At 36.0% G+C, this 111,388-nt stretch overlaps 2 protein-coding genes, 1 long non-coding RNA gene and 1 pseudogene across 4 annotated transcripts; 3 read left to right on the top strand and 1 right to left on the bottom strand.

Moving 5' to 3' along the window:
* Positions 1-34,180: 34,180 nt before the first annotated feature.
* LOC482172 (transmembrane protease serine 11C-like) lies at positions 34,181-83,020 on the top strand. Its single transcript, XM_038556210.1, has 10 exons — positions 34,181-34,245; positions 34,765-34,883; positions 41,089-41,207; positions 50,769-50,836; positions 53,888-54,051; positions 71,950-71,988; positions 75,158-75,329; positions 76,578-76,837; positions 77,798-77,940; positions 81,480-83,020. Exons 1-10 carry the CDS (start codon positions 34,199-34,201, stop codon positions 81,639-81,641), a joined length of 1,293 nt encoding a protein of 430 aa, XP_038412138.1. The 5' UTR covers positions 34,181-34,198; the 3' UTR covers positions 81,642-83,020.
* Positions 66,602-67,615, top strand: LOC111098635 (annotated as a pseudogene).
* An 11,678-nt stretch (positions 83,021-94,698) lies between the features above and the next one.
* GNRHR (gonadotropin releasing hormone receptor) lies at positions 94,699-108,194 on the top strand. Its single transcript, NM_001003121.1, is given in 3 exon segments — positions 94,699-95,217; positions 105,398-105,617; positions 107,950-108,194. Coding segments are annotated over 3 exon segments (984 nt in total).
* On the bottom strand, positions 105,035-110,731 carry LOC111098634. Of its 2 annotated transcripts, XR_005369067.1 has the most exons (4): positions 109,527-110,731; positions 109,092-109,236; positions 107,017-107,229; positions 105,035-105,561 (listed from the first exon to the last, which is right to left on the bottom strand). It is a non-coding gene; the product is annotated as an uncharacterized LOC111098634 (long non-coding RNA). The 2 variants fall into 2 exon arrangements; XR_005369066.1 differs by having other exon boundaries at positions 105,037-105,561; positions 109,092-110,731.
* Between the last annotated feature and the right edge of the window lie 657 nt (positions 110,732-111,388).

The raw sequence follows: 111,388 nt of genomic DNA, 5'->3' as shown, positions 1-111,388 counted from the left end.
ATAAATTTCAGGCATTTAAGAGCAAAGCTAAAATAGTCATTCCTCAACTAAGACTCCATGAATTATGATTTCATGATGACTTTTATTAAAAATATCCCTCATCTCTATGAAAAAAGAGAACTTATTTCCTCCATAAACTGATGAAATACAACAACACAACCTTCTCAGCTGACTTATAACTATGCAGTGCTTTTGAACAACTAAATAGGAGTAATCTTAAGAACTAAAGATCACCCAGTGCAAGTTATTTTTGAGAATTTAAGGATCCTCAATAGCTAAATCCAAGTAATGAATTTTCAGTCATATATGAAGAATTGTTTTGCAAAGAGAAAGATTAGTGTAATTTCAATAAAATTATTGTAGAAAAGGAACATTTCTCTCTCTTCCTCTTTCTTTCTCCCTTTGTCTCCCTTACACACACTTTACAAAAGAACATAAATCCATTAAAATTTAATGGCACAGCAATTTATGTAGTCTGAATTGTGAATGTAACTGAATTTTTATGGGATTTTAGCATTAACTGAAGCTTGGTTACGCATGACCATCTATGTGTCAGGGCTTCCTCCTTCTAGAAGCTACCATAACATTTGGGTATCAGAACTACAACATGTGTTATGATGCAAACTTCTTGTATTTCCTCATGTAAATTGCTAAACAGATCTACAGAGAAATCATTTACTTTTAAGGAAAAGAAGTTGAAAATTTAACCAGTTTGATGAAATGTACAAATTATCGATACACCTTATTTCAGATAAACTCTTTTAAAACTATTTCCCCACCTAAGTATTCATGGAAGTCATAGTTATAATTTATGAAGGACAATTCAAAACAATTTATTTAATTGGTTCTCCTACAAGAGAACTAACTGCTAAGTAGAATTTAAAGGCTTGGCACTTCTGCTGCCTTATAATCAAGTCCTATAACTGAGACAAGCGTCCAGCTTGACACTCCTTGGCTTTACCCTGTGAGGACAACATTAAACTGGTAATTTTGAGTAAGCCTCAAAGAAAGTGTGTTTTGTGTATGGGTGTGTTGGGGTGTGTGTGTGTGTACATGCCCTCACATAATCATAAACATATTTTTATTTGTTCGTATATTTTGAAAGCTATATAAAGTACTTATTTAGCAAAATAAAACAAACTCAGTTTATTGAAAATAAAATATTATTTAAAAAATATGTTTATTTTTATGAAGAGATATTTGAATACCAGAATACCCATTTAAGAGCTCCTTTCTTATTTATTTATTTATTTTTAAAGTACTGATGGGTTCAACTTCTCTGAGACCTAAGTAACTCCATGAGAACAATTTTGGATATTTGTGGGAAGAGTGGTCATTCATAAATTCTTTCAGTTCCTAAAAAAATCATTCTGGAAACTCTGGCAAAAACTTTCTAGTATCCTAATTCACTGCCAGAAAAAGTTATTACTATCAGGGAAAACTCTGTTCAGCATATAGAAAACACAGACTAACCAGTAAAAAAAAAATAAAATAGGCAAACAATGTGAATATTTGATGTTCAAACTGAATCCTATTGGATTTAAAACAGTGAGTAGAACTAATGAAAAGAGAATTATCCAAGAAAGTTTAGAGCAAACAATTGGCTGTTTTTTGCACTACTTGGAGGGCTTAATTGCAGAGTGTAGATCATTCATTTAACAAATTTATTGAGCCCTAATATGTTCTAGGCTGTTTACCAGACACTAATAAAATTAAGATAAATAAGACATAGTACCTACACTTAAGACACCCAGAGAATGGTGGTTTTGATAAACATACAATAAAACTTGATGGATGCAATAATAAAGAGTAGGATATTCATTACAGAATAACAAAAAAAGGGGTGTGGTCCTAGAAGATTCAGGGGAAATATCTTAAATATCAAAAGTGGGGAGACGCCTGGGTGGCTCCAGCAATGGAGCATCTGCCTTTGGCTCAGGGCATGATCCCGGGGCCTGGGATCAAGTCTGACATCGGGCTTCCTGAGAAGAGTCTACTTCTCCGTCTGCCTATGTCTCTGCCTCTCTCTGTGTGTCTCCCATGAATAAATAAATAAAATCTTTAAAAAACAAGTGAGTCTCCCAGAACATTGATTTGCCAAAATTAAAAATTACTCTGTAGTTTATATGAGAATGGAGTAAAGAACTTCTTAGATTATCTATCTAAATCTGTTGCAGACTCTCATTTACACAATTTAATTCCTATTTTCCAGTTGGCTAAACATTAAACACTTCCAACAGATCCAAAATAGGTGGGGTATTTTTATACTTTTCATATGTCCACATAATCCAAATCCCAAAACACAGTCTTTCTCATTTCTAGTCAATCAGTTTGATTAATATCCTATGGGGAAAACAGGTTATTTCCCTGCATACTTCTAGTGATTCATTTCTATAAGAATCAGTTGTCCTGGAATGCCTGGGTGGCTCAGCGGTGAAGCATCTGCCTTCGGCTCAGGGTGTGACCCTGAAGCTCCAGGATCAAGCCCCCTATTGGGCTTCCTGCATGGAGCCTGCCTTTCCCTCTGCCTCTCACTGTGTCTTTCATGAATAAATAAATAAAATCTTTTTTTTTTTTTTAAAGAATCCATTGTCTTTTGAAGGAACAGTTCCCATGTCAAGAGAAATACTTAGGCAGAAGCTGGATGATCACCTACAGAAATGTTTTGGAGGATTTCTACAATGGGTCAGGCTTAAAAAAGGATGATTTCCATGGTCCCTTCCAGGCTGATATTCTACCTTCAATAAGGAAATAGTTTTGAGGGAGCATAAGATCTCTGAGAAAATAAGGAGTTGCAAAGCTTTGGGACATTGTTTGCTTAATCTGGTGCACAACCATGATACAAATCATCTACAGAGAGGAGGGGCAAGACGGCAGAAGAGTAGGGTCCCCAAATCACCTGTCTCCACCAAATTACCTAGATAACCTTCAAATTATCCTGAAAATCTACGAATTCGGCCTGAGATTTAAAGAGAGAACAGCTGGAATGCTCCAGTGAGAAGAGTTCGCGCTTCTACCAAGGTAGGAAGACGGGGAAAAAGAAATAAAGACACAAAAGGCCTCCAAGGGGGAGGGGCCCCGCGAGGAGCCGGGCTGAGGCCGGGGCGAGTGTCCCCAGGACAGGAGAGCCCCGTCCCGGAGACGCAGGAGCTGCACCGACCTTCCCGGGGGAAAGGGGCTCCAGGGAGGTGGAGCAGGACCCCAGGAGGGCGGGGATGCCCTCGGGCTCCGGGGACACTAACAGACACCTGCGCCCCGGGAGATGCGCCGAGCTCCCTAAGGGCTGCAGCGCGGGCGGCGGGACCCAGAGCAGCTCGAAGGGGCTCGGGCAGAGGAAGAGGCTCCATGCGGAGGGGGCTGCGGGGCGGGAGCAGCTCGGGGGGGCTCGGGGGACTCGGGGGCGGCTCGGTGGAAGGGGCTGCGCAGCCCCAGGAGCGCTAATGAAACAGCGCAGGCCCCAGAGCACTGGTCGCCCGGACACGCCCAGGATCCGGCCTCTCCCGGGACAGGCAGAGGCCGGGAGGGCCCAGGACAGCGAGGAGGCTCCTGCCTCAGCTGAGCAGATCAGCGCCCCCTGCCCCGGAGCCTCCAGGCCCTGCAGATGGAGAGCTCCGGAGCTACTGCGGGAGCTGACTCCAGGGCTGCAGAGCTGGCCCCGTCACTTCGGTTGTTACTCCTGGGGCCTCACGGGGTAAACAACCCCCACTGAGCCCTGCACCAGGCAGGGGCAGAGCAGCTCCCCCAAGTGCTAACACCTGAAAATCAGCACAACAGGCCCCTCCCCCAGAAGACCAGATAGACAGACAAGTTCCAGGGGAAGTCAAGGGACTTAAAGTACACAGAATCAGAAGATACTCCCCCGTGATTCTTTTTTTCTTTTCTTTTTTTTTTTTTTTTGATGTTGTTTTGTTTTGTTTTGTTTTGCTTTTTTATTTGTTTCCTTCCCCCACCCCCCTTTTTTCCTTTCTTTCTTTTTCTTTCTCTTTTTCTTCTTTTTTTTTTTTGTTTTTTTCTTCCTTTTTTTTTCCTCTTTCTCTTTTCTTTCCTTCTTTCTCTCCTCTCTTTTTCTCCTTTTCCCAATACAACTTGCTTTTGGCCACTCTGCACTGAGCAAAATGACTAGAAGGAAAACCTCACCTCAAAAGAAAGAATCAGAAACAGTCCTCTCTCCCACAGAGTTACAAAATCTGGATTACAATTCAATGTCAGAAAGCCAATTCAGAAGCACTATTATACAGCTACTGGTGGCTCTAGAAAAAAGCATAAAGGACTCAAGAGACTTCATGACTGCAGAATTTAGAGCTATTCAGACAGAAATTAAAAATCAATTGAATGAGATGCAATCCAAACTAGAAGTCCTAACGATGAGGGTTAACGAGGTGGAAGATCGTGTGAGTGACATAGAAGACAAGTTGATCGCAAAGAAGGAAACTGAGGAAAAAAAGAGACAAACAAGTAAAAGACCATGAAGATAGATTAAGGGAAATAAACGACAGCCTGAGGAAGAAAAACTTACGTTTAATTGGGGTTCCCGAGGGCACCAAAAGGGCCAGAGGGCCAGAATATGTATTTGAACAAATTCTAGCTGAAAACTTTCCTAATCTGGGAAGGGAAACAGGCATTCAGATCCAGGAAATAGAGAGATCCCCCCCTAAAATCAATAAAAACCGTTCAACACCTCGACATTTAATAGTGAAGCTTGCAAATTCCAAAGATAAAGAGAAGATCCTTAAAGCAGCAAGAGACAAGAAATCCCTGACTTTTATGGGGAGGAGTATTAGGGTAATAGCAGACCTCTCCACAGAGACCTGGCAGGCCAGAAAGGGCTGGCAGGATATATTCAGGGTCCTAAAAGAGAAGAACATGCAACCAAGAATACTTTATCCAGCAAGGCTCTCATTCAAAATGGAAGGAGAGATAAAGAGCTTCCAAGACAGGCAGAAACTAAAAGAATATGTGACCTCCAAACCAGCTCTGCAAGAAATTTTAAGGGGGACTCTTAAAATTCCCCTTTAAGAAGAAGTTCAGTGGAACAATCCACAAAAACAAGGACTGAATAGATATCATGATGACACTAAACTCATATCTCTCAATAGTAACTCTGAATGTGAACGGGCTTAATGACCCCATCAAAAGGCGCAGAGTTTCAGACTGGATAAAAAAAGCAGGACCCATCTATTTGCTGTCTACAAGAGACTCATTTTAGACAGAAGGACACCTACAGCCTGAAAATAAAAGGTTGGAGAACCATTTACCATTCGAATGGTCCTCAAAAGAAAGCAGGGGTAGCCATCCTTATATCAGATAAACTAAAATTTACCCCGAAGACTGTAGTGAGAGATGAAGAGGGACTCTATATCATACTTAAAGGATCTATTCAACAAGAGGACTTAACAATCCTCAATATATATGCCCTGAATGTGGGAAATGCCAAATATATAAATCAATTATTAACCAAAGTGAAGAAATACTTAGATAATAATACACATACTTGGTGACTTCAATCTAGCTCTTTCTACCCTCGATAGGTCTTCTAAGCACAACATCTCCAAAGAAACGAGAGCTTTAAATGATACACTGGACCAGTTGGATTTCACAGATATCTACAGAACTTTACATCCAAACTCAACTGAATACACATTCTTCTCAAGTACACATGGAACTTTCTCCAGAATAGACCACATACTGGGTCACAAATCGGGTCTGAACCGATACCAAAAGATTGGGATTGTCCCCTGCATATTCTCAGACCCTAATGCCTTGAAATTAGAACTAAATCACAACAAGAAGTTTGGAAGGACCTCAAACACATGGAGGTTAAGGACCATCCTGCTAAAAGATGAAAGGGTCAACCAGGAAATTAAGGAAGAATTAAAAAGATTCATGGAAACTAATGAGAATGAAGATACAACCGTTCAAAATCTTTGGGATGCAGCAAAAGCAGTCGTGAGGGGGAAATACATCGCAATACAAGCATCCATCCAAAAACTGGAAAGAACTCAAATACAAAAGCTAACCTTACATATAAAGGAGCTAGAGAAAAAACAGCAAATAGATCCTACACCCAGGAGAAGACGAGAGTTAATAAAGATTCGAGCAGAACTCAACGAAATCGAGACCAGAAGAACTGTGGAACAGATCAACAAAACCAGGAGTTGGTTCTTTGAAATAATTAATAAGATCGATAAACCATTAGCCAGCCTTATTAAAAAGAAGAGAGAGAAGACTCAAATTAATAAAATCATGAATGAGAAAGGAGAGATCACTACCAACACCAAGGAAATACAAACGATTTTAAAAACATATTATGAACAGCTATACGCCAATAAATTAGGCAATCTAGAAGAAACGGACGCATTCCTGGAAAGCCACAAACTACCAAAACTGGGACAGGAAGAAATAGAAAACCTGAACAAGCCAATAACCAGGGAGGAAATTGAAGCAGTCATCAAAAAACCTCCCAAGACACAAGAGTCCAGGGCCAGATGGCTTCCCTGGGGAATTGTATCAAACGTTTAAAGAAGAAACCATACCTATCCTACTAAAGCTGTTGGAAAGATAGAAAGAGATGGAGTACTTCCAAATTCGTTCTATGAGGCCAGCATCACCTTAATTCCAAAACCAGACAAAGACGCCACCAAAAAGGAGAATTATAGACCAATATCCCTGATGAACACAGATGCAAAAATTCTCAACAAGATACTGGCCAATAGGATCCAATAATACATTAAGAAAATTATTCACCATGACCAAGTAGGATTTATCCGCGGGACACAAGGCTGGTTCAACACCTGTAAAACAATCAATGTGATTCATCATATCAGCAAGAGAAAAACCAAGAACCATATGATCCTCTCATTAGATGCAGAGAAAGCATTTGACAAAATACAGCATCCATTCCTGATCAAAACTCTTCAGAGTACAGGGATAGAGGGAACATTCCTCAACATCTTAAAAGCCATCTACGAAAAGCCCACAGCAAATATCATTCTCAATGGGGAAGCACTGGGAGCCTTTCCCCTAAGATCAGGAACACGACAGGGATGTCCACTCTCACCACTGCTATTCACATAGTACTGGAAGTCCTAGCCTCAGCAATCAGACAACAAAAAGACATCAAAGGCATTCAAATTGGCAAAGAAGAAGTCAAACTCTCCCTTTTCGCCGATGACATGATACTCTACATAGAAAACCCAAAAGTCTCCACCCCAAGATTGCTAGAACTCATACAGCAATTTGGTAGTGTGGCAGGATACAAAATCAATGCCCAGAAGTCAGTGGCATTTCTATACACTAACAATGAGACTGAAGAAAGAGAAATTAAGGAGTCAATCTCATTTACAATTGCACCCAAAAGCATACGATACCTAAGAATAAACCTAACCAAAGATGTAAAGGATCTATACCCTCAAAACTATAGAACACTTCTGAAAGAAATTGAGGAAGACACAAAGAGATGGAAAAATATTCCATGCTCATGGATTGGCAGAATTAATATTGTGAAAATGTCAATGTTACCCAGGGCAATATACACGCTTAATGCAATCCCTATCAAAATACCATGGACTTTCTTCAGAGAGTTAGAACAAATTATTTTAAGATTTGTGTGGAATCAGAAAAGACCCCGAATAGCTAGGGGAATTTTAAAAAAGAAAACCATAGCTGGGGGTATCACAATGCCAGATTTCAGGTCGTACTACAAAGCTGTGGTCATCAAGACAGTGTGGTACTGGCACAGAAACAGACACATCGATCAATGGAACAGAATAGAGAACCCAGAAGTGGACCCTGAACTTTATGGTCAACTAATATTCGATAAAGGAGGAAAAACTATCCAGTGGAAGAAAGACAGTCTCTTCAATAAATGGTGCTGGGAAAATTGGACATCCACATGCAGAAGAATGAAACTAGACCACTCTCTTTCACCAGACACAAAGATAAACTCAAAATGGATGAAAGATCTAAATGTGAGACAAGATTCCATCAAAATCCTAGAGGAGAACACAGGCAATACCCTTTTTGAACTCGGCCATAGTAACTTCTTGCAAGATACATCCACGAAGGCAAAAGAAACAAAAGCAAAAATGAACTATTGGGACTTCATCCAGATAAGAAGCTTTTGCACAGCAAAGGATACAGTCAACAAAACTAAAGACAACCTACAGAATGGGAGAAGATATTTGCAAATGACCTATCAGATAAAGGGCTAGTTTCCAAGATCTATAAAGAACTTATTAAACTCAACACCAAAGAAACAAACAATCCCATCATGAAATGGGCAAAAGACATGAACAGAAACCTCACAGAGGAAGACATAGACATGGCCAACATGCACATGAGAAAATGCTCCGCATCACTTGCCATCAGGGAAATACAAATCAAAACCACAATGAGATACCACCTCACACCAGTGAGAATGGGGCAAATTAACAAGGCAGGAAACAACAAGTGTTGGAGAGGATGTGGAGAAAAGGGAACCCTCTTACACTGTTGGTGGGAATGTGAACTGGTGCAGCCACTCTGGAAAACCGTGTGGAGGTTCCTCAAACAGTTAAAAATAGACCTGCCCTATGACCCAGCAATTGCACTGCTGGGGATTTACCCCAAAGATACAGATGCAATGAAAGGCAGGGACACCTGCACCCCGATGTTTCTAGCAGCAATGTCCACAATAGCCAAGCTGTGGAAGGAGCCTCGGTGTCCAACGAAAGATGAATGGATAAAGAAGATGTGGTTTATGTATACAATGGAATATTACTCAGCCGTTAGAAATGACAAATACCCACCATTTGCTTCAACGTGGATGGAACTGGAGGGTATTATGCTGAGTGAAGTAAGTCAGTCGGAGAAGGACAAACATTATATGTTCTCATTCATTTGGGGAATATAAATAATAGTGAAAGGGAATATAAGGGAAGGGAGAAGAAATGTGTGGGAAATATCAGAAAGGGAGACAGAACGTAAAGACTGCTAACTCTGGAAACAAACTAGGGGTGGTGGAAGGGGAGGAGGGTGGGGAGTGGAAGTGATTGGGTGACAGGCACTGGGGGTTATTCTGTATGTTGGTAAATTGAACACCAATAAAAAAAATAAATAAATGAATTTAAAAAAAAACAAATCATCTACAGTAAAGAAATCAAACCGATCAAAAATCAAGTGAAGTAGAAATCCATTTTGGAGGAAAAAAGGCAACTGAATGAAAACAGGAATTCAAAACGCAAACAGGAATCTCAGGGCATTTTCCAGAGCAACGCCAACCTTTAACCTCCAACAATACAAATTAGACTGAAATTACTAATGCAATAAAAATCAGATGATACATTAATAAAAGGGGTTTCCCTACAAAATTCATCCATCTAACCAGTCATTCATTTTTTCACTCATCCATTTATCAATAGTTTTTTTTAGATTTTATTTACTTATTTGAGAGAGAGAGCAAGCATGAGGCGGGGAGAAAGCAGACTCTCCACTGAGCCGGGAGCCGATGTGTGGCTTGATCCTAGGACTGTGAGATTATTACCTGAGCCAAAGGCAGACACTTAACCAACTCAGCCATCCAGGTGCCTCTAAAAATATTTTGAGTGATTATAATGTGCCAGGCATTATTCTGAGCTAGTTAAGGCAACTTCTAAGAAAGACCAAGCCAGGCAGATAAACAAGCAAGTATGTAAGTCCTAAGGTGACAATTTTGTGAGTTTGAGGAACAGTAAGAAGTCAATGTGGTTGGACCAAAGCTATTGAAAGAGAAACTGGTGTTAAAGAAGTTGAAGAAATAGGCACACAGGCTGTACAAAGAAGTTTTTATTTTATTCTAATTTGAGGATAAGATTTTGGGGAGAATCACAACACCTGGGTATCAGAATAACTACATGCATTGTAGTGCAAACTTCTTGTTTTTCTTCATGTAAATTCTGAAGAGGCATACTTTATTTCATTGGTTCTACAAAAAGAGCACTGCCAAGTTAACTCTGAAGGCTTGGCTGTTCTGCTGCCCTATACAATCAAATTTCCATTTTCCAAAGATTAATATGACTACTCTAAGAGAAAGAACTACAACAGGACATAAGTATAAGAAGGGATACAAGTCAGAAGACTCTTGCAATAATCCAGCGAAAATGATGGCTTACTTCGATTGAGGAGCTAATGGTGAATGAAGATGGTGAAAAATGCTTGAAATTTGGGAAATATTTGTAGAAACAGCAGAAATTAGCTTTAGACTAGATTTAGGGGCTGAGGGAAAGGGAATGATCAAGATTTTGAGCCTGAACAATGAAAGGATAATTTGGGAGGAGAACCCAGTTTGAGGATGGGGAATTAAGAGTTTTTTTCTGGGGCACCTGGGTGGCGTCTGTTTGTTAAGCCTCTGATTGTTGATTTTGGCTCAGGTCATGATCTCAGGGCTGTGAAATTGAGCCCTGGGTCAAGCCCCCGAGTGAACCCCTTTAGGCTCCAAATTGATTGTGGAATCTGTTTATCCTTCTCCCTTGTCTCTGCCACTCCCACTCTGTCCCTCCTCCTTTCGCTTGCACAAACACACACACACTCCTTTCGCTTGCACAAACACATGTATGTATATAAATACATATCTGTAGCTCAGAGAAGAGTCTGAAATTGGAAATATCAATTTGATGGCATTACACTTTCAGGGAAGTAGGGGACAAAATCATTTCGGATGACTGGAAGAAAAAATAGGAAATGTAGCTTCTGAAACATAAGGAAATACTTTGATAACCTCAAGAAATATCCTGATGTCTTAAGATGAAAAATTATATTTAGTATCATAACAAAAAAGACTTAAAGAAAATGTTAAATCTGATTTTATTAAATTAAGAACATTTTGTTATTCAAAAGACACTGTTAAAGAATAAAGGGAAAATGACTGAGGGAAGATATTTGTAGTACATATAACTAAAATATAGCTCATATCTAAAATCTATAAGGATCACTACAAATCAATAAGTAAAACCAAATAATAAAAAAATGTACAGAAGATTAGGTACATCAGAAAAAAAATCTGAATGGCCAATAAATGCAATAAAAAGGGTTCCATCTTATTAGAAATAAGGAAAATAAAAAAAATAAAGCCCTTATAATACAGCACAACACACCAATGGATAAAAATTGAAAGTCTAGCAAATTCAAAAACTGGCAAAGATGGCATAGTGTAAACTGTCTTAATATCAGCAGTTTAACAACGGGAAATTGGCATTATCCAATAAAGTATATCATATGTATATCTTACGATTTAGCAATTCTACTCCAAAGTGAGTATGTTAGAAATGGGTGCACATAAGGAGGAATATTCAAAGTGATATGGGAGAGCTTGGTTCTTGTCTCACGGAGTTGCAGAATGAATCTCATGGACAACAGACAATGAGCAAAGATACGAGAAATCTCTCAAAAGTGAGAATGATCCCTACAGGGTTGCCACGGAGGGCTTTTATTGTCTGTTTTTTTATAGGAAACTGACCAGGGAACTTGGTAAATTTCTTGTCAATATCCGGGTGGATATTTAGAACAAACAGGGTAGACTTGTAACAAACAAGGTTTTTTTTTGTTTTGTTTTGTTTTGTTTTGTTTTTTGTAAATATCATGAGCACAAAATGTTCCCTTCTCTCTGGTTATTATCTGCTCCGTAACATTTCTCTACATCTGGGATTTCTGTGATTAGTTAGTTGCCATTAAAGGTGGATACGATCTAACATTTTGGAGCTAGGGAGCCAGGTTTATTTTTTGTTTTTACTGTCTTATCTCAGTTTTCTTTGGATGGGTAGGATCCTGACTCTGGGCGTTTCCCTTATCTTTCCCTGCCTGGCCCCTAATTCATTCCTACATCAAAAGCAGCATTATTCATAGTAGCCCAAATAGTGGCAACAACCAAATGGCCATCAGCAGGGAAATGAATAAGTAAATTCTGTTATATTCATACAATGGACTATCCTACAGCCATAAAAATGAATAAACTAGAGCCACACTTAACAAAGATGAACCTTAAAAACACAAAGTTAAAAGAAGCTAGTCATTAAAAACAAAATGCATACTATTCCATTTATATGTTTTTCAACTGTATTGTTTAAGAATTCATTTTTACTCATGAAAAACTGTTTTCAAAAAAATCAAGAAATCTATTACCAAAAACTATAAACAATGTTCACCTTTAGGGGAGCAGGGTAGAACTGAACACTGAACCTAAGAAGGGAAAGACAGAGCACTGCTGGCTTGTTAGCAAACTTCTATGGATATTTGCTTTGTAGTAAGTCATTAAGTTGTACACATGTGTTTTATGTACTTTCCTGTATGTGTATTATTTTTCACATCTCTGATACAAAACAATTCCCTTACGATCCTCAGGCATTGTAAGGGAGAGCAATGAATAATTCTTGGATCATTCAGAAAAGAGCCCTTGAAGGAAATATATAAAACTTTTTTAAAAAGTATATATCATGGTAGATAGCAGAAAAAGCAAATTTTTCCCTGTTCATAATCCATATTAATATTTTAACAATTGTTTTCATTTGAATTTTTATAGATCTAGCACAATTGCTTAGCAATGTTAATACTGTTAAGAAACATCTCTAGTAAAAGAAAAAAAAAGAAACATTTCTAATGTGCATGGTACTATTAGAATATCTGGTACTATTTCTTTTGCAATTAGTAATTTTCCTAAACTATAAGTTTGAGGATAATATACATATACACATATATTTTTTTGAAGTGCTTTCATAGAGAAAGTCTTGAAGTAAGCATCTTTTAATATTCTAAACATTTCCATTTTTATGACTACCACAACTTATTTTCCTGTGTTGGTTCTACTGGTCAAGGAAAATGGTCAAGGTTTCCTGTCAGCTGTTTCTTTACTTGATTGGCAACAGGGAAAGAAAACTATCAAATATATTAGCCAATACTATGACTTAAGACACTAATATATGCTAAGAAGAGATAAATTCAGTAAATCCCTTTGATATCAGTAGATATTTAAATGTTTGGACTCATGGCAGGGAAAATGTCAGAATTTTGCCTAAACCTATTTCACGTAGCTTTCTAAACTATCATAGACTTATAATTTTTAAAAGTAGGTTTTATTGCAGGCATCCACACTGAAAAGAAGCTTTAACATGATGTCAGAGCCTTATGGATACATTTTTGGATGACAACCGTATAAAGAAAAATTTGATGAACAGCAATGATACTATTAGCCTAATTGCTAAGGCCTTGCATTGGATAGTATTTTCAAATTATCAGACATTTTTATATATTGTTATTTTTAGGAAAGAAAAGGATAAGGAAGCAAATTTGACTCATGGTATGATCTAATGGTCATATTTAGTCAAAGAAGCAAGCATTTTCCCTTAAAAAGATGTTTGAACTCTAAGTAGAATGTCAGACATGAACTGAAGTGATCACGCCCACACAGTAGGAAATGGTAGTAGACGGCTCAATTGCTGGTTCTCTGACTCAGACCAAAGCTCTCTATCCCTGTACACCACCTCTCAGCAGCCACTTTAACTATTCCTTCAGTCATACTGGTCTATTGAAGGAACATGGTAGGCTATGGGCAGTGTTCCCATTTCCTTAGCTGTAAGGCTTCGACAATAATTTTCCCTTTTCACAGGGGTTTACTTCAAGTAAACTGAACATTATAATAAAATATGTGAAATGGACATATTAAAATTAAGAACAAAGATTTTAAAATAGAGTAACTCTGAGTAATTTATTTCACAACGGCTATACATTTTAAAGGCCTATTTTTATATTAATCTTGGATTTTAATTCTAAGCAAGAGGTCTTTTTCTAAAGATCTAATCAGAGTCAAAAAAAAAAAAAAAAAAAAAAAAAGATGTGCCCCTCCTTAGCGGAAAGTGCAAAATCCTCTTCCAGATGAAATTTCCAATCCTAGTAAGTGAAAGATTTCAGTTCCCTCCAGTCAGGCTGGGTAATTTCAGTTCCCTCCAGTCAGGCCATCTATTTTTAAAACGGACTGCACTGAGCTCCTCTTCAGAATTCATGCCAGACAAAACCTGATCAGGAAAAATTAAAGTGTGAAAGTTTCAAGGTTCACATGCTCTTGTTACCAATCATCTACATTTTCTCTTTAAATGAAACTAACATTAAACCTCTCTTTTTACACACAGAGATCAGGGAAAGTGTTTTTCTTAAGTTAGTAGGGGAAAGAATAAATTCATATAGAAATACCTCTGGATCACTTTCTTTTACAAAAATAAAGAATTCCTAAAATACTGTGAAGTGGGCTTTTCTTACATGATCATAAAACTCATTTGGGGGATCCCTGGGTGGCGCAGCGGTTTGGCGCCTGCCTTTGGCCCAGGGCGCGATCCTGGAGACCCGGGATCGAATCCCACGTCGGGCTCCCAGTGCATGGAGCCTGCTTCTCCCTCTGCCTGTGTCTCTGCCTCATTCTCTCTCTCTCTCTCTCTCTGTGACTATCACAAATAAATAAAAAAAAATTAAAAAAAAAAACTCATTTGGGTAGAACCCAGGAAGTAGAGACAATTTCTCTGAATTCTAACATAAATGTATTGAAACTGTGGTTGTTAACATTTTAGGCCTACCCTACTATCAAAGTCTATATATTATCCAAAACATATTCTGTTCTGTTAAAACTTGCTTCAGGTAACAGTTTTATAAGAATATTTGTTTTTACTGATAGTAGTCTTGTTAGGATACTCTCACATCAGCAGATTTGCTGGGTTACCCCAGTTAAACACATGTATTCACAGTTTCTTCACTTGACCAATTTTGAAGTTATCAGCTAAGAAAATTCATTGTAATCTAGAATTTACAAATATTTCCTCATGAACTTTACTACTTCATTGAGAGTATTTTTATGTAATAAGTGGAAACCATAGAAGCAAAAACGTATTTTATCACAAGAATTTTTTGGAAAATAATGTATGACAGGGGACCAAGCAAACGTGACTGATACTCCACTGACTGAAAGTATGAGCTGACAATAACAATAGTTATAAGTTATAGTTATAAGTTATAGTTATAACTATAGTTATAAGTTATAGATGATTCTGATGGGGTCCAGAATCTCAAGATAGTTCTTGAATATTTGGCTTTTATTAATTGTCCTTTCCTTAAAATTTCACCAAACCCCTCATTATAATAAAATGTTCTGTTTTGGTTCTTGACTCCTCTAACCCTGAGAGATGACAGTCTTAAGGACCTGATGCTTCCTCTGAACTCCCTCAGGACACTGCCTCCAACAAAGTCCCGCCTCTAAAAGAAAGAAAACTAACACTTTCCATATATATGTCACTGCGATGAAAACAGATGCTGAGAAGGAATTTAGGATGAAGGTATGAGTGGTGCTGGTAAAAACTTCTGGGCTTCCCGTAAGTCAGCTGGAGACCGTGTTCTACTATAGTTTCAACTTACTGTATCTTTCTCTGTACATGGGGTTGACTAAATCACACACTATCTGTAATTCCTAAACTTCTTTTCTAGTTTTAATATTGTCCTATCTCAATACCACTCACTTGTATTTATCATGGGTCACCTGAAAAATCCTGCTTTTGCTCCTCTCATTGTGATTTATGCCTTCATGGGGTGATTTCACTGACATTTTCTAGGTACCTAAATGGACTGGAATGCAATCCTATATCTTTTCAATCTTAAATATATCACTTTCTACTCTTGAGAGTAAGAGCAATCTAATAAAATATAAATTTTAGTGAACTGTTAAACTCATAAGCAATAAAGATTTTTTCAAAAATCAACACTAGCTCCAAAAATATGTTTATACCACCTACCTGAACCTACTAAAAAAAAGAGCTTTAAAATTATTCTCCAGATGTGAAAGTCTATCTAATTATATTATTCTGGTGAAGAAAGAAAGAAAGAAAGAAGAAAGAAAGAAAGAAAGAAAGAAAGAAAGAAAGAAAGAAAGAAAGAAAGAAAGAAAGAAAGAAAAAGAAAGAAAGAAAGAAAAGAGAAAAGAAAGAAAGAAAGAAAGAAAGAAGAAAGAAAGAAAGAAAGAAAGAAAGAAAGAAAGAAAGAAAGAAAGAAGAAAGAAAGAAAATAAAGAAAAGAAAGAAAAGAAAAAGAAGAGAAAAGAAAAGAAAAAAGAAAAGAAATCCTTCTATTTGGTTTGTAGCACTTCAGCACAAGGAAACTTTTATTTTCTAAAACCCTGAAGATTTTACAATCCCTTCTCTAAACATTTTTATATTAGACTTGTCACACTTGGTTTACATAAATTGAATGTAACTTCATTTTTTTTTTCCCAAACTTGGCTCAGGAAACATCAGTCACAGCATAAAATGCCCTTAATTTTATGGTAACATTTATCCTAAATGGCAGAGATTGAAATGAAGACTTCCTTTCTTCTCCACCAATTCTAGAGAACCAGAAGCATGGCTTTCATTTCTTCATAGTTTCATATTATCTGGGGGATAAATGCCAGCATAGAGACATATAGTTGTAGGACCTTGCCCAGTGGCAACATTAAGAAGGTTAGAAAATAAGAATAACTCTCTCATGAAAGAGAGCTCTCTAATTAGAGGATTCCTTTACCCTGCCTCCAAAAAAAGATTTTTATTATGTCCTTAAATATGTCCTTAAATTTCAAAAGTAAAATTGAAAATTCTTTTTTTTTTTTTTTTTTTAAATTGAAAATTCTTAAATGAGTTAAAAGTGAACCAAATAAAATCAGGCAAAGTAATGGAATCTACAAGAATATGCTTCAGGATAATGTTTCTGTTAAGCAAACATGAAATTATCCATCAACTAAATGAAAATATTTACCAATATTTACCAATATATGAGTATATATTTTCAATACTTATGTATATATGAAAAAGTTCAATAGGATCCTACTTTTTGACATACTGGATTTTAATTACTCAGGTAAGTTTTAAACATTTAAAAAAACAAAATTTGTGTATGTGTATTTGCACATTAGGTTTCTTATGGAATTCAATAATATTGAATGATATAATCATTGGGGCTGAGAAGACAAAAATATATAGCAATTGACCTCATGACCAGTTAGGTAATAGTTTCTCATGAAATTTACACATTCAACACACACACAGAAACTATCCACAAAATCCTTGTGGGATTTAAATTTTCAATATTGACTTTTATCTTAGAATTCCTATCATGATGCATAACAAGTAACAGACATTCAATGAAACCTTGCCAAAGGATTGAATGAATGAAAATTAAAATTCAATGTCACTAAAATAAAATTACATTTCTTCTCATAGTAGATGGATATTGTAGAGATAGGAAATTTTATCGTATATGCTCCTATTTTTTATTATGGCTTCTAAAATCAAAATACATTTGGGAGAAAAACCTAGAGTGCATTTGATCTAAACTTTAGTAAAATTCTTTCAAAAAGTTTTCCTAGTGTACAGGCTGAGTTAGAAAATGTTATAGTGCTAACACATCAGCTGGGTACATACAGAGACATAGACATAGATATAAACATTTTCAAATATATACAATTATGGAACTTAAAGGAAATATATGTATCCATAGAACCATAATCAGGTACATTAACAAAAAAAATCAAAGAAAGTATTCTCAGGTAAAAATAGAGAATTTGACTAATATTTGTTTTTATTAGATAATTTTTACAAAAATAGATTAAAATATATATACACATATATTAATAAACTCCATAAATACTATTTCTCAAACTATGAATTGCATATATTACAGGATTACCTGTTAAACTATCTTTCTTGGTATTGCAAATAAAAATTTTTACACAGAACACTGTCTTCTAAAATGGGTAATTATGTTTAAAAACCAATAATCTTTCCTCATTCCTAAGTGCCTTTTAAAAAAAAGATTTTATTTATTTACTCATGAGAGACACAAAGAGAGAGGCAGAGGGAGAAGCAGGCTCGGGGTGGGCGGGGGGGTGAGGAGCCCAACCAAGGTGGGACTCAATCCCAGGATCACACCTTGAGCTGAAGGCAAATGCTCAACAGCTGAGCCACCCCATACTTAGTCACCTAAGTATCTTTTAAACATTGAGATATTTTTATGTTTTGTCTTTTGTGGCTTTCCTAACCTTCCCTTCATTAAATGTTTTCTATATGACAACTGGGTGGGAAAGTGCGTAATATGTATTTTATGCTTACTTTTAAAGGATATTCATTTTTAAATTTTCACATGAAGTATTAATAGTGGCTATAAATGAATAGGCCAAAAAAAATTAAGCAATCCTTCCTTTCCTTTTAAGATTTTATTTATTTATTCATGAGAGACACAGAGAGAGAGGCAGAGACATAAGCAGAGAGAGAAACAGGCTCCATGCAGGGAGCCCGATGCGGGACTCGATCCTTGGGACTCTAGGATCACGCCCTGAGCCAAAGACAGATGCTCAAACCCCTGAGCCACCCAGGAGTCCCTCAAAATTACTTTTTAATCCTTTCTCATTTCAATCCTATAGTTGGTTATTTTTAACGATGGCTTTTAAAGTGAACACATGAGTTGTAACAAGAAAAAAATATTTTTTAAAGTGTTCTAGTATACATTATCACAGATGTTAGGTGTATAGATAGGGAAGACACTTTCAGACTATAAAATTATGGAATTTAAAAGGAAACTTAGAGCTGTAACTTCCTTATAACCTCTTTCTATGGCATCTTTGTTCTATATAATTTCATAAAGCTACTATCCTATGTCTTTCCTTAATACTTCTAAACATCTCATTGCTTAAAAACTAAAATTTTCTAGAAACTTTTCTTTATGATTTAAAAGCTGCCTCAATATTTAAGCTCATACTCAAACTTGCTACTCTAGCTGATATATTTTCTTGTGATAAACTGAAGTATGCCCCCCACCAAAAGTAATTTTCTTAATTATGTCTCTTTCGAGCCCCCATTCTGCCTAGTGGTGGTAACTATACACTCTCTTCTTGGTAGATTTAATCAATCCAGGGTTTTCCTACATAGCTTAGGGTTTTATCAGGCAAGCTACTATAGTCTTTCCCATCATCTTAGTTCTAGGTATTCTAGCTTTTACCTAGTGTCAAAGGATTGGGGCTAAGGGGCTGACCCTACAGTCATCATTGTCCAGACTGTCCTCTCCAAAGAGGCACATTGCCCCATCTGGTCTGCAGGCATTATCAGCCATCCACACCTGTCCTCTCAGAGGTCTGGGTTCCTATTTTATCTCTGATTTAGACTCAACTCATGCTACTAATGGCTGGCACAGTTTCCAACAGGTCAACCAGCTCTCTCGCACATTTTCTGCACATGGGAGACTTAATTGGTTCAGCATCTGACTCTTGGTTTTGGCTCAGGTTATGATCTCAGAGTCATGAGATTGAGCCCCACATCATTGGGCTCTGCACACAGCGGTGAGTCTGCTGGAGATTCTCTCCCTCATTCTGTCTCTCTCTCTCAAATAAATAAGTCTTTTTAAAAAATGAGTAGGATTTACAAAGATAAATGAGAGTGAGAACATACTGGATATTTTGAGAATATACAGAAGCATAGAGTCTGGAATGCTTTAATACAATTAAAATGGAAATTTTTAAAGAATGCAAATATATTTGATCAAGGTCCTATCAATAACTGATACAAGAACTACCATTATGGTTCTTTTTCATTCTAAGGCAAATATGATTTCTCTGATTATCTTTCCCTTTACATGTTTGGGAGAGAAGGAGGAGGTCGCATAGGTAGAACAATGATTTTACTTGATCATATGATAAGGTTACCCAAGGAAGCCTTCTGTCCCAGATTCCAGATAACTAGATTCTCCCTTGCTGCTGGTCCCTGGCCTCTGGTAAGTTCTTTCTCTTCCAGTTAGCTAAACATTAGGATGTGTCCTACGTAGTCTCCACACCAATATCTAAATTGGCTGCTGAGAATGAGAATTCTATCCAAAACTTGAAAGATTACTTGTTAAACCCATATATATTTTTAATAAAAAAGCAACACCCTTTGGATTTTAGGGCACAAAAAATTTTTAATGGGTGCTAGTATTAGGACAGCAGTCAAAATTTCATGGAGGAATTCATGAAAGGATAATATATGAGTAGAAGGAAGTTGAAGACAATTATAAATTGGAGAAAATTCAGGTCCTAATGGAGGGTTAGAACTTGGAGAGCCACTGGCCCTCCACCAAAAAGCAATAAATTGCGACAGTCTTTGGAAGTGGATTCTAGAGCGTGAGAAGAGCAGAGACTTGTCTCCATATTCACAAAATGCAAAGCTGAGAAAAGGTTCACTATCCTTCTCAATCCAGGTGACCCAACTGGTTCCTCAGTCACAACAAATGAGAGTTTTAAATTTGCCTCCACTTGGGTCATAGGATTATTTATTACTTAAGGAGCAGCATATACATAGCACATGTTTTACTAATATAAAATTAATTAGTAAATGTTCAGAAAGCACTTTGAAGAGGAGTTATATGAGTGCTAAGTATTATCATTATCCTAAAACACATAAAAGTCAGAATTTCATAAGCTAAATAGGTGGAGAATGACTGTGCCACACGGCACTCAAGGAGAAGATGGCAAAGGGACGGGTTCCTCAGAGACAGCATGCATGGACACCACTGCAGAACAGGTAAGCTGATGGCAGTGGGTGGCAGGAGGGCTCGCCATTTCTCCTCGGAGATATTCTCTGAATGGATCAAATTAGTTAAAGTAGTTTCATCTCTATTTTAAAATTCTTAAAAGTAACATTTTATAAAAATAGGAACACTACATCTCCCAAATAAAAGAAAAACTAGAATGATTAAGATTCATAAATTTTAATCATTAGAATCTATTTTGGATGTTAATTTTTGTGAGAAATATCTCCAGCAAAATTAAAGCATTCATGAAAACTATGCTGAAACTGCTGAAATAAAATTGGAGCATTTTACTTTTAAAAAGAATTTCACTTTGAAAATTAAAAGAATAGGGGGATCCCTGGGTGGCGCAGCGGTTTAGCGCCTGCCTTTGGCCCAGGGCGCGATCCTGGGGACCCAGGATCAAATCCCACATCGGGCTCCCGGTGCATGGAGCCTGCTTCTCCCTCTGCCTGTGTCTCTGCCTCTCTCTCTCTCTCTCTCTCTCTCTCTCTCTCTGTGCGAGTATCATAAATTAAAAAAAAAAGAAAGAAAGAAAATTAAAAGAATACAAAATAGTTATATGTATCTATTTCTAATGATGTATGCTGATAATAGAGACATTAATATGTTCACAATATACATTTTAGCTGTAGGATGTGGCAGAAAAAAGTTTAAGTCTTAATTTTTAATTATTGAAACATCACAGTACTTCACTGTTGGACATTTTTAGTGGTATGATTTAAAATTTTAATTGGAAAAAAGAATAGGGGATTTCATCTCTTCCCATTAGCTATGCCTGATGCTCAGATAGCAGTTGGCCTGAAAGTCAAACAAATGTGCTGACTTGTTGGCACATCGTACACACAGATGAACAAATAATTTTTATGGCTTGATTCCTATGCTAATCAAATTAAGGCAAAGATAAATGTTCACATAAATATTACAGTCTTTCCTAGCACTCCAACAAAATGAATGCTTTGATAAACCCATTGAACCCAACCCATATTTTTAATAAAATCTTCAGACAACTTTTCTGGTTGCTACATCATGCCAACATCTAGATTCTAGGTGAACAGTTTAACATATTGTGCAGAATGTAACATCACAATAAACAGCTTTAATAATCACTCACTTTACATATTCACATTAGTATTTAGTTTAATTAGCTAAGAGAATCTCTGAAATATTTTCCAAATTGTTACTGTTAATCCTTATGAATTAACAAAAAGTCTAGTAAAAATGTTTTATCTTAGCTCTCATGTCCATGTCAACTTACTCAACTCCTTGTGCTCCATAAACAGTATGTGAGAAATAATATATAGACAGATCTAGTTTCATCCATTCAAAGAATTAATAAAAAGCACAACTCACCAAAAAAGCCAGTGTTTCTGAAATCGCTAAATAATCCTAAATATCACTACCATCTTAATATAGCACCTGAATGGCTCCAGGATATACTTTGTGAATAAATACAGAAATTTGAAAAAGTTAAGGCACATTGCTAAAATAAAAACAAGATTTTTTATTGCTCATGTTAACATGTTAACTACACCCAAGACCCACTTGCTGCCAAATAAGTAATCTATTTTCAACCAAGATTCCACATAATATAACACTTTGGGAAAATGGAATTTATATGTCTGGCATTGTTTTTAGAAGAATACTTAAAAGAACTGGATCTTGACAGAGTTTAATTTTCCTTTTGAATTCAGGAATACACATACATACACATGCGTGTGCACACACACGCATATACACACAGGGGAAATCACCTTCCAAATCAATAAAACCCTTTGCAAATAGGAAGAACATCTGCATTTTAGAATACTCAGGTAAGAATGACAGCAACATTTAGTTCATTTGCCTTTAAAATTAATTTTTACTCATTAACCAAAATTTTACATTTGTGAATCTAGATAGTAAAATCACTAGTGATCTCAGATTTTGGCTGTCCTCTTAAAATCAGGAAACCAGAATGGGTGATTTGCAAAATCCTTTCCAGTTCCAAAAGGCTATGCATCTCTCATTTTAGGAACTTTATATTGGCAGGAGGATTGAAATCAATCTCCCTATTAAACAAATTCTTAGTTACAAGAATCACTTTTATATCATCTTATGACAAGAGGAGACAATAAACAAAGTGTATCTGTGTACCTCTAGGGTGAATTATTGTAAAATTACCAAAATTCAAGTTTTTTAACCAAAAAAAAGCAGCATTTTTAAATAGTTCGATCTATTAGAAGGATGCAGCTGAGATGAATAAAAAATATACTTCAAGATTTTGCCACCAATTTCATATTACAATCATCATGTTTTCATTGAGGCTTATTCCATGGCAAACTGTATTGAGTAAAATATATAGGCATACATATGTGGATGTGGGAGAGGATGTTTTAGGATAACAGGAATTTAAGTTACCAGGGTTTCACCATATAATTTAGTTATTTATTTTTTCCTCGAATTTTAAACACTATTCTAAACTCAGTGATTTGGTCAGATTATAAATATTTACAGGAAAACATTTTTCATAGTGAAGTGTCTTTTAGGGATTTTTATTTTATTATGAACCAAAAATGTTCATGGGCATCATACCTTCATAGAAATATGAAGATATTAACATTTATGTGCAAACTGAAAACATAATTTGGACAAAATATATTGAAATGGTCAAAGTGGTTTTTAAGTAAAATGAAATTTCTAAGAACATAAGACTTGAAAATTTAACCTGCATTGGATATCTAGTTAACATTAGCTCCTTAGGGAGTATCATCTATTCAGAGAATGACCATTAACCAAAAAATAAAATTTTTATAGGTACTTGATTCTGTTTTCAAACAAAAAACAAATAAATATAGGTATTTCAAACTAATCAATATTTATTATTATCATTTCACTTATACTGATATGCATATATGAAACATACACACAAACATATAAGCATACATGGAATATTGTACATACTGGCATACTGTTTTGTTTTGTTTTTTTAATATATTTTTTAAAGATTTTATTTATTTATTCATAGAGACACAGAGAGAGAATGAGAGGCAGAGACACAGGCAGAGGGAGAAGCAGGCTCCATGCAGAGAGCATACTGGCATATTGTATATAAAATATAAAATATATAATATCAAGTATATAATGTAATCCAAAAATGTTATTGACCTGAATTGTGTCCCCTCAAAATTCATGTCAACATCCTAAACCATAGAACATCAGAATCTGATTATATTTGGAGATAGGGTCTCTAGAGAAGCAACTAAGTTATAAGGATATCATTAAGGTGGGTCCAATCCAGTATGGCTGGTGTCCTTATAAGAAGAGGAAATTTGGGCAGACATACACAGAGGGAAAATCATCTGAAAACCATGACCATCTTACAAAACAATAAGGGAAACCTCAGGAGAAACTCACCCTCCCAACACCTTGATCTCAGCCTTCTGACCCCTAGAACTGTGAGAAAAGAAATTTTTGTGTTAAGACAGAAAAAAAGAAAGAAACAAAAATAAGGACACAGATATGTACAGAGGGAAGATGATGTGAAGACATAAGGAGAAAAACAGTCATTTATAAGCCAAGGAGAGAAGCGTTAGAAAAAAAACAACCCTGCCAACATCTCTGTCTCAGACTTCTAGCCTCCAGAACTGTGAGAAAATAAGCTTCTGTTGTTGAAGGCACTCAACAACAGTACTTTGTTATGGTAGCCCAAACTAGTACCACCCGTATGCTTGCAAACAAGTATAATAATATAGTATATAATAAGTATATAAAACAAAACTAATATTTTACATTCTTGCAGTTTGCATTTGTTAGTGCTCTTGTTCATCATTGTATACCCCCTGCCTAGCACAATGTCTTGCACATAGAAGATGCTTAATAAACATGAATACAATAAACTATTCAACTTCTAAAGAGTCATTTCCTCCACGCACATATTGTGTGCTCCAAACATTTAACAATATTGAAACATAGAGACATGGAATAAAGTTGCCTCCCAATTCATAAATGATAGTTTATTATAAGAGCTTTTATTATTCTTATTCTCTTACTCTATCCTACTATTGTTTCCAAACTGTGCGTGTCATCCCATGCTTCTAACAATCCCATGAGTCTATGAATAATGATGAACAATCTCCCAGATTGTTTAAACATTCTTTTTTTTTTAATTTATTTTTATTGGTGTTCAATTTACTAACATACAGAATAACCCCCAGTGCCCGTCACCCATTCACTCCCATCCCCCGCCCTCCTCCCCTTCCACCACCCCTAGTTCGTTTCCCAGAGTTAGCAGTCTTTACGTTCTGTCTCCCTTTCTGATATTTCCCACATATTTCTTCTCCCTTCCCTTATATTCCCTTTCACTATTATTTATATTCCCCAAATGAATGAGAACATATAATGTTTGTCCTTCTCCGACTGACTTACTTCACTCAGCATAATACCCTCCAGTTCCATCCACGTTGAAGAAAATGGTGGGTATTTGTCATTTCTAATAGCTGAGGAATATTCCATTGTATACATAAACCACATCTTCTTTATCCATTCATCTTTCGTTGGACACCGAGGCTCCTTCCACAGTTTGGCTATCGTGGCCATTGCTGCTATAAACATCGGGGTGCAGGTGTCCCGGCATTTCATTGCATTTGTCTCTTTGGGGTAAATCCCCAACAGTGCAATTGCTGGGTCGTAGGGCAGGTCTATTTTTAACTGTTTGAGGAACCTCCACACAGTTTTCCAGAGTGGCTGCACCAGTTCACATTCCCACCAACAGTGTAAGAGGGTTCCCTTTTCTCCACATCCTCTCCAACATTGGTTGTTTCCTGTCTTGTTAATTTTCCCCATTCTCACTGGGGTGAGGTGGTATCTCATTGTGGTTTTGATTTGTATTTCCCTGATGGCAAGTGATGCAGAGCATTTTCTCATATGCATGTTGGCCATGTCTATGTCTTCCTCTGTGAGATTTCTGTTCATGTCTTTTGCCCATTTCATGATTGGATTGTTTGTTTCTTTGGTGTTGAGTTTGATAAGTTCTTTATAGATCTTGGAAACTAGCCCTTTATCTGATATGTCATTTGCAAATATCTTCTCCCATTCTGTAGGTTGTCTTTAGTTTTGTTGACTGTATCCTTTGCTGTGCAAAAGCTTCTTATCTTGATGAAGTCCCAATAGTTCATTTTTGCTTTTGTTTCTTTTGCCTTCGTGGATGTATCTTGCAAGAAGTTACTGTGGCCGAGTTCAAAAAGGGTGTTGCCTGTGTTCTTCTCTAGGATTTTGATGGAATCTTGTCTCACATTTAGATCTTTCATCCATTTTGAGTTTATCTTTGTGTATGGTGAAAGAGAGTGGTCTAGTTTCATTCTTCTGCATGTGGATGTCCAATTTTCCCAGCACCATTTATTGAAGAGACTGTCTTTCTTCCAATGGATAGTCTTTCCTCCTTTATCGAATATTAGTTGCCCATAAAGTTCAGGGTCCACTTCTGGATTCTCTATTCTGTTCCATTGATCTATGTGTCTGTTTCTGTGCCAGTACCACACTGTCTTGATGACCACAGCTTTGTAGTACGACCTGAAATCTGGCATTGTGATGCCCCCAGATATGGTTTTCTTTTTTAAAATTCCCCTGGCTATTCGGGGTCTTTTCTGATTCCACACAAATCTTAAAATAATTTGTTCTAACTCTCTGAAGAAAGTCCATGGTATTTTGATAGGGATTGCATTAAACGTGTATATTGCCCTGGGTAACATGGACATTTTCACAATATTAATTCTGCCAATCCATGAGCATGGAATATTTTTCCATCTCTTTGTGTCTTCCTCAATTTCTTTCAGAAGTGTTCTATAGTTTTTAGGGTATAGATCCTTTACATCTTTGGTTAGGTTTATTCTTAGGTATCGTATGCTTTTGGGTGCAATTGTAAATGAGATTGACTCCTTAATTTCTCTTTCTTCAGTCTCATTGTTAGTGTATAGAAATGCCACTGACTTCTGGGCATTGATTTTGTATCCTGCCACACTACCAAATTGCTGTATGAGTTCTAGCAATCTTGGGGTGGAGACTTTTGGGTTTTCTATGTAGAGTATCATGTCATCGGCAAAAAGGGAGAGTTTGACTTCTTCTTTGCCAATTTGAATGCCTTTGATGTCTTTTTGTTGTCTGATTGCTGAGGCTAGGACTTCCAGTACTATGTGAATAGCAGTGGTGAGAGTGGACATCCCTGTCGTGTTCCTGATCTTAGGGGAAAGGCTCCCAGTGCTTCCCCATTGAGAATGATATTTGCTGTGGGCTTTTCGTAGATGGCTTTTAAGATGTTGAGGAATGTTCCCTCTATCCCTGTACTCTGAAGAGTTTTGATCAGGAATGGATGCTGCATTTTGTCAAATGCTTTCTCTGCATCTAATGAGAGGATCATATGGTTCTTGGTTTTTCTCTTGCTGATATGATGAATCACATTGATTGTTTTACAGGTGTTGAACCAGCCTTGTGTCCCGCGGATAAATCCTACTTGGTCATGGTGAATAATTTTCTTAATGTACTATTGGATCCTATTGGCCAGTATCTTGTTGAGAATTTTTGCATCTGTGTTCATCAGGGATATTGGTCTGTAATTCTCCTTTTTGGTGGCGTCTTTGTCTGGTTTTGGAATTAAGGTGATGCTGGCCTCATAGAACGAATTTGGAAGTACTCCATCTCTTTCTATCTTTCCAAACAGCTTTAGTAGGATAGGTATGGTTTCTTCTTTAAACGTTTGATAAAATTCCCCTGGGAAGCCATCTGGCCCTGGACTTTTGTGTCTTGGGAGGTTTTTGATGACTGCTTCAATTTCCTCCCTGGTTATTGGCCTGTTCAGGTTTTCTATTTCTTCCTGTTCCAGTTTTGGTAGTTTGTGGCTTTCCAGGAATGCGTCCGTTTCTTCTAGATTGCCTAATTTATTGGCGTATAGCTGTTCATAATATGTTTTTAAAATCGTTTGTATTTCCTTGGTGTTGGTAGTGATCTCTCCTTTCTCATTCATGATTTTATTAATTTGAGTCTTCTCTCTCTTCTTTTTAATAAGGCTGGCTAATGGTTTATCGATCTTATTAATTATTTCAAAGAACCAACTCCTGGTTTTGTTGATCTGTTCCACAGTTCTTCTGGTCTCGATTTCGTTGAGTTCTGCTCGAATCTTTATTAACTCTCGTCTTCTCCTGGGTGTAGGATCTCTTTGCTGTTTTTTCTCTAGCTCCTTTATATGTAAGGTTAGCTTTTGTATTTGAGTTCTTTCCAGTTTTTGGATGGATGCTTGTATTGCGATGTATTTCTCCCTCACGACTGCTTTTGCTGCATCCCAAAGATTTTGAACGGTTGTATCTTCATTCTCATTAGTTTCCATGAATCTTTTTAATTCTTCCTTAATTTCCTGGTTGACCCTTTCATCTTTTAGCAGGATGGTCCTTAACCTCCATGTGTTTGAGGTCCTTCCAAACTTCTTGTTGTGATTTAGTTCTAATTTCAAGGCATTAGGGTCTGAGAATATGCAGGGGACAATCCCAATCTTTTGGTATCGGTTCAGACCCGATTTGTGACCCAGTATGTGGTCTATTCTGGAGAAAGTTCCATGTGCACTTGAGAAGAATGTGTATTCAGTTGAGTTTGGATGTAAAGTTCTGTAGATATCTGTGAAATCCAACTGGTCCAGTGTATCATTTAAAGCTCTCGTTTCTTTGGAGTTGTTGTGCTTAGAAGACCTATCGAGGGTAGAAAGAGCTAGATTGAAGTCACCAAGTATAAGTGTATTATTATCTAAGTATTTCTTCACTTTGGTTAATAATTGATTTATATATTTGGCATTTCCCACATTCAGGGCATATATATTGAGGATTGTTAAGTCCTCTTGTTGAATAGATCCTTTAAGTATGATATAGAGTCCCTCTTCATCTCTCACTACAGTCTTCGGGGTAAATTTTAGTTTATCTGATATAAGGATGGCTACCCCTGCTTTCTTTTGAGGACCATTCGAATGGTAAATGGTTCTCCAACCTTTTATTTTCAGGCTGTAGGTGTCCTTCTGTCTAAAATGAGTCTCTTGTAGACAGCAAATAGATGGGTCCTGCTTTTTTATCCAGTCTGAAACTCTGCGCCTTTTGAGGGGGTCATTAAGCCCGTTCACATTCAGAGTTACTATTGAGAGATATGAGTTTAGTGTCATCATGATATCTATTCAGTCCTTGTTTTTGTGGACTGTTCCACTGAACTTCTTCTTAAAGGGGAATTTTAAGAGTCCCCCTTAAAATTTCTTGCAGAGCTGGTTTGGAGGTCACATATTCTTTTAGTTGCTGCCTGTCTTGGAAGCTCTTTATCTCTCCTTCCATTTTGAATGAGAGCCTTGCTGGATAAAGTATTCTTGGTTGCATGTTCTTCTCATTTAGGACCCTGAATATATCCTGCCAGCCCTTTCTGGCCTGCCAGGTCTCTGTGGAGAGGTCTGCTGTTACCCTAATACTCCTCCCCATAAAAGTCAGGGATTTCTTGTCTCTTGCTGCTTTAAGGATTTTCTCTTTATCTTTGGAGTTTGCAAGCTTCACTATTAAATGTCGAGGTGTTGAACGGTTTTTATTGATTTTAGGGGGGGATCTCTCTATTTCCTGGATCTGAATGCCTGTTTCCCTTCCCAGATTAGGAAAGTTTTCAGCTAGAATTTGTTCAAATACATATTCTGGTCCTCTGTCCCTTTCGGTGCCCTCGGGAACCCCAATTAAACGTAGGTTTTTCTTCCTCAGGCTGTGGTTTATTTCCCTTAATCTATCTTCATGGTCTTTTAATTGTTTGTCTCTTTTTTCCTCAGTTTCCCTCTTTGCTATCAACTTGTCTTCTATGTCACTCACACGTTCTTTCACCTCGTTAATCCTCCTCGTTAGGACTTCTAGTTTGGATTGCATCTCATTCAATTGATTTTTAATTTCAGCCTGATTGGATCTAAATTCTGCAGTCATGAAGTCTCTTGAGTCCTTTAGGCTTTTTTCTAGAGCCACCAGTAGCTGTATAATAGTGCTTCTGAATTGGCTTTCTGACATTGAATTGTAATCCAGATTTTGTAACTCTGTGGGAGAGAGGACTGTTTCTGATTCTTTCTTTTGAGGTGAGGTTTTCCTTCTAGTCATTTTGCTCAGTGCAGAGTGGCCAAAAACAAGTTGTATTGGGAAAAAGAGAAAAAGAGAGGAGAGAAAGAAGGAAAGAAAAGAGAAAGAGAAAAAAAAGGGAAGAAAAAAAGAAGAAAAAGAGAAAGAAAAAGAAAGGAGAAAAAAAGGGGGTGGGGGAAGGAAACAAATTAAAAAGCAAAACAAAACAAAACAAAACAACATCAAAAAAAATAAAAATAAAAAAAGAATCACGGGGGAGTATCTTCTGATTCTGTGTACTTTAAGTCCCTTGACTTCCCCTGGAAGTTGTCCGTCTAGCCGGTCTTCTGGGGGAGGGGCCTGTTGTGCTGATTCTCAGGTGTTAGCACTTGGGGGAGCTGCTGTGCCCCTGCCTGGTGCAGGGCTCAGGGGGGTTGTTTACCCCGTGAGGCCGCAGGAGGAACAGCCCCAGTGGCGGGGCAGCTCTGGAAACCTGGATTCAGCTCCGGAGCTCTCGGTCTGCAGGGCCTGGAGGCTCCGGGCGGGGCCGCTGATCTGCTCAGCTGGGGCAGGAGCGTCCTCGCGGTCCTGGGCCCTCGCGGCCTCTGCCTGTCCCGGGGGAGGCCGGATCCTGGGCTGTGTCCCGGCGCCCTGTGCTCCGGGGCCTGCGCTGTTGGATTCGCGCTCCCGCCCCGCAGCCCCCTCCGCGGAGCCGCCCCCGAGCCCCCCCGAGATGCTCCGTGTCCCGCCGGGTCCCGCCGTGCGCGCTGCAGCCCTTAGGGAGCTCGGCGCATCTCCCGGGGCGCAGGTGTCTGTTAGTGTCCCCGGGAGCCCGAGGGCATCCCCGCCCTCCTGGGTCCTGCTCCCACTCCCCGCGAGCCCCTTTCCCCCGGGAAGGTCGGTGCAGCTCCTGCCTCTCCGGGACGGGGCTCTCCTGTCCTGGGGACACTCGCCCCGGCCTCAGCCCGGCTCCTCGCGGGCCCCTCCCCCTTGGAGGCCTTTGTTCCTTTATTTCTTTTTCCCCGTCTTCCTACCTTGATAGATGCGCGAACTCCTCTCACTGTTGCATTCCAGCTGGTCTCTCTTTAAATCTCAGGCCGAATTCATAGATTTTCAGGATGATTGGAAGGTTTTCTAGGTAATTTGGTGGAGACAGGTGACTTGGGGACCCTACTCTCCCGCCATCTTGCTCCTCCCCCCTCTGTTTAAACATTCTTAAAGATGTTTTGTTTAAGGTATTTGAAAGGCAGACTTGAGCCCTAAAATACTTATAATTACACTAAATGTAAATTGTCTAAACATACCTGTAAAAGACAGATATTAATAAAATGGATTTAAAAATATAACCCAGTCATATGTTGTCTACAAGAAACCCACTACAAAATAACAATTTAGGCCATATACGATTGCCAAGGAATAAACTTAACCAAGGAAGTGAAAGACCTGTACTCTGAAAACTATAAAACATTGATGAAAGAAATTGAGGATAATACACAGAAATGGAAAGATGTGAAGTGTCCATAGATTTGGAGAACAAATACTGTTAAAATGTTCATACTACTCAAAGCAATCTACAGATTTAATGTAATCCCTATCAAAATACCAACAGCATTTTCATAAAACTAGAACAAATAATCCCAAAACTTGTGTAGAAACAAATAAAACCCTGAATAACCAAAGCAATCTTGATAAAGAATAAAACTGGAGGTATTATAATCCGATTTCACATGTACTACAAAGCTGTAGTAATCAAAACATTATGGTACTAGCACAAAAATAGACACATAGATCAGTAGAGCAAAATAGAGACCCCAGAAATAAACTCACAATCATATTGTCAATTAATCTTTGAGAAAGGAAGCAAGAACATCCAATGGGAAAAAGACAGTCTCCTCAACAAATAGTGTTGGGAAAACTCAACAGCTACAACCAAGAGAATGAAATTGGAATGCTTTCTTAAACCATACACAAAATAAACTCAAAATGGATTAAGGATCTAATCGTGAGACCTGAAACCATAAAAATCCCAGAAGAGAGCACAAGCTGTAATGTCTCTGACATCAGCCATAGCAACTTTTTTTTTAGATAAATCCCCTGAGTCAAGGGAAACAAATGCAAAAATAAACTACTGAGCCTACATCAAAATAAAAAGCTTCCATACAGTGAAGGAAACAATCAACAAAACTAAAAGGCAACCTATGGACTGAGAGAGGATATTTGCAAATGAGATATCCGAGAAAGGGTTAGTACATACATCAGCAATTTCTGAAAAAAAACTATTGATATATGCAACAACCTGAATGAATGCCAGAGAATTTTGCTGAGTGAAAAAAAAAATCTAAAAAGTTGCATATTGTAGGATTCCAATTATATAACATTTTTTTTTAATTTTTATTTATTTATGATAGTCACACAGAAAGAGAGAGGAGGCAGAGACACAGGCAGAGGGAGAAGCAGGCTCCATGCACCGGGAGCCCGACGTGGGATTCGATCCCGGGTCTCCAGGATCACGCCCTGGGCCAAAGGCAGGCGCTAAACCGCTGCGCCACCCAGGGATCCCATAACATTTTTTAAATGACAAAATTATAGAAAAGAAGAGACTAGTGGTTGCCAGGGAGTTAATAAGGATAAGGGGACTGAAGACAAGTAGATGTGGCAAAAAAACAAACAAACAAACAAACATGAGGGACCCTTGTGATAGACATGTTAGGTATCTTGGCCATATCACTATAAATATCCTAATGTGATACTGTGCTATAGTTCTACAATTTGTTACCACTGGAGAAAACTGGGAAAAACGTACCAGAGATCCCTCTGTATTATTTCTTACAACATATGAGTCTAATTATCACAAAATAAAACATTTAATTAAAAATTTTTGAAACATAAATACACAAACTTCTCTTCCTCTGAGGTATTCCAAAGGACAACTAACCCAGTGCCTTTAATAAATCAATGTCATGAAAAAATTTAAAATGAGGGCAGAGTATTGAAGCTGTTCTAGATTTTAAAAGATAAGAAGTATAGTAACCAAGTGCAATGTGAATATTTGTATTTGATTTTTTGTTCAAAAACAAAACAAAAAAAATATTGTGAAAGACCATTGAGGACAACTAAAGATATTTGAATATAAACTTGGTAATAGAGGCATTCAGGAATTATTGGTAATTTCATTACGTATTACAATGGTCATGTTTTTTAATATCCTTATTTTTTTAGAGGGAAAATGAAATATTTAGGGGTGAATGTCATGATGCAATTATTTTTCTGCAACTACTTTAAAATATTTCAGAAAAATAGGTAAAATACTGTAAGGTGTTCCCAGTTCTTAAATCTATGTGAAGGATATGAAGGTTTATTACATTATTCTATTATAAAATTTCTCTTGATCTCATTCCTTCAACATGTATAGCTCCATTTCTTTATTACCTGTTTTCAGCAAAATCTTTTAAAAAGTGGACTGTGGTCACTACTCCAGTCCCTCTACTTCCATTGTCTTTTTTTAAATATTTTATGTATTTATTCTTGAGAGACACAGAGAGAGGCAGAGACATAGGCAGAGGGAGAAGCAAGGTCCCTGCCAGGAGCCCAATGCAGGACTCAGTTCCAGGACCCCAGGATCACAACCTGAGCCAAAGGCAGACTTTCAACCACTGAGCCACTCAGGTGTTCCTATTTGCATTGTCTTTGAATCCATTTCTAACTATTCCCTTCCTCTTCCACTCCTAAAACTTCTTGCATTAAGGTAATCAATTATCTCTATAATGCTAATCCAATGGTCAATTTTCAATGCTTGTTCACTTATTTTAAATTATCAGCAGCATTTGACAGTTGATTCCCTTCCCTTTCCCCGATACACTTCTGTTGGCTTCCAGAACACCACTTTCTCTCTTTTCCTCCTACCCTTACTAGTTGCTCCCTCTGTCTCCTTTGCTTGGTTTTGCTCTTCTTCCTAATCTCTGGATTTGGAAGTGCTCCAGTAACCATATCCTGGTCTTTTCTATCTATACTTACCTGGTAAATCTCTTCTAGTCTCAGATCCTAACATTACATATTGAAGAATGCCAAATTTATATTCCTATCTGAGACCTCTATCCTACCAACTCTATACTCAAGACGTATGCAAATTCAAACCCTTTTCACTTCCTCTACCTCTACCACTCTGGTCCACATCAACATCATCTTGTGCTTGAATTACTATAATCGTTTTCAATCTTGTGGTTCTGCTTCCACCTTTGCCATACACAATTTACTTTCCACAAAGCAGTCACGGAGATCCCGTAAGAAATTAGGTCAGCTCATCATAGTGTTCTGCCCAAAGCCTCCTAAAACTCACATTTCACTCAGAGAAAAAGCCAAAATTATTACAATGACCCACCAAGCCCTTTATGACCAAGGCCTTGGGACCTCTCATAATTACTCCTTTGTTACTGTTCTCATTCACTGTTTCAGTCACACTGCCCTCCTAGCATGCTCGTCTAGGCATACCTCTCCCTCCTGGCCTTTGTAGAGTTATTCCATCTGCCTGGGACATTCCAGATACCTGTATGGCCAACAACATCATGTTTCAAGTCTCTTGGATTTTACCTTCTCAGTAGGCCTAACCTGACCACTCTATTTAATATCATATTCTGCCTCTATCATCTCACATACATTCCCACATTTCTGATCTTTACCTAGCTCTATTTTTTCTATAGCACTTAAGATCTTTTTTTATATTTATTTATTAATTATATATAGATATATATTATTATTTATTAATTATATTCTTCTTTGCTATCTCCCCTCAGTAAAATGTAATCTCCATAAGGAAAGAGATCTTTGCTACTATGCCTAGTCCATAGTAGAACATCCATAAGTATTTGGTAAATGAATGAATTTTGATTTTACTATCACCATTATTATTCATAATAATAATGAATAATGAAAAATAAGCAGAAAAAATATTATATTTACTAGTCCTATATGTTGTTTTCCAAGCTCAGCAGTCCATTGAGTCTATAATTAATGTAAAATAATTGATGTTATGCTTCACATCAAGTACATATTTATTATTGCGAATGTCCTATTTCTTGCTCTTATTAACACTTGCTTTCCTCTCCTTTCTGCCTAGAGGGACAGAGTCAAACACAAAAATGAAACTCACAACATGTGGAAAGATTACCCTGGGTATCTTAATGCTGGCTGTTGTTGCAATAATCATTGGACTCATTGTTTATTTTGTCATTTATGGTAAGTACTTACTGTGCCTAACTTTCTAATCGCACAGAATTATTGCTTCTATTATTGGGAAAATTAGGAATTTTGAAAATGGGGGAAGGAAAGAAGTCAGATAAGAATATTTAGTAGAGAGAATTTCTTAAGGTTAATAACATTGACTATAAACTTCTTTAGTGACCACTGGCTTAGAGTATTCTAGACCTGAGGATTTGGTGTACTCTTTTCTTAAATTCCTGCTAAAGACTTGGGTTCTAGGAATATGTTGATGAATAAGCCACAGTCCCTATCATTGCTGAACTTGTAACTTTCTCAAGAGATTATCAGTAAGTTAACAAATAAGTATAAAAGCCCAGAATATGGGATTTTAAGCTAAAATTTTTTGTTTCAAAGCCTATAATTTTTTCTCCATCCAATATTTTCTTCTCATAAATTCTGACTAAACCTAGAAGATTTCCTACTACTGAGGGATGAAATCTAAAAGGTCAGTACAAATACAATTTTTTATATATTTTACATAAAGTACAAAAAATTATGGGATCCTCAAGATCAATCTCTCTTAAAAATAGCACATTGGCCAGATTTGCTGTGTGCTGTCCTTGTCTCTTTAACCCACTATTTTCTAATGTTTTCAAGAATGAGGGCCTTTTTATAGGAAAAAAAATTTCTACATTCTTGCAAGAGAATAATTACTTTGTTGAGTAAAGAAATAAAGACAACTATAAATTTAGTAATTCCTTTTAAATTAACTTGCATTTAATTAACTATATCTACCTATGTTTGAAAATTTGTAATACATATATGTATGAGAATCATCATTTTTTAATCTAGAATAATGAATGATGTATATATAAATATTTTTTCCTAGAATCATCTTCTACTGTCACCATTCCCCTATTCTATATAACTCATGGGTCATAAATTGGGAACCACTGCTTTAGAACATAATAGTATTTTCTGGAAAAAATATATTTAGAAAAAAAAGCTGTCTAGGTAAGCAACCATTTCAGTTTATAAGAAAAATAATTTCCATAGAGACAAATAGAGTTGTATACACTGGTGTAAAGAGGCCATATCCTCAAAAACTATTTATACTATTACACTTTGTCTTCCATACACACCCTTCCTACACATAGATTGTGTGAACATGATCATTAGGTGGATTGTAATGCCAACACCGCCAGACCCAGAGTCATAGTATGGCAAATGCCCATAAATCTTTGAATAAGTTTCTCACTCAAGATATAGACACAGAACCTACTGCCTTTCCTCCAAAGAATAAAACTGCCAGACACTGGAGAGAGGAAAAGATATTTTAAGAGTTTATCTTTGGACATAGGCATACCATAAATTTTTTAAGCTACTGCAACCTCCCCAATATGTGAACAACATATTTTCCCCCTCATATAAGCTGAGAGATGGGCTTTGAGAGAGAATCCAATTTAAGAAAAGTTCAGGAGAACCTAGAAAGAAATTGATTTTAAGTATATACTAAGTTTCCAGAGTACTAAAGCTAGATTCCAAATTCTTAACCTTTCAAGTAAGGACCTAGAGGAGTCCAAATCCAGTCAATGAAGTGGAAAAGGAGGAATAGCAGCACTTGCTGAGTAAAGAGCTTAGAAAGAGAGGAAAAAACCCTCAGCTTTACATCAAGTTCAAATTTTGACTAAAAAAGAGATCTGGGTATTTTAATATGTGAATTGAGAGCACATTTTATGGTTTATAGTGACCAGAACACTATTTGTTACTAAAGAATTTAAAAACAAAATTGCTTTATGGTTACATACAATAAAATATACTTGTTTGAAATACCAAGTTTATCTATCTACCTATTTGTGTTTGTGTGTATAATCATCACTTGCAGTTTATACTAAAGCAATATTTTATGCAGATATTAAGTGGGCCTAGAAGAAACTATCCATATGAAAATTCATATGAGTTTTAATATATTTAAGATCTTGCTCCTAGAATTACTTATATTTATTTCCCAGAAATTGTAAACTTTAGCAACTTATAAGAATTTCTAAAAAGAAAAAAATCGGGCAGCCCCGGTGGCTCAGCGGTCTAGCGCCGCCTTCAGCCTAGGGTATGATCCTGGAGACCTGGGATCGAGTCCCACGTCAGGCTCTCTGCATGGAGCTTGCTTCTCCCTCTGCCTGTGTCTCTGCCTCTCTCTCTCTCTCTGTGTCTCTCCTGAATAAATAAAATCTTAAAAAAAAAATAAAAAGGAAAAAAGCCCAAATTAAGTACTTCTGCCTCAGAATAAGCAAGTTTTATTAATACTCCAAGTTTTCTCAAGTCATAGTAAACCTTTGGGAACAAGATTAGAACCTCCTGAGACTATGTAAAGTATTTGATAGGGCTTATCTTTTTAACATTCATTGGTTGGGCTGCCTGGGTGGCTCAGTGGTTGAGCATCTGCTTTTTGCTCAGGCCGTGATCTGTGGGGTCCTGGGATCTCAAGTTCAGCATCAGGCTCCCCTCAGGGAGCTGCTTCTCCCTCTGCCTCTCTCTCTGTGTACCTCTCATGAGTAAATGAATGAATGAATGAATGAATACATAAATGAATAAATATCATTTTTTCACCTTAAGACTACATACCTGATGCCACAATATCTTGTATAAAATAAAACATCACATGAATCAGAAAGGTCCTTTTAAGAAATCTACATATTTGTCATTAAATAAACAAAATCTCAATCTGATGAACCAAATATTTTATGTTTTATCCAGATGCTTTGGCATCATACAGAGGCAGTCTTATGATAATCTTCCTTTGAATGAAGCTTTCAGTACCATTTGAAGATTTTCTAGTTTGCTACACCAGACTCTAAACCTGAAAGCAGTGAGCCATCCTCTCAATAATTACCCTGTCACATAAACTAGTGGTTGATTAAATAAAGACAGCTAGAAAAACTAAAACACCATACATTCATTCCAGAATACCTACATTTTTATGCTTCACATGACTCTATATAATGATAATGTTGTGTTTTCTATTTGGTAAACTTTTTAAGAGGTGGGTAAATAGGTATTAAATAGGTATAAAATAGATTGATAGGAAGGAAGGAATAGAGAGAGAAGGAAGGAAGGAAGGAGAAGAGGAAGAGGAAAGGAAGAAGAAAGAAGAAGAAGAAACAACCTCCCTCCCTACCTCCCTCCCCCCTCCTCCCTCCCTACTCCTCCTTCCTCCTTCCCCTCCTCCCTCCCTCCCTCCCTCCCCCTCCCCTCTCCCTCCCCCCTCCCTCCCTCCCTCCTCCCTCCCTCCCTCCCTCCCTCCTCCCTCCCCCTCCTCCCTCCCCTCCCTCCTCCCTCTCCCTCCCTCCCTCCCCTCCCTCCCTCCCTCCCCTCCCTCCCTCCCTCCCTCCCCCTCCTCAAAACACGACCCACCAACACGAAGAGTATCTGAAACTACCCAGATTCAGTTCAACAAGCATTCACTGGGTGACTACTATGTATTTAATGACAGATAGTAGGCCAGGTGCCATAATGGAGGAATAGCAGTAATGGAAGACAGTTTCTAGAGCTCACCTACTCTTTGTGCTAAAAGTGCTCAGCATCTACAGTACGATCATCACACTTTTCCTGTAAAGGGCCAAAAAGTAAATATTTTTCCTCTTGCTGGGCCATTATAGGCTCTATTTCAATTACTCAAATCTGTTATGAAAAAACTACAAAAAAAGTAGTTGAAACAAATTTGTTACACAGGAACACCCGAGGTATGGAAGTAAATGTCTGCTCATTCTAAAACCATGGCTTTGCCAGAAGAAAAGTAGACAACCCCTGACCCAGAAAACATTTATCTGAGAACCTTCCATTTCTGCCCTTTTTTCTTCCTTCTCTAAGTTTCTTCCTCAGGTGAAATTATGTAGAGAAATCACATCTACATCTTGAGAATATTCCTTTAAGGCTTTGGCACAGACCCGCAACCTGCTACCACCCCAGCCACAGACAGAAGGGTCTTGAAATGCAAGAAAATCCACGCGTCTGTGTCCTTTGTCTCAAGAGAGATTCAGAAACAATAAGTGCCTGCAGTGAGGCCAGACTTTGAGTCTCCTTCCTTGTCTTCAAGGTCCTTTCTTCGTTTGCCTTTCTCTCTCGTTTTGCTTTTGCTTGTTTGTTTTCTTTCCTAAATGGTACATATGAGTGAAATCACACAGCATTTGTTTACCTCTGATTTATTTCACTCAGCATAATGCTCTCTAGCTCCATCCATGTCAGTGCAAAAGGCAAGTTTTCATTCTTTTTTTTTTTTATGGCTGAACAATACCCCATTGTATGTATATACCACATCTTCTTCATCCATGCATCAATCAATGGACCATTATACATTCTGTTTATGGAATAACAGAGTTAGACAATGGCTTTCCTCTTTACTGTTCAAAATTCATTAAGTATTCTAAGAAGTTAATATAACCCAACACTGCCTCAATGTCCTAGATTCTCAACCCTGAATATTCTAATAGAAAAATAAGTTATGAAATATTTAAGAATAAAAATATATAACAACAAAAATACTATATTCCTTTGGAATTTTCTTTTTCCAGTTTTATTGAGACATAATTGACACATAACATTGTGTAAGCTGAAGGTGTACAATGAACTAACTTGATACACTTACATAACAAAATACATATATTATATAACATATATATGTATTATATAGCACCATACACATAACATTGTTTCACATGTTTCATTGTTAGTGTATAGAACAACTGTTTGTTGCGTGTTGATTTTGTGTCCTCAATTTTACTGAACTTGATTAGTTCTAACAATTTTTTGCTGGAATCTATAGGATTTTCTTTATATAAGATCACACTGACAATTTTACTTCTTCCTTTCAAATTTGGATGCCTTTTATTTCTTTCTCTTGCTTGATTGCTCTGGCTGTGATGAGAGTGGGCATCTTTGTCTTATTACTGACCTTAGAAGAAAAGCTTTTAATCTTTCACCATTAGGTATGATGTTGGCTATGATTTGGCATATATGGCTTTTATCATGTTGAGATATGTTTCTTCTAGACCCTGTGTGTTGAACGTTTTTATGACATGAAATAACGTTGTATTTTTCAAATGCTTTTTCTGTATCCATCGGAGTATCATGATTTTTATTTTTCTTCTATTAATGTGGTATATCACATTTATTGATTTGTGTATATTGAACTATCCTAGCATCCCAAGGATAAATCCCATTTGATCATGGTGTATGATCTTTTCAATGTATTCTTAAATTCAGTTTGCTAGTATTTTGTTGAGGATTTTTGCACCCATATTCATCAGGGATATTGATCTATAGTCTTCTTTTTATGTAGTGTCCTTACCTGACTTTGGTATCAGAGTAATGTTGACTCCACAAAATGAGTTTGAAAGTATTCCCTCTTCCTCCTCCTCCTCCTCCTCCTCCTCCTCCTCCTCCTCCTCCTCCTCCCCTCCTTCTCTCCTTCCCCTTCCCCCCTCCTCCTCATCATCATTCTTCTTCTTCTTCTTCTTCTTCTTCTTCTTCTTCTTCTTCTTCTTCTTCTTCTTCTTCTTATTGCTTGAAAGAGTTTGAGCTTGCTCACACTCTGGCTCTCTTTCCCCCTCTCTCCTCTCATCATGTTCTCTAATCTCTAGATGGAAAGGTACAACAGGATCTGAGAAAAATTGCAAGAAAAACTCAATTTCTACTATATTTGATGTATTAAAATAGAAGAGTTCAGCTTAACACTCAACTTTTTCCTTTGCTTTACATTAGTACATTTTTAAGTTTCTCTTTTTATTCTATTTACTTAATTTGCAGTACTCACAAGTCATGCTTCATTATACTTTCTCTTTTATTCATTTTCACTTCCTAGGTGTTTCATAAATGATAAAACCTAGGACCCTAAAAAAAAAAAAAAAACTAGGACCCTACTGATTTTCCTAAATGTAACTGTAATGATCCCAAAACCTAAGATAATTATCTATACTTTAATATCTGTCTTCAGATGGCTCAAATTTGAAATCTGGCACATTCAAATTTTACATTAAAAATTCCAAATACACCTTCAGGTGGGGTTGTAATTTAATAAACATTGCTCTGTCAAAGTTAGTTTAACAATCACTAGGAATAAAGACTATTGAAATGTTGAGTTATCTGCAATTTCATTAGAATTTTATATTTCACATGATCCTCTTAAGAATGAAAATAGTTACAAAATGAATGAACTGATAACTGTTTTTTTTTCTCTCCTTTCCAGAGAAGACGCCTTTCTACCACCACATCAGCTTTAAAGTCAATAACATTGACTATGACAGCAAATTTGAAAAACCGTATTCACAAGAATATATGGATCTAAACAAAAAGGTAGTGTCTTTGGTAAGTTGACATTTTTTTCTGTGCATAGCCCTTTTAAATGTTATGTTTCTAGAAGTGCCAGAAACCCAACAATCACCTTTCAAGTTCTCGATTAAGATAGTCAGCACTTTCAGAAAGTTAGTTAGAAAACACAACCAGGAAAAAAAAAATGCAAGAGGGACATATTTAGAGAACACCTAAGAAATGCCTGACACATGACAGACATGAATATTTCTAATGCATTAATAAATTAAATAAATAAAATATATCCTACCTCCAAGATACCTGATGAAAGTCATGCAGTTTCTGTTCCTAAACTAAGGAGTCCTTCAAGGAAGAAGAATGTCCAATGTAGAAAAGGACATATAGCCCAAAATAAAGATCTTTATCAAGTTTTAAATGTCTACTTAAGAGTGTGCTTTAAGTTAACCTTTAGCAAACTAAAAACCTAATGAAAAGTCTTGACTGCCCCTTAGACATAATCTTCCTTTATTGTAGATATACTCTAATTAGCTCAAGTAACTTTACCAACCAAACTAAATCCTGCTGAGAGCAGTGGTGGCATCATCCACCTTCCATTTCCTTGAGCAGATTCCTAACAAGACAACTTCAGATCCAGGTCAATCGGATTAAAGCTTATAGTCTTTCCATCATATCCCTCTACCTCCAAGTTTATAATAAATTCAGTCTTTAAAAATCTTGGTATGCTTTTACCATTATACTAAAAGTAGCATATAGAAAATGGAGGAAGACAATCCCCACCTTTAGTTTAGCTTTATGATAAAAAGGAAATGACAGGGAAGCTAGAGAACACAATGGTTAAGAACAGGCCTTGGACCCAGAGTCCTTGTTCAATTCTAAGTTTAGCCATTTACCAGCTATATAACCTTAAGCTATATATATGTATCTATATCATAGGATTGTTGTAAGCATCACATAAGATGAAATATGTCATAATCTTAGCAAAAGTCCTGTTATTCTGTAATCCCTTAAAATATAATAGCCTAAAAATATCTAAAACAAGAGCATCATTAACATTCTTAATAAATCATAAACATAATAGTTAATATAGAACTTCAAAATAATTCCAAATATACCCAAACTAAGAAAATCATCTTTTCATCTATAAATTTAGATCAACTCATTCAAATGAATTAACCAATGTTTACCTCAAAATTAATATTCTAAAATGATTGGTTTTATCAATTATCATATCGTGTTGGTCAATTAGCACCAATCCTGACACCTAGTTGCAGGCTCCTTTAGCAGTCCTCATTCCCAGCTTCAACACAACTATATTAAAACAGCTACCAGATAATTCTCATACTTTTTCCTCTACATGTGTTAAAGTCCTGCTTTTACATGCCTGTTTTCACTTATGATGCTCTGTGTGTTATGATTATCACCATGTCCACAGCACTCATAAGTACAAGTATTTATAAGTACTCCTTTGGTATACGATCACCAAATGGAGTTGTGAATCATTCATGAAACTTACCTATTAATCATTATTATAATACACTGTTCTTCTTCTGGTTTCCATTAAATAATTCTTATGATGACTGACTCTAAAAAGAAGAAATAAATTGGATAAAGAAAGATGCTGCTTTCCTATGAATGGCAGTTTTTTAACTACAGAGGTTAGGCCTTCATAGGGAACATTTTCATATTTTAGACATGTGGTTTTCCAGTGGGCAACTCAAGAAGAAATCTCTATGCCATTTCTTATTTTTCGTAGATCTTCAGCAGATATGATGCCCAATTACAGTGAATAGAAATTCTAAAAATTCAAGTGAAATGAGACCTTAACAATAATTAGCTTTATTAATGATCAGTACTGCCCTAAGTACTTTGTATGTTATTTTTTTTTAATCCTTACAATATTCCCATTTTCCATGGGAGGAGACAGAGGTCCTAAAAGGTTAACTTACTCAGGGTCACACTGAAAGTTTGCTTCCACCTTCTTTATGATTTTTCTGTCCTATGCAAAAGACCATGCAAATGTAAAATCTTGAGCGCATTTCGGATTACATCAATTTCACATGGCCAGTCAAATATTGAAAAATGTTTAAACAAACTCTATGTGGTTTTCACATATAATGCATTGGATTATAGATGACCAAAATTATATCTGATATGGATAGGGTACTAAAATTACCCATACCAAACAGGCCAGTCAAGCTCATATATCAAACCACTTATCACAGTGTCCAAGAGCAGGAGGCATCTTTGGTCACTACATAACCAGGTCATCTGTCGAATAAATTTTCCACTGAGTTAACCTGATCCTGATATAGGCATATACACCTTTATGCATATTCTTTCTTTGGGGCAGCCTTTCAAATGACAGGTTATCTATAGAATTAATCAGGATTAGAAAAATATAATTTTTAAAGGTAATAAAATGAAGGATAACATTAAGGACTCCAGTTCCATCCAATATAGGTTAACAATATTTTAGCTTGAGTAAAAATTGTCAGTGTTCATGCAATTTTATGCCCCTGAAAACATATCAGAAAACCAAAATACCAGCAATGGTCCTAAATTCCATATTACCATACTCTCTAAGCTATTTTTAAAACAAAATAATATCTAATGTATTAAATGATTGTACACTAAGTCTTTAGCCATGAAGAAATTAAGAAGATGCAAGGTTTATAAAAAAAAATGTAACCAACATTACAGAGCTATTATTCATATTTCAAATGATATAAATATAACTAACAAAATTACTGTTGTACTAGTTTTCTTTCTACAGTTGAGAAACAAGAATAGAAGAATGAAATACTGGATATTCGGGATGTCTGTAGTCATAGGGGGAGGGTGGTTACTGTTAAAAGGCAGAAAGAACCATAGATCCAACTTTCACTGCACATCTGAGAGCACCTATCTAGCAAACGTACTATCTCTTTGGCATCCATTTTTGGTGTATCTGTCCTGTGGAAGTAGTATTTTCCCGCCATTATAACAACACATCATCTTATAATCCTTTGTTATACATTTAACAGTATAATTTAATAATATAACAATACCACCAATAAAACATTTTCCTATATATTTGTGAACCAATTTGAAAGACAGAATTTTAAATATGTGGATGATTTGTATAAATATTAATTAAAAATGAATGTTAAACAATGCTAAACTGTTACTATACTAAAATTAGATAAATCAGAACTGGAACTGGAAATTTTTAGAAAAGCGCCTCCAATTGCTTTCTAGAAATATTTTCTTCTTTTTGTGACATAGTTATTTTTGTTGATATTCAGAAAATCTACGTTAGTCTGAAAGTTTTCATAGACAGTTCCTTATACACAATTTTATAAAACTTATTTGTTTTCCTCAGCAGTATCTCATCGAAATCCCTCCAAGTCAATATAAAGGTATAATCTATTCTTGTCAATGAATGCATACTATTTTTTGGTGTAGATGTAGCATAATATACTTCACCCTCCCCCTACTTACAGGCATTTATTTTGTTTCTAGGTTTTGACTAATATAACCAACATTGCAAAACAAATCCTCTTACATGCAACCGTATACTTACACATATTTGATAGGTGTATAGACTAAGATTTCTTCATCAAATGACTATTTTAAGAAATGTTGCCAGATTGTTTTCTAAAAGTTGAAATAATTCACACATCTACCAGTCATGTATTTGCTTACTCTTCACATCTACACCAGCAATAGGTGCAAAAAATACAGTTTTTACTTTGTACTAATCTGATAAATGTATATCATTGTTACTTTATTTTGCATTTCACTGACCAGTAGTGAGATTGAAGGTCTATTTCTCTGCATGGTGGCCATTTGGACTTTCTCATGTGTGAATTTCCCATTCACATCCTTTGCCTCATTATTCCAGTAGTCTTATCCTTGCCAATTTGTAAAAATCTCTGTAAATTACAGATGTTAATATTTCTATTTGAATGAAAATATCTTTCCAAATGTGCTTTTTACATGTGACTATTTAGATGGTCTTATGTCTACTTTATTATTTTTTTCATTTCAAACAATAAGCTTCATTTTTGCAAATATATTCTCCCATTCTGTAGGTTGTCTTTTAGTTTTGTTGACTGTTTCTTTTGCTGTGCATAAGCTTTTTATTTTGATTAAGTCCTAATAATTCATTTTTGCTTTTGTTTCTCTTGCCTTCATGGATGTATCTTGCAAGAAGTTGCTGTGGCCAAGTTCAAAAAGGGTGTTGCTGGTATTCTCCTCTAGGATTTTGATGGATTCTTGTCTCACATTTAGATCTTTCATCCATTTTGAGTTTATCTTTATGTATGGTGTAAGAGAATGGTCTAGTTTCATTCTTCTGCATGTGGATGTCCAATTTTCCCAGCACCATGTATTGAAGAGATTGTCTTTTTCCAGTGGATAGTCTTTCCTGCTTTGTCGAATATTAGTTGACCATAAAGTTGAGGGTCCATTTCTGAATTCTCTATTCTGTTCCACTGAACTATGTGTCTGTTTTTGTGCCAGTACCACACTGTCTTGATGTCCACAGCTTTGTAGTACAACCTGAAATCTGGCATTGTGATGCCCCCAGCTCTGGTTTTCTTTTTTAATATTCCCCTGGCTATTTGGGGTCTTTTCTGATTCCACACAAATTTTTTTTATAAATTTATTTTTTATTGGTACTCAACACAAATCTTAAGATGATTTATTCCAACTCTCTGAAGAAAGTCCATGGTATTTTGATAGGGATTGCATTGAACGTGTACATTGCCCTGGATAGCATAGACATTTTCACAATATTAATTCTTCCAATCCATGAGCATGGAATATTTTTCCATCTCTTTGTGTTTTCCTCAATTTCTTTCAGAAGTGGTCTGTAGTTTTTAGGGTAGAGATCTTTTACCTCTTTGGTTAGGTTTATTCCTAGGTATCTTATGCTTTTGGGTGCAATTGTAAATGGGATTGACTCCTTAATTTCTCTTTCTTCAGTCTCAGTGTATAGAAATGCCACTGATTTCTGGGCATTGATTTTGTATCCTGGCACACTGTCGAATTGCTGTATGAGTTCTAGCAATCTTGGGGTGGAGGCTTTTAGGTTTTCTATGTACAGTATCATGTCATCCGCAAAGCGGAAGAGTTTGACTTCTTCTTTTACAATTTGAATGCCATTTATTTCTTTTTGTCACCTAATTGCTGAGGCTAGGACTTCTAGAACTATGTTGAATAGCAGTGGTGAGAGTGGACATCCCTGTCATGTTCATGATCATAGGGGAAAAGCTCCCAGTGTTTCCCCATTGAGAATGATATTTGCTGTGGGCTTTTCGTAGATGGCTTTTAAGATGCTGAGGAATGTTCCCTCTATCCCTGTACTCTGAAGAGTTTTGATCAGGAATGGATGCTGTATTTTGTCAAATGCTTTCTTTGCATCTATTGAGAGGATCATATCAGATAAAGGGCTAGTATCCAAGATCTATAAGGAACTTATTAAACTCAACAGCAAAGAAACAAACAATCCAATCATGAAATGGGCAAAAGACATGAACAGAAATTTCACAGAGGAAGACATTGGCATGGCCAACAAGCACATGAGAAAATGTTCCATATCACTTGCCATCAAGGAAATACAAGTCAAAACCACATTGAGATACCACCTCACACCAGTGAGAATGGTGAAAGTTAACAAGACAGGAAACAATAAAGGAGAGGATGTGGAGAAAGGGGAACCCTCTTGCACTGTTGGTGGGAATGTGAACTGATACAGCCAGTTCTGGAAATGGCTGTGTGGAAAACTCTGGAAAACTGTGTGGAGGTTCCTCAAAGAGTTAAAAAATAGATCTGCCCTACGACCCAGCAATTGCACTGCTGGGGATTTACCCCAAAGATACAGATCCAGTGAAATGCCAGAACACCTGTACCCTGATGTTTATAGCAGCAATGTCCACAGTAGCCAAACTGTGGAAGGAGCCTCGGTGTCCATCAAAAGATGAATGGATAAAGAAGATGTGGTCTATGTTTACAATGGAATATTCCTCAGCCATTAGAAATGACAAATACCCTCCATCTGTTTCAACATGAAGGGAACTGGAAGGTATTATGCTGAGTGAAATAAGTCAATTGGAAAAGGACAAACATTATATGGTCTCATTCATTTGGGGAATATAAAAATTAGTGAAAGGGAATAAAGGGAAAGGAGAGAAAATGAGTGGAAATATCAGTGAGTGTGACAAAACATAAGAGACACCTACCTCTGGGAAATGAACAAGGGGTAGTGGAAAGGGAGGTGGGCGGAGGATTGGGGGGACTGGGTGATGGGCACTGAGGGGGGCACTTGGCAGGATGAGCACTGGGTGTTATGCTAAATGCTGGCAAATTGAACTCCAGTAAAAAAAAATAAAAAAATAAGCTTCATTTTTTAATGAAATTATAGTCCTACTATAATATAATAATTATATAATTATTATAGTCTTACTATAATTAATTACTCAGTATAAATATTGTATACGGAGTTTTTTAAAACTTTTTTTTCAAATTTTCGTTTAAATTCTAGTTAGTTAACATATAGTGTAATATTGGTTTGAGGAGTAGAATTTAGTGATTCATCACTAACGTATAACAACCAGTGCTCAAAACAAGTGCCCTCCTTAATACTGATCATACGTTTAAGCCATCCTTCCACCCACCTCTTCTCCATCAATCCTCAGGTTTTTTCTCTATAGTTAAGAGTCTCTGATGGTTTGCTTCTCTCTTTTTTCCTCCTTCTCTATCTTCATCTATTTTGTTTCTTAAATTCACATGAGTGAAATCATACCGTATTTGTCTTTCTCTGACTAACATAGTAGTATAATGCACTGTAGCTCCATCCATGTTGTTGCAAATAGCAAGATTTTATTCTTTTGGTGGCTGAGTAATATTGTACAGTATATATATACCACATCTTCTTTATCCATTTATCAATTGATGGACACTTGGGCTCTTTCCACAATTTGGCTATTGTTGATAATACTACTATCAACATCAGGGTGCAGGTGCCCCTTCGAATCAGTATTTTTGATTTTCTAAATTTTCTGTTTTGATTGACATGGCTTCATAGCTTCTTGGCCTTTTGGCTAAGACCAAATGATTGAAATGGTTTGCACAGTTCATAAAAGAAGTGTATTCCATTTCCTAGGAAGTTTTTGCACCCCACTTTTAAGTCTTTATCCATATTGAAGTAGTTTAGGTTAAGGTAGGAGCCTAAATTTATTTTCTTTCTGGCATAGGTAGCCAGTTGACCTGATACCACTTATTAAATAATCCAGCCTATCCCAATAATTAAAATGCCATCCTTGTTATATAACATAAATGTTATACTCTAGGATATACTTTTGGATTCCATTACTGGGTTTCAATTAATGGGATAGTATTTCCTTCCCACAGTTTCATCTCCAACAATCTTTCATTGCTTTATTTACAAGTATGATCCTTTTAAATAACAGAATCCGGGATGCCTGAGTGGCTCAGTGGTTGAGCATCTGCCTTCGGTTCAGGTCGTGATCCAGGGGTCCTGGTATCAAGTCCTGCATCAGATTCCCCACAGGGAACCTGTTTCTGCCTGTGTTTCTGTGTCTCTTATGAATAAATGAATAAAATCTTTATAAAAAATAACTAAATAAATAAATAAATAACAGATACCGAGGTTTTGTTTTCAAATGCAGCCTGATAGATTCTTTAATGACAAAATTTTACCTATTCCCATCAATTGTAACAAGTAGGATACTTGATTTTATTTCTGCAGTTTCCTTTAAGTAAATAATTTATTTTACGTTTTCGCTCTTTTCCTTATTTGTGGCTGGTTTAAATTGTTTTTCATTGTATTTTTTCTTCTTGGAAATTTCAACATACTTAGTTAATAGTTATTTTTTCTGGAACTCAAAATTGGATGCATTTATTTTTCCACTAGTTTTACAGAAATTATTAGCCCCATCAAATGTTAGTTATTTCTCTTACCTAAGCCCTAACCTTAGAAGAGGCTTTTAATGACTGTCACTTCTGTTCTCTCCTCTCTTCTCATTCTTTACTCTTGAAAAGGCTTTTTAACACTTTTATTTCCTCTTTCCTCCCCCACTCCTATTTCTAGTGATTAGGTTTTGCTGAGATAGTATCTGATGCTCTAAACTCTTACTAGGATGTTTCTTAAAGTAGGTTGCTTCCACTGCAAGCATTGAAATTATATATTCATTGCATTGAACACACCCCCTCCTCAGGTTTCATTGTTCACCACTATTTCCTCTCTGCATTTTTTCCTCTATTGAGATTTGAATTCTGATTTTTATCTTGCTTTAGAGTTCTTAATCCTGTATTTTTCTCAGTGGGGATATGTGAATAATGATTTTTAATTCAGAACCATTTTCTCTCACTGTTTATTATTTTTCCCCTATCTCTTTTTTCTCTTCTCAAACTTCGATATATTCAATGATATTAAGGGTTTATTTAATTCTTAGGATGCCGGTAGTAATAAAATAAAGCCTGTTTAGCCATTTAATGATAACTGGTGAAGCTGAATGATGGGCTCATGGGGTTCACCATACTCTTTCTTTTGCCATTGTGTATATTTGGAGTTCTCCACAACGAAAAATTAAAAGTTAAAAAAAGCAAATGGTGGGTATTTGTCATTTCTAATAGCTGAGTAATATTCCATTGTATACATAGACCACAGCTTCTTTATCCATTCATCTTTCGTTGGACATCGAGGCTCCTTCCACAGTTTGGCTATCGTGGCCATTGCTGCTAGAAACATCGGGGTGCAGGTGTCCCGGCGTTTCACTGCATCTGTATCTTTGGGGTAAATTCCCAATAGTGCAATTGCTGGGTCATAGGGCAGGTCTATTTTTAACTCTTTGAGGAACCTCCACACAGTTTTCCAGAGTGGCTGCACCAGTTCACATTCCCACCAACAGTGTAAGAGGGTTCCCTTTTCTCCGCATCCTCTCCAACATTTGTGGTTTCCTGCCTTGTTAATTTTCCCCATTCTCACTGGTGTGAGGTGATATCTCACTGTGGTTTTGATTTGTATTTCCCTGATGGCAAGTGATGCAGAGCATTTTCTCATATGCATGTTGGCCATGTCTATGTCTTCCTCTGTGAGATTTCTCTTCATGTCTTTTGCCCATTTCATGATTGGATTGTTTGTTTCTTTGGTGTTGAGTTTAATAAGTTCATTACTCAGCTATTAGAAATGACAAATACCCACCATTTGCTTCACCGTGGATGGAACTGGAGGGTATTATGCTGAGTGAAGTAAGTCAGTCGGAGAAGGACAAACATTATATGTTCTCATTCATTTGGGGAATATAAATAATAGTGAAAGGGAATATAAGGGAAGGGAGAAGAAATGTGTGGGAAATATCAGAAAGGGAGACAGAACGTAAAGACTGCTAACTCTGGGAAACGAACTAGGGGTGGTAGAAGGAGAGGAGGGCGGGGGGTGGGAGTGAATGGGTGACGGGCACTGGGGGTTATTCTGTATGTTAGTAAATTGAACACCAATAAAAAATTTAAAAAAAATAAAAAATAAAATAAAAAATAATAAAAAATAATAAAAAAAAAACATAAGTCACCATTCATTTTACTTTTGAACAGATAAATGAAACATTTCATGGATCCAAACTGAGAAGACAGTATGTCAAATCTCATGTTGTCCAAGTAAGGTATGTAAAATCACCCAAGAAGCACAGAGCAGAAAATTCTGTTCACTTCATGCCTCATCTTCACTTGGTATAAATTCAAAGGATGAAATAAATTTTAGTTTGAGGCTTCAAAAGCACTAGCATTTTCAAATGTTAAAAAAAAAAACAAAAGAACAAAACAAAAAAAAAAAACGATATTCAAGATCTTTTGGAAAATTATTTAACCAGAACCAATTCTGATTGATTATGAGTTTCAGGTAAAGGTTGCATAGGTTTGTTTTTTATTTGAAGGCACAAGGTCACAAGACAAATATAAAGTTTTGTTTTTTATTTGAAGGCACAAGGTCACAAGACAAATATAAAGTCAGGAGATTATTTCAATATAGGGAAAAAATGGGTAAGATAAGAAAGCCATATACAGAATATCTGGTCTGGGGGGAGCAAACTAATAGGTAGCCAAATCTAGCTTAAAGACTTGTGGATTAAATATAAAAGTTGGGGGGTGCCTGGGTGGCTCAGTCAAACATCTGCCTTTAGCTCAGGTCATGATCTCAGGGTCATGGAATTGAGCACCATATTGGGCTCCCCACTCAGTGGGGAGTCTGCTTCCCCCTTTTCCCCTGCCTCTCCTCCCCAAGCTTGTGCTTGCTCTTTCACTATCTCAAATAAATAAATAAAATCTAAAAATTAATTAATTAATTAATTAATGTAAAAGTTGGGAAATATTACATAAAAGACGTAATTCTCAGAATGTGTTGAAAAGTAAAAAGATCTGACAATACAAGACCCAAACCCCCAAGTGGTAACAGTATTAAGTCTGTCTTGGTCAAGGCCTTTGTACTTGCTATTCCTTTTTTCTGGGAGATTTCTCCCTCAGTTCTCACGACTCACTCCTTGTCATTGGGACCTCACTTCAAAGAGGCCTTCACTGAAGGAGAGAAACTGAGTGGGAAAAAATTAGAGAGGAAGACAAGCCATGAGAGACTCCTAACTCTAGGAAACAAACAAAGGGTTGTGGAAGGAGAGGTGGGTGAGGGTTTGGGGTAACTGGGTGATGGGCACTGAGGAGGGCACTTGATGGGATGAGCATGGGGTGTTATACTATATGTTGGCAAATTAAATTTAAACAAAACGTTTTGAAAAAAAAAAGAATCTTTCCCTGAAGCTGTCTATAATGTTGCCACCTCCAACCTTCAAGTCATTGCTGTCTTCTTCATAGAACACACCTTGAAGGTTATTTTATACCTTCATTTTCTTGTTTATCTGTTTCTCTTACTTGCATGAGAGCAGGCTCCTTGGGCTCTTATATGCTGGTAGTGGATGTAGCTCTGGTACCTAGAATGCTGTCTGCTATATTGCCTGGACTAATACACACTTGTTAAGTGAATGACTGACTGAATGACTGAACTGAAACTTCAAGAATGGAAAGGAAAACTGCCAATGGAAAAGAATTAGATGCATTTGTCAAATAAAACTAAAGATTATTTTATGAGTCAAGAGAAGGTAATATTAAAATAACTTTTAGTTCATGATTTCAGTGTAAAAGAGGGTCATATGATTCTGATGATGTCAGATTAAGAATCCATATGTTGTATTTAGTTTATTTTTAGATTGTTATCCCATCCAGGAGAAAAGTTCAGAGTGACATCTATGGTTTGACAAAATCTTTAAAATCAACAGAGCAATACAATATGCCTTGTCTATTCCATGAGAAGTAAAGGGTTTGTCTCTACAAATAACATAAGAAAATACTAGCATTGCACCTGCGTAAAAGCAGAAGAGGTGAGAATACTTAGTAAATTGACATATAACTACTAAATGCTGAGTACTGTACCTAGGAAATAAAAATAATACATGTATAGTGCTTAGAGGAAGAGCATCTGGTGTACGTATGTCCTAAAACATAAAATAATAAAAGGTTATATAAAACTTAGCTAATCCATTACCTAGAATTACCCTGGAAAAATATTATTAAAATAATAAAGCTTTGCAATTACTTAGAAAATCTTGGATCTTAGCCATGGCTTCTGTTTTTGTTCACGGGTATTATGAAGGTTTGCAAGTGGATGTTTTCAAGATCTCTCTTGAGTCACCTACTCAGAGGTTGCTGTGGATTTTCAGATGTATAAATATAGAGAAATGCCTGGGAAGAAGGGAGGAAGTACAGAAACATAGAATAGAGCAGAATAGATATCTCATCAAGTCAGTAATAGTTATCCCCATTTAAAATTTCTGGATAGTACACTTGAATCTTCAAGTCAGAATTACAAATAAAATAAATCCAGTCTAAGGTGTTTGCTCAGTCATGATTTCCAACAGATGAGAGAGAACTGGCCCACTCTTGCAAACTGTGCCTCCACCAAAACAAAAATAAAAACAAAAAACAAAAACCAGGGGACGCCTGGGTGGCTCAGCGGTTGAGCATCTGCCTTAGGCTAAGGGCATGATCCCTGAATCCTGGGATCGAGTCCCACATCAGGCTCCCTGAGAGGAGCCTGCTTCTCCCTCTGCCTGTGTCTCTGCCTCTCTCTGTGTTTCTCATGAATAAATAAATAAAATCTTTAAAAGCAAAACAAATGAAAACACACACACACACACAAAAAAAAAACCAAGATAATAAATGATTCTTTCATCTCGCCTGTTAAGTTTCATTCTGTTATGTGCTATTGGCCCTATGCTCTTAGAGACCATCATGGATTTATTATACATAGATATACTAATAAAATTTTTACACAGCACTGACATTTACAAAATACCTCCATATACATTAATTTATATGGTGTGTACAATAACCCAGGAAATAATATTATCCCCATTACAGAGATGAAGAAATTCGCCTGCTGTAGTCAAGGAGTTAGCAGATGGTGAATCTAGAATACAAACACAGTTCCTCTGAGTCTAAATCACACTCTCTTTACTGTTCACCATGGACATAAAGTGCCATTTCTACCCCCCTGAGAGTGGAATAGCTGCCAGGAGCTCTGCTTAGCAAAATTATAAAATGACTCCATTAAGAATGATCAAGGCTCCAGTAATAAAATTATAATTTATTTGTCTGTTTCTATTCTGCAGCCGAGCCCAAGGGAAAGTGATAATACATGCTGTGCTGAAGTTTAAATCCTGTTTTAAAAATACTGCAGCAAAATTTCGAGATAGGATTGAAACCACTTTATATCAGAAGCTAAAAGGCAAAACTGGGTCTTTATGTATAGATTCTTCTTCATTTAAATTTTCAGGTAAGTCTTTTTGTGTATGGCATAGAGTGATTTTCAAGTTTTAATTTTAATACAGTGTTTTTTGTAAAAATTAAAACAACACTTCCCTCTTAAATATGATTTCTTTTTTTTAATTTTTTTTAAATATGATTTCATATACATCGATTACTGCTTTTAACCACTGTTAATCAGGGTCTATGTTTTAATCAATGTCTTGATATAATACCATTCTTGTACTCCTGGAATTAAACTTTACTTGATGATAGAGTTTAAAAAAAAAAAAAGTAGTCAGGGACCCAAATAACATTTCTTTGCAAAACAAGGCAGCCGTAAACTCTTAATGGCTTGTTCTGTGGGTTGTGATTTCTCCCTGAGTTCTTTTCGCTATTTCAAGAATCTAGGCTCCTACATTCCAGAAATGAGTTTGAATCTCTTTATCATCAAGCCTACTTCCTCATAGGCTTTTAATGGACTTTCTCTCTCTCTCACTCATATGTACAATCTAATTCTTTTTTTATTTTTTTTAATTCCAGTATAGCTAACATACAGCATTATATTAGTTTCAGGTGTACAATTATACAATCTAATTCTTATTCTTGGTCACCTAACAATATTGTCAAAGACAGTTTCTAAAAGGTAGAGACAAATGCCCCTTCATGCCCAGAATAATGAGTGTCTCTCTGAGATAGCCAATGCTTGGCACAGCTAAGCTTGGCCATCAATTCTCTGCTATCACATGTTTGACCAAGACAGAAAAGTATCCCTGACCCTATAGGAAGGACTAAAAGGATGAAATGTTTATGAAAAAAATAAATCTAGGCCAAGGATTCATTTGCATAGAACATCAAACGGATCAAAAGCAAAACCTGAACATGCTTCCCCTGGATAAGAAACCATTAGGTTATTGAAATGTGACTCTTCTCAGGTTTAGATGCTTTCTCTTAGAACCTTCCTTCTCACACAGCTTATCCTATGTGTGGTGACCTCAAAAGAACACAGAAAAATAGAGCAGATCTGCAATTTATAGAGAATTTGCCACCAAAGATATATTCTTAAAAATTCATCTGCTAAAAACATGAACTCATATGTAAAGAAACAGCATTAGATTTCCACTATTTTTTTTCAGTAATTCTATTTATTACAATGCCACCCTACAATTTTAGGAAGGGTGTCACTTAACAGTGACTGTTAAGTGTAATACACTTAAGTACAGATGATGCTTTGGTATTGTCTTAGCCTCTACTTGTTGCTTAGAAACCCCCTCTTCTTCCTCTTTCATCCCTCATCAGAAGTTAGATGCCTTGTGAAACCAGGGGTTCGCAGGTAGAGTACCAAACCCAGCAGCCAACTGTACCAGTTCTGCAAAACCACAATGAAATGAGTTAACACAAAACTCACATTTAAGACAGCTCTTAGTTAGGTGATTATGAATCTTCATTGGTCACCACGTAAATGTGCCTCTGGTTTAGGGATTTATGAAAACCTTAGTTAGATAGTCAAGGTTGTTGTCACAAGGTTGCTGCTATCTTATTGACAGTCTGACCTTATGTTTTCTGGTTAGTTTAGTTGCTTAGAGCCTGCTCCTAAGTATGTCAATATTGCTGAATTTTATTTTTATACAAGCTGCTTAACAAAGAGGAAGAAGTCACTACTTCCCACAGCTGTGGCTTGGACACCACTGGCCAGCTCTACTAGTTACAACATGGCTAAATACAGAACTAAGGTTCCTACATTATTATGTCTAGAAAGAGAAGATACAAAATATTGGTAAGACGTGCTGAGATTTTTTTTAAAGATTTTTTTTTTTATTTATCTATTCATGAGAGTCACACAGAGAGAGGTTGAGACACAGGCAGAGGGAGAGGCAGGCTCCATGCAGAGAGCCTGATGCGGACCCGATCCAGGGTCTCCATGATCACACCCCGGGCCGAAGGTAGCGCTAAACCGCTGAGCCACCAGAGCTGCCAGACCTGCTGAGATTTAAATCCCAGGTCCACTGTATATCAACTGTGTGACTTTGGAAAAATTGCTTCACATTTCTGCACCTCAGTCTAAACACTTCATCATGGTGATGGCAAGAATAAAAAATACTGCATATGGCTGCTGTATTTCAAAGACCTCATGCACTTTAAAAAACAGGACTACGGTAAAGTAATATTAATTGGTTTTTAGAGAAAAAAAACACTCAAAATGTATATCCTATGGATTATATATTTGCAAGTCAACTTTATATATGTGTATATGCTATTATTTTTATCAGTAGGCCGCCCATATCTTCTCCCCCAAACCTAGACTTCACTATGGATGAGGAGTCAGAAACTTCACTATGGATGTGTGGGGGAGTCATTGTCCTTTTCCCAAGTACTTTCCCCACACTTCAAAGTACTAGTGCAGTAGGGGCAACTCCATATCCCCCTACCCCTAAACCCCCACCAAAAACAAATTACTTCATCTGACAGAGCTTTAACTTTTTCACCTTTATAAAGGAGATCATGATTGATATACTTTATAGTAGAAGTGTTTTTTCTGAAAAAAAAAAAAAAAATGAACACACACATCTAAAGCCCTTAGTGCAATGCCTAACGTAGAGACCAAAAAAAACAGTAACCAAGATAGATTTTCTTCTATATATATACTTCGTAAGAGTATTTTGCCAGAGATCATGGTTATTCTTCTGGTAACTGTGTTCTTGAATATTCACTGCACACCAATGGAATCTTAGGGAACATATCTATGTGCCTTTGATATATAGATTCAAGGCAGGGCAATAGCCCAATGTAAAAAAATGTTACAAGCCCCAAGGATGAAGTAAATCAGTGGTAGTTGAATCAAGGGATGAAAAGTATTGTTTTTGCAGAAATAATAAGTTAATCAACTTAAGTGTCCATCAATGTTTCAGTACTTGATAATTACACCTACCCCGGGAAAACTGCTTTATGTAATTCTTAGTAATAATACTAAATAATTATTGGCTTAATTTATTTTTTCATTTATCAAATAAGTACTGACTGAATACTGACTATGGGCCAGGAAATTTGGATAAAATTCTCACTTCCCATTTTTTGTTTATGCTAAGAGGAAATTCATTTATTTTTCTTATGCACATACCAAATGATATTGGAATGAGTATCTAAAAAGGATATTGGTTGATTTTTAAAAAAAAAAAATAGTTTGCCATCTATCATCATGACTAAAAGGATAAATCTCACAGGATTTCCACTTAGAATTTGAATTCTCTATAACTGTCATGCAGGTTAAGTTATTTATTCCAGATCAGTGGCAAAATCAGGAATAGTGAAAATGGGTTACTGATTTCTGGTCCAAATTAAATTCATGAAAAGTGCATTATTTATTGCACTGTGGGCATTTGGAAGAACTTAAAGTTGAAAAAGACCTTAGCAATCTCTGGTCTGGTTGCCTTATTTGTAGGTAAAGAAGAGTCAATGAAATAAAATTCACTCTAAGTCATAAAATAAAGTCTCGGGCAAACCTGATTCTTTAAGCCATATGTTCTGATTTTGAGTACACTCTGCATTCTCAACACTATTTCATGAATCAGTTTAGAACTGAGAGCTGCACTAAAAATCTACTTAAGATGCAAGTTTTAAAATTCCAGTGGAAAAAGAATATCTGGCTTCTTTTTTTAAATCTGAAGTCAATCGTTGCAGATCAAAATCTTTTAAACTCTGACGTCAGTGTTAACATCAATGAAGAAAGCATGTAAATCCATATCTAACTTAAAGAATCGCTGAGAGGAGTTGAAATCAAACATTATGCAATATTAACGCTAATCAACAATTATGAAGTACTTGAACAAACACTTTGCTAGGTACTGTAGGGAAATTTAAGAGAAAAAGAATTTTGTCCCTCTCAGCAAAAAGCCTATAAAATAAATAAATACATATATGAGGATATATATTTAAGCTTACACTGATTTAGTGTATATGAAAAACACAAGCAGTATGACTATTACACAAATATATTTTAAGCTTATCTAGTATAAACAGTGTAATGTGGATTGGACCTAATGCTGTCATCAGCTTGTAAAATGAATGATCGCAAGTATGCTACTAATAGACATTGCCACTCCCAGATTTAGGATGGAAAGAATGCTTCAATTATTAATACCCATGAACACAACGTTTAATTTTCCAGTCACTCCTGAATTCCATGAAAAATTACATCTACTACTTTCCAAGGTACTAACAACCAGTATTTATGGAGTGCATTCTTTAGTTAGATAGCCACGTTTTTTCCACCAATTCTAAACTCTCCTAAGGCAAGTTCCTTAACTTAATACCATTGACTTCAATGGGAAAAATTTTTATGCATTCCCAAATCTCTGAATTTCTGTTTACTTGCACTTAATTGATATCACATTCCCTTAAAATAGAGATGATAGGGGCACCTGTGTGGTTCAGTCAGTTAAGTGGCTGCCTCCTGACCAGGTCATGATCTCAGGGTCCTGGGATGGAGCCCTGAGTCAGGCTCCCTACTCAGCGGGGAGTCTGCTCCTCCCTCTGCCTCTTCCCTTAACACACCTCCCCAACTCGTGCTCTTTTTCTCTCTCAAGTAAATAAATAAAATCTAAAAAAAAAAAAAAAATAGAGATGATAACCTCAATATTTAAAATTGGCTAACATAGTCAATTTTCCTTTATTACTTATTTTATAGTATGATTACTCACATGATCTTGTTATTTCATAGTTTAATGACCAAAACAGAACATACATATAATACCTAATGTTTATGCAATTTAAATTTTAATGCATACAAAAAAGAACAAGTAAAACAATGCAAATGATATCTCACCAAACAAGTTGACCTCACAGCATGATGCACTTGACACTAACTGTCATAAACTATCACACCAAGAGCTAAGAAAAAAATGTAACACTAGACTAGATGCACCAACTACAGGACTGCAAGGATGACTACATGGAGGCTCTCCTAAAAGTTCTGGAAGGAAAAACTGAAGTCATTCCTTGTAAAAGTGAAAAAATGCCTCATAAGCTAAGTAGAGTTTTAACTGAAACGCCTTATAAAGTAGAATGCTCATAATTTTAATGAGTATATAGAAAAATAATAATCATTTCCTACACAAAGATGCCTTGTATATATACTGGTACACTTAGCTATCTATTGAATAAGTATGAGAAATATTTTAAATACTTATGCTAAATCATAATTTGTTAAAGTAAAAACTCAAATTATGTGGAAGTAATAGAAAGAATAAGAACATAGAACTTTATATACAAGGATGACGATCCTAACCCATTATTAAGAGTTTTACAAGAGGAAGAATGAAGCTCTGTCCTACCACTCGTTTGGGAGCAGCTGGCAAACACTGAGATATGGATGACGATGTTAGTAGAACACATTCTTTCGCGTGGCTTGATCCTGAGATAATGCATGGCTTCACTTCTACTATGCTTTTAAGGAACCAATCATTCTTTAATGATTCTTTAATCCTAGAGGACATTTTCTAAAAGCATAGGATTGCCCAGAGTGTCCTTTCTTAACAAAGAATCAATCTTAAGCTCTATAAACCTGTTTTATCAGCAAATAGTTTCTTAGAATATTCTTAGTGTAAGACCTTGACCATTCAAAATTCCTTGGAAGTAACTCTTCTAAATAGGCAAATTTTCCAAATACTTTATTTTTAAATTTTTATTTAGTCAAGAGATAGAGAAAGAGTGAGCATGAGCAGGACAACAGGAAGAGGGAGAGAGAGAAGCAGACTCCCTGTTGAGCAGAGTCCAACGTGGTGCTCCATCCAGGACTCCAGGATCATGACCTGAGCCAACGGAAGACGCTTAACTCATTGAGCCACCCAGATGCCCCCCACCTTTTTTAAGGTTTTATTTATTTATTTATTTATTTATTTATTTATTTATTTATTTATATCTTGCATTCTTGACAAATAGCAAAAGTCTCTTTAAAAAATTTTTTTTTCAAAAACCTTTCTCAAATTCAACACCTACTTTTCTGACATCGCTATGGACATTCATTAATATATAATGGATATTGTAGTTCCCTTAGGGAAATGTAGGGTTATTGGTGCCCTCAATAAATGATCCTAATATTTAGGGTTTTCAGCTCTTATGTTTGTTCTTTTTATTTCTTTCTCATACTTCAATGTCAAGCAGAATTCTTGCTATCACTTCTGTTTTCTGTGTTCTTTCTTCTACGTTCTCCAAATTTCTTTTAAATATTTCATAGTAATTTATACATAAAAATTGGAAAAAGTAAATAGCCTTTGAATGAGGGTGTCTAGGACCTCATTACTTAATTAAATAAGCTCTAGGGAGTTAACTTTTTATATAACTTTTGACTCTTCAGACACCATTGTTTCCTGATTCTTGTTGTTGTTGTTGTTGTTGTTTGTTCCTGATTCTTGACTTTATTCCAGAGAAAATGTTGCCAAGTCTCCTAAAAGATATGGAGCATTATTCCTGTTGGTATTTCAAAATGTCTTCCAATAAAGCTGGATATTTATTTAAAATAATATTTAAGGATTTTAAAAATGCAGCCTCAAGCTTTGAGTTTGACATGCACATTATTAGATAATACAACTATGTATTAGACATGCCTGGAACACAGACATTACTGTCCTAACTGATATCCAACATTATCCATCTGAAGTTGGATAGATCTGTGTGATTAATTTTATGTGGCAACTTGACTGAACCACAGGATGGTTAGATAGCGGGTTAGATATTACTTCTGGGTATATCTGTGAGGATGTTTCCAGAAGATATTAACATTTGAATTAATGGACCGAGTAAACCTGATTGCCTTCCCCATTGTGTGTGGGGGCATAATCCAACCCATTAAAGGCCTAAATAGGATAAAAAGATACAGAAAGGGTAAATTCTCTCTTTCTGCCTGATTGTTGAGCTAGAACATTGGTTTTCTCCTCCCCTGGTACAGGAATTCACACCATTGGCAATCCGTTTCTCAGGGCTTTGGATTTGAACTGGAGTTATACCACTGGCTTTTTGGGTCTTCAGCTTACAGATGGCAGATCAGAGGACTTCTCAGCCTTCATAATTGCTTCTGAGCCAATTCCTCATAAAACATAAATGAATGAATGAATAAATAAATAAACAAATACTTCTGTTTCTCTAGAGAACTCTAATATAACCTGCAAGAGTACACAGCCAGTCACCATCAAGCCCAAACAATCTCAAATTTGCTATGGGCTTTTAGACAGCCTACTTGCCTCACATACTCCTAAGAGTACTTACTGTACTCTTACTATAGGTATTAACTGTACATATAGGTAGACTAATGCCCCTTTCACCCTCAAGTTTGTTCTAGCTTTTTATCATTTCCTAAGAACCTAAGCCTTTGGGGCCATTACACTTCTTATGCCCAGCCTGAATGAGTTATAAGAGTGGTGAGTTTTAAGTTAAAGAGTTTACACTTTGGTAGGGTCTGTTAAAATCCATTAAATTACAAAAAATACAAGGCCAAAATTTTGCTTTCTAAAATTTTATTTGATAATATTGTATAAAATGAGCTAGAGGGGAGAGTTTTTAAGCAGAGAGATTGGTTAAAAAAGAAAATGGTGCAAATGTGAAGAATTGAAAATAATACTAGATGGGACACCTGGGTGGCTCAGTGGTTGAGCATCTGCCTTGGGCTCAGGTTGTGATCCCAGGGTCCGGGGATCGAGTCCCACATCGGGCTCCCTGCATAGAGCCTGCTTCTCCCTCTGCCTAGGTCTCTGCCTCTCTCTGTGTGTCTCTCATGAATAAATAAAATCTTAAAAAAAAAAAGAAAATAATACTAGAAATAGTGACATATATCAGAGAGATTATATTTATAGAATTGACAAAACTTAAATGGTGTGAGGCATAACAGTGAGAGGAATTGTATACAATATTCAAGTTTTAAGTCTGAGGAATTAGTGGCATGATAACTTCATATAAAATAGCGGACAAGAGAGACATAGTAGAATATAGATGATTAGCTTACATTTTGAGTATTAGAATATACATCTCCAGATAAAATTACTGTTAAGAGGATGGAAAGACAAGCTACAGACTGGAAAAAAAATTTTTACACCACTTACAAAGGACTAGAATCTAAAATATAGAGATAGCTCTCAAAACCAGTTAAAAAAAATCAATTTAGAAAACAGGCATGGGACACCTGGGTGGCTCAGTGGTTTAGCCCCTGCCTTCAGCCCAGGGCATGATCCTGGAGTCCAAGGATCGAGTCCCACACTGGGCTCCTGCATGGAGCCTGCTTCTCCCTCTCCCGATGTCTCTGCCTCTCTCTGTGTGTGTCTCTCATTAATAAATAAATAAAATCTTTAAACAAAAACAGGCAAAATATGTGAAAAGATACTTAACCAAAAAGAGTATACAGATAGCAAATAAGCACTTGAATAGGTGTTCAATATCATTAGCAATTAGAGAAATACAACTTAAAACTACAATAAGATATTGCTACATTTACAGGAAAGGCTTAAAAAATTTTAAATGATGGCAAAACCAAATGCTGGCTAAGATATGGAGGAATTGAATCATCCATACTACACTTCTGGGGATTTAAAATGGTACATCCATTCTGGAAAACAGTTTGGTTGGGTTTTTTTTTTTTGGGGGGGGGGTATTTTTTTTATTAAAAACGCAAAAGACATAAAACCCATTAATTCCACTCCTAGGCATTACCCCAGACAAATGATGGTTGTGTTCATACAAAAATGTATACATGATCTTTACAGCAGCTTTATTCCTAATAGCCAAAAACTTAAAACAATCCAGATATCCTCCAAGAAGTTAAGGGTTAAACAAACTTGAGCACATCATATCATGGAATACTACTCAGTAATAAAAGAACTTGGATGAATCTCTAGAAAATTACACTGAGTGAAAGAAGCCAATCCAGAAAATTACATACTGTATGATTCTATTTACATGAATATATAACATTCTTGAAATGACAAAATTATAGAAAGGGAGAACAGATTAGTGGGTACCAAGGATTAAGGTGGGAGTAGGATTGGAAATAAGATGTGACTATTAAAGAGCAACATGACAAATTCTTTTTTTTTTTTTAAGATTTTATTTATTCATTCATTCATGGGAGACACAGAGAGAGAGAGAGGCAGAGACACAGCCAGAGGGAGAAGCAGGCTCCATGTAGGGAGCCTGATGTGGGACTCAATCCCAGGTCTCCAGGATCAGGCCCTGGGCTGAAGGCGGCGCTAAACCGCTGAGCCACCCGGGCTGCCCAACACGACAAAGTCTTGTGGTGATGGAAATGTTTTGTATTTGACAGCATCAATGTCAATATCCTGGTTTTGATATTGTACAATCAATAGTTTTGAAGATGTCTTTACATCTCTAAGAGATATTATTACCTTTGGGGGAAATTTGGAAAAGGGTACACAAATATTATTTATTACAAGTGCATCTGAGTCTGCTATTATAATAAAATGCTGGATTTTTAAAAATTATACTTACATACACATTTCTTGGGATTAGATATTAGACATCCTGATAAGTTTGACTCTTTATCTCTTATGTTCCTAGATTTCTGGGTTACTGTTGTAACAAATATTATTTAAATGGGTCATAGCATGAGTTATTTTTTTTAAAGATTTTATTATTTATTCATGAGAGACACAGAGAGAGAGAGAAGCAGAGACATAGGTAGAAGGAGAAGCAAGCTCCTCTCAGGGAGCCCGATGCAGGACTCAATCCCAGGACCCGGGGATCACCACCCGAGCCTAAGGCAGGTGCTCAACCACTGAGCCACTCAGGCGCCCAGCATGAGTTTTTTAAATGTCTTTGAGAAGCTTGGCAATATTTTTAAGACTAAAAGTCTAGCACTATGGAGTTACTCCTACCATAATATAATAATGATATTTTATCTTCCATTCCAGCAGCCTAAAATCTTTTCTACTGAAGTATAATTGATATGTGACATCACATTCATTTCAGGTGTACAACATAACGATTCAATATTTGTATATATTGCCAACAATCACTCTAGTTAACAACTGTCACCATAAATATTTATTTAAAACATTTTCTTAAAAAAATAAATAAAAAATAAAACATTTTCTTGTCATGAGAACTTTTAAGTTCTGTTCTCTTAGGAAGTTTCAAAAATGCAATATGGTATTAATGATAGTCACCATGCTGTACATTACATCCCCATGTACATGCACATGGCTTATGTATTTTATAAGTGGAAAATAACCCCCTTTAGACTCACTTCTCCCATTTTGCCCAACTCCCCCCACCCCACATTGATTGATTTGCAGATATTGAACAAACCTTGCACCCCTAGAATAAATCCCACTTAATCATGATGTATGATTCTTTTAATCCATTGTTGAATGCAGTTTGCTAATATTTTATGAGGATTTTTGCATCTTTGTTCATCAGAGACATTGACATATATATATATATATTTTTTTTTTTCTTATGACATCCTTCTTTGTTTGGTGTCAGGTTAATACTGGCTTCATGAGTTTGGGGTGTTCCCTCATCTTCTACCTTTTGGAAAAGTCTGAAAAGAATTGGTATTAATTCTCCTATAAATGTTTGATAGAATTCACCAGTGAAGCCATCTGTTCCTACACTTTTTTTGTTGGGATCTTTTTGTTTACTGACTGAATCTCTTTAGCAGTAATTAGTCTGTTCAGATTTTGTAATTCTTCATGATTCAGTCTTGGTAGGTTGTATGTTTCTAGAGATTTATCTATTTCTTCTAAATTGTTAAATTGTTGGCAATATAATTGCTCATAGTAGCTTAGGATTCTCTGTACTTCTGGGTATCAGTTATAACATCTCTTTCTCTTCTGATTTTATTTATTTGAAATATCCCTCTTATTTCTTAGTGAGTCTAACTAAAGCTTTGCCATTTTTGTTTCTCTTTTCAAAGAACCAGCTCTTAGCTTCACTGATCTTTTCTATGATTTATCTCTATTTTACTTATTTCTTCTCTGACACTTGTTATTTCTTTCCTCATGGTAACTTTGTTCTTCTTCTAGTTCCTTGAGATGCAAAGTTAGGTTGAGATTTTTTCTTGATGTTAAACTCTTTTGACATTCACAAACAATATAAGATTGTAAAGGTACTAAAATTATCAGGCAAAACCACTTTGATTCTTCTTTTACTTTACTGATGAATTATGTATGACTCTTGCCTGCTTCTCTTATTGCAATACACATTAAATAGCTGAAAATACCATTTACTAGATGCCAGTTTTAATGTTTTTTTCCCCTTAAAGTGATTTTTGTTACTGATAAGTTGTGCATCCAAGAGCTTTTATTAAAGCTCATCTATGGAAAAAGTCAATAAGGGACCAAAAAAAAAAAGTCATTCAAAATATGAATAGCTCTCTTTAAAAAAAAAAAGAAATGTCTTTACTCAGTCTGTCGACTCGAGTCAGGAAGAAATTTAAACTTAGAGATTTCAGAATTTTTTCCTAACCAGTTTTTCCATTCTTTGTACCTTCTACATTCTTTGTCTCTTATGTAAAATGTCTGAAGAAACACACAGGAGTCCTACGTGTTCTGAGTAAGAAAAGAATAGTTGTGGTTTGTGTTCAATGACAGGTTACTTGTGCAACTTCAAAAACCATGTAATTTTCATGGCTTTACTCATAAGTATTGCATAAAATAAGTCTACAAGTTCTCTTAAGGTTATCATTGGGTCCATTAACCAATGCCTGAGTATTTTTATTTTTCTGTTTTTTTAAAAATGCACAGTTCCCAGAAGAATTATTTTACTGTAGAAAAAATACATTTTAAACAAGCAACTTAGGTAAATTCCAGAGAAAAACTTTTAATTTGTTCAGGATGAACAAAATTATTACAAGGTGATGGTTATTTTGCATCAGAAACTATGTGCAAACTGACAGAGAACATGAAACTAAGAAATTGTCTGAGAAGGGGCGCCTGGATGGCTCTGTTCAGGTCAAGCCCCACCTGCTCCCTGCTTAGTAGGGGATCTGCTTCTCCCTCTTCCACTCCTCTCCTTGTGCTCTCTCGCGCTCTCTCTCTCAGGCAAATGGCTAAATAAAATCTTCTTAAAAAAATTATCTGAGAAGACAGAGCTAAGAAGTAGCTTCGTATATTTCTTAAGGAAAGCAATGGATACGAACTGAAAGAAATCCGTCCCCAAAGTATTCTCTGCTGGGTGTTACCCCAGAGCCAAGCCATGGAAATGCTGACCTTCACAAGATGCCTAGATCCCAGAGAGGACCAAACTAGAAACTTTTCAAAGTGAAAGTGCTAATCGTACATATTAACCTTCTATCCAATATTTGTCCTCAAAAGGGCCCCTTAGAAACACAAGCATGTCATTTCAAAAGCATAAGACAGATGCCATTACTCACATTGCCCACTGCTCCCTGTACCAACTACCCGAATGCATTCTTCAGTACATGTTTGTCCTCTCTCCATTTTAGGAGCCTTTTGTACTGCTTAAAGGCTAAAGATCAATGATGGCTAAATATAGAATAATATCCAAATAAATTTGCATTCTTCACATTTCTTGAAATCTGCATAAAAATTTTAAAGAATTGGTGACACTGTAGAGCAATGGTGGTGGTGGCAGCTGCGCAGAGCCCGGCCGCCGAGGCCCCCAAAGTGCTGCTTCTGTGGGGCGAGCCCGCCGCCCCCCGACCCCCGCCCCACCTGAGCCCCAGGAGGAGGAAAGAGAGTAGCAGCCCAGCCTGCCAGAGACCGCAAGAAAGCTCGAATGAGGGAGCTGGAACAGCAAGTGGTAGATTTGGAAGAAGGGAACCAAAAACTTTTGCTAGAAAATCAGCTTTCACAAGAGAAACCTCATGGCCTTGTAGTTGAGAGCCAGGAGTCAGGACAGTGGTTGGGGATGGAGACCCAGGCCCAGGGGAACGGAGTGAGGCCGCAGCAGGTGCAGGCCCAGTTGTCACCCCTCCAGAGCATCCCCCCATGGATCCTGACAGCGTTGACTCTTCAGACTCAGTCTGATACCCTGTTGGGCATTCTGTTCAACTTGCATCCCTGTGTCCTTCAGACATCCTTCCCCAGAGTCTACAGCCTGGAGCAGCTTCCAGGGGTCCACCCAGAAGGACCCAGTTCCTTACCGGCCTCCCCTTCTCCATCACTGGGGACCTCATCAGCCGAGCTGGAAGCCATTAATGAATTTATTCCTTTTGACCACGAATATACCAAGCCGCTAGTCTTAGAGATACCCTCTGAGTCGGAGACCCAAGCTAATGTGGTAGTGAAAATTGAGGAAGCACCTTTCAGCCCCTCAGAGAAAGATCTCCCTGAATTCACTGTCTCAGTGAAGGAAGAACTTGTAGAAGATGACTCCATTCCAGAGCTGGGCACCTCAGATCTACTTTCATCCAGCCACTGCCTGAAGCCATCTTCTCTACTGGATGCTTATAGTGACTGTGGATATGAGGGGTCCCTTTCTCCCTTCAACGACATGTGCTCACTGCTTGGTGTAGACCATTCTTGGGAGGACCCTTTTGCCAATGAACTCTTTCCCCAGCTGATTAGTGTCTAAGGAATGATCAGTGCTGTTACCCTTTCCCTTGACCATTTTACTGCCTGAAGATAGCAGAGAAGCCTGTGCTTCGTTTAAAAAAGCCAAAGTAGAGGGTATACAGTCCTAAGGGATTCTTCCAAAGTATTTGTTTGTTCAAATCTTATAGGTCACCTCAAGTATTGTCTTTTGTCATCTAGCAGTGCTAGGTACTCAGATATATTACTATAATCCAGAATTACAGCTTTTGAGGTGGTACCTGTATCTTAAGGGCATTTCTGACCTAAAATTCTTATGTAAGCATCATTGGACAAGTGTCTTAGACATGAAATTTGAGTGGGCCTTTAATATTTCTTTTCCCTCGTCTTGGCATCCCAAGCTGGCCTCCAATTTTAGGTCCTTTAGTTTGCTTCTGCAAGCAGAGAACACCTATCTAAGGGGGCTCCTTTCCCTCATGTACAGTTCAAGTAAAGATCAAGAATCTTTTGTATGACTATGAAAATTTACTATGTAAATACTTGATGGAATCTTTCCCTGCTAGTGTAAGAGAGGAACAGTGCTCTGGTTACAGTGCTTTCTCCATTTATTTAAAACAACCTGTGCAATTAAAAAAGTGCAATGCAAAAAAAAAAAGATTAAAAAAAATTGGAGCACAGTTTTACCTTAAAAACTACCACCTGCAGGGACGCCTGGGTGGCTCAGCAGTGGGGCATCTGCCTTCAGCTCAGGTCGTGATTCCGGGATCCGGGATCAAGTCCTGTATCAGGCTCCTTGTGGGGAACCTGCTTCTCCCTCTGCCTGTGTCTCCAGGATCACACCCCGGGCTGCAGGCGGTGCTAAACCGCTGCTCCACCGGGGCTGCCCTAAAACATTTTATTAAAAGATGTATTTGTTATAGTTAATTAAGTCTTAAAATATTTTTTAAATTTCATCTTCAGGGACAAAATAGCATATTGAAGATACGTGCTGTAAAAAAAACTAATCTACATCACTCTGAGGAATGACAGATATGTTATGTCTAACCATAGACATAATTTTCAGTCTAATTAGAAACATAAAGAAACGCATTTGCTAAAGCTACAGATGCAGTCAGGTGATTAATCCAAACCTGTACTGTGTGAAGAATCAGTTTTTGTTCAACCACAATCCAAGTTCATGCTCTGTTCCTTTGTGTTTCAATTCAGACCAGTCATATTAATGTTCCTTTTTGGAGGGGATGGGGGTGGTGAAAACATTATAAATAAACTTCCGAGGTGGAAGATGATAATTCCTGTGTTACAAAACAATTTTATAACAGTAACCTTATTCAGAAAGTCTATGTACATTTATTTAGTTTTAAAATTTCCTCAAACCTAACACATGAAAATTTTTAAAGATCCCATAAAAAACTCCAAAAGTGTATCAGCTAATCTCCTCTATATTTTTAATGCTAGAACCCTAGGAAAACTATCTGAAAAGTAGGATTAATCAATTTATTTAACATTTGGACTCACATAAAGTAATAAATTCACCTAAGCAATAAATTCACTAAGTTAAAGCCCATGCTCTATGCAAAATTTATGTTATAAATGTATCTACTGCTACTGTAAAAATCTTCCTTATACTTCAGAATCATACAGCTTAGTTTTCATCATTCTTATGTTTCAGATATTTTTTAAGGAAGAAAAAAGTCGCTGGATATCAGACTTTTATGAGCATATCCAAATTTGCATTTCTTATTTTACAATCCCAGAAAGACACTAAATATTAAATAATTATAGATCCAAAAGCCCATTCAGAAAGCATCTAAGCATCTCTCCTAATCCAACGTTCAACAATGAGTGAATCATGCCTATTTTGCCCCCAGTAAATTTCATTGACTCCTTTCCAAAAGAATGTTTGTCATCAGCTATTCCTATTTCCCCTGCTGCCCCTCTATGCTGCTTGATTTTTCTTGGTGCATCCAATTTTCTATGCACAAATATACCATAGCACTAATCATATAGGATTACATTAACTACTTAGTTGTACATCTCTTCCACTACACTCCAAGTTCACTGAGGACAGGGTCCACATCCATTGTTTTTTCATTCCTGGCCCATAGGAGATCAATGCACAGTTTCTCAGCTGTTTTTTAAAACTGATTTGTCTTATTATCCTTTGATGGAATCTCCTCCTTGGCAGAGACAGTGCCATTGTTTTTTGTCACTTCCTTTATACGCTACATTGTAGACAGTATCTTAGGTTACAGACTTGACTCCTGATTCACAGGTAAATCCATAGGAGTTCTAGCCTTTGAATGTGAGCCAAGGGATTTAAAGAAAGGAAACACAAAGAGCCACACAGCAGTGACTCAATCCGAAGGAGTGACAGCTTAAATTACTTCTCCATTTATCGTACTTGTCTGTTCTCCTCCTACCCAAGTGATAGTTATTCTATTAAGCTCTGGGATTATACAACTATTAAAAGCAAATTATAAGTCAAAAACATTTCTTCCCTTTAGCAAATCATACATCAATAAAGAAACCTCAAAGAAAGAAGGTTCTGTGAATATAGATAGTAGGGTTTTCTAAATAATTAGTTCTCGTAAGGTGCAGGATTTGACATTTTTCCAGTTGATTTTCAGGAGTTTAATCATTTCCCAAACTCTTACTACGGTTTGGTATATTTTACTAACCACACAAAGTTCAATATCAAACTCTAAAGGTGTCCTGTCCAAATAAAATTAGCTGCTGGAAGGCAGCTCTGAAGGATTAGGTGGAAATGGGCCACCTTTTTGTTTAAGTGGATCTGGCTCATGTCTACTCAGTCTATCTGACAGTTTAATTGGTCCTACCTTTTTGTTCAAACAAGCTGACTTTCTGGTAAGATTCTTTTGTCTCCCTGATTTGTTGTGCAACCTAATGTAAAAGTGTGTAACTATAATTATCATATACAAATGGATACTCCCTCCTGGATTTATAGAAATACAAGAGCATAATAAAAATGAACTTACATTGGCATTTATAGTATTTAACTATCAAGCAGGTGGTAATTCATTTTTAAAGAGAAACTCTTAAATAGAAATGGCTAGTATATTTACATTTCTTTCCATCTGAAATTTGGGACATAATCCTGATTCACTCGTCCACCTTCCCACACACTTTCATCATGAATTAAATAGGTTTGCAGTTCTGCAAGGATTTGGGACCTAGAGCAAAACAATCTATTGTAAATCTTAGCCTAAAATACTCCCTAGATGTCTAGGAATGGGTAGACAATACTAAAGTCTGCCTTATTACTAGAGTAAAAAATTTTTTTATCCAAAGCAAATGGTAGATGAAATGACACGCTTAATTGAGTGTTTTGAATAATTGAAACCACACAAAGGATATTAATTTTAAAAGGATCAAATTGTAGCAAAATGCACTCAACACCAAAAAATGCACTAAATATAATAATGTGCATAGTCTCTCCTACTTATTAGCATTATCTGTTATGGTAAATGGTTATTTCAGTATCTTAACCTGGTTTCTCAAAAAGCAAAGCCTGACACAGAGACTTTCATGTAGTAGTTGATCTGAGAAAGAGTAGAGCAAAAAGAACAAAATAGAGAGGAAGAATTTTCAGCATCGGAAGCAACTCTAGCTCCATCCCATGGGATCTTCTGAGTACTATATTAGAACTGTATTCCTCTATTACTAAAGGGGTAGACATTTGTCTATTGACTCCCATCTTACACCAATTCCAACAGAGTTAACTCCCACATTTCCTATTGTCCATCTTGGAATGTCCAGTGGGTTCCTTCTGGCAGAAAATGAGAAATCTAAGGCACTAACTTGAAAAGGACACGTGTCAAATCACTCCTGAGTAAAGTGGATCCAAATATGTGTAGAATTTGTTACAACATTGTTATTGGGATAAGCTACTGGTGAAGACTATTTAAAGTGGTACATAGGGGATCCCTGGGTGGCTCAGCGGTTTAGCGCCTGCCTTTGGCCCAGGGCGCGATCCTGGAGTCCCTGGATCAAGTCCCACATTAGGCTCCCTGCATGGAGCCTGCTTCTCCCTCTGCCTGTGTCTCTGCCTCTTTCTCCCCCTATGTCTATCATGAATAAATAAAATCTTTAAAAAAAATAAAGTGGTGCATAAATGAGTCATCAGGTGATTTGAATTCAAGATACAGTGAAAGATCACAATTTTTCATATATTGTAGTACTTCCCAAGACCCAGACCTCTTTTTCAACTTATAATGCGGAACTTGAGAGTCTTTTTTATAAACAGAAGAATGAATACTAAAATTTTATTTCTCTCCATGAACTAGAAATTATATGATCAAAAATGAATAAAATGATTACATTTACAGAATAATGTGTTCCTCAAAAAGAAATAATTAGTATTAATATGTTCATAAATGTAAATATTTCCTTTTTCTTTTTTTTTTGACTTTTAGATATTGCAATGCCGACAGCAGAAAATCTTCTCAATGCCTGTAAGTTCATTAACAAAGAGTAATTTTCCAGTGAAATTTAATTCCCTGGATGGCAAAAAAAAGACTTCCACTTGACAATCAATATGGTACCCATAAGGATATAGTGGGAAGTCTGCTTTTAGAAACTTGTGAAAATGTGATTGTGGTTGGTCTTAAATAGACTGATATCATTGATTAAATTGACTGATATAAATTGATTTTAAATGAGAAACACAGGATTACATGGCATAATGACAGATGGGATCTATGGACAAGTAGTGATAATGAAGAATTTAGGATCTAAAACCAGCTGCACATCAGTTTTGAGCCCCAGATCCAACACATCCTAACTGGATGGTTAACGTTAGTTTCCAAAACCTTCAGTTCCAAGCTGTTGCAATGACATAAGAAGATAGCACAAGTAAGGTACTTACAAAAGTATACAGTTCATAATAAGCACTCAGTAGATGTTGGTTGTATTTTTTTACTCTACCTATAAAAACTTTAGGCCTAGGAACTCACTACGGAATTCTGATCATGCAAGCCAACCTTAGTGAGCTGGGACTTACATGCAAGAAGCTTCCTTGCTGATCAAGACACTCTGCTTCCACTTTCTCTACAACCACTGTGGGAAATTTGATCCCCAGGGTTGCTAGAACCTGTAGCAGGCTGTCAGAGAAGCACTGCCCTTATCTGGGCATTGACACTAATGGCAACAAGAAAGAGATCAGCCAATTTATGCATCTGAACTAAGCAACCATTCAGATCAATATTCTGAATTTGACTTGGCCTATTTGAAATTTTTAATTGTACTTTAAATAAAAAGTGAGAGGGGAATGGTAGGCAAGAAAAATCAAACAGGATTGAAGAAAGACTGGAGTTTGGTACATGACAAAATATATTAAAGTACAGTAATGAGAGATGAGATGGAAGTTAGAAGGGTAGGGAAGGTGTAAGAGCTTGGTAGAGTCTTTGATGTTTCAGAAAATGTCAACCATCAAGTCTTCATGATATTCCTTAAATTCTTGAAGTTTACCGTATGACCTTTTCTGAAATAACAAAAGCTACAAGGTGCCATTAAGATTTCAGCAGAAGGTAACGACAAGGTAATACTGCAGAGGTGGCAGCTGGAAGCTTAACAGACACAACACTATGAGTAAAGGAGAACTCAGAATGGAAATTGAGGCATGGATATAAATTAGATTACAATTCTGAACAAATGCACAAACAGGAAAGTAGAATCACCCAGGGGAGGTTCTCCTAGCCCACAGAGAAGCATCTTTGTTTTCCTATTTCTCTGAAGCAAGTTGAGTAAAAGCCAACTTCCTTTAGGAGTTGTCCAAACCGAAGGGAGGATAGGGAAGAACCATTATACCTTTGGGTTCTGAGTTATTTGTTTTATCCTCTGAAGATTCCATGATAAGGGAGTGGAAAGAAAGAGGAAAAGAAAAGGGCGTCACAGTCAATGAGTCAAAGTGAGACTCTCTCATTCAAAAATAACAACCACCTAGGCTCTGCTTCAGCTAAGTGGTTTTTATAAAGAGGATGCCTTAATAATCAGAGGTTTAGATTGCATCAAAGAGAACAATCCAGTATCAGAAGCAATATAAAAATTTAAGGACTTCAGAGGGCTAGCAAAGACCTTTTTAAAAGTCTACATGTCCCTCCCCTGTCCTCCTGATGCCTTTCCACCTTCCAGAAAGAGTATCTCAACCATATCTTGTAGTATCCCTATGAAACAATTGACCATCTACCCTCTCCAATTAATTTAAATGTTCTCATTCTTGATACAAATACCTTTCTCTAAGTCAGAGTTTCATAACCTTAACACTATTAGCATTTTGGGTCAGATACTTCTTTGTTTTAGGAACAGTTCTATGCATTATAGGATTTTTAGCAGCATCCCTGGCCTCTACCTACCAGTAGTGCACTCCCACACATAAATTATGACAACTAAAAATATTTCCAGATATTGCTAAATTTCTCTTGGGATTAGGGGTGGAGTGCAAAATTGTCCCTGATTGAGAACCACTGCTTTCATCTATGCCCACTGCATTGATTATGGCAAGTGTTTCTCATTCTCTATATATTATGGAACACACCCATTACAGAAAGGGGTCTTGAAGTCAAATATCATTTTTACTTCAAAATATCTTGTGGGTTATATGACATAGACTTCATTTCTACAAATATTTATTGAGCTCCTTATAGGTGATAAGTTCTCTGTGATAGGTCCTAGAAATATATATATTTTAAAAGATATGGTTCCTGTCCCCTAAAAAGGTTGATTAATGAGGCTGACAATCTCTAGTAAAAGATACCACAAATCTTTAACGAGCTCAGTGCTTTTGTTAGAGTAAGATGACATAGTCAAGAGAATCAGAAAGAGACAAAATAAAAGTTGTACTATTACTACAGATTTGCTTTAAAGATTTAAAGAATCCAGTTTCTCTGGATCTAAATTGACACTAGAGGGGCACATGGGTGGCTCAGTGGTTGAGTGTCTGCCTTTGACTCAGGTCATGATCCGGGGGTCCGGGGATCAAGTTCCACAACGGGCTCCCCGCAGGGAGCCTGCTTCTCCCTCTGCCTATGTCTCTGCCTCTCTTTCAGTATGTCTCATGAATAAATAAATTAAATCTTTTTTAAAAAATAAATTGACACTAGAGCACAGTCCTGATGCAGAGAAGTATTTTACTTTGGGAGAAGTTTGGCTCCCTTCATGTGTTATTCCTTTTAGCCAGATATTGTGGATTGAACTTGAATGCAAACACGTTTCTGTTTACTGTCTCTTGTCAACATCTCATTGACATTCACCCTCTCTTATGAATGTTTCAGAGCAATCACTGCTTTAAACAACTGCTCACAAAATTAAAAGCACACATTTCTATATACAACTTAGTAACTGGTTAGCAATTCTTCTCTTCCAAATTCAAACATTTCATTTCACTTGGTTCTTATAACAGATCATAGCAAGGCCATACAGATACACAGAGAGTATATGTAACTGATGAGGGTGGAGGAGGAAGATGTCAATCTAATTTGAATGAATTCTCAGGAAATCTCATGTCCTCAGTTAGACTGTGGGCTTTTCCTCAGTCAATCTTATTATGAGAGTTTGTTTACTATAGCAATGCATGCATAGGCAATATCAATATCATTATATGCTAATGAATTCTATTTTGAGCAGGTTGTGGACAACGGACAATAACTCCTTCTGGCAACAAGATAGCAGGGGGTATGGATGCCCAGGAAGGGGAATGGCCTTGGCAAGCTAGCCTTCAACAGAACAGTGTCCATCGATGTGGGGCCACTCTGATTAGTAACAGCTGGCTTGTCACTGCTGCTCATTGTTTTATAAAGTAAGCTTTGGACTACATAAAGCCTCAAAGCTACTCATGCACCAAAAGTCTGAAACATATCTTTCAAGAATATGGACATACATCTGAAACTAATGGTGTACTATATGTTGTCTATTGAGTTTAAATAAATGTTTTAAATTCAAAACAAAACAAAAAGAATATGGCCATACAACTATGCCTCCAACTGTTCAGTATTGTGGAGTATACTCTCAAAATCACTCAATGAATCAGTTTTAAAAAGAAGATATATTTAGGCTAGAAGAGGGTCTGTCAACAGTGGCACTATTATATGTGGTCCAAATGATTCTTTGTTTTGGGATGGCTATCCAGGCATTATAGGATATTTAGGAACATCCCTGGCCCCTATCCACCAAATGCCAGTAGCATCCCCCCAGGATTGACAACCAAAAATGTCTCCAGTTATTGCCAAATGTCTCCTGGAGGACAAAACAGCCCTCAGCTGAGAATCACTAAGCTAGACTTAATTCAATTTTATAAAGAAACAATAAATCCTAAACTGAACACTGGCCTTCTATTTCTTTCTCATCATTATTTTATCTGGTCTTATTTATTTAATCACAGATATATGAATTCATCTTGCATCACCCCATATATATTATAGCCCTACTTGAAATTATTAATTCTTTAAAGGAGTGCACCAAATGTTTGGTTTATTTTTACCCTTTTGTTTGATGTTTCCTTTTTTAAATTTCTATTGGCTTTATGTAGCACTTACTGGTTTTATTTTTAAATAAAAATCCCCTTTAAACTTAAGACTTTGAAATGTTCTAACAGCACTATTTTTCAGGGCTTAATACAAAAATCCTTCATTAACAAATTGTAGTAAAAATCAGAAGCATCTTCCTCTTTATAGCTTTTAATGGTAATAGAGAATTTAGGCTACTTCCATAAGTTTACTCTGTCCCATAATCTTGCCCACTTTTTATTTAATCTTACTTTCTTGTCTTATCATATTTATCTTTCTAAATACTCTTGAGCCTTTCTAGTCAGATAAAATTAGTTCCCATGGCTTGTTTTTTAAAATATAGCTTATTGAAAAAATAAAAATATAGCTTATTGAATTATTCAGTCTATTTGTGTTGTTTTTTTTTCTTTTACATACAGCTTTACTTTTGTATGTTAAATGCACTATGGGTATTTAATACATACCTAATTGCTTTAAAACATATATTAATTCCTACAACTCTGAAATATAGGACTTTTAATAAATAAATCTATTTTCCTTAGGGCCAGTGATCCCAAAGAATGGAGTGTTAGTTTTGGACTTCTTTTAAGTGACCCACAAACACAGCGAAGTATCAAGGATATTATAATTCATGAAAACTACCATTATCCCGCACATGATAATGACATTGCTGTTGTACATCTGTCCTCGCCAGTATTATATACAAGCAACATCCGAAGAGCATGTCTTCCAGAAGCTACTTATACATTCCCACCCAATTCAGATGTGGTGGTCACTGGATGGGGAACATTAAAGTCTGATGGTGAGTTCCTAACCTTCCTTCATTACATTGTTTGAATTTGAATTTTAGGAGTTAAAAAAAAACTTTCCAAATCACAACTAAACCTGAGAGATACTCTCTCTGGATCATTTCAAAGAAGATAATGTGCAATGGATGGAAAAATATCCTCAACTACATTCATACAGAAACTACAATTTCATAGAGCTTTTGCCATAATTTCCCTTAACAATGGCAGTTTTTATAGAAATGCATTATTTGAAGCAGTAATTCATTTTCCTCTATTTTATTCATTCATTCATTCAATAAACATTTATCTTGATTACCACCTTTATTCCAAACACCAGTATGCATGGTTTGGATATTTTCATGAATAAAAGAGGCAAATATTCCTGTCCTCATGAAGCTTACATTTTTAGCAAACAAAGACAATAACCATGAAATATAATAAATAAGTACATTACACAGCATGTTTTGTGCAGGTAAGTACCATAGCAAACAATTAAAAAGGACTACAAAAAAATAAAATAATAAAATAAAAATAAAAACATAAAAAGGACTACAGAAGATTTGACATTTCTGATGGGGAAAAATGAGTAGCCCTAAGTGACAAGGCAATACCTAAGCAAAAATCATTTAAATATGTGCATCCCATGACCTTAATGATGTAAAGATTTAGTGGCAATTTATGTTCATAAATGCATCTGAAAGCAAGAAAAAATCTAAAATTAATTATAAGATTCAGAATTACAGTAACGGCAGAAAATCTTAGAATGATTATAAAATATATGCTTCTGGAATATGAATTTTACATTTTGTCTTCTAAGGCATACATGCAATCTGCTTTGTGACTAAGAAAGGAGACAAAACAAAATGGATGTTTTACATTGATTTGAAAATTGTACATAGTGTTAGGTACTAATAAACCTAGACAGAGATATTAATATTAACTTTAGCAAAAATTATATAATTTTCTTCCTTTAGGAACAAGTCCTAATATACTCCAAAAAGGATTAGTGAAGATTATAGATAATAAAACCTGCAACAGTGAAGAGGTATACAGTGGTGTGATCACACCTGGAATGTTGTGTGCCGGGTTCCTGGAGGGAAGTGTGGATGCCTGCCAGGTAAATCTGCCTACTCCATTTTCAAGATTGTTTTTTTGTGGGTTTTAATTCCAGTTTACTTGTTCAATTTTCTCAAAAGAAGAAATTTTTATATTTAATAAGATAGTTATTAAATTAAAATACTACAGGGCTAAACTGCTCTTACTGTTACAAGAAGCTGTCATGACGTAGGAGTGGGGAAGAGACTAAACCTGGAATAAGCAATAAAGAGATGAATGGAATATTGGCAACTTTAGTTAGATTGGTCCTCCTTCACTGAGAAGCACTTAACTGAATCCAACACCAAACCTAATGATCATGGAGCTTTCTTCTTTTGGGTGATTCCAACACTCTAAATAATTTGTTGACTTGACAATGCTTGTATAGCATCTCCATGTGGTAGGCACTGTTTTAAGCTCTTTACAAATATTAATTTATTTAAGTTATGATCATCCTGTGGCATACGTTTATACTATTGTAAGTCCTATTTCTCAGATGAAGAAACTTGAGACAAGGAGATCAAATAAATTATTTAAACTCACAGGTATTAAGTAGTAGAACTCAGACTTCAGCGGAGCACACTGTGCTATAGAGCGTATACATAGTGAATGCTCCACTAAGCTGCCTTTCCTATGCTTAATATGCTTCAAACACCTCTGGTGCTATTTATAAGCAATAGTCTCAGAGTTAACAAAAGTACTACTGCAGTTATCTAGGCAAGCAGAATCAGTGGTAAATCCAGAAAGACCCTTTTTTTATTCATTCATTTTAATGGACTACTACATACCAGACGCTGTGCTAGGTGCAGAGGAGTTAAAAGTGAATAAAGCATTATCCCCGTACTCTAGAGTTAGAAGACATACAAACAAGTACTTACAATACGTAATTATCATCTCCAATTACAGATTCTCATCTTTCCAACTGCCCCACTAACCTTATTCTTCCAAGTTATGACAAGTTTAAATCCTAGTTTCTCTCAATTTTCTCTATCCATCACCTTTAGCACCATGACTCTCTTCTAACCGTATGCAGCCTAAAGGTCTTATTATTTCAACCACTCCATTGACAGTACCCTCAGTGACTTCACCATCTTCTACTTCCCCTACGCTAAATAATCTCCAGCCGCAGAGCAATATGATTATTTTATTGACTCCTATATGTGAGCTCCTGAGCACAACTGGAAGAAATCTGATAGCCTTGTAAACTGGTGTCATATATATCACAGCTGGGTCCTTAACACACTACAGAATTATTTAATACCTCCTTTATAGTCTGTCAGCCTTTCATTGCATTGTTTGAATGTGATCCTATATGCCCTTACACTCCTCAACATATGACATTTCCTCATACTAACTAGAAAAAAGAAATGAAAAAAGTCATGAGAGCTCCTTTAATTTCTTTTCTACATGATAAATTTATATTTGTACTTATCTTCACCTTCCAGGCTCAGGACAAACAAATTAATTACTTGTACTCTTCAAACCTAATCTTTTGTCTGTATTCTTCACCCACTCTCTGTTTACACAAATATTTGAACTTTACATTACTTTGAACTTTCTTCCATATTTTCCAAACTGTCCCACTCCAATGGACTCTTCCACATTCCTATAAGTATTATTAGGTCTCTCCTTTAGTACACCCTACTTTATATTTCTTTTTCCCTTCTTGGTCAAATCTCTACAGAATAGTTTACCATCAGTGTTCCATAGTCTCAACTTATTTACTCTCTAACCCACTGCTTGCAGACTTTTGCCCTAGCAGATCAGTGAAAGTATTTTAGCCAAGATTACTAATAACAATATAATTGCCAAATCCAATACACGTAGAGTGGAAGATGGACTGGAAGCAAGTAAGTTAGAGATATTGAGAACTATTAAAAGATCCTAAAAAAGGTAATAAGGGCTTCAAATAAGACACATTAGGAATGAAGAGACAAGACAGGTAGACAAGACTGCAGGAGTGATTAGAATTAAGGATGAGGGAAAAGAAGGAATACATGCTAAATTCCATATTTCTCCCTGAGCAACTGGAGAGAAGATGTACAGGAGAAAAGGAAGTTTTGTGGAGAATGAAGTTTGGAGTGTGCTAAATTTGAAGTGCCTGTGAAATATCCAGGTATATATGTCCAATGTGCCATTAGAAATAAAAACCTTAAAAAAAAAGAAATAAAAACCTTGAGCTCAAGAAAGAGTTCTGGCTGTAGATATATATCTGAAAGTTATCATCACCTTGTGGTGGTAGTTAAATTCAGGAGCACTGACACAAATTGCTCAGATACAGTATATAAAATAAGCACCTAAGTGATAGAACTCTGGTATAAATGCTTTTAAGGGGCTAACAGGAAGAGATAAGACAGATCAGAAAAATAATAAGAATAAGAAATTGGTTTCATGGGATTCCAGGGATCAAAAAAAAAAAAAAAGAGAGAGAGAGAGAGAATAGTTAATAGTGACACATGCCAAAGAGTAAGATAGATGCTAGAAAGAGTGTATCAACTTCAACAATAGTTTATTGGTAAAGTTTAGAAGGTTCTTTGGTAGAAAGAAAAACCATTTAGAAGAAAAATAAGACAAGAAAATTAAAATTTCAATATAAACTTCTACTTCAGAAGAAATCTGATAGCCTTTCAAGCCACTTAGCTATGAAAGGAAAATAATTAGAGCAATAGAAGAGGTCTTAAGATCAGAAAGGCTGTCATTTTTTTTGGATAGGCAAAACTGGAAAAAAAAATGTATATGCCTGGTGGAGAAAGACAGTGGAGAAAATGAAAGCATATTAGGAAAAACAAACAAGAGAAGATTATTGATAGAACATGTCTTGATCCAGAGCGCAGGTGGAGGGATTAGCCTTAGAAAGAACTAAGTATCTCCATTTAGCTGACAAGGAGTATGAATACAGGTGTGCATTGATGCAGATGAGCCAGGAAGTCAAAAGAGACAGGACAAGAAAGGAGAGATTGCTATCTATTATTCTCCATTTACTCCATAAATTTGAAATTAAGAGATTAGATTCAGAGGGAGGGCACTAGATTTTTAAAAATTGTAAAATAAGCTTTGTGCACTATTGGTGGGAATGTAAAATGGTGCAGCCTCTATGGAAAACAGTATGGTGGTTCCTCACAAAAGTTAAAAATAGATTACCATATGATCCAGCAATTCCACTTCTGGATATATACTCAAAAGAAGGGGCACAAATAGATATTTGGACATTTAACCCATAGGAGCATTATTCACAATCCAAAAGATGAAAGCAACCCAAGTGCCCACTGATGGATAACTGGATAAGCAAAATGTTGTATATACATAAAACTGAGTATTATTCATCCTTAAAAAGCAAGGAAATGCTGACACATGCTACAACATGGGTGAAACTTAAAGACACTGTGTTAAGTGAGATAAACCAGCCACAAAAAAAAAAATACTGAATGACTCCACTCAATATTGAAATATCTAGGGTTTTTTTTCCTTTTTCTGCATCTCCCTGACTTTATTACAGAAGAGAAAAATAAGCAGTATTCACCTTTCAAGTATAGTAATTGTATGTATCCTTTTTCTCTCTAGGGTGACTCCGGTGGACCTCTGGTTGGTGCAGATTATAAAGGCACTTGGTTCCTTGCTGGCATTGTAAGCTGGGGAGATGAATGTGCTCTCCGAAACAAGCCTGGTGTCTACACTCGTGTAACATACTATCGAGACTGGATCTTGTCCAAAACTGGTCTCTAGTGCAGAAGTTCTTTTATAAAGTTTGAAAAGTATACCTTTTTCAGGTATAATTGTATACAAATTACAAATTGTAATTTGTAAACAGTTACAAATATGTTTGTAATTCCAAAACCACATTTAACTTAGAATACCTTTCTTTATGTGCATTTAATGTTGCAAATATAAGGATATACAATTTCAGAACTATGAAAAATTTGTATGTTAGATTGTGAAAAGGGGCTAGTGACAGTAATGAACTAGGATATATAATTTCCCCTTTACCCCTCTCCAGACTGAAGGTAATTATATGAACAAACATGGATTACAGTTTACTAAGGAGGTCTTCTCCACCGATTTGTAGACCCAGGTACCTTAGGAAATCATAGAATAGGTGTTGGCAATAAACTCCCTTCTGAGTGTATGAATAATCCCCTGCTGAATCACACGGCTGCCACAAGATCCATGTGTTGGTAAGTTGCAGCCTAGTGAATTGCAGTGTGATGCCTATAAAAGTTTCCAAAGAAAATCTGTCTAGCTGTGTTCTTTCCAGTCTTCATGCCAATGTTAATCTCTTCCCTATCTAGGCTTCCTCACTCTGTTGACACAAAACAGCACGATAATCCCATGGGGTACGTTGTTGATCTGTTCCTATTTCTCTTTTACATGTGAGGCCAAGATGTTTCTCACAGAGAAGCACGTAATAGTAAAATTATCATCAGACACATGGGCTGTGTTTCACTATGTAGGCTTGAACATGCTATGCAGATAACATATAAGATATGTATTCCATATCTTCAATCTCTTAAAATTCCTCAATAATATCAATTACCAGACAGAATAAATAATATGGAAATTTTGCTTTCATTTCACTTTCCTTTTGCCCATACGGAAACATTCTAGCTGAGGGCACAGAGGTCTATAAATGCACTGTTAGGGCTCATGCCAACTTGCCACATAAACACATCAGTTGGCTTTTTTCATGAATATTATCTTTTGGCAGTGAGTTCCCAGACTGTGTGTGGTCCAGGCCATATCTCTAAGTCAGTTTACCTTTCTCTTTTTCATCACCGAAAGCTACCACGAATAGCTTTTATTATGATATAGATTTTGTTCATGGACCCCAAGAACAATTATGTTAATATAGTAGCTGACATTTATAGACCACTATGTGCCAGGCACAGTTTATATGCATTATTACACTAAGCCCTCACAACAACGTTGTGAGGATGGTTCCCCTGCAATCATAATTTTATAGAGAAGGAGACTGAGATAGACGGAAGTGAAGTCCAGAGAGCTTATAATTCCCTGAGCTGGGGTTCAAAATCAGAAAATTGGATTCCAGGGCCCACACTTTAAACAACTATGCGCTGTTATGTGTTATGGTTATACTTAAGGATCTATCGAGCATAGTATTCTAAAATGTAAGTTTTGTCATAGACTATGTAGATGAATGAATACAGTAGCTTTATTATCTTATGGATTTCTAAAATATTTTGACATATCTCAAGCTATACATTTATAAGAATTAGTATTCCTACTTTCTAATTTTTTAGAAATTAAGTATTTACAAAAAATATGGATATTGGTCAAGATTCATTGGTCACAAGCGAGAGAAACTCAATATAGCTTTAGTGAAAAGATTAAACTTTTGATTCATTTGACTAAAAATAAAGGGATCCACATGTGGATCCTGGGGCTAGCTCCAGGGGTTCCAACAGTGTCTTGATCTCTAGCCACATCTTAACTTTTCTCTCCTCTGCTTTCATTCATGGCCAAATGCTACCTGCTGAGGTGGTGGTAAAGACCAGCTCTATGATTAGGTTTCCTTTAGTGCTAAACTGACAGATGCACATATAGGCAGCACTCCGGCCCTCTAGCTCCATTAAAAAAAATAATCCTGAGGGTGCCACCTGGTGGAGGTGGGAGGGGCCTTAATCAATAGCCCCTCAGAACAGGGAGGGGCATTTAAAGAAAAAAAATTCTGGCAGACAAAAAAATAATGGTCATCTATTACCCAGTGCAAAATGTGTTAACTTCTGAATCAATACAGTGTTACTCTAAATTATACTATCTCACAACAGATTCTATATTTTCATGTATTTATTGTCTTTACAGATTTTGCATAAAGCAATATCATGCTATGCATATTCTGGTATCTTAGAAAAAAGCTAGATGATTTAAGTCACCAGTACTCTTCTTTTCCTAACTTCTTCGTGTTTAGAAAGTGCATAATATTCCTGTGATGGAAAAAAAAGTACAAATACTTTTTATTTTGGAAAAGAATTTGACATGAAACAAGTACATTAGGTAAGCACATTTAAGAAACCTGCCACTTCCAGATAGTGTCGGTTTAAGTAAATCACCCTGTGTAATGATTCACTCTGTGATGAAAGACTCCCTTTTCCTCTCCTCTACAAGAGAGACTGAACAGTAAGGAATGACAGTTAGAAAGGTGCCTGCCCTCTGGGTCAACAATGTCGTAATTCCTGGGTCTCTCCAGATTCAGGCGTTCCTGCTCTAACATAGTATCTGGCAAGAGTTAATGATGAGAACTTTGATATAATAGTAAAAACTCAGTACATTGAATATAAATATGTTATTACCTAGTTTTTTAAATAGACAAGTTAAATATCATATAGATAACACTACAAGTAAGTACTGTGTGTTGAGGTCCACTTTTCCATCAACCCCTCCTTACTACTAGTGGTAATATGTTAATTAATTTATAAGGTTCAGTTCTAAGTTGGTTTATTCTTTTGCCTGTTTAAACCTCATGCCTTTGTGCTGCAACCACTTGGATTATCTGGCATCTCTTGCAGTATTGTGATTGTTTATCAGGTAATTCAATATCTGGCAAAACCAGTTTTATTAGAATTTGTTACCCTTACTGCAGATGAGTATTTTCACTTTGAACTCTGAGTTCTCTCATTTTTACTCAGACTGCTACTTTTCAGGACTCTTTTTGCTAAGCATACTATCCTTGTTTATGCCACTGGAAAATGCATGTAGCATTGTTCAGACTCTTTCTGCCATAATTCAACTTCCCTCAGGAGATCTTCTAGGTTAAGTGCAAAATAATTGGCTTCCTCAATGATTTTCATCAAGACTTTTTAACAAGTAAGCAATACAAAAGCAACAACTTTTGTAGTTTATTCTTTCTTCATTTTCAAGGATCCTTTTGTTAAAAAAAAATAGAGCGAGAGAGAGAACCTTATGACATACATTTTGAAGTACTAGAAAAATAGTCTTGTCACATTTTCTTTTAACCCTTCACTATGTGGGAATTTTGATATAAATTCATGTTAATTATTTTTCTAAGAGGAAAATTCTTATTTTCCCATATGCTTCAAATGACACTTCTTAAAATTTTTTCATATAAAAAATGTAAAATCCATATTATAGGCTTTCAACCTATATTTTCAACACCTAGAACTCTGTTTGATGCACAAAAACATTTGTTAAATAAATTAATGAAAAAGTGAATGAATGAGTAAAGCTTGGAACCTAGTTCCTATGACTGTATTAAATAAGGCATAACCAACAAATGAAAATACACCATTTAATGAATAGAAATCTGTGCATAATTAAAGAAAATGATTTTGTAGTTAACAGAGAACATATCCTATGAATTTTACAGGAAATAGCTGAGGCCCCAGAGGCTTGAGAGTCACACAGGGAAATGGGGATCTCTCGAGTCCCAATATTGTTCTCTTTCTTCTCTACTATATTTATTATGAAAATTTGGTTTAAATTCAATTACAGAGAATGTTATTGCCTTCAAACCCTGATTTCCTAGAATGCTTTGAATGGATTTTCTGCTTGTAAGGGACATTATTTTTGCTCCACCCAGACCCCTCTATCAGACATGGATACTCCTCCATCAATTGTTGAGCTACTCTCTTCTGAGAAATGCCTTCAGTTTCTGGGAGCCATCCCCCATCTGAGCCTGAGAAGTGATACTTCTACCCACGCAACCTGTGGGTGGGTATCAGCCAATGGGTAACTGATGCAGGAGTACAAAAGCTCAGACCCCTATATAAATAGGAAAACTGTGGTACACGTGTGCTGCAGTGCTCCACGTGGGACTGGGCTAAGGCTGAAGTCCAGCCAAAGCCACATTTGCCTGGTTTCTTCCTCTGCCCTATCTTGCTTTCCTCCCTCTTTTATAGGCTTCCCCTTGGAGCCTTCCTCAAACCACTTACACAAGAATCATCATCTCCAGTTCTGATTGACCTAATACATTGGTTAATTTCATTTTCAGGTGAGTTAGGGAAAGCCATATTTTTCCTGAAATACATGAATGTGTTTTCCTAATTCAGTAAATCCACTATAATAAACCCAACTGAATCTTTATTGTTTCAGAATATCTTGACTAAAGTTCATCATTACAAACATGATATTTCCTTGTATTGTACTACAAGGTTAGATGCAGGTAGTTTAAGCGTCTAAATGTAACTATACTGATTTTCGGACATGGTTTATGTTTAACTGAATCCCTGTTATCACTTTTCTTTCTTTTTCCTTCTTCTGATTTTCATGGTAGTATAGTGCAAAAACATGTCCAAGTTACTAACCATACCCCGGTTTGTAAAATTCCAGTTAGTCAAGTTTTGGTATTCAAAGACTTTTGCTTTAAGAGATTTTTATTTGTTCCCATGGGGGATTTGATGATCCAGTAAGAAAAAATTCTATGTAAAAATAATACTATATTACAGATATAGACTCCTATCTATGAAATTACTCTTTATAATGAGTCTTGAATATATGATATCTGCATTATAGACCAGGGAAAATAAATTGGAGAAGGGTTATTTATAAGCTTCCTATTATCACTCCTACCTTCAAAAAATACTACTAAGTTTCAAAATTACACATTCTAGCTAAACAATCACAAAAACATCCCAGATAAAAGACAATAAAATCATCTATTTGAGTAAAAATCCTTTCAAAGATTTTTATCTTCGAAAAGATGTTAAATAACTATAACATCCCTGAGTATCGATTCTCTTTCAACTTTAAGTCCTAATGATTTAAAAACATAATATTGATTTTTATAAAAATAAATTTTTAAAAACTCTGTTTTATTAAAAATTATCATAAAAGAATTAGTGTCATCGTCATTAACTCCAAAAGGAATAGTTCTGTCCCATGGAGCAGGAAAGGTTGCTGAGTGGTTTTTTGTGAAGTGGCAAAGTATAGGGTTAAGAGCCAACATTACCTGAATTCAGATTCCGGTTCTGCCACCTAATTTGCTATGTGAAGTTAGGCAGCCTACCTAACATTTCTATACTTCAGTTTCCCCATTTATAGACTCAAAATAATAATAGTATTTACCCCAAAAGGTAGTTATAAGGATTAGATGACTAGCTACAAAGCACTTAGAATAGTTCTGACACAAAATAACTTCTATATTGGTATTTGTTAAGTAAAATCTTTATTTACAAGAGGTTAACATATTTAAAGAATATTATCTTGAAGAAAGATAACCATTTACTTCATATTACCTCCTTTTGTTAAAGAAATATAAGTTAAAAAAAACAGGGAAAAATACTAAAATGAGAATTGCTTAAGTCGGTATATTCTTATGCTGGTGGAATATTCTGTATAGATTTGTGATATATTATTCTCGTTATTTTATTAAGTAGGAATTAGGAAATAGTTCAATCTTATAAACAGAGAGAAATTTCCTATCCTCTCTCTAGAGGTAGCATAGGTAGTAAGATAAATTTTAAAAGCATTTCTTTACTATTTTCTCAGAAAAAAATACTACGTATTTAAATATTTGTTGCATTATACTAATTATTTCTAAGCTAACTTCAGTGGCACTCAAAAGTACTTCTGGCATTTTGTTATACCTCACTCTGATATAGAATGGAATTAAAGGTTGGAAATCAAGTTAATTCTACTACAAAAAATATTAAACTTTAAAATACTAGACTGTATGGAGCACATAACAGAATTTAAAGTAAGCAATACTGATGATTTTTCATATATGCCTACTGAAAGGAGCATCAGGAATTACAAAAATAAATAAACCACTCTTGAAAATATCCTAGACTTTATAGAAACATTTTTAAAAGTAGAAAAAGAAGGAATTTGAACGAAATAATAGTGAGTATGTTATATAGGAATTAATAGGATCAATTAATTTTATAGGAACCTAGTCTTACTCAAACTTAATTTGAATAAAAATGGGTAATACCAATGACCACATACACTTTCCAAATTGTATTAAAAAATTCATGTTACTATACTTTTGCATCATAAATTCTTAAAACAATTATTGGAGATAATAGTGTTCAAATGTTCAATGCTAAAAATGATGAGGTTAAGATGTGTTGTATTTTAAAACTTGTGAAATGGAAATGCTAAGTGTGTCAACAGAAGATTATCAGCAAAAGAATAAAATTAAAATTGTACTATTTTCAATACCCAGCAGCCCACATGAAGTTTATGTGAATAAAAATATCTCAACATAATATAATTATTAAATGTTAGGAAATAACAAATATAATGAGCTTTGGTCAGCCTTTCTTCGGTAACTGCAAGTACAGTGCCTAAGACATAATGTTCAATAAATGTTCAATTAACTGAATTATTGAAATAAAAAATGATCATTCTTGCTTTATTAGCTTATATTTATTTACATATTAATTATAATTAAAACAAAAAATATTATGACTTTCAGTATTTAGTGAACATATCAATTTTGACAAACATAATCATTATGCTTCTGCTTCCTCATTAACTTCATAATATTGATAATTTATGTTATATGGTTTTCGTTAATCTTATCTGTGATATCTTATGTAAATTTTCTACCATAAATTCCTATCATTTACCTCTGACATCTCATTTCAGTTATACTGAAATGAGAACTATAATAATATCTCATGGCATGATTCTCCAAATAAGATACACTCTTAGAAAAAAAAAGGTGAATCTCCCATTTTAAATGCTATGTATAATTTAACATGGTTTAGAAAAAAATTGAATAGCTTTGAGAATTTGCTCCTCATTTCCATAGCAATTTCATGGAAACACTTCCTCAAAATGAAGAGCCCACCTTCCCTACTCAATTCCTTCCAATTAAACTGGAATGAAAATTCTCCCCCATTTACTCACATCAGAGTTGTCACAGACACTAATATTCTTGGTTAAACAAAGTACACAATGTTTTGAAAAACAGGGGAAAATATATATTCTTTTTCTCTGGTAGAGTGGTACCTCTATCTTTTCTTCCTACCAGAAGCAAAATGTTCCCCAAATATTCTTCATTTACATAGTTCTCCTTTAAAAGACCTGCCTTCTTCTATTCTTTCAGTCTTACAGGTAAAGAGGTATTAAAAATCTATTTCTTACTCCTCTGGGTCACTTCCCACTTCTCCTATCTCTGTCTCTCACCTTAGAATTTAGACTTGGAATCCAGAAGGAGCTGAACAGTCAAGTACAAGAAGAGGGTGGAGAAGATAATATAAAGAAAAGCAAAGATACCATGTTTGAGGACTAACTCAGGGCATAAAACAGAGATTTGCTTCTCTCTGGAACTGCCTGGATTCCTGTTGGCTTTTTAGGCATTGTATATTATGAAAGTGGGCTCTATTATTTAGTACAGTCTCCTTTCTTGCAACCAAAAGGACATAATTAACATGGCATCAAACTTCATTCACCCTGTACTTCACCTACCCACTTTCATGGCCACACCCTATTCTTTCTTGTTAATCAGAACAACCTCACGTCTGGAATCTTAAATTCAAATTTCTATGTACATCCTTCTAGGTTTAAGATTCCTTTACTCCATTATAACTTGTTTTCATTCCATCAAGATCCTCTTTCCTGACCCTCCTCTTATTTGAGTCTACCTTACCCTTTCATAGACCCACTTCCTTCCCTATTAACCCTAACTCCTTGGTGCCTTACTTCGTAGTTTCCCTAATGGATCTGCTCCCTTGTCTTTCTGATACATCTGCCCTAGTCCCTTGGCTTGCTCTCCCTCTCTACTGGTTCCATCTCTAAATCTCTAAACATCCTCAAGACTTACATATCTGTTTCTAAAATCCTTTTTTCTTTATGTCTACTCCCTCAGACTTCATGTGCTCTCTACGGTCATTCTCACCAAAGCTCCAAAGCTACGCTAGGCAAGTCATCAGTGACTTCCTAATTGCTTAATCCTACTAACTCTTCTTGAGCCTCATCCTATCACAGATATTTGAGGTATGGATCACTCCTGTTCTCCTGAAATTCTCTGCTCCCACTAAGTTCTATTACATTATTCACTTCTGGTTTCTTCTTTACCTTACAATGTTCCCCATTCTCTATGTGCTCCTTAAATGATTATGTCCACAGTGTTGTTTCCTAGCACTTCTCTCTAGGTAATTGCTTCCATAGCTTCACCCACAAGTAATATACAAATATATTCTACTAATTTATATCTCCAGCCAGGTCGTTTCTCTTGAGCTCCACACTTCTATAGCTAAGCACCTATTAAAAATTTCCTTTGGGCTAATTTACATGTACCCCCAAACTTCATATGTCTAAAATTGTTCCCTCTCCAGTATTCCCAGTCTTAATACATAGCCCATTCAACTCATGTTTCCAAGTGGAAATTAAGGACTAATTTTTTATTCCATCTGCTCTCAAAAATAAGAACTAACCAACCAAGTCCTATTAATGGTACTATATATATTATATATAATATAATATATGCTCTCCATAGTATATAGTATACTATATAGTATATATTATACATAATATATATATATATATATGCTCTCCATTTTATGCTATCACTGTACTTTCCATGTTGTATTGGTAGCAAGGATTTTCTGAATAAATTAACTGTCTCAAATTTTGATCTGCCTACTGCCTAAAGCATTCTCTGCATGTTACACAATGATCTTTCTAAAGCATGAATCTGGCCATATCTACACCGATACCATCCATCCTTCAAGGCACTATTTACAGGGAAAGCCCAAACTCCTTAGCATGTACAGCAGTGGCCCCTTATCTGCAATTTCACTTTCAACAGTTCCAGTTACCCCAGGTCAAGTGCAGTCTGGGCACAGATAATATATTGCCAGAAGGTCAATTGTGGCCCAATACTCCATCACAATGACTAACTCATTCACTTCATTTCAATTTCATCTTATAATAGAAGCATTTTATTATCACACATCATCACCAGAAGAGATGTGAGTATAGTACAATTAGACATTTTGAGAGAGAGAACACCTTCACATAACTTTTATTACAGTATATTGTTATTGTTGTTCTGTTTTACTAGTTCTTATTATTAATCTCTAACTGTGCCTAATTTACAGATTAAACTTTATCATAAGTATGTATGTATAGGTACAACATAGTATATGCAAAGGGTTTGGTATTATCTGCAGTTTCAGGCATCCACTGGGGTTTTAGAACGTGTCCCAGTAGGTAAAGGGAAAATACTGTAATATAGGGTTTCCTAATCTGATAGCTGCCTCAACTGTTGTCACACTCACATACCCTCTTCCAGGTACACCAAACCTTCTAATGTCATATTTGCGTGTGACTGCTCTAGCTGCCAAGAAAGTCCTCCCCATCCATCTACCCCATCCTAAAATTGCTTTTTTTGCCTGTCTCCTAAATTCCTTTTCTCTTCCCTTCTCCTGTCTTTTGTTGTCTTTCTTTGTTCTCTTTCTTACATTGATGAACAGATACATTTTGGAGGAACTTGCAGCCAAGATGAATATGGGAAAGGGAAAAAGGCAGGAAAGGAAAGGTAGAAATTAATAATACAGCTTTCATGCTCCAGTTTTTTCTTTCCCTAAATAAGAGACAAAAGGCAAATCATACTTCAAAATAATTAGATTTTTATCGTGAATATTTTTCCTTTCTTTTTTTTTTTTTGGTTTCTGGGACCCCTTGTAATAGCTTTTCTGATTTGTAAAATCTATCCAATGGTTACCTTGTTTTGTTTGGTTTCAAACATGTGGCCCTGCTCAGATTAGCTGACATGATGTGTATGCAAAGTCTTCTGAGTTCTTCAGAATAATAAACTGTTATAAGGAATCTCATTTGGCTAATCTAGTAGGTACAAATTTTATGGTCACAAATCTCAGATGTAAAAGAAATGCCTTTTTAAATATTCTATATAAACATAATTTCACTATCTCCCCTAAACTCTCAACAGCTGAGGACTCAAAAAACAGTATTTCTTTCAATCTATTGTCAAGTTCTGATAACTCCTTGCTTTTTAATGTTATAAACATTTTATGTTTTGTAATACAGTTGAACTTACTTGGAAGTTCTAGTAGGAATTTCTATTTTTCTTTAACGTTTTGGCTTTACTCACTGATTTTTATGTACAGGAAATCCTTATTACTTGTAAACTCACTTATTTGTTAAAATTCATTTGTAACCCCAAATCAATATCCACAGTGCTTCTATAATTATTCCTAGACATGTGCATATACAGAGAGGGAATAAATTTGAGGTTAGAGAAGGTGACGCTCTCTCTGCCCTTCTCATTACAGCTGTCACACTATAAGCAAGCTTCCTTTCCATAGTGTATTTAGTGCCATGTTTTTCATATTTTTGTACATTTTGGTAACGATTTCACTGATTAAAATGACCCAAACATAGTGCTGAAGTACTATTGTCCAGTGTTCATAAGCACAAGAAGGCTGTGATGTACCTTACAGAGAAAATATGTGTATTAAATAAGCTTCCTTCAGGCAAGAGTAATAGTGCCAGTGGCTGAGTTCATTGTTAATGAATCAACAATCCAGTACATCCAGAAAAAGGAGGAGAAAAATTGCTGATCTGAACGCGTGGCTGCTCTAGAGAGTTCTAAAGCGTAATCACTGTGTGATGAAGCCATGGAAAAAGTGGAAAAGTGGCATAATATGTGGTTTCATGAGATGAGGATTAATTTTTAAAAAACGTAGTGGACAGCATTGTTGAGACAGTGAAAGCCAAAAAATTATGGTAACTGACTTGCACAATTCAAAAAGCCATCTGGTATGAAAAATGTTCAGCTTGAAGGAGTAGCAATTTCTGCTATCAGGAATCTTGGGACTATATTTTAAATATCTGCTAAATGTTATACAGGAAAAGGGTTATGTGAAAAAGCAGGTTTTCAATACCGAGACCACCTTGTTTTAAAAGGATGTTGGCAAATGAGCCTATATAATGCAAATGGTTGGGGGTCACAGGAACCTAACCCCATATTTTTGTTAGGAGCAAGTACTTGCTCAGGATTCACCAATTCAGTGTTCGTGGCAACTTTATAGAACTACCACAAATAATGAGAGTCAAGTCTATGATGCTATCTTTGTGCTTAAAAATACACGTGATGCTTCTCCAAAAGGTGTACTTCTCATAATTTCTGACTCATCTGTTCCTTCCACTAATTATTCTGAAGTAGTCCCTTTCAGAATCAAAATATTCCTTCAGAAAATATTTCCAGACCCTTCAGAAAGCTACTTAGGAAGCCAGAGTCCAGGTCCTGCAGTATAATATTTCATTTAAGTCTAGAAGTAGTGAGAGAAAGCCAGTAATTCTGGGGATGTGGTGACAGCCAAGAGGGAGCCCAGGTAAGCAACTGCTCTAAGTTCCTCCAGAGGCAGGAGGCAGCCAGCACAGAGGGACTCTGAGGAGGCACAGAGACATACCCAATACTCTTACGTAATCTTCTGTAATACCAGAGAACCTCCTTCAAGGCCCAGATGATGCCATGTGCACATTTTATCACCTGCAAAGGCTAAGAGTATATATAATAGGTATTTAGTAACTATTTATTAAATAAATGAATATAAGATGGGAAAAAATGAGCCAAGAATGGACCATCTAAGTCAAAAGAGTCACCTCTACTCTTAACATTATTCCTGCTTTAGCTATCACAGTAGCAAACTAGTTAACATAAGACCAGTCAAGCTAGTGATTTAATAAATTCCAGCGTAAGTCATAGTCGTGTTAGTAAATAACATCATCAAACATTTACTGTGAAAGCTAAAGCAGTTAACACAGAGAGTTTCTCAGTGGCCCCAATTTGAAACAATCGGATAGCATGAAAGGAATTTAAACAAATATTCATATTATATATAAATGTGGGTACAGCATTTATACAGTATTCTCTCCAATATCTAGCTACCTTATGCAATGATGTGCAATAACGGCAAGTATAATATTCAAACAAATATAAAAACAAGGCAATAATAAAAAAGAGTTAATCATTTTTACAACAGCCTAAGAATGGATGGTCTGGCCACTTAGACTGATACATAAATTTGCATGCAGGCCAATTTGTATTAGACTAAATGAATTCTGTAAAAATAATATGAGGGATCCCTGGGTGGCTCAGCAGTTTAGCGCCTGCCTTTGGCCGCAATCCTGGAGTCTCGGGATCGAGTCCTGCATCGGGCTCCCAGCATGGAGCCTGCTTCTCCCTCTGCCTGTGTCTCTGCCCTCCTCTCTCTCTCTCTCTCTCATGAATAAATAAAAAATAAAATAAATAAAAGTAATATGACGTTTTGTGGAGGATGGTTTTAAATGAACATATTTGTCTAGTGTCTGAATGTATAGCAGTGTGTGATTGAAAAGAAAAACAAATGTTTTTGAGAAATGAATTAATTTCTTAAAACAGATTTGAACTGGATAAAGTTCTTTTTTAGTATTTTTCTTCATTTTCATTTTGTACCTGTTAAAACAATAATACTAGTTTTTAGAAAATCTCTTTATTAAAGTTATGTAAAGAGTAGCATGAGTGGCTTTTAAATCCAAAACTAAGCTTCGACCTTCTCTCCTTAGGAAAAATGTTGTGAAAACCAGGCCATCTGCTGAGGTACCAAGTTACATTTGGCCCTCAGAATGTGTTTGACATGCTCTGTTTTAGACTCTGTTGGATTATTAGCCCACAAAACAAGTTCACCTTGATCTTTTATGTTAAACATAAAGTAGCTCAGGGACAAAATTTGACATAAACCTATGACGCTTCCATCTAAAGAAGGCAGAAATAAAACGGAGCTGTGGGCTAGATTACAATAAAACATCAGAAGCGCCAGAAACACAAGTCTTGAAGCTCCATCAGTAAGGAAATATGGCAAGCGCCTCTCCTGAACAGAATCAAAATCACTGCTCAGCTGTAAACAACAGCAACATGCTGATGCAGGGCAACCTCCCCACCCTGACCTTATCTGGGAAGATCCGAGTGACAGTTACTTTCTTCCTTTTTCTTCTCTCTACAATTTTTAATGCTTCTTTCTTGTTGAAACTTCAGAAGTGGACTCAAAAGAAAGAGAAAGGGAAGAAGCTCTCGAGAATGAAAGTGCTTTTAAAACATCTGACCTTGGCCAACCTGTTGGAGACCCTGATTGTCATGCCACTGGATGGAATGTGGAACATTACAGTCCAATGGTATGCTGGAGAGTTCCTCTGCAAAGTCCTCAGCTATCTGAAGCTTTTCTCCATGTATGCCCCAGCCTTCATGATGGTAGTGATCAGCCTGGACCGCTCCCTGGCCATCACGAGGCCTCTAGCTATGAAAAACAATGGCAAGCTCGGACAGTCCATGATTGGCCTGGCCTGGCTCCTCAGTGGTATCTTTGCTGGACCACAGGTAAACCAGATCATGAACTTGTTAGCATATGGCAATCACAGATTTCCTATCTACACTTGAGTACTGTATGCAGCATTGCATATCAAAGGCAGTATTGTGGTATCTTGGAGAGCTTGGACTCAGGAGATTAGAGTGGAGTTTAATCCCGGCGCTGTTACCTTGGGCACATCTTTTAGCTTCTCTGGGTTTCAGTTCCTTCATTTATAAGATGGAGGTAATGCCTACTTTATGCAGCTTTCATGAAAATTAAATGAACAATGTATTAAAGTGCCTGGCATAATCTCTGGTATGTAGTAAATGCTCCTCAAAAAATGTAGCTATTGTCAAATTTGACCTCATCCCCATCTTATTCTTTCAACTAGTTTTCTTTTTTTTTTTTTTTTTAAGAATTTATTTATTTATTAATGAGAGGCAGAAAGAGAGGCAGAGACATAGAGGCAGAGAGAGAAGTAGGCTCCATGCAGGAAGCCCAATGCAGGACTCAATCCTGGGTCCCCAGGATCATACCCCAGGCTGAAGGCAGACGCTCAACCGCTGATACATCCAGGTGTCCCTCAACTAGTTTTCCATTCACTCTGATTAATACGGTAAATTGAGAGAATTTTTAGGAACTGTGAAATTTGCACAGGTAGGAAGTGTTTATAATCTGTGTCATTTGGGACTTCTTGAGGGAAACTATCCTGTCTTGTTGCAATTTAGAATGATTCTCAACTAGTATGTTGCTCTGTAGTTTGCAGCTGGGTGGGACTGAACAAAGAGGAAAAATAAGAATCCTGGACTATTGAAATTTGAATATTTCCCTGAGCTTGACTTGAGCTTATCTGGAAGTAGGCTAGACTACAACAGGCTGTTAGCAAAATTAAAATTGTTGGTGTAGGCACAGGCCCTCTGGTATAGGCAGATACCGCCCCAGATTGCTCTCATCAGAGGCAACCTGATTAATTGGCCTGCAGAATCTGTCTTTTTCAGCATTCATATCTCTGAAGAAAATGACACATTCTTACAGATGGCAAAGATCCTTTAATGACTGATAAATAAGTTGTCCCTAGACATACCCTGATGATGAACCCAGGGTACAAGGATGTGTCGAGAAGTAATGTCAAAGTTAACTAGAATGTTCCAAAAACTGGCCACTACAAATGGAAGTTATCTAGACATTCTAAATGAGCCAGGTGGTTAAAAAAAAAAATAAAGAAACAAAAACAAACAAAAAACCTGCCATGCAGAAACCACTAAATACATTAAAGCACCAGAAAGTTGGATTACCCAATTTTCCCACCAATTCCTCACTTAACTAATAGCTTTTGGATATTAGATCAATTTAATTAGGGTGTATTTTATGGCAGGAGAAATGGGAAATGCTAGTGTTTTGATTTCCCTGGAGAAAAGCATATTATAATGATTCTCACAGTGACTAAATATACAAGAATAGGTTTAGTAAATGTGTCTCTCCAAATGAGGCTATTTAGCCAAGGCTTATGCCTGAAGTTTCCATTTCATTTCTTTAAATTAAGAGTGCTCCTTACTTACTGGTTTTCTTGGGGAAGATAAGCAAGTTAGGCTCTTCACACTGAGTGTGATACTGAAACAAAGAAACAGCCCTCAAAGGAAATGTAATTCAGTTGTGGAGACAAAACTTATATAAAACTAATGCAACTATATACTAAACATTTTTTAAATCTATTACAAGTGTAAGAATAAGGAGAGATGAGTAAGAGTGGAAATGGGGAAGGAATGTTTTAAGGTTATAGGTAGGATACGTTGAGTCTTTTAAAATGAACAGTATTTGGATGGAAAAAATAAGTCAAAGATCACATGTACTTTTCAGCAAGAGTTGAAAAGTGTGCTTAATTTTCAGACTTCTCTGGCTGAAGTAAAAGATTGAGAGATAGGATGGCAGGAAATCAGATTTGGTGGTTGCTCCTTTTCTTCCACCTCATAGCACATTATTTGTCATAAAACATCATAATTATGCATTTGCTTGTCTTTGCTATTAAGGAATATACTCTAGAATGATGGAGACTCCATTAAGTTCAACTTAATTAATATTTACATTACCGAATAAGATAACTAGCAAAAATAGAAATTTAAAATGTTTGCATAATGTGATTTCTCTTCAGATCAAATAAATCCTTCACCTTTTCCTTAAACAAAAACTTCAGACGGATGAATCAGTGAATGGGGGTATGATGGACCTGTATTATAAAAGACAGTAATAATCATGGGGAAATTCTGAAATTAATGTGGGAACCATAAATCCTTTGTGAGTCCTGGGCAAGAAATAAAGTGATTTTTTAACAAAAATACTTTTAGAAAATTTACATAGACCCAAATAGACATGAGAGACAGAGAAATCTTTTCCAGCTTTTCTGGCAATGAGGTGATTAGGTTGGTGGCTAAAATAGTCTCAGAGAGAACTGATTGTAAGAGGGACGTTTCAAACAAAAAAACAAAGCTTGGCAACAAACTGGATTTAGGGAGTTAATAACCAGAGGGGTGTAAGCTACAGCTCCAATACTTTTAGCCAAGGGGTTTTAACAACCATTGAAATAGGCAGGTAGATTGAGAAAAGGAGTGTTTGCCTCTTTGTTTCTCTGTTTGTTTGACAGGGAAGGGAAGGCAGGCTCTGAAAGAGCTGAAAACATTTGCTTTAGGACATAATGTTACCAATATGAGGTCATTGTATAAGTACAGGTATTTGGAAAGTAAGTTAGGATACTGATGAAGGTCAGTTTATGATAATAACTGAAGTGCAAACCAATAACATCGGTCTCCCTTAAAGGACTGTCCCAGAGGCTATAAAAAATATATTGATTTATTAATTCAATTATTTTCATCTAAGTATATGACAGCAATAATAGAAAGGTAGTGTCAAATACTTGTCTATCTTGATGTAGTAAAAAGAAAATATGAAATTAAATTTGAATTGTTTAGGATGTTCATGTAATAGCCTGACCTCAAATACATTACTCTTCCTGAGAGATTTATGTGAAGATGGGCCACAGAAAATAATGGTATTATTTTATGGTGTAACACATGACTCATCCTTACTTTCAGCAGCCGATTAAATTTATAAAGCACTTTACTGAAGTTTCCTGAAAAAGCCCATTCTATGCAGTACATTATAGCCATGTACATATTATCCCTATCCAGTGCATCAGAGAATGTACAAAGAAGTTTGAGAGCAGTGGCAGGCAAATACTTCTGGCAGTAACCCAAAGTAAGACATCTGTACCACATACAGACCTTGAGAAAATATTTCATAAAATAAATATTCAACTGTGTTTCATTTCATTCTTTAATGTTGATTGCAACTAACCAATGGGTACAATCTGCAGTTCAAAAACAACAGTCTGCAGGGATTCATTGACTTTCCCAGGGTCAGTTGGGTTGTTGGACTCATGCCTTTTTATTAAGTCTAGGTTTTCTTTTTATTATAGCTCTCTGCTTTCTCTCTGAATAGAAGAGGTTTTTAATTCCACGACTAATGCTTACATATATTAAATGGGGAGGATAAGAGATTGAAAGGGCACATTTCTGTTTCTAGACTGGCACATACCAAGCCCTCCTCATGCTTCACCATGTAGTGGAATGAGCCCATTGACAAAGGTGCATCCTGTAGGCTAATTTACACTGAAAGGAAGACTTTAATCATCATCCTCTGGTGCATATATTAATCATCTATTACTTGAGTAATTCTATGATGGTTTGAGGATATATTTTCAGAAGTTTCAGCATAGCATAACTGAACTTTCAATTTTTTTCTTAGTAAATGGAATTTTTTAAAAAGCAAAATTCTATCTGGAGTCCCAATACATGAAACATATAAGTGGAGCTATTCTTGTTGAAGAAGGATAAGAGAGGCCAGTCTTCTGCTTGGGCATTCACTAGCCCCGTTCATGGTCTCTGAAGACCTTAGATCTCCTGCAGCAAAGCTTGGAAGGCAATGGAATAGTAGAAATGGCATGAGTATGGGTTTTAAACAAAGTTGGTTTCAAATCTCAATGCTGTCTCTTACTATCTCTGTGGCTCTGAGTAAATCACTTAACTAAATTTAAAAGAATAATGGTGAAGAATAAATTGTAAAGAATAAGATACATAAACTCACCTAGGACAAGAATTTATAATTGGACATTCCATTAATGTTCATTCCTTCCCCTCCGCCTGTTTTCACTCCTTTTGTTCATAATAGAGTTTTTGAAGTCAGGAGGGAAAATAACAGGAAATATGAGTATAAAAACTACATGATTCTTTAAGGGACAGCAAAGATAATTGCTTATATGAAGATTGATTATTTCTAATTTCTCAAATTATAGCATTCATTGTGACTGATAAGTCAGTTTAGCCAAACTACCTCCTAGTCATCAGGCTATCCTACTCATTCTGAAAGCTATATATGCCAAAGCATAATTATTTAAGTCTTGAAGGTATTATTTGTAACAGTAATATAAGGATGAATGGAAGAGGGACACCTGAGTGGCTCAGTGGTTGAGTGTCTGCCTTTGGCTCAAGTCATGATATCAGGGTCCTGGGATCGAGTCCTGCATCAGGCTCCCTACAGGGAGTCTGCTTTTCCCTCTGCCTATGTGTCTGCCTCTCTCTCTGTGTCTCTCATGAATAAATAAATAAAATCTTCAAAAGAAAAAAAAGATGGATGGAAGGAAGAGTGAGGGATAAAGAGGGAAAGAGAGAGCAAGTAAAGAAAAAGGAAGGAAAGGAAGGGACAAACATGAAAGGAAATCTGCCTTAAAACCATGTGTGGTTAGGCTGGTAAGTGCATGTTGAGGAGAAAACATTTCCTGAATTAGGTGTGTTTATATCTAATCAAAAATCATATGGTTTCCAATGGCAATCATCTCCCACCACAAGAATCATTTGCAGAAGTTCATACCACTAGTTTTTCTGTGTTAACTGGAGGATTACATGCTGACAGGATTTAAATTCTATCATTAACCCAGGTTGGAAGGCAAGATAGATGAGACGTCCTTTGGTCTTTGGTGTAAAGATATGTGATCTGAAGCTGTATAGAGGCTTGCCTTGACACACAGAATGCACCTGATAGGACTAGAATGCACTTCTGAACTTGACAGGCAGCTTAAATTCAACAAATACTCAACACACATATACAATATGCCAAGAACTATACTAGAACATAGAGTAGCATGCTAATAACATAAATAACACCAATAAACATAAATAAATAACAACGATAATGATGATGGTGATGACAAATATTGAAGACATAAATATGTGTCAAGAATTGTGCTAAATCCTTTTGCTGCACTATTTCATATAAGGCTCCCCCAAACCCTATATATTGTATACAGTTATTATCTTGATTTTATTCACACAGAAACTAAGATTAAGAAAATTATATAAAATGCCCATGATTACTGTCTAGTAAGTGCAGGTGTCAGTACCAATTAACTCCATACCCAGAGCTATTGGCTACTACACTGGATCACACTACACAATATCGTCTATTTCCTTTATTCTTGTAGGAGGCTAGAGAAGGAAAAGGCAGGAAAGTCTTAAATTGAGAACAGATAGTTAAGAGCTATCAGGAAAAAAACACATGGTAAACATTTATAAATGTATAAATAAATATATATGAATACACGTTTATAAGTTGTGTGTCTTGAAATTTTTATAAAAATAACGGTTGTGGTTATTACTTATATGGCACTACGTGCCAGGCATTTTTCTAAATGCTTTGCAAGCATTAACCCATTTAGCTGTCTTGCCAGCTCCTAGAAGTAAATACTACTAATATCTCCTATTTTATAGATGAGAAAGTTGAAGCACATCATCTAAAGATAATTACAACGGGAAAAGATTTGGTGATAACGTAGCCTGGGGTAAGGTGAGGGTGAAGACAATAAGAAGCATCTGCAAATGACTGTAAAGAAGAAAAACAGATTGTTCTCGTTTATGGCAAAATAAAGCAAATACTTATGAGACCTGGGGCCAAGGATAAGAAAGAAGAAACTAAGAAATTAAAGAATTATAATCCAAAGACAAAAAACAAAACACTGAAGTAAAATGGATCTCTATATTAATCATTCTAATGAACGTGGATTTCGAGCACAAAATAAACTGAACCTAGCCTAAAACAATTCAAGGGCGAGTAAGATTCTGTGTTACTGTCACACTCTTCTGTATCACTCTTTTAGAACTTACAACAATCTACCTTGTGTGACAGGTGTCACATACATGCTTTAGCTCCCCTACCAAATTTAAATTCTCTGATAGCAGGATATATCTGGTTCATCTTTTATGACAGAGAGCACCAGGATAGTTTTTCATCAAGAAGGTGCTTTAACAATAAGCATTTGGGCCACCTGCTTGGCTCAGTCAGTTAAGCAACCAATTCTTAATTTTGGCTCTGGGTCATGATCTCAGAGTTGTGAGATCAAGTCCTGTGGTGGGCTCTGCACTGGGTGTAGAGCCTGCTTAAGATTCTCTCTTTCTCTTCTTCTGCCCCTCCCCACTATGCACTTGCTCTCTTGAAAATAATAATAATAATAATAATAATAATAATAATAATAATGAAGAAGAAGAAGAGGAAGAAGAAGAAGAAGAAGAAGAAGAAGAAGAAGAAGAAGAAGAAGAAGAAGAAGAAGAAGAAGAAGAAGAAGAAGAAGAAGAAGAAGAAGAAGAAGAAGGAGAAGAAGAAGAATATTGAGGGAAGCCTGAGTGGGTCAGTGGTTGAGTATCTGCCTTTGGCTCAGGGCATGATCCTGGAGGTCCTGGGATCCAGTCCCACATCCCGCTCCTTGCAGGGAGTCTGCTTCTCCCTCTGTCTGTCTCTGTCACTCCTTCTGTGTCTCTCATGAATAAGTAAATAAAATCTTTTTTAAAATTGAATTATAAAGTATATTAAATAAAGATATTAAAGATAACCATTAGTTCAAATCATAGCACTTAATTTGTCATTTTACTGAAAGTTTCATAATGATTTAAAAACATGAAATATTAAAGTGAAAATGTGGCAGAGTAGTGCAGAACACAAAGTCAACTTGGTTCATCTGGGTCCAAGGATGGTTGGGAAGATGGGGAAAGAAGTAGCTAAGGTTTTAAAGAAATACTAGATTCTCAGGTTCTATGTGAAGTAACCCAAAGACTTCAACTCACAACATCTGTTGGATCAAATTCAAAACTGAGTTTTAAATAAGGGCAGGTTGCAAGGCAGTATAGAAAATTTAAATGGTTCCTTCGTGATGTGGAAAAAGTGGATTGTAAAGTAGAATCAATTGAAGTGGTGTTGGAGTTTCTGAACTTTAAATTTGATGATATGGTCATTGGGCGCTCTCTAGTGGATTAATTTAAAAATAACTGTTTTGCCCTTGAAAAAAGATCTGAAACTGAAAATCAACATTTTAATTACAAATAAAAGATTCAGCATTATGTTTTATATTACGTTTACTTATATTTTATTTATGGTATGTTATATTTATACCTTTTAAAAATCTTCTACTCTACAAGCAAAGAAAGGAAATACAGCATTTTTTTAAGGCACACTTAACTCCCATTCCAATGCCCCAAAGAGGAAAGAAATCCGGGGCCTGCTGATTAATTAAGCTAAATTAAAATTTATTAATTGAGTCAGAAACTTTTAAAAGTCAATACTGTCTCTCATTTGCTTAAAATTTTTTAAAATCCTGTAACATTTTTGTTTTAATTTATTTGCTATTAATTTTACAGTGCTTGGGCATGCTTTTCATTTTAATAATGTGTCACAGTAAAAGGAAGTTTCTCAGTGGAGAAACTTAGAAATGACTGGATAACAAGTGTGCTTCATAAATGGGGAAGGAATGAGTAAGTAGACACTTATCATTAGAACTTGTTTTTGACAACTACTTGAAACATTTCTTAAGTAGTTGATTCAATTTGTGATTTTAAAAAACATAATTTAATACTTAATGAAAGGTTGCAATAATCATGAAGACTTCTGGAATAGCTTTCCTTCAGCTTCCCCAATATTAACATTTTACTGCATCCATTTATTTGCTTTGTTTCATATATACATTTTTTTCCGAACTGTTTAAAAGTGAATCCAGATATGATGTCCCTTTAAAAAATACTTCAATGTGTTTTTTTCTGGCATATACCCACATTACAAGTATCAAAATCAGGAAATTAGCACTGAAAAAATATGATTATTTAATCTATATAACTTATTCATATCTCACCAAATGTCCCAATAATGTCCCTTTTAACAAAAGAAAATCCAAGATTATGCATTCAATTCAGTTGCCACATCTTCTTAGCCTCCTTTAAATTAGAACCATTCCTCAGTCTCTCTTTGTGTTTCACAACATTGACATTTTTTAAGAGTATAGGCCACTTATTTTGTAGAATACCCCTCTATTTGAGTTTGTCTGATGTTTTCTCATGGTTAAATTTAAGTTATGCACTTTAAACAGAAATACCAAAGTAGTGGTGGTGAATACTTCTCAATGCGTTATATAAGGAAGCAGCTGCTGTCCAATGGTTCCATTATTGGCAATGTTAATTTAATCATTTGGTTATTTTTGTACTGTCAAGTTATTAATTTACTCTTCATAATGACTAAGTAACTTGCAGGTATATATTTAGAAATTATATAAATATCCTGCTTTACTCAAAATTCGCCCATGTTTTTACTATCCATTGATGATTCTTACCTGAATCACTTATCATTACCATTCAGTAATCACTACTTTCATTATTCCTAATACATTTATTAGTTTGCTTTCTATAATAAATAGGTTCTTTCCCCTCTCCTCATTTCTTTGTTGTTATTGTTTCATAATTTATATCAGCGTGGACTCAAGGATTCTTACTTTATTCAATGGTTAATCATGCCTTTTTATCAGGGTTTGGTTTTTTGGTGTTTGGGTTTTGTTCTCAATGCTTGTGCTGTCCCAGATTTGGCCAATGGGAGTTCTTTCAAGGTGGCTCCAGACCTCTTTGGACATGCTCCATTATTCTTTTAGTACTTTTGCATTTTGGGCACAAGCTGTTCCAAGCACCTGTTGTAGTTTGTCTATGCCAGCCTTGAGAATCATTCACTTTTCCAATGAGCTCTGGTGCTCTTTGATAGAGAATGGTATTTAGACAACGAAATCCAGGTACAAAATGTGTTTATTGCTACTAGGATGTTCCTAGCCTCCTAGAAGACAAAGCTACAAAATAAACACACACACACACACACACACACACACACACACACACGTACATAAATATACCTAGAAATATTTCTTACTTTTTATGCAGGTGTATAGGACTCCATTGTGTGGTCCACCCCATTTTATTCAGCTACTGTTCTATGTTATTTTCAAGTTTTTCAATTACAAACAATAACAACCTTGTGCCTATGTATTTTCATATAATGGAGGTAGGAGTGTATCTTCTGAGTAAATACCTGGATGTCAGATTGCTGGGTCAAAGGTAAATGCATATATAGATATGTCACTTATTGCCAAATTCTTCTCCATAGGGGTTGTGCCAATTTGCATTCCCACTAAGCAGTGTGGGAGAGTATCTATTTCCCCACAATCCGCCCTCATATGAGAATGTGTTGCTATTTTTCATTTTTGCCAATTTTGAGAATGAAAAATGCCATTTCAGTATAGCCTTAACCGGCATTTTTTTTAATCACAAATGAGGTTGAACATCTTTTCATATGCCAAAGGGGACTGCTATATCTTTTTTTGTGAATAGCCTATTCATGTCTTTTGACCATTTTAATGGGGTTTTCTGTCTCAAAAAAGTAAAATTTAAATATGTATTTGGGGGGCACATTCTAACCACTGGACACAGTTTTGGGTGCTGCAGATACAATGATAGACAAAATCACTTGCAAAAACTTTACTCAGCATAATTATATCTGATAATGAAATACAAACAGAATTTAAATCCTTGGTTGATGATTGTTCTGCTAGTTTGAAATAATTTCGAAAAAAAATAAAATCCTATAGATTCATTCACATTATCCAAATATATTTTAAGTTAAGATCCATTTACAACTTTTTACTGAAGGGTCAAAAGGATAGTATCAAGAAGCTGAGCCCTTGCTTTCGGTAACATGTTCAAAGGCCTGCAGAAGACAAAAGGAAAAAGCTTTCAAGAAAATATGCAAATAGTGTTTGAAAGAAAGTAATGCCACTCTCTAATTTTTTTTTCTTTTCTCATACAGTTGTACATCTTCAGGATGATCCACTTAGCAGATAGCTCTGGACAGACAGAGGGTTTCTCCCAATGTGTAACACACTGCAGTTTTCCACAATGGTGGCATCAAGCCTTTTATAACTTCTTCACCTTCAGCTGCCTCTTCATCATCCCTCTTTTCATCACGTTAATCTGCAATGCAAAAATCATATTTACTCTGACACGAGTCCTTCATCAGGATCCCCATGGTACGTATTTCTTAGATTTGGTGTTCATTGTGGGTAAACAGATTTTAACAGCAATGTTCACAGCAGAGTGGCATGTACAAGGTGCCAGATACTGTTCAAAGCAGTTTGCATATTTAATACAGTAACTCCAAGAGCTAATACTTATATTATACTTTTACTATCCTCAGTTTACAGATGAAGTAATTTGGTATCTCCCAATGTTCCAAAGTTGTACCGTGAAATTAAAAATGAAATAACAATTTTCTCATTTTACCCAAGATACGAATTGGCAAATTGCTCCTGCTGGGCCACCACAACACTATGCCAAACGCCTGATTTCTAGAATACCACAAAGCACGCCTCGTCAAATGGTAGTCAAAGACTTGCTAAGGTTAAGCTGTTCCATTTCCCACTCAGATCCCCTTTTCCACACAACATAACTGTATACATGTATGCATGTGTGTCTTGTGTGAAATGCTCTTGAATATGGAGTTGACTCTTTCATCTGAATCTTCACAGCTGTGGTTGTACCTTTTTTGCTTCAGTAATCCAGAGTAGTCTCGAAAACTAAATTTATGAATTTGCTAATTAAACGTGGCTATATTGGCCTGACGTCCAAAAGACATGTTTTCAATGGCATGGTGCATAGTTAAACGTGGTACAACTTAACAGGAAAATCATCTTAATTACTGTAGCATGATTACTAATCTCAGCAGATATTTTCTCAAGGAAATAATTGTGGAAATGCTCTATAATAAATACTTGAGCAGTTCCCAGCACAAAATGGGTATTTGATACTTCTTAAGTATACAAAAACATTTGCCCTCAAAATCTTATCCCAGAGAATTTCAGTTCTATAAGGGATATCTAAGAAGGCCATATGGAGAATAAGAAGATAAATCCCAAATAGGGATTAATCTGAAGAAATGTGAGCTAGGCAGAAGCAGAGAAATAAAACAGCAGAGGCAAGGAGCAATAGTTCAATATTACTAACACAGATTTAGTTAATTAATCTTTTCTCTATTCAACCAATATGTATTAACTACTCAATATTGCTGGAAATGGTGATAGATGTGGATACCGCAGTGGATAAAACAGCCCACTAACTATCCTGCTTTCATGGAGTCTACAGTCTTGCAGAAGACGGTATAACAGTAAACCAATAATGATATGTGATGATATTTCAAAAGAGGTCGAAGGACAGTTATAGGAGGTTGAACATTTTTTCAGATTCAGCCCCTGTGCTAAGCCAAGATGCTTTCCTAAATGTGTCCATTCCTATTGATTGCTTTATTACTTATATCATTAGAGTTTACAGATACTGAGGATTAAATGAAATAATGTGTGAAAAGAACAAGGCCCATAGCAAGGTACACAGTAAATGATAATTAGGTTTGTATGACAGAAATCCATAACCTACCTGTTCTCAATAAATTACTGACTTTAACATTTGTAGTCAAAAATTAATTTTATAATTAAAACATCATGCACGCAAATGTTTTCATCCATATTTCCATTCTTTTGTGATCAGTGAATAAGAAGTTGCAAAATGGTTGCTTCTGAATAGCATGATCTATGTCCCTCATGAAACATACAGCATGGGAAAGGCATTTTTTGCTTCAAAATAGCAGTTCTGGCGTATGAAATACAAGAACAGATTTTGAGCACTTTAAAACTGCAGTTAAGAACTATGTGCTAAATTTCATGCAAGCAGCCTGTGAGTGTCAAAAATTCCATTAAACCCTAGTGAATTTACACACACACACACCATATGTGACAAACACACACACCTCACATACACCACACAGATGGCACACATACAAACTTCACACATACATCACCCACACACCTACATGTGGACTTTAAGTGATTTACTGATATGAAAAGGGAAATTGTTTTGAATATCATAGAGAGAAGCACATGGTTGAGAAAGATAATTTTGGACATACACTTTCATCCATACGTGATTCTTATTATCTTTACTGTCAGAGATAGTAAGTATGGTTCTGTGTAAACACACAATTCAATTTAGCTCAACTTTAGTCTACTCTCAAATTTATGTTTTAAGAGTTTGAGTACCCATACATTTCAAATCCAAATTATTTGGTGGAAATTTATTTTTAAGAACACTGCTATCTTTTAATCTTTTCTATTTGTTATGTGACATAGGGGAAAACTTGGAATATTAAACATTAAAGAAAATTTTCAAACAAATTTTCATTATGAAAAATATTGGAATTTGTTCCCTATTCCATTAATTAGTTTGAATTAGTGAATCTCTCTTTCTTTTTTTCCATGTTGGTTTTGTAATAAAACTGGTCTTTAAATATCTACTTTTTTCTCTATCTAACAGAATTACAACTGAATCAGTCCAAGAATAATATACCAAGAGCTCGGCTGAGGACCTTGAAAATGACAGTTGCATTTGCCACTTCGTTTACTGTGTGCTGGACTCCCTACTATGTTCTAGGAATTTGGTACTGGTTTGATCCTGAAATGTTAAACAGGGTGTCAGATCCAGTAAATCACTTCTTCTTTCTTTTTGCTCTTTTAAATCCATGCTTTGATCCACTTATATATGGATATTTCTCTCTGTAATTGATAGTCTATGTAGGAAGCCATATAAAGAAGAGCAAGGTGGTAAATTTCATCAAATGGAATAATAAACACAAAGGTCGCAGCACATTTACGGATAAACAGAGTTTAAGATTATATTAACATCCTTTTTCTTTTTGAAAACACATTGTCAGAAACTCAAATGCAAATAAAAATCACAAACACAAAGAAAAAGAAAATTCAAGAAAAATAATAAAATATTCCCTCATAATCATAAACTTCTGAATTCAAGAAAAATAATAAAATATTCCCTCATAATCATAAACTTCTGAATTAATCTGTCCCCTTTCTGGGCTTCTATAACACATTACATAGGTTTCTTATTACTTTCTCCTTGTCTAATTATGTATAAAAATTTTAAATAGCCATGGCCTAAGGCATCGAGATTCCAAAAAGTAAGGCTGAGGGCTGCCTGGGTGGCTCAGAAGTTTAGTGCCACCTTCAGCCTAGGGTGTAATCCTGGAGACCAGGGATGGAGTCCCACGTCGGGCTCCCTGCATGGAGCCTGCTTCTCCCTCTGCCTGTGTCTCTGCCTCTCTCTCTCTCTCTCTCTCTCTCTCTCTCTCTCTCTCTCGTATAAATAAATTTTTTAAAAAATTTTTAAAAAAGACAAAAAGTAAGGCTGGGAATCTACAACACAGCCTCAACCTAGGCATGCCTTTAAGAGTGTTTTTTCCAAGGAGCCTAGCAGCAGTTATATCTTATGCTCCAATAATACGCAAAGCACAGAAAATTTCCCTGTCCATAGGATCAATTTTCCTTCCTCTGGTTAAAAAAATGCAACAAATATAATTTTTTCTTTGATTTCAAAAGCATTCTGAAGTTTTAAGTATTCAGCAACCAACTCACCAACCATTTCACCAATGTGATAAAACTTACAAGTAGTTCTCCTTTATCCCAGTCTTTATCCCAGTGGAACAGTGTGAAGCGCCTTCATAAAAAGAGGAGGGGTAGAGGGATTAGTATTTGGACAAAGGTTAGAACATTCCTCTAGGCTGTAGTCAGTGGAGTTCGTGGTGATTACCTGTAGTAATAACATTGTTTTTAATACAATCAAGAAAAGATTGATTATGTTTTATATATAATATGCACTCTATTTAATATGAGAGATTTTTTCCATCTTCTGATTTTACTAAATCTATAATCCAAAAGTCACTGAGAAAAACAAATCAAGCAAATGCACAAGTGAAAAGATATTTGATACATAAGAAGCACACTGAAAATGACAGTGTGCTTTAATATATACAGGTCAAAGAAATCAACAAAGTATTGAGAAAAGGAAAAGAAAATTTGTAAATGGTAAGTAACACTTACTGATATTCACATTAAGTGATGGTTTTCAAAATATACGGGCACAAACCTCTTTTAATTCAGGCCTGTTTCTACCTGTTCCATGAAAAAAGGGGAGGATGAAAATTAGGAAACTGCAATATACACAATGAAAAAAGTTTATAAAGAACTTTAAAGAAATTCAGCCATCCTTTAACTTCTTCCTAAAAAATAGGTAAAATACTATTATATTCATATGAGGTATGTAGTGCCACCCAAAGACAAAATGCAATTTCCAATTTTCTAGGGCATAGAGAACTGTGGAAAGTAAATTACTAATTAGACTAACGTAGTCTTTCCTTATTTTTCTCTTCTCATACATATTCTTCAGTGTAGTTGTGTGTGTATGTTGTGTGTTTCCACAGCCTATATTATTTTCTAATTTCCACTTCCACTAATCTGTTTGTCACCATTCAGCTCCTTCCTTCTACTCTTTCATTCATATTTTCTTTTTTACTAAGCCCATACCTTTAATTCATCAATCCATGTGCCAACTCTACAGTTGAATTGGTCAAGGCTCAATTCAAGGCATCGAGAAACATATAATGTTTTGAAATGCTCAAAATTAACTTTTAAGGCATGTATATTGATACCAAGATTTAATAGTTCTACCAAATGACACAATAATATTGGTAAGTCACAACAAAACCAATTTTCTTCTTTAATCTTTATCATATACTTATTCCTAATTTGATACAATTCTTACTTCCAGACTTAAAGGCAAAACAACAAACATATAAACATATATAAGATATGATTTAAGGGCTTTATTAGATATGTGTTTAATGAACACATGCCAGCTTGGCTCTTAGAATCTCCAGAAATTGTTCTATTTAGATATACTCTCAGGCATTTTTTGATACTAACTAAAGGGCTATTCAAAATTTGGTGCAGGGGTTAGTAACCTATGGTCCATGCACAAAATTATATTTCAATGCAACTGTTTTTCTTTTATTTCTATTTGTATTATTTTATGCATTTAAAAACATTATCCTAAAAGACATTTATAGGCCAAACCAGACTGCCAAAGGAGCTCATGTCACAAAAAAGGTTGAGTTCCTTATTGATTTTGTATAAAAAAGCTTTTTACAATAAAATTTTATCAGAATGTATTCATTTGCTTATAAGCATGCATAATAATATTAATATTAGATTATTTCAATTTGATTACTCACCACTTCAGATTTAAAAATTTTTCTAAAGCTCAATATGTAATTAAAAACTTTTCAGAAATAAGTATATTATATAAATATAATATAAATTGAATTGTAATATAAATTATAATATGGATTTAAATTAAAATTTATAGCTCAAAAGGTAAATGTGGCTTTAAATTAAAGATATATACCATTCACAGAGACTATTCAATACATTTGATATTCTAGTCATTTACTCAATTTTCAATCATAACAAAAGATGAAGATTCCTTGTAAAAAAAAAAAAAGGATATATTCTGTAGAATGAATTCAGAATTCTATCTGGGTTGTCTCCTTTATGTAGCATATAAAATTGGGTATAGCTTGGGTTCCTCTTGCAAGTCAATTTAGTAAACAAATGACATAAATGAATGACAATGAATTGAACAAAGACTGCACTAATTCAATTTCAGCCTAAGAAACAGAGCTATAACAGCTGAGAAGGAAAAAAATAAACTATAAGAGAAATGGGTGTCATAAATATTACTTTCCAAGGACCATATATCAGTGTAAATGAGCTAGGAATGTCCTTAAAGTGACCTGGTCTCAGAATTTACTTTGTAGTCATAAAGAGATAATACTTATGGACAAGTTAAATATGTTTAGAATTTCACCTATTTTACCTGTAGCCTGGTTTCACATGTTGAGCCA

Source organism: Canis lupus, chromosome 13, assembly GCF_011100685.1.
Source record: "Canis lupus familiaris isolate Mischka breed German Shepherd chromosome 13, alternate assembly UU_Cfam_GSD_1.0, whole genome shotgun sequence".
NCBI classification, from domain to species: Eukaryota; Metazoa; Chordata; class Mammalia; order Carnivora; family Canidae; genus Canis; species Canis lupus.
This window is presented reverse-complemented; position numbering and strand designations above follow the sequence as displayed.

What these genes read in the sequence shown, in the direction of transcription:
- LOC482172 (XM_038556210.1), top strand. Translation starts at nt 34,199, where the DNA reads ATGGCCAACAACATCATGTTTCAAGTCTCTTGGATTTTACCTTCTCA. An exon ending in ACAAAAAGGTAGTGTCTTTG is followed by an intron (nt 41,208 to 50,768) that starts GTAAGTTGACAT and finishes ACTTTTGAACAG; the next exon opens with ATAAATGAAACATTTCATGG. An exon ending in GAAGTGTGGATGCCTGCCAG is followed by an intron (nt 77,941 to 81,479) that starts GTAAATCTGCCT and finishes TTTTCTCTCTAG; the next exon opens with GGTGACTCCGGTGGACCTCT.